The sequence below is a fragment of the Hyalella azteca genome, unplaced genomic scaffold, assembly GCF_000764305.2.
Source record: "Hyalella azteca isolate HAZT.00-mixed unplaced genomic scaffold, Hazt_2.0.2 contig3814, whole genome shotgun sequence".
Classification (NCBI taxonomy): Eukaryota; Metazoa; Arthropoda; class Malacostraca; order Amphipoda; family Hyalellidae; genus Hyalella; species Hyalella azteca.
This window is the reverse complement of record NW_025934048.1, coordinates 417514-548216: the sequence shown is the minus strand read 5'-3', so window position 1 is coordinate 548216 and position 130703 is coordinate 417514. Positions and strand designations below refer to the sequence as shown.

Genomic DNA, 130703 nt, shown 5'->3' with positions numbered 1-130703 from the left:
AATTGTAGCTCTACGGGCACGGTTAAATTTATCCATGGCCACGGGTGAAATTATCCATGGCCATTGGCTACGGGTGAAATTATCCATTGCCACGGGTGAAATTGTCCCTCGTTGACGGGTGATTTTTGCTCTTGTACGGGTGACTCCTGCCCATTATTCCAGTCTGGCAAAAATGTGTCCGCTAGCCTACAGATAAACGACTAGTTAACTTGATTAGTCATTGGCAACACGGGATTGGATTTCAAACCACGAGCGATTTCGGAAGCACAGCTGTTTCAAATGAGCTCAGTTTGTCAATTTTCATTGCAGGTGAAGGTGGTGTAACGCGGTGGTAGGGTTGGTATTTCGATACGTTTTCTTATATTGACATGAGAATATATTACCTATACAGAATTCCACAATTTGTTGGAGGCTTGGAGTTGGAGCACTATGGTACCATATAATGGTAGATGTTAAGGTCCATCTCCATCAGTAATCAGTTTCAGTTGGAGCACTAGGTACCTAGATGATCCAGCAACAGGGTCTCGAGACTCGAGTGACAGCCCTTGGATTTAGGTATTACCATTTTCATTCGGACTAAGGTCAGGTATCTTGTGACACTGACAAGTGGTGTATCCATCATACCTGCTATATGACATTTTGTGGTTTCAAGAGGTTCTGGAGGAGGCACTAGCTAGCTAGGCAGTAGTGACCGCAGTACTTGCTGATGATATCGGTCGACTTGATAGACAGATTGCCTTTGACTCTTGGCATCTTACATGACTAGAGAAAAGAGAACCATTCCACAGTCATCCAATTGCGAGCGGCGAGCACTGACCATATAGTTTTACTGTAGAAGCAACATTCCAACAAGACCTACCTAAACGCAGATTCGCAAATCGCAACTAACCAACTATGAATTACACGTAACTTAAGGTTTCACTACATATTCTAAACACCGGATATCCCATTGATGTCCGATTATTTCTTGCTTCGGACACATTAGCTGCTTACCAACAGGTACCGCAACAGTCGGAATTCCCCGCTAACACGGTTACTATCACAATTGCAACCTCAAATGGAAAGTATTTAACTTACGAAATTTTTTATAGATATTAGATACAATTTCATCCGTGTAGTTATATGCTAATCTATGTTGTATTTTACTGTTTTCTGCCTTCAAGGAGTTGTTACGAGGGGTTTTCCGTCAAGTTATGTTTTGCGTTCGAGTGAGCAGGCGAGTTCGTAAAAGTGGCGAATTGGTTTTTTCGTCATCGGATAAGCAAACATAATATTATAAGACCTAGCTAATAAAGTCTAATAAATTTTGAGTTGACTCCAAATATGTTGTTGCATGAAACAACTCTTTGCGCAATAATTGACTCTGAGAATAATTATAGAAGTTCTTACTCCTTGCCGCGTAGAAAAACTGAAGATTTTATCAGATGAGTGGTCTCAAGGAAAATATGAATAAAATGTTTTAGAAGATTGGCCAACTTAGCAATGTTGTGCAAATGGCTGCCAAGCGGAAAATTTGACTGTTTATTACTTCATTGCAGCTTATTTTCAAATAGAGGAATCACTCATTATGTTGCAATATTTGAAATTTAAGCTGAGTTACGAAAGCAGTCACACATGAAAATTGTCTGATTGACGAACAACATTTCTTCATGTGATTATCTTAGCCTAAAATTTTCTTTCAAAAACTTTGAAAATACTTTTTCCTGGAAATGAGCGGACAAACTGAAGCTTAAAAATCACTTATGTATCTCGTGTCAATTCGTTTATATTATGATCACTGTACGCCAGTCATCGTTTAAAATGTTTCCCATATATAATTTGAGCACACTTTAAAAAAAATATTCTTTCATGCTAAGAAAATATTTTTATCACTAATTTATTAAAAGGATTCCTATTCTTATGACAATGCCCCTTATTCTTGCTAGACAAGCATCCTGCCACTGGATTATACCTGTACGTTCGGCTGACATTAATAACTTGGTCTTAAGTCTCGGCTCCAGTATGCCTTGCAGGCACTTTCTACAATCAATGTTCAAACTTCTGTGTCATTAAATTAAATTTGTGCATTAATGTATACGGAGATAAGAAAAATATCTAAGTTATTCATGAGTCCAAACGTGGAAGGATAACAACAACAAAACGTGGTGAAAACGTGGCAGGAGAACAAAAAGATCATCTGAATAATAGGAAAAATACTTCACATCAATGCTTGATATAAAATTTTCGCTATTTTAATTCAAATCTACATAAATGGTTGACATTCGAATAGCTGGCGTGCCTCACCTGGAGGCAACTAAGCCACGTATATCACGGTATGTGTATTGATGATAAGCGTGCACAGCTATTATCGCTGTTTTCGTGCTCCTCGCTCCACAGGCAATCATCAGTTCGACAAAAATGTGTGATCTTTAATTTAATACGAAGCTTGTACACGGGATGTACGGTAATATTAACTATGATGCTATACCAGCTGGTAATATTACTCGATAGTAATTTGTGGGCTAAATTACACTTTTGGTGGGAAGCAGCATGAATGGACGCTTGCAGTCGATAAAGATTAGAGTTGCAAGTGCGCTAGGTAGTCGTCCTTGGCTGGTAGGTCGGAGCATGGTTGAATTTATACAAGGTTGGACCTAATCTAACCTTCAACCATGGGTCGGAGATGCTCCGTAACTCCACGAAATAAAGCAATTGATGCTTCCAAGTTGACTTTCCGCTCAACCCAGTTTTTAACCCACTCCCTATGTTTATCGATACATTTTTTCACCTCCCCAGCTACCTCAAGCTCGCCACGCCCTTCAGTAAACATATTTTTTATTCGATTTCAAATGGTGGGGGGTAGAGTAACAATTTCACCAGTAGCTAGATCAAAAGCCTCTTCAAGCTCACTATTATTGTGACATTCTATTTTCTTTTATCGAGCGCAGACTTTATCCTACAGCTTCTAACTGGGCGCTGGCGGGCGGGTACAAATGAGAAATAAAATTACAAGCGGCCAAAATTAGTCGTTAAATAACACCGGCTAAAAAACATTCCGCGTTCACAAGCACCTTTATTAGCGTGGGCTTCTACGAAGGTCATACTTGCGTTACGGATGCGTACTAGCTGGGCTGTGATATTCAGCTACTTGGGCACGACCTATTTCTTTCATTCGTAAGCAATAATTATCAAATTAACACACAAGTAATTTTACATACATAACGACCATTATGCTACGGAAAGGATTTTTACCTCCACCCGTTATCAATTGAAACGGTAAAACAGGTGTGCAGCAGCCACATCGACAGGCCTCATTTCTTCAATTCGTAACTAATAAGTACGAAGTTAGATCCACACGTTTACATGCTTACCTATATTGCCTTCCAAAGACATTGTTTTGCGTATTTTTACCTCTCCCCGTTTTCATAAAAATTGTAAAACTTATTATTTCGGCAACCAACACACGCACAAATTTCACCAATTTTCCGTCTATAGTACAGGTCTGCATAGATAAACTTTTTAAATATATTCAAGAATTAAACTTGTAAGTAAACCCAACGAAACTTTAAATGTAGCTCTTTGTAAAAAAGAAAGAATTAAAACGCTATCTTTAATACTTTTTACTTTGTGATTTTTTTAAAAGAGTAAGTTCCCACGCCGCACCCTGTATTATCTTCGTTCCTAACTCCGAGCTTAAAGATTTTCTGGAAAGTAGTCCACATGTGAGAGAAGGAAATGAACTTTGACTCTTGTGTTGCAGCGCAACATTTTTTAGTTTTGTAAAATTGTAACCATTCAGCAATCAGAGCTTTGTAGTTTGGGTCTTTTTTGTTTCAAAATCTGTTATTTAATCTGCATCTATATTACAAGAATTTGTGACATTATTTTCTTTAATTTCCATTCCAAAAAAAAATAATGAAAAAACTATTTCATAACCCTCAATTTGATATATAGTGTTTTTGAGGTTTTTGGGATAGACTAAACTTTGTTCTTGAATTGATTTAAATGTAGGGAAAAAGAGCCTTTCTGATTGGCCACGTCACAAAGGTAACAAATAAATTTTGGGTAACGTCTTTGCTGACCTGCTGGCGTCATCGAAATAACTTTATTACTTACACAAATGGCCTGAGTAGCTGAATTCTTCAGAAGAAACTAATTACATTACTATAATCAAGATATTAACTGAAATAAAATAGAATATAAACATGTTTGCGAATATCATGCATGCATACATTGTTTATCAACACGTATCAATAATACAGATTGATTAAACTGACCACTTATAGAGGCTATATTGTATGAATCCTAAGTAGAAAATACACGAAAATAGGAATTTTTAGTCTAAATTTGTGATTTGTCTAAGGGGGATGGACTGTTCTCACTATTTTTGCCGTAATCTGCCCGAAAAATACTGCTAAACCCATTAGTCATATATGAAACAATATCTTCGTCGCTGACCTGTGTAATTATGAGATTAAATACATACCCAATACACCATGTAAGGTACTTTAAAAAATATTCTAAGGCACGCACGAGGCCTTTTTTAGAGTTAAATTCTCAGCACACGGCTGCGCTCCCTGAATATTTTGTCGACTTGACGCTGTAACGTCGAAATCGATCTCGATGTACCAGTAAATACGTAATGATATGCTTCTTATTCACATCACATATGTACACACAATTCAACACTTGACAATACCACTGACTTACCATCAGTTTAGGTATCAGTTTACGCTTCGTACTCACGCACGAAGACACTGCAGCCCATGGTTGAAATAACCATGCTGCAGCCGTTCCTGATGACTGCGTGAAACCTTTCAGGGATAATGTTTCCCGAACTTTCCTAGTACAGAACCTATAATTTTATGAAGCAAAAAAAATTATCACATCACATCAGTCACCACGTACCTCGCAGTGCATTTGTGCCAGCTTGTACATCACTTAACCAAAACCATGTCATTTTGTTCGATCATTTATTCAAAAGTTTTTTGTATCGATATTTTTTTCACGCAGAGAATTTTCTCGTCTATACCTGCCAATTGTTTTATTATTTTTACAACACTTCTCTTTAACTTCACTTCTTGTTTGTCTGTTTGTCTGTCTGTCTGCTACAAATCTTATAATCGAAATTTGACACACTTCTACTTATCCTATCGATCTGAAATTTTGCACACTTGTGTAAATTTGGAGACAATGCATGAATCAAATGTCAAAATAAATGATTTTAAAATTAAAAATTTTTTTAATATGAAAAAAATTGAAAAAATAATTTTGTAAGCTACAAATCTTATAACTGATATTTGACACACTTTTACCTGTCTAATTGATCTGAAATTTTGCACACTTGTTTGAAGTCAGAGGCAATGCATGAATCAATTAATAGAATAAATAATTTTGGAAAAATTTATATATTAAAAAAATTTAAAAATAAATTTTTTTAATATTTGAAAATTAAATAAGAAATTCATTGTACATCTGTAAGATTGGAGATACTGGATTCTTTGGAAGTGTTGTCTTTAAAAAGTAATTTTTAAACGTATATTATTCAGTTACTACTCATCTGAGGTGCGGACGATTATTGACGCCCTTTGAATCATACATTTTTACAACACTTCTCTTTAACTTCACTTCTTGTTTGTCTGTCTGTCTGCTACAAATCTTTATTATTTATGATTTATTAAAAGGATCCCTATTGTTATGAAAATGCCCGTTATTGTTGCTAGACAAGTATCCTGCCACTGGAGTGTACGCTACGTGACTACAGACTACGTGTACGTTCGGCTGACATTAATAACTTGGTCTCAAGTCTCGGCTCCAGTATGCCTTGCAGGCACTTTCTACAATCAATGTTCAAACTTTTGTGTCATTAAATTTAATTTGTGCATAAATGTTAATGGAGATTAGAAAAATATCTAAGTTATTCATGTGTCCAAACGTGGAAGGATAGCAACAACAAAACGTGGTTAAAACGTGGCAGAAGAACAAAATGGTCAGTTGAATAATAGGAAAAATACTTCACATCAATTCTTGATATAAAATTTTCGCTATTTTAATTCAAATCTACATACGTAAATGGTTGACATTCGAATAGCTGGCGTGCCTCACCTGGAGGCAACATCACGGTATGTGTATTGATGATGAGCGTGCACAGCTATTATCGCTGTTTTCGTGCTCCTCGCTCCACAGGGAATCATCAGTTCGACAAAAATGTGTGATCTTTAATTTAATACGAAGCTTGTACACGGGATGTACGGTAATATTAACTATGATGCTATACCAGCTGGTAATATTACTCGATAGTAATTTGTGGGCTAAATTACACTTTTGGTGGGAAGCAGCATGAATGGACGCTTGCAGTCGATAAAGATTAGAGTTGCAAGTGCGCTAGGTAGTCGTCCTTGGCTGGTAGGTCGGAGCATGGTTGAATTTATACAAGGTTGTACCTAATCTAACCTTCAACCATGGGTCGGAGATGCTCCGTAACTCCACGAAATAAAGCAATTGATGCTTCCAAGTTGACTTTCCGCTCAACCCAGTTTTTAACCCACTCCCTATGTTTATCGATACATTTTTTCACCTCCCCAGCTACCTCAAGCTCGCCACGCCCTTCAGTAAACATATTTTTTATTCGATTTCAAATGGTGGGGGGTAGAGTAACAATTTCACCAGTAGCTAGATCAAAAGCCTCTTCAAGCTCACTATTATTGTGACATTCTATTTTCTTTTATCGAGCGCAGACTTTATCCTACAGCTTCTAACTGGGCGCTGGCGGGCGGGTACAAATGAGAAATAAAATTACAAGCGGCCAAAATTAGTCGTTAAATAACACCGGCTAAAAAACATTCCGCGTTCACAAGCACCTTTATTAGCGTGGGCTTCTACGAAGGTCATACTTGCGTTACGGATGCGTACTAGCTGGGCTGTGATATTCAGCTACTTGGGCACGACCTATTTCTTTCATTCGTAACCAATAATTATCAAATTAACCCAAAAGTAATTTTAGATACATAACGACCATTATGCTACGGAAAGGATTTTTACCTCCACCCGTTATCAATTGAAACGGTAAAACAGGTGTGCAGCAGCCACATCGACAGGCCTCATTTCTTCAATTCGTAACTAATAAGTACGAAGTTAGATCCACACGTTTACATGCTTACCTATATTGCCTTCCAAAGACATTGTTTTGCGTATTTTTACCTCTCCCCGTTTTCATAAAAATTGTAAAACTTATTATTTCGGCAACCAACACACGCACAAATTTCACCAATTTTCCGTCTATAGTACAGGTCTGCATAGATAAACTTTTTAAAGTTTGTTTTGATTTTGTGAAGTGATCTTCATGTGTTTTTTTGCGTTTATTTCAAAATTTATATTTGTATTTTTCCATCACGCAAGACTTGCCAACAAAATAAATTTGAAAAATCACTGAGAAGTGAAGAGTTTAGATTAGTTCTTATTATTTTAACCTGAACTAAAGCCAAAGGCGAAACACACATCAATATATACCTGAAATAAGGAGTGTAGTGATGAATATGTTGCAATTTTTTTAAATTATTTGAAAAAAAATTTAAGCTTCGTTTGGTGCTTTTTCGACTGTGAATTTTTTTTTATTCTGGAAGTGCAACGCAGTCTGCCAATATATTAATATTCCATCAGCCTTGGTATTGCACTCCTTTTCTTTTACATCTTGATGAAATATTATCTTCGTTCCTAACTCCGAGCTTAAAGATTTTCTGATTGGCCACGTCACAAAGGTAACAAATAAATTTTGGGCAACGTCTTTGCTGACCTGGCGTCATCGAAATAACTTTATTACCCACACAAATGGCCTGAGTACCGGTAGCTGAATTCTTCAGAAGAAACAAATTATTTTACTATAATCAAGATAATTAACTGAAATAAAATAGAATATAAACATGTTTGCGAATATCATGCATGCATACATTGTTTATCAACACGTATCAATAATACAGACTAATTAAACTGACCACTTATAGATGCTATATTGTATGAATCCTAAGTAGAAAATACACGAAAATAGGAATTTATAGTCTAAATTTGTGATTTGTCTAAGGGGGATGGAATTTCCTCACTATTTTTGCCGTAATCTGCCCGAAAAATACTGCTAAACCCATTAGTCATATATGAAACAATATTTTCGTCGCTGACCTGTGTAATTATGAGATTAAATACATACCCAATACACCAAGTAAGGTATTTAAAAAATATTCTAAGGCACGCACGAGGTCTTTTTTAGAGTTAAATTCTCAGCACACGGCTGCGCTCCCTGAATATTTTGTCGACTTAGTTTCGTTAGGCGCAGATAACGCTAAATTGTATTATCTGTTACAGGCCAAACTTCAATTATTCGAAACCGATTAATACGTTATTAGCAACAATGACATTTGTCCACTTGGAGCGAAATCCTTGCTGTACGATTTTTCAACTGTAGAAATTTCAGTTTGGCGAGAACGCCAAGGTTTGGTTTTTGCCTGAAAATAAGGTTTGTCAACTCCAATTTTCCGAACGCTGTAACGTCTAAATCGATCTCAATGTACGAATATATACGTAATGATATGCTTCTTATTCACCCTACATATGTACACACATGACAATACTACCAGTGACTTACCATCAGTTTACGCTTCGTACTCACGCACGAAGACATTGCAGCCTTTCCTGATGGGTGGATAGCTAGAGGTCAGCATAGCCCAAGTCCACAGTGCGATTCATATACCTTCCCGAGCGTAACGCAACCGGGCATCTTCACGGCTTTTGACACAAAGCGCCCACCACAATAGCGCCGTTCAGTCACAGGCCGGAGCGCATACAGGCCGGAGCATAACTGGCCGGGGCGCAACAGGAACAGGCCCTACCGCAACAGCTACTCCTAACGTAACTTAACCTAACCTGCGCCGCCTGTTGCGGTAGGGCCTGTTGCGCTCCGGCCAGTTGTGCTGCGGCGCTGTGGAGCAGTGGCTGTGTTGTGCACAGCGGATTTACTGTTAGCCGGAGTTACCCACAGCTCATTGATATGAGGCTGTGTGTAGATATTGCATGCTGATGGTTGGCGTTGGGCCCAGGGCCTGTTTACGAGTCAATTTTGTTACCCACGGCTGCGCTCCCGTTCCGGGTGACTATGTGAAACCTTTCAGAGATTATGTTTCCCGAACTTTCCTAGTACAGAACCTATAATTTTATAAAACAAAAAAAAATTATCACATCACATCAATCTCCACGTACCTCGCACTCGCAGTGCATTTGTGCCAGCTTGTACGCCACTTAACCAAAACCATGTGATTTTGTTCGATCATTTATTCAAAAGTTTTTTTTATCGATATTTTTTTTCACGCAGAGAATTTTCTCGTCTATACCTGCCAATTGTTTTATTCTTTTCAGTTACTACTAATCTGAGGTGCAGACGATAATTGACGTCCTTCGAATCACACATTTTTTCTAGTGTTCCTCTATTTCTCGTCAGGCAAATGCAAGTACGATACGAGTTAATGGCTGTGCCATGTTCTTTCCACTTCCTAATTTTCACCTTATAGAACGTAATCAGCGTTTAACTTACTATAGTTTTCCAAAATTATTTGTTGATTGCATACCCCCATAATAATAATAAAATCTCTAAGTGTATATTAATGGCATTATAGTGTTTTTTAGCATTGCAACGAGAGGAGCGTTTGGAGATTGTAATGTGTGCCGTTATCTTTCTTTTTCACTCATGAATGCTATTGAAGAACTGAGAAGCACAAGTATTTCGACAAAGTTTAAAAAATCGTATTAATCAATGTTATTGACTTATGTCTGTGTAAAATCCGAGTACAGGTTTTCAAACCTGATCCATGCAAAACTGGCGCTGAAGCCAATTAAAGCGGCTGAACATCGACCAGTCTGCGATTTGGGGGCGCGAGTCAAAGATAAAAACTGTACTCGAAGGTACGGAAAATTAAATCCACTGACATACTTCTGAACTTCGAATTTACGTCAGATACAACTACGAGTCATAGTATTTATATAGATGCCATCGACATCTTCATCACCTAAGAGGCAGTTTAGAGACTTCCGATAGTCAATAACGCCACAGGTGACCTCTAACATTGAACAAATCAGAGATATTCTAGTAGGCAGACAACAACGTGTCAGCATTAACGGAGCCTTATCACCAGACTAATAAGAGTCAGTGCACAGTACGTGGCGCGCCACATGGAAGCCTTCTCGGGGCTGTTTTATTCCTTGTTTTTATAAACGATCTGCCAGTTGTAGTGCCAACAGCATGCTCTATGTTTACAGACGACATCAAAGTTAACAATACAGTTGAGGATGTGTCAAACAAAGGGCAATTGCAAGATAATTTTTTAGGTTTAGTTTACTGGGCTGATACGTGGCAGCTGTGCTTTGATGCTGACAACTGTAAAGTTTGATTAGAGTTAGTTTTGAAATATTGTTGCTGTTATCTTCATATTAATAATTAGTTATTATTGAGCACCGCATTAATTTAGTCAGGTTACGCTGGCAGCGTCTTAGGTTTTTCTTTGAGTTCTTGCGTAGTCTAAATTGGTTACGGAAAAATGTGCAATGAGAGGGTTGCAATGAAACGCTAGTATATTTAAACCGACAACTGGCTTTCAGTGATACCATCCGTCAAATTTATTTATAACCTGATTTAGATTAATATTAGACTGGGAATTCAAGTTCACATCTTATAATAACAAAATCTCTTGTACAGTAATAGAGTAATCCGAAAACAGTCAAAGCTGAAATTCTATCAGTTTACATCACTCAAATTCCCTATTTACCCGAAACGTTGATTGTGTAATTCCCTTGAGTATTACGACTGTCGTAGTAGAGTACCGTCATCGCACGTACGTCCCCGCGGTCGCATTTCACGTTCATTCGGTCTTCATAGCCATAATATCAGCGCTTAGAATGATGTCTCACGGACGGTCTAACTGTAGAATTGATAGTGACAGTGCTTCTGAATAGTGACGTTCATCCACATAGTCGATGATGTTACTCCGAGTTCGTATCCGTATTGTTGCCTGATGATCAATGTGGCCGTGCCATACCGCTACTGCTGATGGTAGTGATCGCACTGTGATGCTGACCGTATCAAAACGATAATTGTTGAGCAGTGCTCGACGCTTGAGAGTTCTGATTGCCGGCGTTATAATCTTTGAACGGCTTCCATCTCATGCTGTCTCACGGGTCACGGCTAAGTCATAGCCGTTTAAATGAATATTGGCCGTCCAAATAAACAGTCACGACCGCTACTTATAGATTTCTGACGTTGTTATATCGGAGTCGTAGTGGTCCGAATGACGCGAAGTTTTGTGCTGCCGTTATTTCTGGCCCCACCGTTCAACGGCCCGAGTCGTCACCTATGTCTGCGGCGATAGCTGCAGACGGGAGCGCAGCCGTGCACCACCAATTTTGTGCACCAATAAGCCATGAATCGAACGCCTTGGATCTCTCCGGACCTACACCAATCAGCCGTGCACCACTCGGCTTTGTCCTCTTCCGGCCTTGTGGGCTGGTTCGACCCACGGCCTAGATACGGACGGCTTGAAGTGTTCACGGCTACGTTCCGGAAGGCAGGAATCATGATGGTCCATTACATCCAGGGCAGTGATGGTCTTCGGCAGGCGACCCCTGCAGACCGTACTGGCGCCATATAACAACCTTCGGGCGCGAACTCTATAATAAAGGCCCGTTTACACTAGGGGCAACGATATGGGCGGTGAGTCACTTGCAGCAGCGCCTCACCGCCCACAAACGGTCACACTTATTTTTGTGTGACGTAGCTCGCGACCGCGCGCTTCGAAGATTAGTTGTCAGTTAAAAGACATCCATGAGGATGGATGTATCCGAATTTGAGCTGTGTACCATTGTTATCGGGTGTGCTGCTGTTAAGAAAAGATATAGGCGTCGCGTATTTGGGTGAAAAAATGGTTGCAGAGAGAAGGCTCACACAAATCACAATTACATTTTCAACAAATTATCAGTTGCGAATGAATCAGGCTTTCAAAATTGTACTAGACTGCCAGTGGACTCGTTTGACAGTCAGCTAAAGAAAATAATGCCACTCATCCAGAAGAAGGATGCTGGAATTGAGATGGAATTCATTTGCAATGATATCCATTTCACGATGGAATTGCGAACGCAACGTCTGAATTTTTTGCGAACCTCGTCAATGGTGACTTGCACACGAAAGTTTCTTGAAACTTCAACTATTTTTACCAGAGGTTGTTCTTTTGCATTTCGACTTTTCTACTCCTTTGACTGAAGTCTCTATAGGCGTTCATGGTCTCTTCAAAGATCAATTAGCTTCTCTACTAGAGAGTGAGTCGAAACAAGTGCGGCGTTTGTAGCCATTGTTAAGGACTAGCGTATCGACAACCTCACTAGAACACAGACAGCTGTCTACTAACTCGCTAAGTGCGGCGCTGGTGTTGCATGAGGCAGGGCGACTGTGAATAGCTAGCTCGGTAATCGCTTCGTTGCCCACAAGAAGCGCACGTAGAGGGACGGCGAGGCGCTTGATGCCCATGTGTTGCCCCTAGTGTGAACGGGCCTTAAGGGCAACTGAACCTGCGGCATGTATCTTTGTATTATTACGAGCTGGTAATCAAAGCGATGACTTCCTGAACCTGCGGCCTACATCTTTGTATCATTACGAGCTGGTAATTGTTATGTGCTTGTTTTTAAAAACGATCTGCCAAATGTGACCTATATGCAATCGTCAATTGAGATCATAAAGCGATAGATACAGGTTATTCAGGAAGCGTTAAAGGACATCGAGATCGAACGATGTATACCAAGTTCCCCCATCTACCTCTGATGATATATGCAGTGTCCTCGCAAACTTAGGTTTCATCAGAAAACGGCGCGCTGAAAGGCCATTGCGAGTCTGGCAAAGGTCGGCCTACGCGATACAATCGGTCATTCTATAACTATAAACAAACTCACTTTCAAGGTTTTCTACCCCGGCCTCGCGGTCAAGTCACATCATGTATTATGTATATAATTGCCTGACATGTCTCAGGGTTTCACTATAACTGCACACAAGCTATCATAACTATTAAAATATAAACTAGAGACAGAATTATTTACGCTTTAGTCCTTCACCTCGGCAAGAATAATAACAGCAAGATTACAGTCAGAGAAAACATGTTTGCAACGCAAGAGTGATGATTGCAAAGTCCACAGTGGAAAAATGTTTGGAGTTTATGTCGACAAAGAATTGATATTTTCAAAGCATATTGAAACGCAAGTTAATAAATCCAATAAACTGCTTGGACTTATCAGACGCTCTTACGAGTACCTACAGTTTATGCAGAAGCCATATTAGCTGTTCTTAGGCGCTGTAGTGTGCCCGAATCTAGGGTTTGGAAAAGCCATGAGGTTATCGAAATTTGAAAGAGACAAAAATTTAGCCCAGAGTGTTCATAGGCGTGCAACAAGGATAATTTATGGCTTAAATGGCAAGTCCTATGATGAAATATTAGCGATTGTGAATTTTTAAGTCTTCGTCATTGACGTCTGCGTGACTTCATTGAAGGGCGTCATGCGCGAACTCACTCATGGTTCATGCAGGGTCCAAGAAGGATTCCTAGAATTAGACAAAAGAACTAGCGTCAAGGGCCACGGTTACCGACTAAAAAAATTGCGATGCAACTCATCCATGCAATGCATGGATGCAGAAGCGATGAAGCTGTTGTTTGTCGCTGCCGTGCGACCGGCCTAGAGTTTGAATACGCCGGGTGGTCACCAAAACTAGAAAATGACAAAAATTTAATCGAGAGTGTTCCAAGATGTGCAACAAGGATAATTCCGGAATAAAAAGGCAATCCTTATGAAGAAAGATTAAGAATTATGAAGCACCCAAGCCTCTGTTATCAACTCTGCGTGGTGACTTCATCGACGTATACAAGTATACCCACGTTTGATGCAAGCTCCCAGAAGGAGTCCTAGAATTTGAAACAAGAACCAACAACAGGGGCCACGACTATACACTAAAAAACTGCGTTGTAACACATACATGCGACAACATTTCTTTTCGTTTCGAGTCATCGATATGTGGAACAGCCTCCCTGATGGCATCGTTGACGCTCCGAATATGAACGCCTTTAAGAACAGACTAAACAAGGCTATGCAGGAGCATGTGTTCAGTCTTGAAATGCCTAGCACCTCATGGACCTGTAATATGTCCAGCAGCTACCTCAATCAATTGTCAGTTATGGAAAGATCGGGTTTAAAAAGCAGGATCCCTTGTGGAATCAAGTCACGTAAAGTATAAGAATCGGCACCAGGCCATGTGACTGTTTATTCAGTGTCGACACTTCTATTCTATTCTATGCGACCATACTTATTCTTATTTTGAGTCACCGACATGCGGAACAGCCTCTCTGATGACATCGTTGACGCTCCGACATTGGATGCGTTCGAGAACAGACTAGACAAAGTTATGCAGCCGTATATATATTATATGCTTAGACATGAAGTGCCTAACACTCTACGGACCTAGTAAAGTCTAGTAGCCATTTCAAACCAACATCTGTACTGAAAATATCTGTTCAAAAGGCCAGTTTCAAGGTCTCTCATGAAAAAGTTGCGAAAAATACAATAATCGGCGAATGGTCCCGGATCTATTATTCAGAACCGACTCTGCTATGTTATGATAAGAAAACACTCATTGGACGCTGGAATACGCTCATAAGTGTTAGACATCGTATCAAATGAAAACCAAGTTATAAAAAAAAAAACAAAAAATTTATAAGTCACTCCAACTTTTCCATTTTATACCCAACTTAAGAAACGCACTTATGTCGGTTTAGGAATTTCTCATGGTTTTAAGAAAGGGCGTAATGGCTGTTACTTGTCTCTATGGGAGTTTCATAAGACAGAATAAAAAACTCAATTTAATAATAATAATAAATAATAATAATAGCTGTTTCAGCGTTAGTAGGCCGTAGGCCTGTCGCCGATTGTCGCCGAATTTGGACCCTAAACTTGAAAAAGTTTGTAGTTTAGGAGTAATCGAAGGATGTATACAAAGTTCCTCCATCCACCTATCGATATATACAAATTAACGTTATATCTACCGTTTTAATTAGCCTTCCATTTACCTGACAAATTCTGAATGGCACATGATACTTTACAATACACCATTTTATAACTCATGAAATATAGTTAGATTATAAATTTTGGGCAGTATAATAAATATTATCAACGTGTTTCATGCAATCGTCAACTGAGATCATAAAGTGATAGATAGAGGTTATTCAGGAAGCGTTAAAGGAAAACTGAGCAATATAGCTGGAACGCTCTGGCAACATCGGAAGAATGGTCGCGCGTGCTCAGACCGTACAATGTGAATAATTTGTGCTGTATTTACATTTTTAGCTTGTATTTTACAACTTTAGTATGCCGCTGGATATTTTAAACATCTGTGCTGATTTAATTATCTCAAAAGTCCAATTATTTGGCATAAGTAATTTATTATCTGAGATTCCATCAATGTTTTGAGACGGTACAACCCACGCCAAAGATGCAAAGCTCTACGCCGCCAATTTGAGACGCAATAGACAACTTTTTAAAAATTCTATTCGCTCTGATTCCAAGAGATTTTCTGATCGCCTCTAAAGCACTTGTTTTGGAGTAAAATATTTGACCTGTATTATTAGAGTTTATTGTTTTTAAGTGTCATTGAACTTAACCGGTACGGTTTAGTGCGGTGATGAATGACAACACTTCAGCGCCACCGTGGCCGGCGTTAGGCCTAACTCAAGCTACACAAAATAGGTCGACTCGTGGCTTCCAACAAGACTATGTTGTCAGGTTTACATTCTAAGTTAGTCAGCTCGGTCAGCTGAACCTAATCTGTTTTGTATTAGCAGCTGTTTAATTCGCGTAAAATTGGACAACTTACTGAAATTTGCTGGATATATTTGTTGAGCGGGAAACTTTCTACTAAGCAGTTGTTGATAACCGTTAGAAACGGTTTGAATGAGTGCAACAATGAATAACAGGCTAAGCAACGACTTGCTCAAAGAAGCCTAATTTGAAGTTATTACCTATATTTGTAATATTCTGTAATTTGTAATTCAAATTTTGAATTACAAATGCACATCAGATCAAGTAGGCTAGCTATGCTAATTGATATAATAAAGAAATCAAGCATACCTAGATAGGTAGTTCCCATTATTTCCAATTGTCATTGATGATTGAGGATAATATTAGAATTTAAAATTTTGAGTGAGAAACTTGTAACTTGTAATGCTACAAAAAATATATTTACAAAAATACAATTATTTGCCATCATATTGGATGCCAGTGCTACTATTTTAATATCATATTGTCTTGTCTAACAGTCTAAGACATCAAATTTTTGTGTAGCCTATTTCTCAGTATTCAGTAAGGCATTTTAATCATGGCTTTGGCTTATATCCTTAAAATCTACAGTAATAACATTGTAATGTTTTCAACAAATTCTAAGCTTGGGTGTAAGCCATTTTTTGTTCTAATTTCTACCACCAAAATTACACATAAGATATCCTAATCCACAATTCCACACAGCAGATACCTACTGACCATGACTTAGGTGGCTACTGGCTAGGGCCGCTAGGCCTTAGTGAGTTAGGGTAAACGCGGTATATTCCGACATCGTGGGAAATTCTGTCACCTCTCTAGTTTTTCCTTTATATTAAGCTTTGTTTTAGTTCCATGCATACCTAGTGGCAAAGCAGAGAGTTTTTTTAGACTCTCCCTCAAGTTCATTTTTGAGTCCTATTAGTAGACCAGTAAAGTAGCCTATCCTGGATACCAGGATTACCAGCATTATCATACCTAAGAAATTGATTTAAATCTTGAGTAAATGAGGAAAGTAAAAATGAACTGATTCTAAAAAAGCTCTGGTTTGCCACTATGGTTACATGCGTTCAATGATGGTTGAAATGGTGACGTCATACATTTGCGCATCAAACTACTGCCAAAACACTAGTCACTAGGTCTTGGCCATCTAGCGTGAAAATATTGAGATAAAGAGAGACAATGCACGCTACCCAGTGAGATCATCGAAAAATGTGTCAAATTTGACAGTTGACCTTGCTCTACCAAATAGTGAATAACTGTTTGTATAGGAAGAATATTATGGTTTGAGACTTTTAAATACATCTGTGAATATATTATGAATCCTTTAAGTATACTTGTATTTGCTGATTTCAAGTGGTAAATAAATTAATATATGATTAAGTTGAGAAATGGATTTAGACACATGAAAACTAATTCCGTCACAACTTGAATTGGACACACACAGATCGTTCCAAGCTGTGTACAAAAATGAAAATTTGCTTAATTAAAAGCTTAATAGTTGTTAATTAAAAGCGTAATTAAGTAGTGTTCAATATTCATTAGTGTTCTAATTCAAAGCCGTGTTGTAGGCCTATTCCAATACAGCTCACACAGCGAACGGAATTCGAACACGTGGATGACTGCATAACGCATCAGTAGAATTTGAAGGGCGGATGGAATACGCCTCACCACGTGCCAAATATAGCCACACACAGTGAGGGAATATAGGGACTTGGTAGGTTTGCATTCTAAAGGCTTTTAAATAAATATGCAACATTTTGTGACGTTTTGTCGTTGCTGACGCGTAGTGCGGTGTTTTGAGAGTCACAGAAAGCAAACAGAACTTGAGTAACGCATACGGTTATTTTTTTTTAAGTTTTTCATTTCTCGATGGGTCCTTAATGTGATGGAATATACCGCATTTACCCTAGGTCCTAGTGACCATATCACAGACTTCAGTATTGGAATTTACCTTCATGTTTCTGAAAACTTGTGGCTTCACCGTGACGAAATTTCAATAGGCTAGGTACATTTTGAATCTCATGGCCCCCTATTGTGCACTTTTCTAACAATAGATAGGCACTAGCCTAATTCATCTGGTGGAAACCTCGCAGTTCCGCAAATGGCAGAAACCTCTAGTTGCGCCCTAAAAGAAGATGTTTTCCACGCTTGATATCGCTGGTGTTGGCTCGTGACCACACCATCATTAAACAGATACAATCTATTATGTTCTCAAAACTTAGCCACAACTTTGTACTATGTTGCACAATCAAAAATAATTCTTAGTTATTATGGGACAATTTAATCCCAAAAATTTTACTTGACAGTAATTTGTTATTTTTATTGACAAGTACCTAGTGTGCTCACTGCTTAGTGTAGTTACTGTAGTAGATGCCCAGAAGCCAGAGATATCTTCTTTGTCATTGTCATTTGATGGTAGGCTCACTGCTTGTGTATAAAACTTCATATTTGTCTTGCCAGTACTATGTTTTGTGGCATTCAATTGTGAAATGGATATAAAGCTGCTTTGATATTGCTAGAAATATGTTTTAGTTTTGTCTTCAATTTAGATCATTTCTATTGAAAGCCAGCAACACAAATGCTGCAACAACTTTGTAAAAATTAGGTACCCCTTATTGTGACTTTTTTCAACGTTGGTATAATAATATAATAATAGCGGTTTCAGCGTTATTAGGCCGTAGGCCTGTCGCCGATTCTTAACATCGCAGAACATTAACAGCATTTTGCGGTCTCAAACTCGCAACTCACTGCTACAATTCTGCTGTGCTTAACCGCCCGTCCTCCTTGCCGATTCTGACCAGAAACTGACGCACAGAGCTGGGATCAAACCTGCGCCTCTCTGCGCCAATCTTGGTACTCTGAACTTTAACCACTGGGCCACCCTGCCACCTGGTATGATTGCATTGTTTTAATGAAAATCCATGTTCAGTGGTCATGTACCTTTAATTATGTAAAAGTCACAAGATTGAATCTGGAATATTTGGCCCTGTCAGCATTTTCCAAGAATAAAAGAAAAAAAATATTTCACAAGTGATTTTTCAAAATTGCATGCAAACCTATGCCATATTCCCTAATAATTAAGGGGAGTGTTTGGTGCAAAAATAGGCAATTTCAAGTTTTTCATATTTTTATGCTCATCTTAAAGCTGACATTCTGACCTATCCAACAGTACCAAAACCATCTCTGTACATTGATTTATGCATTCACAACAGATTGCAAAAGTGTTATGTGTTGTAGAGCTCTTTAACATTTTCTTACGGGGGAAATTACTGGCCAGGCACATGAGAGTAAGGTCTGTGGATGCTGCACTTCTGTCAACTAGCTGTCATGCGGGATGGTGCTCATGCAGTTGTTCTCTAAATCTATGAGTGAATTCAAGCTCAAGTAACACCTTGCCTGGTATCCTTGCTACCATAAATGCCTATACATAACATGCCGCGGGCGCTTGGGTCTTTGCTGCGCTGCGCCTCTTGAACAGTTGCATATGCTCTCACTGCAAACCTGTCTCCTACTAGAGTTTTTAAGCTACAGCAATGAGAGATATACTGTTTGATTTGCAAAGAAAACTTCTAGAGATTGTTCTTAGCTTTTTTCTGTAATTTTGTTATAGTTTGGATTATATTTTGGAAAAAGGGGTGTTTTTGTTATTTTGTTATAATTTGGATTATATTTTGGGAAAAAGGGGGCAGAGGGTGGAAATCAAGAAATTTATGAAAAGAATGTGAAAAATGCCCCACACCCACAAAAGTTAGAATTTTGAAAAATATAAGACCAATTGATAGATATGGTCTTTATGCATCAAATGATATGTGTCTCAATGTTGTAGCTGGAAAATCCTAGGAGATAGATTTCTAAAGACTTCCATTTTTGGATGTTTTTTTAAGAATTTTGTTTTCTTTCATTTTTTTAAAGGGAACAAAAAATGAAACATTCCTATTTTTTGTGAATTTTCTCATTTATGGAAAAAATGTACTATTGTGCTCACCATGTCCATCTGTGACTTCACATTTTTGTTGGCAAGAAAATGCGCTCTCTGTCACTCACTGCAGTGAGTACCAAGTTATATTTTTTGGCTTTACACGTGTGTACCAAGTTTTATAAAGGGATCTGTCTGTAAATAGCCAAGAAAAAATTTCTGCCAGATGTTCTCCTTAAATGATGAAATTAGTCCCGGGCCTTTGCAAGGGGGGAAATTTATCAAGAGCACAGTCATGTTTGTCTTATTTATGGTGATTCTGCCTAAATTTTTATTTTGGCACAAGATTGGTTGTGTTTATTGGGATAGCATAGCTCCAAAATTATTATATCATTCATTGAATCAAATCTTGCTTGCAGCTGCATAGTTATATATGTTTTTGGTATGATAGAAAATTGCACTGCCCACTACTATGTCTTTCTAACAAAATTCTAAATTATATATGCATTTCAATACTTATGCCAAAATTTCTGCTATGCCCTGATGGACAATTGGACAATCCAATTTTGCAGTAATCCAAAATGGTTCTGTCCTCTAATTAATTGCATTTCGTAAATTCCATGATGTCCTTTGGCATGGATGCTTTTCCCTAATTTTTTTTGCCAGTTCAAATTTTCCCCTGAAAAAAAATACAAACTCTATTTTTGAATTTTAGATGACTTTTCAAGCTTTCCATTAATACATACCTACCGGTATTGACTTATAATTTTCTCTAGTTTCAGTTAGCCAGCTCCAATCCTAACAATTGATCAATCATCCCCACATGGCTTGGTTTCTGTTGCTCATTTTGATTGGAATTATGTAAAAGGCTCCAATTATAATGGGGCTTGGTCTGTCTTGGTCATTCACCACTGGCTTATTTAATGTTAAGGAGACCGCCCTAGCTAAAATTTGAAAATTTTGAGTTTTTTTGTTTCTTGTCTCATCTTAAAGGTTGTTTTCTTGCGCATCGAACGGTATAAGTATCGTCCCTGTACGTCGAAAAATGACTTTGTGACAGCTCCTCAAAGGGAGGCGGGTTTTAGTAATGAGAAAAAATTGGAAAAATAGAAAAAAACGCAATAAAAAAAAAACTAGATGGAAAATGAAAAAAGTGATGTTGGTCAATAGATATGGTCTTTACGAATCGATTGATACGTGTCTCGATGTTGTAGGATGATATTTGTGGGAGGAGATAGATTTTCTAAAGTACCCCTTTTTAGCCGTTTTCTATGAATTTCACGTTTTCTATCAATTTTTTCGAAAAATTCATAGGAGCAAAATGTTTTTTTTTTTTACATTTTACGTATGTATGTGAAGTTTCAAGACAATCGGATAATAACTGTAGAAGTTTTCGTATGCTAGGGCGGTCCCCTTAAATCATGATTGAGGGAAAAGCCTAATGTTGATCCATGTTTCAGTATTAGGCAATTGTGTTGTCAAATTCAGGTTTTCAGACCCAAAAATTTTCCAGTATAATTGAGGATTTATTGCCAAAACTACCTAAGCCTTCTGAATATCTTCATGTAATTCATGTAAAAGGGATGTTTTAGAAAAATTTGTTGGCAAGATCTTCTGTAGACATAGATTTTGATGCTAATTGGTTGCCAATGATCTTCAGATATTTGCTTGCCCCCTGCACCCTTGGTGATCTGTTTGCCAAGATTCTACCATGGCATCTTAGGGTTTGTGATTTCAGCATTTTCAACCAGTTATGTGCCTTACTTTACAGTCTGGGATGAAATTCCAGTTATGGAAGTTGTATTTACATGTTTTAGAAATTTCCTAGTGCATATCAGACAATATGGTCCCTGTTGTATGTATTCTTACCTTAGTTTCATACTCCCACAATCATGGCACCAATATCTAACTTGATAGCAAAGTGAACATGATCAGTTTTTGTGTCAACAAGCCAAACAAATCAACAAAAATTCACACCTGCTAAGATGAATATCAATGCTTGCACTTAAAAGCTGCTAATGTAAGATTGAGACAAGCTGTGGACAATACAGGCTGACATGCAACATTTGTTGACTTAAGTGCTTGAGAGATAGGTAATGTCTGTCTAGAGAACTCATCTTGATAGAGAGTGGTAATGCACGAATTATATTAGTGGTATAAGATGATATGTTGACCATTAGATCAAAGTAGCTCTAAGTAACAAATGTTACATGGTACATAGCATGATTGTTAGTTAGTGGGAGCGTTTTTAAGGTTCCCAACCCTTCTACAGAATTATGGCTTCCCCCCACTACTGAGGTCTGGATCACATGATCTTTCATGTGATGTTGTCCATGCAGACTTAGAGCCTAGTACTTTTCCATCAATCTCTACCATGTCAAGTCAAAATTATGTCTCAATTAAAATGAATGGAATGAGACGCCTGATTGACACCAGACATCTATGAATAAAAGTTAGATGGGAAATGATTGAACTTATTGTTTTAACATTTCTTTTGTTTAATAAATTAATATGTTATTTTATTAATCTCGAGTGTGTATCTTTGCAGTGATATTGCTTTGGCGATTAAAGTAGAAGCTGTCATTCCTAATAGTGCTAGAATTAAGTGCAGGGATTACTATCTAATATGGCTGACAATTCCTGGCAAGGAAATGGCTCTTATCAAGTACAGCACAACCACCAAGGCTATGACATGAAGAAAGATCAGAGTGCCTGGAGGAATGACATCATGCCTCAGCAAGGCTCTGATGGACACTCACGCCGCAATATTCCCCACGATGGCGAGGAGCAAGGGTGAGCAACTCGATTATTTGTGTTTCTGATCTTGGTGATAGGTTTATAGTTTTTTTCTTTGCTGGTATATAATTGTTGGTAAATCTATCATGTTACTTTCCTTAACAAGTAAGAATTCTCCACCGGCTAAGGTGACAAAGCAAGAGGCAAAAATTCTTGCTGGGCTCTGTAAATATTTAGGAAACTTATTTCAGCATTTCATTTAGTTCACGACTAAAGTGTGAATTTCACTTGGTTGATAATTTTGTTCATCTGAATTTATCACCATTGAATTTGTTTTATCATGAGAACCAGCTGAACTGTTGCACCAAACGGCTGAGTTGTAATAATGGGTTTCTGTTTACTGTTTACCACATATGAAAATGAGATTGCTTTCCTGCTGCTATTCCTATTGTTGTTGTGGTAGCTGTAAATTGTATTAGTTTCCCAATTATAGTTTGAGTTGAATCTTGTTGCAGGAAAATGTTTGTGGGTGGCTTGTCATGGGAGAGCACTCAGGACACACTGCAGCGCTATTTTGGCCAGTACGGTGAAGTCATCGACTGCGTGGTCATGAAGAACAGTGAAACTGGACGATCTCGAGGGTTTGGCTTTGTTACTTTTGCTGACCCAAGCAAAGTAGACCTTGTCCTCAAGAGCGGACCTCACGAGCTTGATGGCAGGACTGTAAGTGTTCATCTCTTGCTATGCTTCAATTGCATTACTTATTCATACATAATTTTTTCTCAGTAACTAAGTGTAGTGTTAGCAAAAAGATTTCCTAATGATGCAATGATACACATTTCATGTCATGAAATTGTTTTATCTTCAGTACCTATATTTGAATGTTGAACAATTTCTTCTCATTCTTAGGCTAGTGAGACATTTTCGGTGCCCAGAAATTAAAAAACTTTAGAATAGTTACATGACAGAATAACTTGTAAAAGAATTTATTATTCAATTCAACTAACTCAGTCAGCATAATCAATCGACATGAATTCAAAGGTGGTGTCTGGTGAGATCTCCATTTAATCTGAAATTCCATAATGTAATCTTCACTTTGTTATCATCTTGTCCTCGCATCAATGTTGATCAATGAAGCTCCTACATAACATAGATGAACTATATTTTAAAGCAATAGGATAATTTTTTTGATTGTTATTTGTAGATTAATTATTCATGTGCTTTATATTTGCTAAGCTCTATGTTTCAAGAAATGAAGTCAAAAGTGCCACCAATATGTAATGATGGATATGATAAATGGTGTATAATGATATCTTTGTTATGTCTGAATTAAACTTTTTTTCAGGCGCAACATCGTAACTTTGGTTTAAATTGTATCTCCATACCTGATAGCTGGACTTACAGTGCATATTTGTTGCCAGATTGACCCGAAGGCATGCAACCCCCGCAGCATGCAGAAACAGAAGCGTAATGGTGGCAACTGGCCCAAGGTATTCCTGGGGGGACTTCCCTCCAACCTCACCGAGACAGATCTCCGGAACTTTTTCTCGCGTTTTGGCGCCGTCATGGAAGTCGTCATCATGTTTGACCAGGAGAAGAAGAAATCCAGGGGTTGGTGATTTGTATTTGGTGCCTTATTCGTAGCATGTTGCCCCACTGTGGAAAAGGATTGACTATGATGTTCAGAGCAAGAATTTTTGCCCATTCCTCAAGAATATTATCATGTCATCCCAGTCATCCCAGCCTGAATGACTCGTATAAAATGAGATAGATTTTTCTAAACATTGGATAATCGACCAAAATGTAAGAGTAGATTTTAGATTGAAAAACACGAATAAAACAACCATTTTGATTCTTTGACAGCATTGTTTCAGTTGAAGCACTTAAATATTTTATTGGCGTAATGCCTATGTAAAAAAATTCCGCAGTCGGTAGCATCCAACAAATTGCTAATTAGGTGTTGGAAGCACAAAACAATATGTTAGCGCCCATATCTATTGTTCTGGCTAATAATCAGCAATTAATTGGTATGAATTGATCACCAAATGAATAAACATCAAAAGCAATTAGTATGATTTGTTTACAGGTTTTTCTTATACTCGATTGTAAAATAATGTTTTACTTAATTTGCAGGTTTTGGGTTCTTGTCATTTGAGAGTGACGATGCTGTTGAACGGGCAGTAGCCGAGCACTTCGTCAACATCAATGGCAAGCAAGTGAGTAGCTTCCAGTATCTAGTCTTGGCTTTATCATGGCTCGGGCAATGGATATAATCTAAACCAAGTACCGTACCAAGTATAGTTCGTGTGAAAATGTAGTCCCAGACTCTAAAAACAACCCATGGCAATAGTGGGTAGAAATAAAGCCACCTGTTAGAAATTTATCAACAATATTATTAGGCTTCCAACTTGTTCTGTAGGCATTCCAAACCTATTAGACTGCAATGAAATAAGAAAAGGGAAGGGGCCACCTGATATTTCCTTTGTACTTAAGTACATTTTGCGTTTTTAACCTGAACTGTAACTTTACGTCAATTTAAAATTTGCTGTTAACTCTCTGCCGCCTGACATGAGTAACCGGAGCAATATTGTCACAAGCCTACTTTCCAAAAAGGATACGTTCTAGTGAGCAAAAAATGACTTGCACTGATGGTTGCCGCCACGTACGACAACTTTAAAATGTTCTGTGTTGCGAACTAACGTCCTCAGGTTGCTACACTCTTTAGTTTGTGTAATTTAAGTTGAAAGTTATGTTCCCGGAGAGAGAAATACGGCGGTAAAAAGTTAATTAAATTTGCATACTGCATTTTCTCAAAATGAAATGTAAAAATAACCTACATTAGTCATGCAAAAAAAATTATAATTACATTTAGACACTTTATGTTTTTCAGACTATAACTTCACATTTGATGATAATTTTAGCATAAATCAAAGTCAAAAGTCCATAAAACCATTTTTATAAATATTAGTCATTACTACTAAAAACCTACAGTCAAGTGTGTGATATGAGGGAAGCCCAGTCACCGAGACGGTGACTGGGCTCTTTTTGACTTGACATGAGACTTGACTTTAGTCCGTTTTGTCGTGTTGCCAGTTAATATTTTGGCTCCTTAAATTGTCTCGTATGTTGGCACTCTTTACAAAAGTAGGCTTGAAAGAATATCAAACCCTCGAGATACATAATATTTTAAAGGCAAAATTCACTCATAAAATTTTGTACATGCATTGAGAGTTTTTTCCTAATGCACTGTATTTAAGCACATGTCTTGTTTATCAATTTCGAATAATTTAGCTCCGTAACTAAAAACTACTACCATTATAAGGCTGGCAGTTTTTGAGTTAAGGCACTGGTACTACTCGTGAAGTTTGCTACAAATTTCACAGTGCGATTTTTCATGATATGAAGAGAAAATTGAAAAAAAATTAGAGTCCCTTGGACTATTAGCACTAAGTGAGTACAAGTCACTCACAGATATAAGAGAACGAATCGGTGAATATTTATGGCGCTATCCTTGTTGATCACAAGTACATATTCAGAGTCGAAGCGTTCCCATATCAGAGCAAACTTGGATTTGTCTTCTGTAACGTTCATCTCCGTTTGAGATTTGAAATCTTGGAGGTTTCAAAGGAGAAAAGATATCAAATAATTAGATCAAACTAGTTTTTTTATGCTGTAAAATCTTTTTCATTATTTATTGAAATGTTGATCCTCAATGAACAGGCTCAATAACTTGGTATTAAGGGTTAACTAACGATACTTTTCTGCATGAGCAAGGAATGCGATCCTAATGCTTTTCCATGATAAGAGTCTTTTACGATTTATTGTAATCATGAAAGATTCCTGTTAGGAAAGGCAATGATCACATATTAACAGGCGTATTTCAATTCATGAATCCCAGTTAATTTTTTTCAGAGAGTATCACGTAGGATTACCTTTAGTGGGTTGATGAATCACTGGATTTACTCAATCAAAGCAGCCATATTTTTCGACTTGTCATATTAGTTCCTTATTATGTTCAATTGGTTATTATTTTTTCTGATTGAAACTTCATTGAATGTTCTTATGCTGCTGACATTATTTCATTCCTTCAACGAAGTTGAGATTTAGTAAAATGTATCTCGAAGCTATCACACAAACAAAAACTAAATTTGTAGTTGTAATTAAAAAAAAATGCATATATTGAAAAGAATCTGAAAGATGTCCCTTGAAAAAAGGCATTATTAATATTGAATTAAAAGTATCTCAAAATTATCCATTGAAATTGAAGACTGAATTTGCTGTTTTTGTTGCAGGTGGAAATAAAGAAAGCTGAGCCCCGTGACGCCAGCAAGTCCCAGGACGGTCAGGACCAATGGGGCTCTCCCCCTGACAGCCAGTGGGGCATGCCGGGCATGGGGCCTCCAGGCATGGCGGGCATCAACAATGTCAGTGCCTCTCGTATTGGCCACACGCTGCTGCTGCTGCGGCCCTTTATTGTCCTGGCCACTCTGCCGGCCTCTGAGCTCTTCTTGCGCTCCTTGTGCTCACCTCCCTCATGCTCCTTGTGCTCACTTCCCTCATGCTCCTTGTGCTCACCTCCCTCGTGCTCCTTGTGCTCACCTCCCTCGTGCTCCTTGTGCTCACCTCCCTCATGCTGCTTGTGCTCGCCTCCCTCATGCTGCTTGTGCTCACCTCCCTCATGCTGCTTGTGCTCGCCTCCCTCGTGCTCCTTGTGCTCACCTCCCTCATGCTCCTTGTGCTCACCTCCCTCATGCTCCTTGTGCTCACCTCCCTCATGCTCCTTGTGCTCACCTCCCTCATGCTCCTTGTTCTCACCTCCCTCATGCTCCTTGTGCTCACCTCCCTCGTGCTCCTTGTGCTCACCTCAGCCATACTATCCTGTGTGCTTATAATTATTCGTTCTGTAGTTTACTTAACAATTTCAGTTCGTTCTTTTTATTGTGAGAAGAAGAGTATCAGCTTTTCTAAGATGTCGGCTAAGTATATATGCTTGGCATGTTGTGTTGTCGCAACACTGAGACCTTGGCTGATGGAAATGTTCTTGCTGTTTGTACAACTCGTTTGTATTGCGCCCATCAGTTATCTTGAATCATATTGTAATCATCTAGCTCTGTTCCGTCTTCCTATCTTCATGCAAAAAATTGTATCATAAGATTCCATTTACATTACCATCAGTTCCTTCTTCATTAAGATTCATGATCTTGGTTCTGTAAATGAAACCGAACCAAATGACTAAAACTTGTCTTATTTAGTGACTCTAGTGTAGCTTCTGAGTTTGAGCGGTAAGCCAGGAGCGAGACACAGACTTCGTGACAGCTACGTATTAGTACCGGTAAAAAATTACCTGCCGGTTAGAACGTCGTGTTCTCTTGCAGTTCAGTCTGCTGCTACTGATAGTTTTTGGGCTAATATTGATAGGACTCAACTGAAGAAGTGAGACTCAGTAAGCGTGTTATTTGGAACCATAGCGTGAAAATAAAAATTGAATACGTGTGTAAATATTGACCCCATGACTGCAATCTAAGTGTTGATATACTCGTGCAGGGTATGGGTCCAGGCAACATGGGCCCACCTTTAGGCCATCCTTTGGGCCCCCATAACAGCCAGATGGGCGGGCCCGCGGCCATGAGCACGGGCGGCATGGTCCAGTCTTACCAAGGCTGGGGCACCCCTCCTGCCCAGCAGGGCTACCCGCCCCAGGGCTACGCCGCTGCCCCACAGGCTGCCCAGTACGGCAGCTGGGGAGCTGGCCAGCAAATCCAGCAATGGGGCACCCCGAGCTACGGCTCTGCTGGATCCCAGCAGTACGGCAGTTTTGGTGAGACCTAACAGCGCTTCTTGCTTTTTTAGATTTTTGTTATATAAGCATGTGTAGTGTTAAGTAAATTAGCTGCTGCCTTCATCGACCTCCATTTATGTTGGAAAAGTCATCTATTGGGTGCTGTAAATTGGGTGTATTAATCCGTTCAAAGTTCAACATTTCACAATATCTATTTTTTCAACGGCCAAGTGCCATTTATTTACTTTTAGTCAACTTTCTTAAATTACATTCTGAATGTTTCTGGATTTCATAGTCAAGTGTTTCGGAAAAAAAGCTGAAATTCGATTTCCATGTACCTGGTGACACTGCAATGAACGTCTGATGCTTCAGTCAATAATCGTTCAAGAATTTACCCATCCTTCCATAAGGTTATTAAAACCACCTGTCCATTTTTTTTTTGCCTGTAAATATTATCAAGATAAGGTATTTCTTCCACCTAGAGAACATGTGTATCAATGTGAAGACCCGAATGAAAGTAAAATTTGGTTTTATTTCTAGACAAATGAATAGTAATCATGGTTTCGTTTACGGTTCTCGATATGGGCACTAACCTGATACATACACTGTAGTAATTTTGGATCCTTTCGACTAAGAGAAATCTTCGGCACTTTCTGAAATTCAGAATCGAAGAAAGAAAATCTGTTTATTCTCTGACCTTAGCCTGAACCCTATGATAACATTCTCTCTTCATTACATTTTCAGACTCTGAACTTAATTTCTAAGTAATTTATCTTGCCGAGTCTGTTTCTGTGAAAGACGAATTTTGCCGCCTTTATTTGTCCCGTAAGCCTGACAGCCTCCAACCGGGCTAGCTGTTGTAGTAGCTTAGTAATGCTAGCTGCATGATACCATAAGTTGTGCTAGCCTAGTCTGCAGCCGCTGCTGCATGATACCGTAAGTTGTGCAAGCCTAGTCTGCAGCCGCTGTTGCTGCATGATAGTGTAACTTGTGCAAGCCTAGTCTGCAGCCGCTGTTGCTGCATGATAGTGTAAGTTGTGCAAGCCCGGTCTGCAGCCGCTGTCGCTGCATGATAGTATAAGTTGTGTAAGCCCGGTCTGCAGCCGCTGTCGCTGCATGATAGTGTAAGTTGTGCAAGCCTAGTCTGCAGCCGCTGTCGCTGCATGATAGTGTAAGTTGTGCAAGCCTAGTCTGCAGCCGCTGTCGCTGCATGATAGTGTAAGTTGTGTAAGCCCGGTCTGCAGCCGCTGTCGCTGCATGATAGTGTAAGTTGTGCAAGCCTAGTCTGCAGCCGCTGTTGCTGCATGATAATATAAGCTGTGCTGTCCAAACTTTCTGAACTTGCCCCAAGTAATGGTATAAATCTACGCTAGCAACTCGCGTATTTTATGTCATCGTCACAACAGTGGCTCGACTCTACTAACATTGTCCCAGCAATTCGCCCTATTGCGTATGGCGGGAGGGTCGTTTGTTGATAGCTCCATGACCTGTACATGAATTATGGAAATTATCCAAGCTGTTATAAGTTAGTTATTTTTAATTTGAAACTGTCGTGAATATTGCGGCAAAGAAAAAAAATCGATTTTCCATAAGAAAAAAAGCTCAGAATTTGACAGAAATTCATTACTGATCGCAAGTGCTTCAAGATGCGCGGTTCTACTCATTTGTTGTAGTTTTATTAAGTTTGACGCCCGCATTTGCCCGTAGGCGATAGAGATTGTTCAGCTCTGAGGAGCCCATATCTGAAGTTCGGCTTTTTTTTTGCAAATGGTGCTTCGTTTATAAGGCCAAGTTAAGCGATATTGACGAGATCTATGCGTCGTTCGTTGGTCGCCACTAATTACGGATTGTTTCCATAAGGCGCACTTGCTTCAGCAAGAAACAAGCGAGGTTTTGATTTCCTATGCTGGTTCTGCATGTCCATCAATGCGGAAATCACCTGTAATGCTAGTTGACATCTTGGAATGCGAACTGATATGCGTGCTCGTTTTAACACAATGGGATCGGTTACGTTCCCTAAGCTTGCGCGTATCTCTAATGTTGATCCAATTAGCCGGGCCAATCAGTCAAGGCAAGAGTTCCGCGAATTAATCGTTGATTTGCGGTCCATGATGTCAACTTCGCGCATAACTTTGAGACGGGGTCACCAAGGAAATTGTGAGGTTCTCTTGAGAATGCATTCTCGAATTGTATCCCTTCCTCCGGCTAAGATTTTCTCGTAGTTCTTGATGAAGCCAAGTCTTTTTAACTGTTGGTTGTCGTGTGCTCTTTTTTACTGGTGAATTAGAGATCAAGAAATGTCACCTTCGAGCAATGATCAATTCAGAAAGAATAAATTTCTTATTTGGTGCCATCTACTGCGAAAGGAGGTTTTCCGTATTCTACCTTTATGTTCTATCGATTATACTTCAGAGTGGCTGTTCTCCCGAGAAGCATATCGATTAAACATTTCTTCTGACAGCTTTTTGGGCTCAAGGGTTATACATAAAAATACTGCAACGCGGGTAATTAGTTTGTTCGAGTTTTGCCCGGTCTCGCGTTTCTGCTGCTTAATTTGATTTTATTTCTTTTCTCTACTAATTTTATGGCTTGGAAGAAGACAGGGGCGATTCAATATTTCTGGTACCGATTATTTCTTTTATTTTCCCGTCATTCCGAATGTGAGAGGATAGATCCAAATAACAATGAGATAGATAATAATCCAACAAAGGTTAAGCCATCCTCGCCGCTTGAGCACATTTTTCATCAGTTTTCTTTGCTAGCTTCAAGATTTCTGTAACGCAACGCTGATTAGCATCCTCGCAGTCCTCGCATCCGCGTATGACGTTACATCCTACAATAACTGAATATAATTCTTTTTTCGAGGTCGCATTCGTTTTCTTTTCTCTTAGAAACGCTTTCTAATCTATCCGCATTACATTCCTCTGTGTTGGTTTTAGAATCGTGATTTTTCTTTAACTAGCTCGGGTCTCTTAGAACCTTAGCTTGTTTTAGTCTTTAATCCTTGTTAAATTTTTCGTTCAACTCTGTTTCACAACTCTGTTTCTGATTGTAAATTGAAGTGAACGCATTGTATGATTGACTGGCCTTTACATTTCTGAAATGATGTCACAATTCGTAGATGCGTTGAAGCCCTGGCTAGTTTCATGTCGCTCTCGTCGGATATCTAACTGGTTACTTGCTGATGCTACCTCCGTGTTTTTGTAGCTTTGTATGAAAGTAAGGACTCGGGTTGGTAGATGCGTTGTGTTTGTATACTCGTTCACATGATTTGTCCTTTAGAACTAATGAGTATAATATACGAGGAGACTAACTACTGCATTCACGCTAGTTTTTTCCTCCGACCATTTCCCATCTCTTGACCCTGTATTTTTAACTGCTTCTACAAGCGATCGCTTGCCTAAGTGTTTTGTTATTGCCTCCGTACCAATAGAGGGATTAATTGAAATCGTTGCTGCTCAGGTATTGGCGTGTTTTTGCACTTTCAGAAAGTTGACCGGGTATCTCCGTTGTGTAGTGGGTTTAGATGCGGAGATTCCAAGCTTATATTGCCATGTTTTTCCTCTTTGCTATCAACTTATGATTACTGTTCGTAATACTCTGGTCGTTCACTTTTGTTCACCATGCCTCTGTCACAATAACATGCGTACCAAAGCGTAATAATTAGTTTAAGAGAGGACCAATCAATGTAATCATAGTGGAATCCTAACAAAAGTTCTGTCTGTTGTATTCTTTTAAGAAAAAAATATAACTCGGTACTCACTGCAGTGAGTGACAGAGAGCGTATTTTCTCGTCGACGAAAACGTGACGTCACGGACGGACAGACAGACGGACATGACGAACACACTAGCGCCTTTTTTCCATAAATGAGAAAATGCGCTAAAAAGTAGGCTTTTGATTCGTTTTCTTCCTCGTATCCTCGTATTTGTAACCTTCTATACCAATGATAATTCATGTCCGTCTGGTATCAATGTTTTTATTGCAATGAATATATCAATCTTGAGTCATATGGCTTACAAACTCGATTAACTTTTCATTCATATGGTTGATGTTCCTGTGTGCGTTTCTTATCGAATGTTTAGATGCTCGGTTATGCCACTTTGAAAATAGCCCAGCAAGGAACCATAAGGGTTTATTTTATTCCTTAATGACTTAAAATGTTTACGAAACATTAAAAATCTTCCTAAACTGGAAGATCTAGAGCGATTGATTAATTATTTTGATCTACCTGCTACTATGTTTATTGTAGTGTAGATGTATTGACACTTGTAAAACGGTGACTAACCATTTTGGATTACAAGCATTGATACTTGTAAAACGGTGACTAACAATTTTGGATTAAATCTTTATAATGCACCCTCGAATCCATGCCGATCATTGCAAAGCTTTTCATTTTATATTTTCTTTAATGAATTATAGTGTTTATTCAAAGTCTTTTTCTGATATTGTTGGCGATCTCTAATCATACGCTGAAACCCCTGCGTATTGTTGCCATGAATAAGGTCAGAAATAAATAGAACCTGTGCAGATGGTCAGAATGCAATTGTTCAGTCTTTCCAACGCTATTTAACAACTATTAGACGAGCTTGTGTGTTCTGGTAAGATAAACCTAAATGTTTATTTGAAGGTTTTATGATACAATGAGTTCATTCTCGATTGGGTGATGACATGTGTCGCGTTAGAGGGCAAGCGAGAAGAGCTGACGCGACTTTGGCAGCGAGAATAAAATTGACGATAGCTCAATATTTTGTCGTTATGGCGTTCAAAGTCAGCGTAAAACGAAAGAAATATTTGCCTCGTCTTGGTTCGGTTTTAGTTGGACAGCTAAGCGCTTGGCAAGCTCAGGCTGCTGGGCTAGGTTAAGTGCAGCGCTGAGGCGGATGGCTGGAGTGCAGGCAGTTGTTAGTGCAGCGCTGAGGTGGATGGCTGAATTGCAGGTAGTTGTTAGTGCAGCGCTTGTGCAGGCAGTCGTTAGTGCAGCGCTGAGGCGGACGGCTGGAGGGCAGGCAGTCGTTAGTGCAGCGCTGAGGCGGGTGGCTGAAGTGCAGGCAGTTGTTAGTGCAGCGCTGAGGCGGATGGCTGGAGTGCAGGCAGTTGTTAGTGCAGCGCTGAGGCGGATGGCTGGAGTGCAGGCAGTCGTTAGTGCCGCGCTGAGGCGGGTGGCTGAGGTTGCAAGAAGGCCTCTCTGCAATATATGACTGGGCCCTAGTGAACAACATGCAGTTCAACGGAACCAAATTTTAGGTCCTGAGGTACAGAGGAACTGGAAGAGCTGGAATGGAGCACCCGATACCTGGCACCTGACAACTTGGAAATCAAGAGAAGCGACTCGTTTGCGATCAAGTAGTGTTGATGAACAATCAGGTCAATTTTGATGATCACATACCGGCAATAACCGCAAGAGGTAGGCGACAGATGGGGTGGATCTGGGCATCTGGCGGACGTTCAGAACGAGAGAAGCGGAACCGATGATCACAGTCTCCAGAGCCCTTGTAATACCTATCCTTGAATACGGCAACTGGAATGAGTCCAACGAACCTTCACTTCTAGAATCAGAGGGAGGGAGAAGTTTAACTACTGGGAGAGGTTACAGCGACTTAGTCTGTGCTTACTGCAGAGGAGACGGGAGAGGTACGTACCGGTATGTCATTCTGTACACATGGAAAATGATAACCGTAATGGTGCTAAACTTCGAGAGCGAGAGCTTCAGGATTAAGACATATCACAACGAGAGGAGGGGGAGACTATGCAAGATCCCCCCACTACGTAACAGATCCGCAGTCAGATTTCAATCCCTGCGGGAAGGATCACTTTCCGTGGCAGGGCCAAGGCTGTTCAACGCCCTACCAACTGATCTAAGAGAGGGGGAGTTCACCCTGGAGACCTTCAAGAGACAACTGGACGTGTTCCTGGGCACAATCCCAAATCGACCTCATCTGCAACACTATCAGCGACGAGAAGCAAGCAACAGCATCGTGCATCAGATGGCCCAAATGAGGGCGGATGAACGATAATCAGGCGGCGATCCAGCGTGGCCTGGGACTGCTACTTCCCAAACAAATACTAAGGAAACTAAGGCTGGAGTGCAGGCAGTCGTTAGTGCAGCGCTGAGGCGAGTGGCTGGAGGGCAGGCAGTCGTTAGTGGCGGGTGGCTGGAGGGCAGGCAGTCGTTAGTGCAGCGCTGAGGCGGGTGGCTGGAGGGCAGGCATTGCTGGGTGGGAGTGCAGCACTTTAGTAAGTGGCCGGTGTTACAGGAATGGTTGAGGGCAGCAGCTGGGGCTGGGCCTCACCCCCGTCTACTCCCCCTCACCTCGACAGTGAGTTGATATTGTCATCCTCCTTCATTTGAGCCATAGTTACATTGGGCTACACCATGATGTCGTAGCTTACGTCGCTTCGGGAGATCTCTTTACAAACTGCTTTACCTTTTTGTGCTTCATTCTATTGTAGCTACCACATCTTAGTGTAGTTCATAACTTTTTATTAACCAACACATGATTTCAGTCTTCACTCTTATTTGTCGTGCGTTCACTAAAGTTTTTTTTACAACCGCTTGTTTATACCATACGCGAAGAAGCGCATATCTCGTTTGCACCACTACTCGCTCATTCATCATACGCTCGTTTTTAGCATCATATACGCTTTCTTGTGTTAATTTACATTCATACTTCATCAGGATGAAAACGGATTTAATCATCCCTTGACTTGCTACTGTCGCGCAATGTAGTCTCATAACAAAGCTATACAATTGACATCGGCTAAATTTTCATCCGATGCGCACGTAACATTACAGGCTCAATCGTACACCGACATTTTCAGTCATTGCTTGTGTCGTCAATAGAGTTCCTCGTTTGCCTCACTCCCGCATTGCTCTACTCATCAGGCCCATGCTAGCACTAGCAAGTCGTTGCTTGTGTTTGTGTGCCATATTAACGCCTGTGTGTCTTGAAAAATATATCATTACCAGTGTGTTTTGTGTGGGTGCATCTCTCTTAATTTATAATTTCTAAGGTATTACAACAAACAAAAGCTTAAAATAATTGCTCAGTCATCCTGGGGATCAGTTTCAAACCACATTTCATACAAGGCGTCTGATTCTTCGGTAAATGCATATTCGTTTTCAGATGTAGGTTATTTGTAATTTATTATTTTATTATATTTATTTATCAGCGTCAGAACTTTGAGATTGTTTTCCGAGTAGTTTTTTGCGCTTGTAAAATCTTCTTGTAGGTAGTATCACGTAAACGAAATTTTAGCATTATTTGAATGGTATCCAATTTACTTGATTTCGTTCATATGTCAACCCAAATTTTGTTACTCTATGCGTCTTTAACTTGAAAATGAATGTTGTACATTCGAAACGTCGTTAAATATTAAAAATGTCTATCGGTAATTTAATTTTCAATCTTCCAACACCTACGAAGAATTTAGTACGACTTATTGAAAAAAACTAACAAGAAGTTGGTAAATAAAACTAATTCTCTGGTCTTTAACAAAACTTGTTTAAGAGAAGAAATTCTGCCAGCCTACACTAATATTTGTAATTTGTGCACAATTCCGTGCTATTTGGCGGCTTGGCGTGGTGCTCCATTCTCGTCTTTCACTTGCAATTGTCCGACCACGAGGCTAGTTATTGCTGTGTTCGTTTCTGTGTCCAGATGTTAAGAATCTAAGAACGACTGGCCAGGAGTTGCTCCACTGAAAATGTTCATTGTTTTTTGCATGCTTACTATTCATTATGCGTTGGTTTGCATGTCTTAATCAGAACCAAATCAAGCAATGCATTCTTGCCTTTCCTCGCGTTTTTGTTTATTACCATGTGCGTACTGGGGTATAGCGCGTTTTTGTTTATTACCATGTGCGTACTGGGGTATAGAATATTCTAAAATAATTATTATAATTGTTCAAGTTATAATAATAGAGGCTGTAGTACTGTAAGCTGTCAAGTTATACTTATCGCGCATGAATGGATTAATGAGATTCCCTCTGTCCCTATCTACATTCTGGTGAACCCACAGGCAAGGGAACGGACTTGCATGAACACAGCGGGGAAAGAAGACCCTGTATAACATTAAGCCATCATTATTGCTGCACAGTTTGTATGTTCGGAGTTCGGACCACATGCCTTTTTATTCCCGACTCGTTCGTTCTTTTCTCACTCGAAGTTCTTTCATAATTTTGTCTTGGGGTTTTTTGCTTCTGCCTTTCAAGTTTTGAGCCTGGTCCTGACTAGTTCTTTCGGATGTGTATTTCAATCAGGTTTAGTATAAAGCCAAATGGGCACGAGTTTCATCTTATGCGAAAAGGCTTCGAAATAATATTTTCGTGCTATGAACTCTGTTCTAAGTAGGTTGATAGTTTTGTGTTTTGGCACTATAAAATGGAATACAATTCATTAATAGATTTATAATGTTGTATTCAATTGAAGTACTTGGTGTCCGAGTCGAGGTCAAGGTATTAGCACAACAACCTGGTCAGAGAACGCTGCTGTTGTGAACTGGCGCCATGTTTGAGAATCAATGCAAGCTTCCCAACGGCAATAAGTATTTCTATGTAAATGAAAATAGTTGAACTTTAAATCCATAGAAATACTTGCTCAAAATGAGCATGATAACCACATAAAGTAAAAGCAGACGTAAATTACTTCAGATTTATCACAAGGTATGTTAAAGCAGCTTAAGAAAGGGAGTAATTATCTTCAAGTTCCTTCTCAAGCGACGCTGATAGAGCTTTTATTCATAGTTATTCCGTTGCTCGCATTTTTGCTTGACTGAATGTCACAATTCACTACAAAATTTGTTTTTCGATCATAGATCAATCGAATCAAAACAGTCCGTCTCCGACTTCAATGAAGTGACTAAAATACTTCAGTCCAATGTTGTTATTCGATTTGTTTAATTGTAGCTCCGAGTTGTTACCGATTAATAAATTGATTCTATGGGGAGCGGTGTTCAGGTTTTCCTTCTGCTTGAAAATTTTTTGTTGATATCACATTATTTATTTTCATTTACAGTTGCCTTGTCAGTGGTGTCTTTGGTGTCTGCCTGTGTGGTGTTATCCGTTCGAATGCAACATGAAGTTGTGCTAAACAAGGTGCTTTCAGTTCATTCATTTACTACACAAATATTTCTGAATCCATTTGTCTAAGCAATGAAAAGCTGGCATTATTTTGCTGATTTGGTGTTGTTTCAACTAATTTGTTTAAATAAAGGGCGTTTGTTTTGAAAAGTACTCTCTAATGTCGAGCATCAATTGTTGAGGCCCAGGAAGACATTATCCACTTGGCGTAGATCGATGCTATGAAGGATTGATTCTTGTGCGCGCTTATTTTGCTTACTAGTTACTCAGTACATTTTCAGAAACGACTGCCGTTTCTTGTAAGAAATTTGAAAATATTCTTCATGATCAATTCACGTTTTGTATATTTTCCTCTCTCTCTTCACTTGTGCATCGTATTTTTACTACCAATATATCTCTCGTATTTTGCCACCGAAGGTTTGACTTTCCAACTTGAATACTTCTTTCTTTTTTTTCCGTCTAGCTTTGAGACATAATTCCAAAAGTCGTTTCTTAAATTTTCAACAGAGAGATGAGAACGCGATATAAGAATTCATTATAAATATATTTTGAATTTGTTGAATATGAGCAGGACGGTTTCGTAATTATCAGTACATAAAACTGCCCGAAGTCGATAGGTGCTCACAAGCGCTGAGCTAATTTTGCTTTATTGGGTCGGTACTTTCGTTCAAAGTAGACTGTTACTTGTAATAACCAGGTGCATAGAATAATTTCACGAAATGACTACACAATCTATGCGTGAAGTATTTTTATCTAGGCATGGTTGATGTGGCTTCTCAAGTTGCGAACGCTTTTACTATCGTCTAATACCTGCGCGAAGTTACCGTGAGCTCACCGTAGCTTGTTCCTGGAGGCGCGGAATACTCTCTTTGAGAGCGGCCTGCGTCTGGTGTTTGAAATAGCTTAGTATCGATAGATTGGGGTATAGATATCAAGTTACTTGCATAATTATCTATTGACGAGAGATTTACAAGCTTTCATAAATTATTACATCTTCTACGAAGAGGCATTCTGGAATGTTTCCATAGTGAAGTATTATGATCACAACTGAGCTCCCGTGCGGGTAGTTACGCTCGTCCTGTGTTTGCTTTTGGTAAATGGGCCTTGGCTGTGGATTTAAAGATTGATTCTCTTTGGTTGTGGCTTTAAAGATTGATTCTCTATGGTGAAAAAGTGTTGGCGGGCGTCAGTTTTAAACGTGCTCCGTGATTTCAGTGGCGGGGGCTCCAGGGGCGCCGTCACCTAGCCTCGCTGCAGCAGGTGGAGCCGGAGCTTCAGCTGCTAAGGGAACAGACGACTACTCTGCCACCACATGGGGCCAATACTACGGTAATTGGGAGCACACTAACAGTGAAAACTACCAGTGATCGCTCATCACCCTCCTCCTCCCTCCTCTTCTTAAGGGCACACAGACGCTTCACGAAGCGTTCGTCGTTTTTGTCACAGTAAAGCTGCTTTTTGGTACCTGGCTTCAAGCCGGCTTGTATGGTCAAGGTAGCTGTCATACAATAGTAATTTGCGGATAACTTTGTCACGCCTGAGCCATCTCTTTTGCGGGTGTAGCTTGTGTCTGGTGCGGCTCAGCGTTCGTGACTTTCAGTGTATTCTGTTCGGCGCGAACGCAATGCTTACTTCATATGTAAGTTAATTCGCACCCCTCATCCCTCCTCAAGCGCAGTTTACAATTCTAATGACGATTGCTTTGCCAGATTGTTCCATGATGGACTTCATGCTTTGTTTATTTGCCATTATTTCGCAATTTTGCATGTCGATGTTTCGTACATCTTTGAAAAAATGTTTTGTTTTTTACGTTTCATTTCTACGACAACGTTTTCTTTTTATTTGCTCACCCTGCATGTCTGCGACGCATATTTGTTTGATATTAGGTTCTTGTCCATAATTGCAGATAAAAATCAATTCGTTACGAAAATAATGCATGTTCAAAGCTCTCTGTGAAGAGTACTCATTATTTCATAATTTGTTAACTCGAATTGCCTCCGTCAATTTTCTTTTCCCATTTTTATGTAGCTATTGATCTTTGCTTGTTAAGGTAAGGTTAGATTGTAATTGACGCCTGGTTTTGTGCCAGTGTGTTTTTTTTACTTAAATTGATAAAGTAATGTCATTGATCGTCATTCGTGATTAATTGTCATTTTATGTGCAAGCTGTGGCATTTTGCTCGTTTGAATTATAGTCCTGCGTACCAGTTTACCTCAAACTTGCTTTACACGTTACCGTTGTATTTGTGCCTCCTGTGCCATCTCATCTCCAGCGACCTGACATGCGTATTTGTATTCTTCTACCCACAATTGTAGATAGTTTTGATTAGGAGCAGCCGTCATTTTTCTACTGCTGCCTCTAGACCTTAAAACTTAGAGAAATATGAGTATGACTATTTACTGTGACCGCACCGCGAATGACCCGTTGAATGTCTCGAGTGCTCTTTTCATGTAACTTATGGTGTTCTTAATATCATTTGTCACGGATGTCTGTGAACTTTCTTTTGTGTATCGATATTGCTTAATCCTTGGCACCAAACCGTAACGTGATTTCTGAAAGCTTAGATACCGCGTGCTGGTTTTGTCATCTACCTCTAAATTTCCAAGTGTTGGATAGTTTTAATTGCCAAGTTGCGGATATAGGTACCCGTTTTTTGCTACGAGAAAGAGCGTGTTGCGGTTGTTGTCTGATCCTGACTACTGATGTAATTTTCTTCTTCACGAGTATTTTCAAGTGTGAATTACTCGTTGAAGAGAGAGAAGACATACGCGTAGACTGCATTATTTTGTTATGAAGGCCCTGTTCAACAAAGCTTTTCACTGTACAATTCAATTCATTGAATCATTTCGTCATGTAGCATTGATGTCTGTAACAAGTACCTTTTAATAATAATGGCTCAGATGAAATTTCGTCTTCTTTATTGTTAACCTTTTAAGCTCAGGATAATGTTGTAGAAATCGTAAGAACCAATTGAAGCAAATAGATTTACTTCGTACAATAAGTTAGTTATTTTTAAAGTGATCTTATACAATAACATTTTATTCGATATCTTGATCTCTTTTGAAGGTTTCACTTCTGTTTAAATCGATATCGTGATCAAATTTGCTTTGTAATTTTTTAAAACATTTATTTATTTTAATGTCTAACTCCTGCATACCTTAATGATAAGCTGGTATGCATTGTTAAACTTACGGTTGCGTTAATAGCGTGAAGTAGCTTTCTAGATTGAGTTGAAATTATGAAACTTTTCTAAATTTTATGTCTCCGACGTACATCACTCACGCGTCATTTTCGCTTAAGATTGATGTTAACAATTTTCATCAAGTATTAACGAGACTCAGAATGGCATGCGTCAGCATAAACAGTGAGGTAGCGTCTCGTAACTTTTTAGATATTGATCGAATGGCCTGTATAATATTTGGACCGTAAAATCAAAAGTGGGTAAACATCATATAGTGTAAAATGTTTATGATAAAATAATGGTCATGACGGATAACGGTAATTTTTCATAACTTACCCTCTACTAACGTTTCGAAATAGTGGCCAGATCATTAGAACCGAACATCGGACCACGCATCCCACCTGTACTGAGCTCGTCTCTCTAAGATTTATGAAGGTAATCGCAGAAGGTGTGTGCTGCTGAGATCTCCGTTATTCAATTGGTTATCGATGTTGGAGCTGAGATATAATTCACTTCTTGACTACATATTAACGACGAATGATAGATGCTTAAAATTGAGTAAACGCGTAACTTCGAATGGATTGTTGATAATGTTCAGTAACATTTTGCTTTTAAATCTGCACGTCCTACAATGGCACTTGAATAGGAGCGAATTAGGGTTCGCAATCAATTAAATCTGTAATTGGTTTGTTAATAATACAATTCTGTTCTGATCACAATTAGCCTCGTGCCACCTTAATGGGGTAATTCTTTAGTTCATATCGAACGAAGCGATTTAGTTCAAAATTTCTACCTTGCGCCCTTGAGACTTAAGAAATGTGCGACATATCTTGAGACTTCTTCCCCAATTTCTCGAAGTTGAATGCTTCGTCTTGTATGCCTGTATAATTTCATCATTTAGTCTGTGTCCCTCAGTTTTGATATTTCCACGGGATAGAACCTCTGATTAGTAGGCGCATTATTGGCTATAGCTTGTTTTCCTTTCCAAAATTTGTTTACCGTTTTCCGCGTTTTACTAAACGCATCTCTCTAAATTAATCTAGAATAGAAACTTAACATGTAGAAGTAGGTTAACTCACTGCATCAGAATACCAATGGAGATCTCGCTATAAGTATTCTACATGGATACCATAATCGTTATAACTATAAGGTTATGGACGTAGGATATTCGCTTTTATTAATGCAAAGGAAGTAGCAAGTGTTTACAGGAAAAATTCCAGTGTCTTTCTAGCAATAGGTTGGAATAATGACTATGATTGAAAGGGGCAGAGCTTTAAATTTTTATTCACACTACAGACACTGACAGTTGAAAGTTGATGGTTTTTCAACTCATTTAAGTCACAATCCATAACAGTTTAATCTACACGAGCCACTCGATCAAACTTTTACTTCCTTTTCAAAATAATGATTCTCGATTTCGGTCTTCAAGTTTGATTACAACTTGGAAAGACGCGAATTGTGCAGATATTTTACTAAATATTATCGTACATCATAACGGCTGTTGACTTGGACGTGTCGGTTCTAATTAAACTTCCAAATGTTGTATATTTAGTAATTGAAGTAACGCAACGTCGGGTTGGGCCTCTTCCTAGAATTTTCATACGACATAAAGTGCTATTGCATTTTTAGCGGAGACATACGAATCAAACACAAGTTGTTCCACGCAAAAATTGACACATTTATGTGAAGTGACTGGTGAAATTCAAGCGTAGTTGAAATTCGTACGTAGTTGAAACTTGCTGGTAGCCATTAGCAAGGTTTTGGAGTTTGTTGACAAAGTTGCCGTTTGCAGGTGGCGGGAGCGGTGACTCCGGCGCGTTGGCCGCGGCAGCAGCCTTCAGCCAACACCGCGCGGCCGCGGCTGCCGCGGGGTACACCCCCATGGCGCCCGGGCAGCAGCAGCAACCGCCCCCTCACCAGCAGGAGTGAGTTGCGTTCTGTGTGGTGTTCGCTCTAGTGCTCACTGACTGGTCATTGGCTGAGCGAGACTAAATGCTGGTCAGTGGCCAGTCTCAGGAGCTTTTAATACCTGACGTACCCAGCAAAAGGAAATTTATTTCTTTCCGTTAAACGTCCCACAACCTGCCATCTCAATCGTACTTGCTCGAAATTATTCAATTTCACATCTCAAACCTGAAGCACTTGAAACAAGGTTTCTGTAATAATCGAACTCATCGTCCATTTTCACTAATCGACAGAGATTAGAACAAATATGTAGGCACTTCCTTGCAAACAAAAGCCTCGTGAGTTATTGAGTACTATTTTATTTTCTATTTTCCCCGCAAACTTTTAGCGCAATTTGCTGCTAATATAATGTTCACACTAATATATATTTCATTTTTTGAGCCTGGTATGTTTTACTGCACAACATTAAATCTGTTCTTTTTCAACTAAAGTTTAACATTTCAAGCTGTTTTTTCCCCGTTCATTAGTTTCACGCTCTTGTGAGGTTTTCACATAGAATATCTCATATTGCCACTTGTATGTTTCATTTTTCCTTGATTTAGTATTGCGATATCGAAGCATTTTTTCTCAAACTCACTATGTTCTTGCTTATTCTTTAGTAACTGTTCAAACGATAATAGAACGTTCCATTTTTTTCTTTTATCTCATGCTGGAACTTCCTCGTTTTACCTGCTTAGCCTTAAACTAACACCTCCAAAAAGTTTCATAGCACACGGTTTCTGATTTGAAACAACTTTGCATAAGTTCTACGTCTCCTTGAGCCCATTCACCGAAACTTGAATCACTATACTGACTTCTCTGCTAACTTCATATTTGGGAATCGGGACCTGAGTTTTTTCCCTGGTAAATCACGCTCTGGTAAATTTTCCTCTCATTTTGATCTGGTCAATTTCCCATGAGCGGGTGAAGTCAACAGTTCAACGCACTAGTAGATTTTTCAAGTTCCTGAAAAACGTTGAAATGTCTTGTATTCCTCTTGAGCTGTCGACGCGGCAGTCAAGTACGCAATGAGCGCAAATACGCAAGATATTTTGTGTTCAATAATCAAGCTGCAAATCACGTCATGATTATTTTGTCACCCTATTTGTTGCGCAATTATGGTTCACTCTTTAGTTTTAATAGTTTTCTTACGCAAAAAAATGGTAGCTCTGAAATTTTGTTCGCCGATGCTATTTCTGTCATGTTTCTTTTATTGCGAATGTTTTTCGCAAGAGTGTATGAACTGCTGACATCACCTCCTTCACTTTAAAGAAGCTGGCGATTTTATTCTTCATCCTTGTTACTAATTGCAATGGATACTTTCGGTGCAAGCAGTGCCTGCCCATTTTGCATTCATCATTTGCATGTAATTGATTTAATTTGTAGAGTAATGTCTTAAACTGTTGTTCTGTAGCATTAGTTTATTATTGTGTTTGTCGCCGTTGGGTATTGATCAGTAATTATTTTAAGTTATTCTATTTTCAAACCGGCCAGATCCCTCAAACCAACACGTGGAAAAATTAAGACCTGTCTTCTTGTGCTAATTGAGTAGAATTTGAGTGTGGAGTATAAAAATAGCAAGTTCTTTCGTACCTATTCGTGACATTTAATGTCCCAGCGCAAGACTAAATACGTACTTAAATAGGAAAAACACACACGACCATTCATTTTCACGACCACAGTTTCTTTGAATACTGTTCAATACTTTATAAAATATTTTAATTGATTGCTTTCAGACCGTAAGATAGGTTTCATTCTTCGAACAATCCTTGCGTTTGTTAACGTTTTACTAGACATTTCGAGTGGCATTTAGCCGTGTCTTTGTACTGTCTAATCATAGGATTTCTTGAGATTCAAACCAATGTTAAAAACGTAAAAAAATACGACTTGTTCACCGGGAGGAAGCGAAAAATTCAATAATATTTTAAGAATATACTCAAAAATTTGCCATTTTTTCTTCATCATATAAATTTAAACCTCCAGCAAACTTCGAGATTAACTTTTATTAGTTTTTTGATATTTTAGAAGATGGTCTTAGTTTTTCCTTGTGACAAGTTTAGCTCACTCTGTCTCCGACAGCATGCTATGCTTGGAAATTAATTTGGTAGTATTACTTTATTAGGCTTTAAAGTTTCATGTCTTTGTGATGTACCATGAGTTTGAATTCAAAGTTTCAGTAATTGAACTTGACGTTCATCCTACGATTTTTATTTGGTATTGGGAACTTTCGCTCCTCTTTCCACCATTTTGCGAGAGCCTGCTTGCATAATGTGCGTAGACTATCGAATATTGTCTAAATTTTGCAAAATTCTCAATTCAAAACCAAAATTCAATCTGCGCTGATGAAACATAATCTTAGTGAATAAATCAAGTCTATTACTATGAAGATTGATTAATCATTGATTCTTATTCGTTACTTTGACTTTAGATTAAAAAGAAGCAAATCTTAAGCTCTGCTCCAGCTAACCTCATTGTTTGTGTTGCGTGTGGTGCAACAGCTCCGTGTGGTAAGCTGTCGTCGCTACGTTCTCTACCACCGCCGGCCGTCACCACCGACCACCACCGTCAACATCACTTCTCTCCAGATTATTCCATGTGAACATCTTCAGCCTTGCGACCTAGAGCATCATGCTTGAACCCTCTTGAGCAACTTATCGCGACAAAATATCCCTTTTAAAACGGAAAAATTATCACTGTCTAGCAAAGAAAAAAGTTCCTGGGAAGTTTGTGTGGCATTAGCTGAACTCGCGCAGATCTTGTTCTTAATAATGAAGCAGTAATTTCGCGCGTATGCCTGAATCTAATATTAAAAGGAAAAATGCTAAGTGTTGTTTATATTTTGACGCGTTTAGATAGTAGCAGCTTAATTATGTAATCATTTAGTACTGGCTGCCAGTATTTAGTAAATGCGAGTTCATCGCAACGCCATTACCTACTGGGGGAACTGATGAACTCCTGTACAATTGACGACCTGCTTACTAACGGTAATTTATTGTTCCCCCCATCCCGCGTTAGTTGAGCCTTCACCATAAACAGTGAATGAGCTAATTATTGGCCTCTTCAGGATGTGTATATTACCTCTCCTGATGGTTTGGCTGCCCAGACACTCCAGCTGCGATAGTCCAGTGGCTAGAGTCCAATGAAGCTCGGCACGCGCGCAATTGTTGGCGTTATTGGCGTTCGAGGTTTCCTTGAAAACCTCATTTTTTTCTCTCGAGTTCTAAACTTCTTGAGCATGACTAATAGGAGACTCAATTTTTGCATTATTACCGCGATAGTGAATCAAGTCTCCTTGTATTTTATCTGACTATACTGACCATTCTCGCTAGATTCTTTCCTGGTCTGAGACTTTCTTGAATTACTTTCGATCGAGTTGATTCACTTATTTTTTCGCAATTAAATATTAGTGGAGCATGCAATTACATTTTTTACGAACATGAAACCATTCGAGTCATTTTATTTTATTCATTTACGTTAATTTTCACTGTCGTCGTAGGAAATGAGCCAAATATGCCTGAAACTTCAGTGAATATTTTTAATTAAATGTAATTCACGATATATAGTTTGAAGTCTGGTGCATATGATAATGTTTAATTTGACATTGTTTGCAATAATTTTTACTGAATTAAATTTTAATGTAACTTCTAGATGCAATAAAACAGGTGGACTGTGGTGGAAAATAGTGTATTAATCTAACGTACTTTTGTTCTAAATTGTTTAGCGAGTAGATTGAATTGGGCGTAGATTTGACTTATTTTTACTGAGTGAGAGAGCAGTTGGTGCTTCGTTGTTTTCTGCTCCTCATATTGATTACCCCACCGATACCTCTCACTTCTCCCCAAAAATAATTTTTACTTCCTCCCCACCGATTCCTCTTACTCCCTCCCACCGAATCCTTGCTACCTCCAACTGATACCTCTTGCTACCACCTAGCTTTTATACCTGTCGATATTTCCTTCCCTTCATAGTTGTTTATTTTCCATCAAATCAGGTGGACTCTCAATATTCACTGGCTATGTTAACTTTATTTCTCCTACTTATGTTATTCTTCTACCAAGGCAACGTTAATAGAAGGCCTAAAAGATTTTGAAGGGACAAAATGTTAAGAATGTTCAGATCTTTACTGCGAAATTTTTCGAAATTGTGTTTCTAGATTGGAATTTTGGCAGTGCCAGTTCCATAACATAGGTTGGGAGCTTTGATTGTAAGTTTTTGTCAGGAGATTTTTATTATATTGACTAATTATTATGATAATTACCTTGGCATTTTAGTCTAATTTAGCTGCTCCAAGATATCCTCAGATGTTAGTACTTAAGAGCTGCATTCTGAAATTTGATGCAAATTTATTAAAACCAATCGTAAAATCCCCTAATATGGAAAAAAGTTTTGATTGGATAAGATCTGCATCGGCGTGACGGTGTCAGTGGAATGACTGATTGAGTGAATGTGATTAAGTGGTGAAAGTTTATGAAAGATTTTTGTTGCCTTATTAAAATTGCTTGATGTTTTAGAATTTAGATGATGAAAGACTAACAGCAGCATTATTCAGAAGCTCGAATAGTCTTATCCCTTCAGGAAAACGATACAATGAACTTCGTTCCGCAAGACCAAAGAGTAGCCTACTGCTGATTTTCTCCTTCTACTTCTAGTAGTAACGATAATGATACTAATAATATAAATGCTAGTTATGGCAACCAGCTTCATTGATGATAAAGTACAATTTGAGATTTAAGCCCAACTGTATGAGAGTGTTAATCTTAAGCATTTCTCGCTGGAATAGCATTTATTTTCTCTTCAAAATTGTTATTCTCTATACATGACTCCGAAGGGAGATTTTTTACCGCTACATTTATATTGATATCATTGATGGTGTCTATTTAGTGTTTAAATAAATTGCTCTAAGAACATATTCTTACCGGTGATAGTAAGAACAAAGCTACTCACTGATCTAACGGAGCAGTAATTATAACGTCGATTTATTCAATGTCCTAGCATCGTAGACATTACCGAAGTAAAGTTGTGATTCTCAGTAGGGTTAATCGCATAGTATCCTAATTTTGTATCTGAAAGTTTTATCGTAAAATAATTGACGTATCTGACTAATGTGTAAGGGTGAAGAAGTTGCCATCAGTTTAGAGTGTGACCTTGTAATCATTCATCAGATTCTCTTTTGTCCCCGGTCAAACACGGCTTAAATATTGCCGTCGTCGCTCTATCTACTCAGATTTTGAGTTCGAAAAAGATCGATTGCTATGTGAATGAAAGTGTGACTTAGTCTAATGATGCCTTTTGTATAGAATTTAGGTTTTAAGTTATAGCCTATATTTTGTACATAGAGGAGAAAAATTTCGGATGGAAGCAAGTGCTGTGTTGCGGATTTTTGCGAGAGATGTGTATGGATTGTGCGATGCTGTTTCTTGACAGCGCTTTCTTTAAGAAGTGATAGACGAGCAGTAGCGTCGGGCTCGGTGGTTGTGCTCGAGGGCCCCGGCGGTGGTGGCGAGAGGTGGGTGAACCGCAGAGATAGAGTCTCTCATTACCTTCGTACAAACTGTGTTCTCTACGGTGGTGAGAGTTGGGGCATATTATCATGACCTTTTGCCCCTTGCGACGGATGGACTAGTAGGAGTCAACCTTGTACTAATATTAAACTGTCGCCAGATAATCCCTGAGCTATGGTTGAACTTCTGCTAATTTTTAACTGTAGGTGTAGTCAGTTTCCTTATTAGTGACAAGTTTGCGCTGTTCAACCCTTGCTAAGTGTGAGTGCGGTCTCTAGGCTAGTTGGTAGAATAAGTTTGTTTGGAGTGGGTATGGTATAGGGTTATGTAGTATGTAGTATAAGATTTTGCATGCAACCGATCACTGCTTCTTAAGAGCATGGCCGGTCTTCGTAGTTAGTGTTCTAATCATTCGTTCTTTCTTACTCGTAATGTCTAACAAGGAGGGGGAAAAGACGGGCAAATGTTAATATTATCGTGGAAAATGAAGCATTTCTCTTCGATCAAATTGTCATCCAAGGACCCTAAGCTAGAACCACATGGCATTTTAAATAGTGGTTTGGAGAACAGTGCTTCGCATGTCCTATTAAGAAGAGTCCAGTTAATTCCCACCTTCTTGTACTCGTGTTACCTGATCATGTTGCGCGACCCTCTTGCCTATTTAGATGAGCTATATCGCTGCACTCCCTCGCCTTCCGGTAGTCGCTCTTTGACCACCCGCGTTACGTTGTGCTACGTCACTCCACTGCTAAGTTTATCTCTGCGGAGGGGCGTCAGCAGCGTCAAAAGATTTCAGGCTGTCGCCTGTGGTTGCCGGCTTTGTTTCACTTTGTCAATGACGCTTAGATTTTAGAACGTTTCCAGGCACTGTGCGTGCGTTTTCATGTTCTGTTCGTTTTCCTCTGCTACTAATAAGAATAATGCTGTAATACCGCTTCGTGAATCATCTTTTGAGACTTGTAGTTTTGCAAATTATATTTAACGACTAAAACCTGGCTCTCATATTATTAAGTTGTGAGAATTGGTAGTTGGTAACCCTCGGTCTCATTTCCGTTGTGTGTGATTGTTGATACTCATTCTTGATGAGCGATTTTCGCGCGTTAATTCTAATTCTTGTTCTACTGTTTGCAGAATTAATACTATGAAGTTGTGAGGACGGATAATTGTCACTAATTTGTGTCGATGCAATCCTCCGGAACTGTTAGTTTTAATAAAATTCCCGTAGCCGTATTGCAGCATATCAGTGCATGAAACTTGTCGTGGTGTTACTGATGTATCTAGCTATAAGAATTTGTGTTGTTTACAAGCGTTTTTTTCTTATTTTAAGGGCAGGGTTTAATTATTATTATTCTAAGAAAGCATTCTCGTGTGCACTTGCAGCCAACTTCGATTACCTGTTGCCTGGTGCCAGCATCCGCTTGTGGATGGCCACTGTCTACCTCACATGTAGTGAGAGTTTTTAAGGTTCTAAAGGTTCTGGTGAACACAAACTGCTATCGGCACCTCGCCAAACACTCTGCATAGGCGTACGCTTCAATCTCTCGAGCAATGCAAGGGACTCCTCGTGCTCTAGTGTCAACTCCTCAAGTGCTAGACTTATGCCTCTACTTCTTAATCGTATATAAAACAAATTAAAAATGATAATACAACTTGCTAAACGATACATGATTTTTTCATACTTTTATATTTTGGCGCGTTTTGTCTATTTATGTAGTAATCTTAAGGCGATATTAGGTTAATTTTTTAAATGTATCACAAGTTTTATAGTGATGTATATAACTTCTGGATAACACTTACATTAATAGTACGATCTAAGTGTACATAAGATTTGCATTATTGGTTGTAAATAATTACTGATGACATTTAGAAATAGCCCGGTAGAAATTTTGGGGAAAAATCTATTTATTGCTTGTTCAGTTTTTTGGTTAAGGGATTTTTCTGTTGTGAACCGAACTGTATTAAGTTGAGAGTATAGTCTGCAGCAGCTGGCGTTGTGATGCTAGATAAGGTAGCTCTTTAAAGCTCTGTAACATCTTTAGGATAATAAGCTTAGGCTGCTCCTCTCCACGTTGTAGTCCACCGTTAGCCCTAAGTCAACGTTCTTTATGGCCGAAACTCCTAGCGGATTCGTTCTAGGGCTGAAATCTTAAGCTTTAATCGTAGCACCTTATGCAGAGTGTTTGGCGAGTTATACAAGTTCATGAGATCGCACATGACCAATGGTAGAAGGTCGTGATGACCTAATGAGGCTCGCAGCTACGCCTTATTTGAAAGATTTTATGAACGTCGATGTGCTGGTATGAGTTGTTCCAGGACCTAATTCTTAAATAACCGATTAAAGTGTGCCTCAAACACACGCTAATTATGCTCAAATCAATGATGTAAGTGAAGGAATTCTTTAGATAATTCTTACCGAAATTATTGATGAACTATTTAGACGTATTTCTGATAAGTACTTTTTATCACTTAAATTCATCGGAGCCATTAAAATTTAAGTAGTTTAATTCTTGACGCATTTTTATTTAACTCTTGTACATAGTAGAGTTAAGGCTGCAGAAATTAGACGAGTGCCACATTATAGGTATAAATGATAGACTTAGTTACTTTGTACAATCCATATTAGTTCTTCTAAGCAGCTGATTACCGGCTTATAAGAAAGAAATGTTTGAAGCTATTTTGTGATCATTCCCTCACTTTTCAAACACACGCTTTGTACACAATTTGAATGCTAGATCAAGATATAGATGAAATGACATCATTAAAACACACTCGTGCTATAAATCTTTTATTTTCTAAATAACCTTATTAAATATACAAAACACAATGTAGAATTTGCTGTTTTTTTATGGATTATTTATTAGCACTAAAGACATGCGTAAGTCCGGGCGAGATAGTGGACTAAAACGCTCAGATGTCTGCAACACAACGGCCGGGTTTACTGAGGCCGAAGCAACCAATTCCACAGTGTCGTTTGCAAGACTGATGTCTGGTACCAAATTGCACAGCCTAAGACATGCAATTAATAATATTAATGTGTTTTTCTTCCATCTCGCATGCAATTTTTCATTCCAGTGAGCATTTGCGTACCTAAAAAGAAAGATTGAAAACTAAAAAAAAAAGACGTGATCAACCAGTTATAATTTAATTATTCTGCAGCGGACACGTTCGTCGAGGTCAATGTTCTTCTTCACATTACGTTCTATCGAATGCTTAGGAAACTAAATCAATGTTTTGAGTCACTGACATCGATGAAAATTCATTTAAGCGACAAGTAGGCAAATGAAAAAATGCACCGTCCAACCACTGTCTGACAATATTTTTTGCCTTGTCAAATATTTTAAAATACTTCAATAAAAAAACTTATTCTCTAAAAGAAAACAATTCAATTAAGAAACTGGGACCGCATGCAATCTACTGCTTTTCCACTATCAAATTAATTATCAATCTAATAAATATAGACTATAACGTGAAATGATCATAGAACATCGTTACAACTGGGATCCTCGCACATACAATTTTAGGGAGAAATTTAACTCGTACTATCTATCAAGTCTAAAAAACCATTCTCTATTATTCAACGATTAATTAATAGTACTTTCGTAACCTAAACCTTCTTAATTCGTCATGATCTAAATGCCAATAGATACAACAATAATGCCAAGTAAAATTCTCTGACAACATAACACGAAGGAATATTTTAATCTAGCTTATGAACCTGGATAAGCTGCGAACGATCACAGACGTCAGCAGTGCCGTTAAAAATTTCAAGGATGTTGTGAAGTAATATACGTCAACATCGAGACAGTTAAAAAAAACACATATTTCCCCCCTTTATTTCAATTCCTATAACTTCACGGATTTATCGGACATTAATCTTCCCTAAATTACATTATGCGTCACAATGAGTCCATATTAATGGATGTCTGCAAAATACTGCAACAAATAATGTCCAATTAAGAGCTGGTATGTGACGATCCAAATCATTCACGTATGAGGTCCTTTCTACGCGATTTCTCCATCACTTGTGATACGAAGAACAGAAGCTACTGCTGACTATATAAACACTCCATGGATCAACCTAAGTTTCCCTGTACAACTCTCTATTCATATGTAAATTTAGTCAAAATATGAAACTAATAGGTTAAAGATGAACTCATCAAATTTTTTCAGACGGGAAGACAGCTAAATATATTTAGGAAGATCAGTCAGTGTGCACACCTTGAAAGCGCATTGAGCTGGCGATTTTATCCAAAATGCAAGACCATTTCTCGACCGGGTTGAAGACTACAACCCAATATTGTATACGGCCAAGATACCACTTTCTATTCACATAATAAACCAAATTGCACGCACACGTACCCCCGAAACGTTTATTTCTATCCGCGCTAATTTTTTCCCTTATCCAGTCATAATTTAGGAGCTGCCTTTTAAATTTAAATCAGGAGAAATACTAAAATTGAATGAGCGAAACGTTTTATCGTGATTGAATATTGCATCTATTCATACCTAGACAAATCACATTACGGTGTACTAGACCGATTTATTGCAACGTCAAATAAATTACGCGAGGCGGTCTTCGAAATTCCCACAACTGGAATTAGTGAAAATTTGAAGTTAGTTTATTGGCAACGCTTCCGAACTGGATTAGCGCTTCAATGGACAGTGTATATTTTTTTCTCGACCATTGGCTCGACACTGTAACTCTAAATAAACACATAGAAACGCTGGCACTTTTTTCGAATAAAGATTGAGAGCTTGTTGGACGTGAGATCATGCTCTTAATGATGAAAATGGATAATCATCTGAAATATCAGATGATTCATGATTAATTAGGTCATAAAATATAAATACTATTCATGAAGTGAGCTGGTACTTTGAAGACGGTGCTGAGATTCCAGGCGAATTTTTCTGACAGAAGTAGAATAATCTATATAATGTCTTTCGAGGAAATGATACCAAATACCAAACTCATGTTACCACACGTTTAGCAGTCGTGCTTTGAACGTCCAATGACATGGTAGAGCGATGGTTGTTGTATTAATGCACAGTAGAGCGGTGACTCACGCACTATGCAGCATTTTGTTCATTATAACATCACTAAGCTAAAAAACGGACTATTCCCCAGTTTTAAAAGAGAATTTCTATGAAGGAATGGATTCCCAATTTACAAGCAAAATGTTGATTTGATAAATTGTGTTCTCTTTCAATCAAATCCGACAGTGTTCCTAATAACAGCGAAGATAAACTAAATTGCGTTGGTAAAGAAAGTAGCATCGATAAATAAATGAACAATTCATTTTTCTTTCAGTTCGAGGAATATCAATGGGAAGGTAAAATCCAACGAGAAAATTTAAGGCACACCTAAAGTCGAAACTAATATATCACACGAGTCATAAGAACATACAATTTCCTTCGACAGATGCAAGTAAAAGAGGGTTAAGAGCAATCGATAAAACCTTTTAAGCTGCTGTTTTCAGAGAAAACATAATATTTGCTGGAATTAGAAGCAGTTTTACTCAATAGAACAAATATTGGAATAGGTACTAACAATTACTCAAATTGATACTTGAGGAGAGAATATTTTTGTCAAGAAAGTCAGTCAACTTATAAGCGATCACTGTAAAAATTGCACTTGGGCAGTTAATGAGCCTCTTTTTTTATTAAACTTCAACTGGGTAAAGCTAGTGAACAAGTTAATAAATATGAACTAGCAGGTAATTTTCTCGTTGAGAGCACAATGCCATTTTTACGCGTTTACCGTAAATAAAATATAAAACCTACAACAGCGCATCGCTCCCTTGATGCTGGCAGATGCAACATTTCGTTAAAAATATCTTCAATATCACTAATTTACACACTTAGCAGTAGACGTCCTGATGTAAAAGGAAGTCCATTCATGTCCGTGGTTTCGGTGTAATGCTAGGTTTGGTATCAGATGTTCTACGGGCGGAAGATACTCTGGCAGGCACGGTCGTCTTGCTCTCTTGCGCAGGAGGAGTGCCCGCTACTTCCTTCTCGAATTTCTGCTGCAAAGACGCAACATTCGAGCTTCCTACGCTCTTGCCTCCGTAAGCTGTGTTGTTGCGAACGGCAGGTCGTCGAGCACTGGAGCGCGCGGCACTAGTACTACTACTACTCAAACTAGGCTTTTTACCTTCTTTTGTGTCGGATGTCTCTGCAGATGAGGCTGTAAATTTAGTTCTAGAGCCGCTATTTTTACTATTTGATGCCAAGTTACCCTTTTCTATACTCACCGGTCCCTTTCCACCTGATGATCGGGTTGGGGACAGGACGCGCGAGGGCTTGCTACTCGCTTCGTTAGTTTTTGGAGGAGATACAGTGGTGAATTTATTTCGGGCAGTCGTATTTTTACCTTTACTTGCGCTGCTATTTCGGCCCGCAACTTTTATAACGCTACTGTTAGGTGAAATAGCCCCTGCATCGCTTTTTGAGGCTTTTGTGTCTAATTTATCAGGGGGAAAAAGGACTTTATCTGGAGGAAACTCCGGGCGTTGTACTTTAACACGGACAGATGTAGAAGGAATATTTGAATTACTAGTAAAATTATTCGTGTTCTCAGTGGATGAAAGACTTTTGTCAGGGGTATCACCGGGCTCACTTGATTGACTAGATAAAACATGATTTATACTGGGATCAGATGGTTTGTCCCCAACTTTACTGCCAGGAATATCTGGCGTTTTCTCTCCGGCAGCAGAGGCTTCTTTTAGCACAGACTTAACAGGCGATAATAACGGATCAGAAAGCTCCACAGTAGGTTTTGGTGTCGTAATACCAGGTTTCTTCCCAGAAAAATTAGAGGAAAGAGGAATACCAGTTTCTGTTGAACTTTGCTCAACAACTGCTCTATTTCCTACATTGAGTTGTTTCGATGCCGCTCTGACAGCAGCTAACGACGATTCAAGCCGCTGATTTGCTGGAAGACCTTTAGCGGTAGGAACAACAGATCCTCCCGACATGATTTGTGTCGTTATAGTAGTGTTGCTCACAGCAGTTATAGGACTTTTGAGGTCTGGTGACGCCATTTCATTCATCTCACCAGTGTTTACTACAATCGTGTTATCTTTATCGTCAGGTATGCTACGCTTCAAGTATGATAAAACTCCGCCAGCTTTGGTCAAAATTTTAGGACTATCATTTTCATTAGAATGACTAGAACCAAGAGCCTGTGGCTTTTCATTAGAATGAGACCTCCATGGATAGCCTCTGCTGCGACTTACTTGATTTGAGCTCGTAGTATCAACTATTGGTAGAGGTGTGCTATCAACTAGAGGGTCAGATTTATTAGAAGTAAGGCTCACGGTATTTTTGTCCTGAATAAAGGCACCACATTTATCATCAACAGTCTTCGATTTTTTGCGGCTAACGAGAGCGTTTCGGAAATCAGGTTCTCTCGTGACGAGCTCGCTGACAATTTCCGAGAGCAGACCTCCGTCTTCTGAGCTGCCGCAACTCGCCCGGTCTGGAGGCGTGAGAGAAGAAGAGCGGCTAGGTGGAGACGAAGCATCCTTGCTTGTATTTACTTCATCAATGCTGCCAATATTAGAATATAGAGGCTCCTCAACACTCTCTTTTTTCTTTCTCTTAGTTTTGCCATACAAGAATGAGAAAACAGACTTCTTAGCCGGTTGGTCGTTGGCAGGGATAATGGCACTGCTGTTGGCATAAAATGGTTCAGGCTCAGAAGGTGGATCGGAGTCTACAGTTTTAGATTCAACAGAGGTTACATTTTCAGGGGAAGTTCCCTCTTCAATAGTGGCATAAATGCTCTCTGTTGGAGACGTCGTGCCTTCTCCTAGCGACGTAATATGAGTTGTATTGTTAAAGCTTTCAACACAGTCATCATAAACATCCTCCGATCCCGGTGAAGGGATCGTGGGCAGCGGAGGGCGGGGAGGAGGGTCAGAAGGGCGAGCGGGTGGAAGACTTTTAGGCCGAGGAGTTCGCATTGATCCAAATTTAGGGATGGAAGGCCGAAGGGTAACTGGAGGTTCTCGCATACTTCCAATTCTATGGATGTCGGATGAATGCGCCGAAGTTTTTTCGGAGGAATTTACGGATGGCGCCCATGTAACTTTAGGAGATTTGCAACCGTCTTTCGTTGTCACATCAATTACAGTCGATGGTGGTTCAGGTGCAACACGAACCGGGACTAGATTTTCTGGTAATTTTGTAGCCTGAAGTTGCATAGGAGCAGATATTTCAAGCTGCATTAAACTTTCTCTATTGATTTTAGATGCTTTACGGGGCAATGTACTACACCGATTGGCATCTCTATCATCCTCATTTGTTTCTTCTGCGCTCTTATCTTTTTTGTTAAGGAAAGAAGCAATTTTTGACGCAGTTGAAGAAGAAGATTTTGAAGAATTTGCAGAAGGAGCAGTAGCAGGGCGTGAGATGATTACAGAGTTCTGGTCAGGGACCGAGAGCGGCCGAGGAGCTGCTGAGTGAGTACGACGCGAAGGGTTTACCACAGCCACTGGAGGAGGGGAAGAAGGATGAGATGGAGGAGGGGGAAGAGTCTTGGGCAAACAAGGCACTTGGCCGACCGGCTGTACAGCCCGATTCGTGGAAGCTTGCAGACTAGGATTACTGATCACAATTTTGGCTGGAGTAGATGGTGCTTGGCGCACAGGCTGAGGCGGTACCACTGAAGTTTTCGATAAACCGTTTGGTACCACAATGGTCGTATGAGCACGGGAGGCTGTTTCTTCGGATAAACTATCAGCACCAATTGGGGAAATTGTAAAGCCTTGGTGCTTTCCGAAGAACTTCACATCAGCGCTAGTACCATTAGCACCAACTACTGGGATGTGAGGTGAAGTAATATTGGCGCTGCCGTTAAGCAGAGGACTGTTGCTTTTACTCTCACTAGAAGAAGTGGCGCTGGAGGAAATGCCGCCCGCGCTGGTCGAAGAAATACCTCTCGGAATACCAAGGCCGCCACGTCTACCAGACTCGGGATCGCGAGTTGGTAGCCTAGGAAAAAGAGTTATATTTTATACGACAGCTAAATAGTGAACTTAAGGAGAGGGAGTAAATTCAACTGTACGAGGAATGAAAATTTAACTCGACCTTACTTGAGATATCCGAATAAATAAATTTTTTTCACTCATAAAATTCGTCACCAGTAATATCTTGCTTTTCTGGGAAAGAGACAACACATCAAGAAATCTTAAGTTAAATTATTAGCTTCCTTGAGATTTAATTTCGAAGATAAACGAAATGCAAAGATATACCTTGATGATCCTGGGAGTCCCTTCTTCGTGAGCCAGAGTCCAATGACGCCAAGGTTGCCGCGGATGTAATAAACAACGCATATAGAGGCTACAGCCAACGGCACGACAGCGAAGAAGAATACTACAAGTCCCACTACAAACTTGTTCGTAGCTGCAAAAAAAATAACAAGTTTTAAAAACAAACTAACAACAAAGTGTGATTCAAATTACATATCGCAATTTAATTACATAGCACTACCGACGTATAAAATAAAAATTATAACTCAGTACTCACTGCAGTGAGTGACAGAGAGCGCATTTTCTCGTCGACGAAAACTTGAGGTCACGGACGGACGGACAGACAGACAGACGGACAGGGCGAGCACAATAGTGCATTTTTTCCATAAATGAGAACATGCGCTAAAAATATTCACATGTTAATACTTACATATCAATAATCTCATGTCAAAGGCAGTTATTGGGAGTGGATAATTTTCAATTTATCACTGAATATTACCAAAGAATATACCTCTGTCAATTACTCGTACTACTGTTTTTAAAATATTATTCTACTAACATTGATAGGAACAGAGGCGTGTCCAATACTCACAATTACACTCGTCCGTAATGTAAACCTCGAGCATCCATGATGGAGAGGGAATATTTTATCATTTCTAATGAGATAAAAAAAACTGTACTTCACCATGCGGATTGCTGGCAGGCCCGCTGTCGATGGAGCCTCCAAAGCCAGGCTCTAAACAATCAGGCGGAGAGAAGCCCAGAGCGCAGTGGCAGTGACCGAGGTTGTTGCACGCGCCGTTGCCATTGCATGAGCAACCTTCACGCCGCAGGGATGCGACCGACATGCACACTTGGTTTACACACATCTGTAACACAATATACTGCCTTCAGAAGATATGAGATAAAATCCACATAAATGTAAATTATACAATATTTGTTCATTTGCTATAGTGTCATATATTACAAAACTGCCACAAGACGAAGAACCCCAAAACGCAGTAAAGATACGTGCAAGTGTAAATAGAATCACGACACAGAATGTGTCATTTTGCTAAAAATTTGTAAAGACAATGTGTGTCACAAAATATGTTCCGTGGTGCATCACTGAGCACTAAATTAAATTATATCATCGATGGTGATAATTTTGAGCACTGACCTTCTGGTATCCACATTTAGCGCCGTCCGGGGCCAGTCCTGGGTCGACCATATCCAACCCCAGGTCGACCTGTGCCACCCTGCACGGGATGATCTCGCGCTCGTTGCCCTGGATGAAGCGATGCGACACTTTGCTCACGCTCTCCATGCCGAACTCGAGCCGCTCGTTGTAATGTTTGCAGTGCATCATCCCACACTTGCGGTTACTGAGAAAACAATGAAAACCGCCCATTAAAAGGCGCAATGTAAACCAAATTACGCTCTTTGGGGAGCAGCCGATGCAGTATTTGTCTCATTAAAATTTAATTATACTCTATTCAAGTTTCACAATTGAACGATATAAAAGCGAAATTATGATATCTGCAGGATTATTCCTAATTTGCACCGATAACTTACCCAGTGGAACATTTGAAGTAGGTGTCATTGGCCCAGTTATAGCCACAATTGCCATTATTGTTGCCCTGGGTGTTGAGGCTGTAGCAGTCGTCATGGCTGTTCTGGCCCGTAGGGCCCCAGAGAAGCTGGCACTGCTGCTCGTGTGACCGGCACATGCCAGAGTGGCAGAAAGCCTTGCCAGCTTGACACTCGTGGCCGTCCTCTTGGAAGACGTCGTCGGGGCAATACTCAGAGTCGCCTCGACAATATTCAGGCAAGTCGCACTCGCGATGAGCTGAACGACACTCCGTGCCGGCCTCTTTTGGGTGGCATGTCTAAAACATGCGTTATGTCAGTTAGTTAAGTCTAGAAAAATCATCATAGCCTCTAAATACTGGGGGGAAAATTGGTGCAGGCACCAAACTAAAGGCAGAAAAACGAACAACAGCACTAAGGCACAGCTGATGCATTGCCTATACAGTACATCAAGGCACTAAAGTATTGCCAGGATATGCGCAGAGGCCAAGACAGGGTAGCATCATGCGAAATTAGTAACAGTTATTACTACACAAACAGATATAGCTGTCCAATAAGATGATGAGTAGGAGAAAAAAGTCTGAACATCATCCTATAGTCTTGACAACTTCAATTCTAACAATCACAGTTGTAACCATTATATCGAATTGAGCAGTAAAGAATCATGATCAGAGAAATTTCTCAACAAGAATTGGAAGAAAGTATTCGAATGCACACAGATTTTGTCGCATGATTTTCTCCACTTATGAGGCCTCGGTAAAGCCTTTTTATTCACGTACGTGCAAGGTTAAAGAAAAACCAACCTGCAAATCACAGCATTGGCCCGTAGCACAGGTTGCATTGGAGTAGAGTTGACATGTGTGAGGATCACAGCAGGGGTTGTCGCAGTGCTGAGGAAGACCACAGTCACATTGTTCCCCAGGCTCGACAAACGAGTTGCCACACACGGGCGAATCGAACAGAGTCCTGGGTTTGTTGCGCAGGCAGTAGTCCATGGAGCGCTCGAAGGAAAGAGCCAAGTACTCGTGACTGCAGCTCGACCAATGGCTCGGGCTGCGAGATCTGACAAAGACATCAGGAAAATGCAAGCTGAATGATATTAGTTATAATGAGAGGACCAACACACTTTAACACGTTGACTCCGATTGCTTCATCTTGTACTATTATTTCATTTTTTGTAATATTTTGAAACAGAGACTGCCAGACGGGTTTTTTTGGACAAATTCCGCGATTTATTTTTTTTTTAATTGCAATCGCCGGCAAAAATTTATGATAGAGGTACTTCCTAATTAAATTTTAAAAACTGCAAAAAATAACTGGAATTTTTACACTTGGACCTAGAAATATAGGTACTAGTATATATTGAGTTATAGGACCTTTTTGGCTTTTTTGGTCGCGGATTTGGCCGTTTTTTAAGCAACCTGAATTATGTACCAATACGTCCTAGAATAATACAATTTCGTGGTACGCATGCGTACCACTTCGGAATCAACGTGTTGAAACATAAAAATGAACCAGGTACTGTACGCATTTCGATCGAGTCGGTTGACATTCGAATAACATTTGGAAGTCACTTGAGAAACGAGTCACTGCGAAAAGTTTACCATAAACATATCGTAATATTTCTTACGCTGTAAGTGTCAATAATAGAGTTGTTGCAGTAACTCGCTCAATATCAAACTTTAATCCACTGATAATTAATATAAGGTGCCTCCATAAGCAATACACCTCAATCTAAGGTAAGTTTCACTGAAAGAAAAAATAGTGAAACCGAACTTCTGAATATTAATTCAAGTTTATAAGTGCCAATGCATAATTTGGGCTTACTTCAATCACTGCCTTGATCAAACAGCCTCACGAACAATGGTAAATCGTGTACATTAATTTGGCATGCATTAGCACATGTACAGTTACGTCACATAGAACACTGGCCGATCTGGTGGCCTCGCCATACCCTGACGAAGGTGCCATGATGCAGCGGGAGTCAGGACACTTGCAGTCCTCCTCGGTGTCGTGCTCCATGCCGAAGTTGTGGCCCATCTCGTGCGCCACGGTCGTGGCCACGAGCCCAACACTGGCGCTGTGGTCCATGTTGACGCCACCGCTGTACTGGTAGGTGCAGATGGGGCCCTTTAGAGCCTTGCCCACCACGCCAGAGTCAAACACTTGGCCGCTGTTCAAACATTGCTTTCATTACTAATGCATAGATACACGAGCTTGATATATTTTAGGTGTAGCCAGTCACCAGAAAATATTCTTGCGTAAAAATCGAGATCAGTTCAGGCAAAACATCAAAAATATTAAGATGGATTGTTGGAAGGAAGTGAAAAATGAGAGTTTTTGAAATCTGAGATTGACTACAGAAAAAGTTTTGCTGGAAAAATGAGTCCCTTTCCTAACAGGAGGAATTTGTCGAAATCTTAGAAAATGTACATCTAGAAAAATTGAAACAAATATTTTAGGACAAAAATAGATCCCACATCGTGTTCATTTCCGCGTGCTTCTTGGTCAAATAATTCAAGACCGAAACATCAAAAAGAACGTCATTGATTGTTTATTCATTGGGGTTTTTGAATTCTTTGGTCGGATTCACTAAGTTTAGTTTGAATAAAAATGAATCACGATAGAAACATACAGAAAAATATTTTTCTAACATTTGTTTGAAAATATGAAAATTGACCAAAATGTAATTGGTATGCTGTCAAGTTATATGCTAGGTATGAAGAGTAATACAACGAATATAGTGGCGATGACACTGTAAGGCAATCAAGACTGACGTGAGGAGTTGAGCGTTGTCATTGGGATGGTCAGGAATGAGTCGCACTTTTCTATAGTTGAGGAAGTTAGTGAGGGTTAAATCCCCGTCTTGTGAGATGGCCACTTGATCTTCCTCTGCCCAGACCTCCACGCCGACGAGCGCAATGAAGATGTTCAGTGGCTGGTAGAGCTGAGGAGTGACGCCAAATCAATACCAAGTGTTTTATTCATACAATTAATTGCGACCAAAATAATGTGGCTCCATATCGATCAGGTGAAATAATCATGCACGTATTCCTAGATGGAAAATTAGGAGGATTAAATTATCTATTTCATTTTATACAATTAGAACAAAGAGTTCCAATTAAATAGCACACCTGAATTTTGTAAAGCCTAATAGTTAAATATAAAAATATACCCACCGCATTAGCGATATTAGCGATGTCCTTGAACCTCTTATGGATCTTCTGGACGTCCTCGCCGTGGTTCTTGTACTCGAGGTGGTCAGCTACGAGCACGAGCTCCACGTAGCGCGACAAGACGTTGCTGTTGTACGGGCCACGTATGCGACCACCGCCGTCGCTGGCAGGGCCGTCCTCCAGCCGGTTACCCGTCGACCGTTTGTACTGCCAATGACACATTAATTCAGCTTAGAAAATCCGATGAGAATAGATTTTGCTCAGTTGCCTTTCAGTTATTGGTACAGGTCATGGACATGAACGATGAAAATCTAAGTGATTTGACCGAATGAGATCAGATGAAATTTAAGGTTCACATCGTTAAAAAAAAGTTCTTGCTAATGAAATGCAAATTCTTTTCTATAATAGAATAGAAAGATAATACATTTAAATGATATTCGAAAAACTCGCAAGAGGGCAAGGTGCGAATTTTTTTTTTTTTTGGAATGCGATTTGTTTGGGTGCAGTTTATTTGCCGGCGTGCGTCAATACCTGCTTCTTCATAAATGTTTAGATTGTAATAAACTACCATAGAAACTTGACATCACTTAACTCGCGCTTGCGCAAAAACATTTACGCCATAATTGTGTTCGCATACATTTGTAAACCTGCAGAATCAACAATGAAATAGTGTTAAACCATGAAACATACATGCGTTAACAGGGCCACAGAGCGTCAAAGAATTTATAAAAGCTCACATTAACAAAGCTTAGGTGGCGATAAGAGGGTGAATGCTGAAATAAAATTTCACACAGAAATGGACTCTACGGTTAGACTTGACATTACGAAAGAGTCTTCTTGCATTTGAGGGTAAAATAGAATTCTCACCCTCAACATCCTGGCGAAATTATCGTCCTTGAAGAGCTCCAGCGAAGGATGTCGATGGCCGTTGTACCCTGCAAGTGCAAGACGGAAATTGCTGCTTGATCCGCATAAATGGCCGTGACACACGATGATAATTGAGTGGAAATTTGTCTTTCATACGTTGTTAAATTAGACGACTGAAACTAGGAACGTGCAACTGCACACGTAGAATAGTTAAAGCAAGTTATTAACGTCGATTCATACTAGAACCTAAATGGGGGAGATACGTCATTTAATTATAACAGGAATGATATGTAAGACGTGCATGCAAGAATAGACCGCCTTCAAATAAACAATATATACAAAGAAAGTTCAAAGATTCATAATTACCATATCCTTAAGCATGAAGTTTTTCTCAGAATACAATAATTACACTTTAAAGTCACATTTTTGTTACATTCAAATGCTCAATACTTTTTTTTCATCTTGACCTAACCTTGCCTTCCGAAATCCTGCCGTTGATTGGCAAAGTGAACCCTTGATTCCACTTTTACTACTATTGTGTGTCGACAATTTAAAGCTATCATGAGCCGTAGAGACGCAACACAGGAGAGGCTGTCCCCACATACCACACGTAAGGTTGCGAGGCACGAGATGCTTGTGGCTCAGCAGGAAGTGCGGACTGGAAAGCGAAGGTTTGGACTCCGGCACTCGTTCGATGTAGTGAGTTTCTTCTCCGTCAAACACCATCCCGCTATAACAAAACACACGAGTTAAAAAATACAGATAATAAACGGGCGCTTATACGTGTATCGAGATAACAAAAATGACAGTAATGGTCGCAGTAGTGCCGAAAAATTAGTGAAATTACTGACACCTGCTTGACAAAATAATGCAATCACAATAAATTACGACATTAATACGGAAAATTACGAGTAGTTTTACGATAAGCCTCTAATTTCCACGTATGTAAAATAAACAAAATAATTATGAATATGATGATATCAGTTCTTGCGCAGTGGAAATAACTCGAATAACAGTAGTCGTGATTTAACTGCAATTAATACTCAAGTTGATAATGGCAGCAATTCTCAATAATGAGAACTCTATGACCATCATGGTCTCTAATGAGTAATGACCTGCGCTAACTATCACCATAAACTAATTAATATGATATTATAAAGAAAAAACCCCTCCCTTATTACAACTCGTATCACTTTATCACGTTATCAGGCAGCTTTTTTTCCGACTACTTCGATCTTCTTAATTCAAGGTTTACACAAAGTGAGCGTTCTCATTTATTGAAGTATTTCTCGTGCTTCTACACCACGGCAAACCAATCCAGTAACATTTTTGTCGCCGCATTAGGCGGGTTTCGAGTTCATTCCTCGTACACTAAAGTAAGCGGGCCATAATATTGCTTACAAAATATGTCATTGAATGGTGGCCTGTCGCCTGCCTTGACCAGAGGCCCCACTTATCTCTTGCTCTTAATATGGAAATACCAAAAGTTTTTATTTACAAATAATAACACCCAATTCACGTGCCAGTTATCATCGAGTTAGTTTAGTGGCCAAATGTTTACTAGCGCTTCAGCTATTTAGCTATCTCGCACCGAAAGTCAAGATGAACATCACCATAGAGGTGGAAGGTCTCAATTATTCATCACCCACAAGGGGCGGAAGGTCTCAGTTGTCCAGCCCGCTGAAGCTGGCTCGAAAGAAGCAGCGTTAGCATCTCAAAGAGACGATACACCGCGAGCTCAGCGGTGGGGCGCTCAGGAACAATCCCCCTAGGAGCGCGAAATCCCATAGGACTTCTGACGAGCACAGACACCCGTCAGAAGCCCCCCTTGAGGGACAGTTATCATCGAGATTTTACAATCATCATGCAGGTGATGTTCAAGTAATTTTAGCCATCAAGTGACAACATCAAGTAATAATAGTAATCAAATATTTAGATATCTAGTAATAATATAAATAGTAATTTTAGACATCAAGTAATAGATATTAATTAGAAGACGACTAGTTGGTAAGAGTGACGCAAGAGACACGACTTCATGAGTTGAATGAAGCAACACATGTCAGCAGCAGCAAGACTCTCACCTCAGACCGTGACAGGTCGACACCGCAGCCCGCGAGCCTGGTCTGCCCCTGATGCTGCCTTGGTAGTGGCATAGTCCAGCGTCCTGTGGGGCACGATAATATAACTGCATGGCGTATGAACGACATTACTCTCAATGTTCTGTTCTGACTGTTGTTCTCTCAAGAATGTGTCATTCATTACTCTCAATGTTCTGTTATGACTATTGTTCTCTCAAGAATGTGTCATTCATTACTGTCAATGTTCTGTTCTGACTCTTGTTCTCTCAAGAATGTGTCATTCATTACTCTCAATGTTCTGTTCTGACTCTTGTTCTCTCAAGAATGTGTCATTCATTACTCTCAATGCTCTGTTCTGACTCTTTTTCTCTTGTGACTCTTGATTGGAGTATGTGTCGTTAAGCTCACATCTCTCACATTCCTTATTTACTTTGAGTTCCAGATGTTATGCTAAGCCTTTTGTTAGTTCTTTACTTGATGCGAGACTATACTCAGTGCTTCGATACCATAAGAAAAGAGATAATTTTTAACTCTCATTGGAAATCAGGCATGATAATAAGATTAGACTAGACGTCGCTGACAAATTAGGAGTTCTACCATATCCCGGAATTAACATATTTCTAACGGGATAATATGCTAGTTAATCTTTCATATAATACCTGAATAATGGTAATAACAAATTGTGTGATTTAGGCAAGTATGCTGATGCTACAAGCATGAACATGAATATACAGTCATTAGCATACCTATGCTTGTTCGTTCATCTGCTACTTTGCAGAGCTCATGATGAAGTAAGAATGAATTAATTAAATTAATTCCTTTTTGTTGGAATGGTGAGTATGGGAGGCCTTTAAAAAAAGTAAAGCATGCCAATCGAGTGACAGCTAATTCAACATTAAATGTAAGCTTCCGTACACTACTGGCGTTTGTCAAAGTCACTTTATTATTCGTTCGAATCCTGAATAAATCGGCGTTAATTACAGTGCATATTTTCATATCGTGAAAAGCGTGCAAGCCATGTCGCTAGAAAATGCATCTTACGAAGGGTCTTGCGTTCGAACTTGGGGCAGATTGTTCAGGAAATGAAATGTATCGTGATAATTTTCAAAATTGTGACACAAAGTTATGGCGTACAAGCTTGACCTAAAAAGCACCCAAAACACCGTCATCTTCTAGGTTTCAGATTGAGGTAGTAGTTTCACAGGCATGGTATTTGGCATGATAAATATTCCTAAATTTCTGTTCTCTCTAATAGCTACATTGTCAGTCAAAGCTGAGCTCTTCTACCGCTTTTCCCATTTCAAACATATTATTCCAGCTTGAGCCGAAGTTGCTACGAGCAAGAAGGGATATGATGTCAGCCTCACCTGGCCTTGAGGGCGCCTAATGGAGTGTGAGCCGTTACGATAGAGCTGCTTCTCGAAGTACCCCTGCGGCAACAATTGTCTGTAAAATGAGAAGATATCAACAAAACCGAATAAAAATTGTCATTAAGTAGGTCTTGCAAGTATAATATCTTTTATGCAACTAATATTTCTTCAACACAAGAACCTGCTGTTTGTTAATAAATTCAAATTTGACAATCTGAGAGGAAAAAATTATCGTCAGGAACGCCCTTAAATAACGCAAGAAGAAAACTGTCTTTTTATATTTACTGTCAGATGCATTCAAGAGAATTAATCACTACTGCATCAGTCCGAGGTTTGAGTGCAAGGTAGATTGCACACTTCAAGAAGAATAACCGTAGCACATAAATAAAGGCATTTTTTGACCGAACATAGAAAATTGTTTAAGGTACAACTTATACCCGGAACTCTGACAATTCTCAAATTACTTATGCAATTAAACATCGCCATAAGAAATTGTTAACAACGATGGATTACTTGTAAACTAAGCGGACCTGTTGAGCTGGAGGTCCATCAGTATGTTCTCTCCATTGATGGCGAAACCGAGTGTAATGTCATGGTGGTGCTCCTGGAGCTGTCGTACAAAAATGAGCATTACCGCGTGCTTATCCAACTTAAAATTCACAGGCATACGATGTGTCTAAAAATTAAGCCCTGCTTCTAGGTGCAGTGATACGAGTTTCAATTTATTTGTTCGGTAAAACTTACATTAATTAGTATACGATGTGTTCTATTAGTATATGCTGGCAAAATTTGTTCCTTTAAGCAGGTTTCATTGAAGACCAGAGAATTTGTTTTAGCTCATGTGTTCTAAGTGCATGATGCTCCTCCTGCAGAAGATAAAAAACCAACAGAGAGATATTAGCGCCAAAGAAACTTGCAATAATTTGACACCTCTGGCAGTTGATGGTACAAACTAAAATAAATCAGGCTACTCAACTAGTAATTTAACAGTCAAAGCTAGGGTGTGCTCAATCCAAGATTCTGTACATAGTAGTCAGCAGCTTGGACTAGTCGTGTTCCTCACTGATACAAAATCAGGATTAAAAATCCAAGAGAAACTGGACTGAGTGTGACGTACATAGTTGACCATTTGTTTATCTTGTCCAGTTTTTCTTGTACGACTTGAGATACAGAACTGTACTACGGAAAAATAAGTAGTTTAGGTTTGCTAAAAATTTTCAAACATCTCATCTTGCACCGGGCAAACTAAAAATTTTTCAAAGTAACGATTCAAGGCCGAAAAAATTCCTACATCAGGCCAGCAAGTCATTTCATTGGAAAATTGTTCATTGGATCCTCTTCAAACGATCGCATGAGACTAAATGACTCCAGCATACGGTAATTACAGCAAATGCCACCCAGATACTGCTGATAAAGAGGGTTCATTTCCTAAGTTAATTCTCTTAATGGGGCCGTGCAGGGCGCAGCCATTCACGTAACAGGCAAACAAATTTGACTAACCGGCCTCAATGCGGGGCTTTTCTCATATAACATGAATTTACTTTGAAGAAGAGGATATTAAACGACACGACTCATAGCCTGTAATGAAGAATAAATTAAACATAATCAACGAGACTGCGTTAAAAATGAAGATTTGCAGAAAGGATAACGGTGAAAATATTAAAATCGGGCAGGCTTAGGCTGAACGTATGCTCCAGTTGACAATGTTGTCCACAACTTTAATTATGCTTATTTAAGTACTAAATTTCACTGTAAAGCAATAAGTTTCGCCAAGCGTATTCTCGATCTCTTTTTGGTTTCGATCTCTTCATGGGCACAGTAGCTGAGATAAACAAGTAACCACAAAAATATACAATCATTAGAAATTAGAAAGCACGAAGCCCAATTAAACAGAGTTCGCAATATACACTGACGGTTAGCAGCGCCTCACCTCGGGATGCCAGGTCGAGTCTTGAATCTGACGTCTGGTCCTGGCGTGGACCACGTCTGGGGTGAACACCACGTGCTCCTGGAACTCCTCGTGTGGTGACGCCACGCGAGAACTGATCGATCTTGCTGTAGGGGACAAGGTCGATGACGATACAGGTAGGGACGATGACATCGCTGACGATACAGGTAGGGACGATGACATCGCTGACGATACAGGTAGGGACGATGACATCGCTGACGATACAGGTAGGGATGATGACATCGCTGACGATACATGTGTTGAGGCATTTGACGAATATGACGTAGAGGCCGGCGACGAAGTGGGAGATGAAATGGGCAACGGCTCAAAAGCAGTTGGATATTGTTTAAATGATGACAGAATTACATCATCATCTGAAGTTCGCAATGACAATAAGCTTGGTAATGATGAATGTGTATTGTCAGATACAGTATGTAATGATGTCTTCATCTGCTCTGATGATAGCGGTAAAAGAGCAGACGGGCTAATTGACTGCGAAGCAGTGATAAATGAGGATGCGTTAGATGAGGAAGATACGAGCAATGAGTTGTTTATCACAGTAAGCCCACTCGAGGAGCGTGGAGCAGAATCGACTTCTGCGGGTACAACCCTCAAAAACGAGGGAACATCTTCAGCTGCTGTTGAGGAGGGACGTTGCTGAGGAGGATGAGGCTCACTATGAGGAAACGAAGGGCTATTGCCCTCGCCTCCCTCGAGATTTCTTCCCGTCAATGTGGAGGAGCTGCCAGGGAGAGAGTTGTCCCTCTGTCGTAGTGACGGAACCTCACCATCTGAAAAACCAGAATAATTATCTTCTAGTCAATCCAAATAAGCAACAAATAACCATTGAAAATCATACTTTCCATTCCAGCTAACTTTGATCTCAACTGAAACACTGCTTGGCAAACAAACAACGGCGTCACACGCACCAACGTCTCAAACATCAGCGTACACCAGACATTTCCTCTTCCTCGTGTCCCTCACGCGGCATGACGCAGTGAGCTATTGTTTAAATTCCAATTGTAAGCTCTCAAAGACACTCTTTCTCTTTAATCTTTCTACTTTAACCATCAGCACATTGTATACGAGACTACTATAACAGATATTAAGCTAAAAAAATCCCACAAAATTACAAATGTATAATAGACCCTATAATTATTGGTCATATCAGACCGTAGACGAGACTATAATGTTGAGAGGGTAAGAACATATTCCCCGGGTATTGGCTATATGTCTAATAACAATGATATTCCAATGCTGCCTGCTTATTGAGACACCAGTGAGACACCACGCAGTATTTCTATCTCTTTTAGATTATTTGTGTTCACACGAAAGGTTGATTATTAAATAAAACAAATCAATGAACAAAAATTATATTCATGAAAAACATATATCTTCTTGAACAAACGATAAAAAAGTGCAATAATTCTAACTGCAGCTCTAACTTCCGTAATAAGGGAATAGTGGTTCAATCCGGATACGCGGGGAACGTGTTAAACACCAACAGAATGAAGCTAAGCAATATCGTGTGTTCATTAGGTCCCGAATTACATAGCCAGAGCGCGGCACGCAGGATCTGGTCGGAGTTAACCATCATGTGCTGATAAGCCCGCCTCCATAATTCAATACCATCGTGATCTGCCTACGATAACACTAGATCTTCGCATGAAGGTAGCATTTTAATGTAAAAATTCGCAATGTTAGCAACTTCCTACTTGGAAAATTTTAATTGGGTTAAAATTTAAACGCCATACTTTATTAATTGGATCGCGAAATCGCACGATTTACGTGATACATTAATAGTGCGACAAGTGCTAATTTAGAAATTATATTTAAACCAGTGTACGAAAACTTTAATGGAATGCAGCCACGTATGAACACCAAATACAAAGTTATTGTAGCAGGCATAGAATAGAGCAGGCCTAAAAAGAAGTAAAGAGCAGGGATGGATACGAGAGTGAGAGACAATTACGGGCTCATCATGAACTAAGCAGACCCAACAAGGCAATGTTAACTGAATAAGTATATAATACCCGAGTTGTGGACTGAATGCTGACAATCTTTTAAATTCCCGAGACGCACGCAAGCTGATACGAACTTTAAAGAAGTGAGCTCGCAAGAGAGAAAATATGCACATGCCACACATGCTACTGATGGGTTGTCTACATTGAGATGCGACAGTGTCATTGAAATGTCAATAATAATGAAACGCTGCACTAATACAGTCTTGGTTGGAACAGGTCACACTATACTAGAACTGCTCACACCGTTAACAGGCGGCTCGTGGGGTAATAAACTATTATTCTTTTCGCATTAAACTAATTCTTTAGGCCTTCATAAACGTTGAGATCAAATTAGGCTGAGTTAGGTCGTAATTCTGATCTCACACTATTTTCTGACTATTACTTTGGCCGAATAGAAGTTTCTTTGTGGCAATGTATAAGCTAAGTGTACTTTTCAAAGTGTGATAACTTCACATGCTGAAATGAAGCGCTATAGGCAAGAAATCCCTACGAAGATCTTCAGTCTATCTCAGGATGCGAAGTCTTAACCTGGCGCGGCGAAATGTGTTTGGTTGGGCGATATGAGACGAAAGGCGAGGAAAGCTAACTTTTATTATTGACTGTCATGACTTGTTGACCTATACATATGAATTAGCAGTCATTGCTTAGGAGGTGTTAATGCATTAGGTGGTCGGCTGGCTTCGAGAAGTTTCTTCTGTGAAGAATGATACACCGCAATGATATACAGCACGTCGTAGCCATGCAAGTAGTTGCAAAGGTCTAAATTTCACTAGCACACACTGGTTCATCAGCTCAAAGGCTGGAATCTAAATCACATATCACGGTACACGTTGCGAACAGTTTCACACTTGTAAATGTCTCGCAAGTTCAACTGATGATATCTATAGTGATGCATTAATTTCAACTAAGTGGCTGGAATTAACCAACTATAGGCTCGAAAATGGATTTCGGCCGTTACCATGATTATGAGTTTTGAGTGCCTTCAAGTCCCTTGTTATGTTGTTTCAGTTTTACTTGCCATTTTCAAGCATTTTCAAGCTGCTTTTGATGTCATTTTAGTCTCTTACCCAGTTGTTAGATTCGACATGAGACATTGTGCTGAAATTGTGAGACATTGTGTTTTCGTTCATTGTGTTAGATTCGACATAAAACAGCAAAATGAACGAAACGAAATTTGCTACCAAGAATTGAAGCCCAATAGCAAGTGTCTTGCCGCTCTTGCGGCTTTGTCATTCATTTTTTAGCGCATTTTCTCATTTATGGAAAAAATGCACTATTGTGCTCGCCATGTCCATCTGTCTGTCTGTCCGTCCGTCCGCCCATCTGTCCGTGACCTCAAGTTTTCGTCGACGAGAAAATGCGCTCTCTGTCATTCACTGCAGTGAGTACGGAGTTACATTTTTTCATAATTGACTTCCCCAGCATCACAATCTTTCGCACAAAGAAAGAACAAAATTAATAATTAAACGAGATGGAAAAAATAAATAGATGCAAAAGCTTTTAGATCATTTAAGATTTCAAACAGTGCAGTCTCATGTTCCCTTCAGTTACTCGCATGCTGGAGCTGCATGTTCTATTGAAAATTATTGTGAATACACACTAGAATTGTTTAAAAAGAATTTTCTAACAGAAATGTCAAAAAAATTATAAAATTTCTGGACAAGTTAGCAAAATTTTTGTGTTTTCCAATTACATTTTTGCGTGTCCAATTACATTTTACAAAAAGTCACTGTTCTTTGTGAAAAACAATGTTCTTCTGAAATGAACATATTTTTAGAAATGGGATAAGGCAGATTGTGATGATGATTCATACTCTGAACATGATTCAGAACATGTAAAATATAACAGGGCAATTATAAAAGCGTTCTCAAACTATTAATAGATAATTCACCTAAATAAAGAAAAATAACACACACACCTTAGCTAAGAATTTATATGCCACTGCAGCTGGGACTCACTTATAATATATAGTGAGAATGGTCGTAGACCATGTCAAGAATAAATATACGCAAGATTTAAGCGAGTTCCGCGTGTGCTCAAAAGCAATAACTCAATCATAACTGTATTGACAAATGCTAATTATGAATTGACAACCGCATCCAGTTAATTAATGAACTGGCAACGCACCAGGAAGATACACAGATGACGTAACAGATGAGATGCATAACATGAAGTATGACCTCGGAATGTCCCTGTTTGTTTAGAAAATATGATCAGACCGCTATCGACCACACGGTGCTCACATCCAGGAAATTACTTGGCAAAAATGCAAAAATCATTTCTCTGCAGATGGAGAAATTGAAGTTAATTACGCAGTTGTTCGCACATAGGAAAGATTCAAGTTAAGAAGTGCAACATGCTCGGCAACGGTATGGAGAAAAGTGATAGCAATTAAGCTTTAACCTATATAAAATACATAAAAATAACTTTTTTAAAAAACTACGTTTTTTTCTTGTGGACTAGAAAGTAGAATATAAATTATGGCCCGCCCCAAAAAACGTGTGTCGGGCAGATTTGTGATTGAAGCTAAAAGCACACAACACACGAATTTTGGAAATTTGATGGTGAACGTACAGCCCGACACACGTTTTTTGGGGCGGGCCATAATTTATATTCTACTTTCTAGTCCACAAGAAAAAAACGTAGTTTTTTAAAAAAGTTATTTTTATGTATTTTATTTTCTACTTTTTAGTCCGTTGTTACACATGAAAAACGTTGTTGCGAGCCAATTTACTTAACTTGACGTACGTATCGATGATACGCAACGTCAGCGACTGCTCGTCTATAACGTGAGCGGCCGCACGTCTTACTATATATAAACTATATATAGTATATACGCCTGGAAACGTGCAACAAATTATTGATAACTGTATTGTTATCGGGAGCTGAGCTTCCCTAAAAGTTTCAAAACGCTAGCTAGTGGGAAAGTTGGTGAAATATCGATTGCAAGATTTGATCATCACAGACAGACAGACACGAAAGCGAGCTAAGAAAAACGTAGTAAAAAGAATAATTACGACAATTGGGATAACGGTACATGAGGAGGAGCGGCTGCAAGCGTGCAGATCTCACGCTGAGGTCTTCGAAGGAACGATCAGGTTATGCTTGATGTTTCATCGAGAACATGTGCGCTTCCTGAAACTATATGAACATCGCCGATTGAGAAGCAAATGTCAAGTAAAGATGCGATGAGAAATAATAACTATAATTACCGGTTATAATTTAAAATCGACAATAAGCCATATGGGCCAACGACACGTGGACTCGCCAACAGGCCATATAACGGTTACTTCTATGTAATGAACCGCTTTTTCTACTCAACGAGGAATTCTCCATCCATCAACATTATATGCTTTTATATTACACTTGATTTAATTTCAAAACGCATAGAACTACAAAGCTTTAGAAAAAGCTTCCTACTACACTTCCTGCTATTATGTTTTATTCTTCTGTCATCTGAAACTAAATACTCTGACGCAATGCATGACAAGATTGAATCATGAGCACACATGTTCATCATCGGTTCAAAGGACATTCCAATGCAAAAGTAACAGGAGTTTGACCAATAAAATTTCTAATGAAATATTGAACAAGGTTGGTTCATTATAAGTCAAGCAAACTAGGGTAAGAATCAATCCCAATATTTGTAACAATAGTATTTAGTAATTTAAAGATACTGTTTGTATATGTGTTGTTTTGTTTGCGTTGACACAAAACTTACTTGCTTTTAGTTTTTCAACCAAAGAGTAAAAGTGGCCTTAAAATGGCGTGAAAAATGAATCGGAAGTTTAAGCAGTCAGAGTACAATGGATAAAGCAACGATAGAGAGGTACTAACATTGCGTTCTAAGACTAATTACAAATTAAGAGAAAGACAATAGACAAAACAACTTTAGACAATAAAGATTGCCGCTGTAGGAAATAGCAAATACGAAGCGACCAGACACCAGACAGGAGACAGCAGCGCAGGGAAGCGCTGTACGCTGCGTAGCTCCATGCAGTTTTCAGTACACTGGCGCAATCTTAATATAGATATCGCAATACTTGATGTGAGTCCTGTGTATACACACCACAAACTGTTGACTGAAAATTATGTGTATCCCGACTGCCAGAGCGCAAAAAATATATAATAGACAAGTTGAATTCCAGACTGACAATCATTCATGTTAGTAAATTTTCACCGCTTAAAAATTAGTCAAGTTGAGTAATGACACACCAAAACTTTATTCAAACAGTTCACGAAATTCATTTGATGCTACCCAATCTATACTTCAATGAATAATATTTTAAAGTATTCAGTAAATCAAGGCATTGGTACGAGTATAACTAAGTATAAAAATGCCAGCGCCAATAAATTGATACACCTCTCGAATGACTTCTCATTTAATGCATGCTGCATTTCAAAGAAAACGGACTGCTGTACAGTCTGAAAAAGATCCATATGGGCAGGAGGCTCGTGAATCATGCAGCGCTAAGGGAACAGCTGTTGAGGCAGCGCCGGAACATACGACGATATTGAACGGCTTCGCAGCCGTGGCGCAGCTGCCGCTAGCGCCTTCATGAAGCCGGCGTCCCGCTCCAGCGAACCTGAACAGCAGCAATGAACCCACGCTCACAGCTCTGTTGAAATGAAGCCGCGCTCACACAGCTCAGCAGAACTGAAGCTGTGCTCAAACAGCTCAGTAGAACTGAAGCTGTGCTCAAACAGCTCAGTANTGCACGAAAGGCGAGGAATTTACGCATAGGTCGTTTGTTAATAGGATGCCTCCATACATGATCGAATGAAATATTACCAGCACATACATAGGCAGTGAGATGTGTATAAGAGGTAGAAATGAACCCGCACTCCCACAGCTCAGTAGAAATGAACCCGCACTCCCACAGCTCTGTAGAAATGAACCCGCACTCCCACAGCTCAGTAGAAATGAACCCGCACTCCCACAGCTCTGTAGAAATGAACCCGCACTCCCGCAGCTCTGTAGAAATGAACCCGCACTCCCACAGCTCAGTAGAAATGAAGCCTCGCTCCTAAAGCACAGTTTAACTGAAACTGCTTTCCCTCAGCTTTGTTTAAGTGAAGCTGCACTCACACAGCTCAGTATATATAAAAGAAGTTGCGCTCCCACAGCTAAGTAGAAATGAAGCTGCACTGCTACAGCCCAGTAGAACTGTAGCCTCGCTACCCAAATGTCAGTATAAATAAAACGGCTCTCCCAGTTCAGTAGAAACCGCACTCCCACAGTTCAGGTAGATTTTAAGCTAATCCAAGGAGTGGATGAATCTCGAATGAAGTAAAGTTTCGCGAGTGCATGAACGTTAACTTCTGCGGGATTGAAGAAGATAATGTGACTTTAATTAATAATAACTTCAGAACAGGCGAATGAGTAACATTACTTTCAAAAGTTTAACCTAAGATTTAAAAGCAAAGAAAAAGCCCAGTAAACATCTTCATCGAAAACGTTTCAGAAACCAGCTCCATTATAAAAAATTTGGCAGATTCAAGTACAATCGATAAGGAAAAGTCAAATTTTTATGAAAGAAATAAAGACCGAAGGACCAAAAAATTAACCAAGGAAAAAACTTGATGAGGATTAATTTCAAGTTGACAACAACTGTTATCGAAATTAAGGTAAGATTTCCGTTTCAAAATATGCAAAGGTTCCAAAATTCGATAATCGGAGGCACCAGAGGTGTAACCATGGTCAAAAAGAGGTTGAAATCGCTCTCTGACAGTCATGTTGCACAGCTCTCTGATATTTATGTTCGAGGGATATTCCTTCAGGAAAAGGGGTTAGAACTCACCGACAGATATCCTCAATTTATTTCGTTCAATACATTTCATTGCTATCATATAACCTTGTGTCATACATGGAAGAGCATATACCCACGTACGATGAAATAGTGCCAAATAGATTTTTTCTATAATGAGTAAAATGGTGCGATACCAAGTCCATCGCATTTTCTCATTTATTTGCAAAAGTAAGCCTTCCATCGCAATTAACCGCGCTGCTACGAGCGCGTGTTAGGTACCTCTTCAATGCCAATAGACAGTTAATTTAATGACTGTTTGAGGAAGAATTTAGCACGACAGTCATACCAACGAACCAAAAAAGGAAAAATCCCATACACATTTTTTCGATTCAGTACAAAAACTGGTTTTAAAACGGCTTCTCTACTATTATAACAAAGCCTTTTAGCACCTGATGAAAAGTAACTTCAACCTTTGAAGCGCCTACCTACGATAGAACTGTTGTGTTCCATGTGTGCTTCAAAGCTAAACGCAGCCAACCAGTTGTTTCAGGGTATTTGCGTTTAATTACACTACAATATTATAAGGATTGTCCATGAGGAACAAAGTTTCGGCGAGTGAGAACAAAAACACATGAACATCGAACTACTACAGCACTCGCACTACTGCAATGATCATTCCGGTTATCGGGGCCGAATACATTCAAATCTTCACCTAAATGGAAGAAAATTTCGTTGAGAACTAAAAGGCAGGACTGGCCAACAAACTAAGCGGAAGGGTAGGCCTGCAGGGGGCTACACGACCAGTCGGTCGATGCCGACGGCGATAGTGAGAGGGAAAGTGTGTGGTGCTTTTACCGAGCCACAACTGCCACTCTCACACCATCACCTCTGCCTTGCCACTGATAGTGAGAGGGAAAGTGTGTGGTGCTTTTACCGAGCCACAACTGCCACTCTCACACCATCACCTCTGCCTTGCCACTGATAGTGAGAGGGAAAGTGTGTGGTGCTTTTACCGAGCCACAACTGCCACTCTCACGCCATCACCTCGCTGCTCCATTAACTCCACAACGCTGCTTCAACAACTGACGAAATAATATACAACATACGTCATATTATATACATTATATATTGACATATATCACCTCCATATTGATAATTCAAGGAGGACGAAATCTCTAGATTAATGTTGCTCTGAAATTCCACAATTGTCCCGTGTTGAATCCTAAAATCAACAGTCAACTCAGTTTCCAGAGATAAAAAACGTTATTACTTGAAGTGGGAATGCACATGAATTAGGCAAACGCGCTCAACGAGAAAAAACTAGCTAGGTGCATAGAATCTGATATCCGTAGGACGCGGGGTAGACAAAATAGCCGAAAAACATAACCTCAAGCAGGGAATACGTTCAAGGCAAAGAAGAACGCAGCGCACAATGGCAAGCATGTGTGTGGTCTCAGGTGGGTGTGAATTTCACGGTCAGTTTACGCGTGAATAGAACACGAAAAATGAGGCGATGTGATCTGATGTTCAGTAAATAAAATATTCAGGAACTGGACGTCACAGCATGACTTGATCACGTGTTGTGCGTTATGTGATCAAGTGTTATGATAAATGAAGACGCTGGCACTCAAATGAATGAAGGCGCTGGTCCTCAAATGAATGAAGGCGCTGGTACTCAAATGAATGAAGGCGCTGGTCCTCAAATGAATGAAGGCGCTGGTCCTCAAATCACGCATGAACGATGAGTAGATTAATGATTTCGCATCTAAGTGGCTTTCGATATAATCTTCAATTCCTGTGCTAAAGCTTGCTAGTTCAATTGATGTGAGGTCATACAAAATTCACAACTGACACCAGTAATGAAATGATGATTTCGCTACATTAAAATTGTTCAGATTGCACAATAAAGCTGAAACTAAGTAAGTGTCATGTCGTTCTAAATTATCAGTAAGCAAAGGAAGCCAAAGATTCATAGCAGAAAAAGTTTAACAGAAGCACTGCTACGTCTGTATGAAATAATCAGAAATTGCATCACGAATGAGCGTGGTTATCAGAAGGAATAAAAAGATGATAGATGGGAGAGATATTCGTAGGAGGTGCTTCATGTAATGTACAGGGTGTTCAAAGTTAATAGTTACAAATTCAAAACAGTGTTCTAAGAACTAATAAACCTAAAATTTAAGTAACAAAGGTGAACTGTAAGGAAAATAATTAGTAAAAAATATTCGCTCAATAAGCTCTCCATTAGAATCACAAGGGAAGCCGGAGACGCTTGGAAAAGAACAAAAATATTCATGAATCTCAGGCTGGGGCATTGAAGTAGTGGCAATTTCTTTACTTGATTTATTCATAATTTTTGCCATTTAGATATTCAAATTTTTGAAATTATGCAAATCCATCCCTTATATTTTGTATTCTACAAATATTGTTCAAATTTCTTCGAAATATTCACTCATAAATAAATTGTAACGATATATATTAATCACCCTCTAAGGAAGACTGCTTGGTCACGTTGACGACGCTGCACATTACGAAGAGAGAGTTAGGAAAATAATGTGGCGCAAGACAGCACGGAGCAGGCAGATGGCCCTGACATGGCGAGCCTCAAGCATTACTATATAGCGTTGCCGGTGTCAGGCATCCGCGTCCTGCAACACGCTGGGGCAGGAGACTCGCAGTCAACAGGCAACTACGATGTCAAGAGGCAAACTAGGCAACTAGAAGCAGTGAAATTTTGCTTGTAATGTAGACCCTAGTAAATTTTACTAGTAATGTCAATGTACAAGTAGCAAATAGCCGCGCTCTATTTTTATCCATAAAATAGTCACGAACATCGCAGGAAAGAGAATCTCGAATTGTAGCCTCTCCGGTACAAGTGGCCGCACGAAGTGCTCGAATGTTGGGGTCGTACTATCAAAACTTGTTCAATTACACATAGCGGAATAAATACACGTAGCGGCTGATTTCTCGTCTATTTTTAATTATTTGTGAATTTTGCTTTAAAGCCGTCAGTTATTTGATAATGGAGTCGCGAACTTTTAACTATTTTAGATAGTAATGCACCTGATAACGACTTGTCACTCATGAGAGGGGCGGTGCTGTATATAAGTTTAGCCTAACACATGTCATTGACTCTAGAGCATTACCCCGCATACATATATACTCTTTATTGATACATCTTAAACTGACTTCCTGCTTCAACTTTATACGAACTTGACTTAAATTTTGAAACATACGTATTTCTTTTAATACATACAGTGCACACACTCACATACATACTACAGTGTGTGGCGTAGTATGAATTAGCCGCAATCTTTAAAAAAAGATATGCAAAATGATGAAGCGATATCATGAAATAAAAGAAAAATCTAAATCTGAAGAATACCTTCTTGCATATATTTTGAACAAGCACTGCAAAGGCAAGATTGCTGGGAAAGAACAGTTAAGAGATTATATTTGAATCGCATTCAGATACGTTTTAGAGAAACAAATACATAACCTCTAGCATTCGCGGATAATGAAGTTGGCTTTATGAATTTTCCAACACAATTCTTTCCGATTCCAATATGCAGACATTTACAGGGTATCGGGATCAAAACGTTTCCTCAACTTAATTATACTACATGGAGTGTTCCTTGAATGTCACCGTCTAACTGGGAACCTGTGCATTGAAAACCTCATTTGGCCAAAATGCAAAGTGACGTCAGCCGACAAATGGAGTTCAGGAGAAATAAAAATTCTAAAAAATCAACAAAAAACATTGTAGTCAATAATATAACCGAGGAAATATCGATGAGAAATTAGAAAAAAACGGTAGCTTTATAGGCTGCGTTGGCGACGAGAATAATAATACCCACATATACACTCATTGATATTGAGGAGAGCATGCAGGGCGATGTGATGGTATAGCAGCTACACACAGAGACAAGTTACAAGCGTCCAGCAGCTGGGTCAAAAGTAGCTGCATAGTACAGCGCTGCTGCCATACATGGAGGCCTCGCTGCACTCGACCTCTTCATTCACAGAGTGGCTGCTTTCGAACGTTCAGCTCCAACACACAACAAAAAATAAGAGTATTTAGTAAAGGTCAGTACCCATAATTTGATTGCAAAAAAAATATATTTTTTTGCAGAGCCTTTTAGAGTACACTTCAAGTAATGGGTATTGCCAGTAAAAGAACAAATAGGTACGTAAATTAAGAAAAAATCGAGTGAAAGCTGTTCAGATGTTCACCACGATACTATGGAACACTGTTGACCACCTGCCATCTGCAACAATAAAACATCGCAACAGTGCTGCACAAATATCGACAAGACGTAAAAGAAAGACAACTTCAACGTGAGTTGTCAGTTTACGGAATGGCCTTTAAGCTAAATCATATTATTGAACACAAATACTTCAATATGAGTCATTCTATCTAGAAGTACTGACGGTATTGTGCATTGCTAGAATTTTGCAGCCTTCACTCGCGCTGAGCGTCGGCTAAGATGAGAAGAATGGCACAGCAGGACAATGCAGGTCGAAGTAGCTCCGCTGCGCTCGGCACAAAACAATTTCACTTCATTGGAAAGCAAGCTCTACAAGTACCTAAGCGTTCTGACGAACTCTTATTGTCCACAGCTCATGCAGCACTGCAAACACCACTGCACGAAAGGCGAGGAATTTACGCATAGGTCGTTTGTTAATAGGATGCCTCCATACATGATCGAATGAAATATTACCAGCACATACATAGGCAGTGTAGACCTTTCTGCGTTGGATAAATGCATGCGCATGCATAGGTACGGTATAAAACTTTCAATGTTCATCAATTCATCAATGTAGAAGCACTCAGAGTTGAATGATAATAATAACTAATGATGCATGTACAACATCGTAAGAAAAAATTTCGACAGAATCGTTCAGAGATTCTATGATCCAAAAATAAAAGGAGGCTGAATGTTTTTTTCATAATGCAGTAGAAAATAGGCTGAATGTTTTTTCATAATGCAGTAGAAAAGGCACAGAAATTACGCATTTTATTTCCAAACGAGCTTGTATATTTCTTGTCAAATAACATTTCGTACGGCTTTATACTAAGGTTCTTGTATGCCATGGTCCGTGGCAGCAACGGAAAAGCTATATAATGAACTCGAGTGCAGCTGAGGATACCGCGAGTAGTCAAGCATGTCTGTGGTTTTTAACCAGGAAGCGAGCGTTGAACAGCGCCCCATATATGCACGCTCAGCCACGATGGTTATGAGCAAAAATTGAGCATGTAGCGTGGGTGGAGTGTCCTGAGCAGGGATGCGAACTTCGATAGGAAAAAGTGGTTAAGTTCTGTACGTATTGGGAAGGTGAGTACACCGTGAAATTAAACTCACAATGTATTAAGTCAAAAAAAATGAGGCATTTGTCACAAAACACAGCTCAAGGCAAAAATGTCTTCTTATTTCTCTTTTGGATGCAGGTACTGGCAGATACAGGTGAGCAGAATTTCTATGTTATAGGCCGCTGTGTCCCAAGTTTTCAAGTATTTTTGTTCTCCACGCAGTGAGAAATGCCGATCACATTATTAAACGTCCTTATTATTTGTGGCAAACTACAATTGACCTGGTGACGTCCAGCATGTATTGATCTTTCTTCAAAGAAAGTTCGCGTAGCAAAAAATACATAAAATATGGTTAAAAAAATATATGCGTGTAACGAGCTTTAATACGGTCAGGGTGCATTTTAACTGAATGAATAACTGATGAAAACAGGAAGCCAATCCAACCAGATCACACCAGATACTCACAAAAGCTCGCATATATAAATAATGTGCAAGTCATTAGTTCCTTAACTAAAGAAAAAAAATCGCCAATAGCGACTGCGCAAAATCGTGGCATTGCTGGAAACAACAACCAGAGTCTTTCGGAAACAACCCATTTCTTATAGCACCCGAAAGACCCTCACAGAAACTAGAGGATACAGAGGATAATATTTTTTCAAACCATGACCTAAAAGAGTTAATTGAAAACGATATTCAAGAGACCAATTAAAAATGTAAATGTTGCCTCAACTTAAATTGCAATAAAATTCAACAGAACTTTCCCGAGTCATGTCCGAGTTTGTCCATAAGACCACAGCTTAAAGTTTTTTCCCTCTGTGAGAAAATTAATTTTAAAAAATGTAACTCAGTACTCACTGCAGTGAGTGAGAGAGCGCATTTTCTCGTCGACGAAAACGTGAAGTCACGGACAGACAGACGGACATGACGAGCACAATAGGGCATTTTTTCCATAACTGAGAAAATGCGCTAAAAACATTAAAATGATAAAATCGACTTATAAAATGTAAAAAGTGAAAGCACGTCTAACAAAATTCGAAACAAATGAGTAGTAAGAAAACCAAAATTTTTAATCGGATTTTTTTTACAGAACTTGACTTTGCTTATCATAAAACAATGCTCGATATAATGGAGTGGTTATAGCAAATCAAGTATCGTGCATTCAGCACTGGCCTTCAGAAAGTGGAACAGCTAGAAGTTATTCAACAAATGCTTCCCGAAACGTCCGAGGGAGAGTACCAAGGTACGAGTGGTATAGCCTGGATATTATCTATCTCATATGCATGGCAGTATACACACAAGAAATGTTACCTCTCGCAATGAAGAGAGAGTTTCGCTTGGCTATAGGTCCCAACACCTGATTTATGGTACTGGAAATTGTTAACTTGTCGACATCTAACCAGAAGCAGAGAAATAATTAGGTAAGTATTCAGCAGCAGTCAGATGCTGACTCACGTTTTACTCCACAGTAATTTATCAGTGAAGTTTAAGGCCTTTCAATGCTGTCATCTTATCCGCCACCAAGCCTTATCGTTCAAATATGAAGAAGCCCCCATGTCAGCACCCCGGGGTATATGTATACATACAATATTTAACTTAAATGAAAAAATTCTGCCTCGTACAAATTTTCAAGTGTAATTGATGTAAGTAAAACGAGTGAAGTGCTGAAAATTTTAATCCTAAGATCAATTGAATCAAAGAGATATTTTGTATTTTGGTCGATTTTACATCAACAGTTTTGTTTTTTAAATGCCTGCGGTAGAACACAGCAGCCATCAGCAGCTGAAGAGATTGTAGCAGCTGCATCAGCAGCCTACGAAGAGTCATAAAAAGACTGCACAAATGGCTTCAAAAATTTATGGCAGGGCGAGTACAGACCATTTGCAGAGCAGAGTGGGCCTGACGCTTCGCTGTTAGGCCTTCACAGACACAAGCACAGGAATGATGGAACCTGTGTTTATGCGAGTTTCTGAGGCATGGCTAGAGCAATATGCGTAATGTGTGACTGTCAAGTTCATTTTAGTTCAACTTACCCATAATTGGTATGAATGCATCCAAATCAGTTATCTACACTATCAGAATTTTGCATATGTAGATGACAATGTATTGCTCCCAGTCGAGTAAAATCAACTACTACTCATTATAGTTTATTCAACAGATTTCATAGTTAAGTCGAGGGTTATCTCAATGAATACACTGCGGCACCAATTATCTTACAATAGGTTACAAATGATCCGCTGTATGAACATTATCCACAAGGTGACGGAGGCAAGCATTGTGCGCATACTGCCTATGTCGCGCGCAGGCGTCGCTTGTTTGAGTTGCTCGATAAGAGCCGCGACGCGGTAATTGGTCAACGGAGTTATGAGCGCTCACACGCCCCCGTCGACATCAAGCGCTGCTAGTAAGATTGTACGGCACCACCAGGTGCACGCACGCTAGCCAACAACAAAACGTAACGAGCAGTGGGAATATTTCAAGGTTGACAGATGTATCGTGAGGAACTTAGGAAGAGATAACTGAACAACACGAGAAGGAAACGTCAACAATAACAAATATTCGGCACGCGAGAGTTAGTATTTAGCGTTAATTGAAGAACATATTGATTGAAAATTAATGCGAAACCGCCAGGACGGGTAAAAATACAGAAATTATTCCTTAGTACCTAGTGTACTGCATCTTTCACGTTGATCGCCTTTTTTCGTTCAGTGACAGGCAACATAAAAACTGGGGGCCAGTGAAAATTCGGGATGTTCATTTTGCTTCCTGAATGAAGATGAGTATCGTGGAAAAACATTTGCGCGACTTCAACTCGACTACGTATTCCGGCAACTTTCCTGAACAGACGGGCTTGTGCACGTCCGTGCGCATTGCCGTATAACAATTATTCTCCAAATCTGATACAAAATTGACAATAATACGAGATGAGAGAGGGCAAACGTACACATAAATGTACAGTTTCGAGTGAGAGGGATGAAACATTAGATTTTACGTACTACGAGCTTTTCGTACTAAGAGCTGGTATTCTAAGTCGCTATAACTGAACGTCAACATACGCCACGCTGGGCGCAGTACCAGCAATGTCAACGATCAAACATATGTGACTACTAGGGCCGACACAACACTGATATTAAAACTCGTGGTGATGATCATTTATTGATATTTGATATTATTTTTATGACTCAATAGAAACTTGTTTTCGTTATGCAGAAATATGGGATCATTGGGGACAAAGTGTGAGGACATGTAAGGCGCAATAATTGCTCAGTGGGAACCAGTGCTCGAGCTCCAGGTGAGATGGCTATCGCGTCGTGGGTGGGAGCAAGTGTGGCAAGAGGAAGTACGGGGCAGAGGCCTATCAAGTGGCCGAGTCGGCCACACCCTGCACGCTCTGCACAAACGTTAACCTACATTTTGGGAAATAGCTTCCCCAATAAGGTTATTATAAATGAACACGCACCTAATGAACCTTCCTCTAAGGATTTTTCAATCAAAACACTTATACAGTTTACTAAAAATAATTAAAATATTTGGAAAGTTCTATTCTCATCGTAATTCGACTTGAGCGTTTAATCAACTAAAATTATAGAAAAAAATAAAACGAGGTCGGATTGATGCTTTCAAATAAATATCCATTATTTAAATTAGATTAGTAACCAAAATGTTGCACAAATCGATTGATGATTTCTTTGAGCCTCGTGCATGGTCACGAGCTTATCATATCATGGCGACGCACGAGGACAGTCTTCCCATAGAGTAAAGACCTATATAAATACAGCCTTCCTAGACCTAGAATGACAGCCTTCCTATAGACCTACAGTAGAATGACAGCCTTCCTAGAATCTTGATTGGCCGCAGGATGTTGTGTGGCTTGCGTGGTTACGTAGGTGGCTGAGAATTTTCCAGTTTCGCTATTTAAATACCGGAATATTGATTTGTCTTAGGTGTTCATGTCACCAAGACCTAATTCGCGTCTGATTTTTAACACGTTCATGAGAGGAACAGTTCAGCCTAGCAAGTGATGGCTGTACTATACGATATTTTTAATAACATAATCAGTATAATTAGCAATAGAGTGTAGTCAGGGTTTCAATATTGTATGTCCATCTATGGAGCTGAAGCAAATGAGCACAGGTTCAACTAGAAGGTCAAAAACCCTCGATCTCGTTCAATCAGAAACAGATATGGCTTGGCAAATAAAAATCTGTTATAAGGCTACCTTATTACAAGAATTTTTTGACATAAACGTACCGGTATATGGTTTGTTCAACTAAAGCCATTTATCTGGTTCTGTTATTACAGTATATTTTGATCAAATACGGAAACTGTTTTGTAAGCTAAAGACATTATTACGTAACTCAAATTGGGTAAAAAAACCTCCTTTAGTTACCATTTAATCGTCATCGGCATTTCTATATCATGAAATATTTTCTACAATGTAGAACTTGGATTCAAGCTAAATTTTTAAAGTGAGCGACACTCGTCGCAAAAGCCTCGAAAACAAAGGATTTACCGGCATCATATTGGTCTGTCAATTGCCGAAAAATTATTCCGAAAACAGCATTTTATGTGATTGATAGTAGAAAATAAACTCCTATCCTTCAAGTTGAGCTTCAATGATCCACAGGAGAATAAAAGCTAGATTTGATGCGAAGGAAGAATCTAAGCGTCAAGCACAGGCATGTAAGGTAGCAAACTGGGCTGCTTTGCCACGTAAACTGGTCGAAAATACATGTATTACTATACTTCAATTATCCGCAGTAAAGACAACTTTAAATGATAAAAGACAACTTTAAATCGTGTTTTCTATAATCAATTATACGAAATTAAGGTACATAATCTGTCACCATTTGTATTGACAAATAGCGCTATGTTGCCCTTTTCTGAAATTTTATCAAAAAATATCATTCAAAAAGTAAATCGATATCTCACTTCTTGATAGATTACCAACTAAGCCACCGTACAATGATGAATATTAAAGATTATACGGTATTTTATAATGGTCACGGGCGCGCATTAAGTACATAAGTATACAGAGCCAACCAATTCACAAGTGAAACAACATAAAAACGAATTATTTACAGCCAATTTACGCAATATTTCAATGCCAGTACCACGTACAAGTCAGCGTAATTGGCGGGCGAAATAGCAACTTGATTGGCATCGCAAGCCTGTCGAACAGTCCCATATGGAGACGTCAACTGCCATATCCAGTTGACGTCAACTATATGTCAACTCTCCAGAAAACAAAATTGGCCAAGTTCAGTTCAAGGAAAACACTTATAACATATAAGCATAACAATCTATTTAAGCTAGAATTATCAAGATGCCCATAAACGGATATTGAGAACCGGTGTATATACCTCTGTATATAAATGTATTTAATTAAAACCGGCAAAAAACGTAGTTTCAATGATCGTTCATGCAATTCAGACATTGCAACTCGTGCTTTGTTAATTTGTCTGCAGGAATCGTCTTATATATTAACTAGGTACTAAGTTTCATATATTACTTACATTAGTCCACGCATCTTACAAGTTGGAGTAGGTGTATCACTCTCAACATGCGACAGCAGAACTTAAACTCCTCGATAGATCTCGAGAAGCATGGATGGCCTTACCTGAAAATAAACAATGTTAGTTTAAAAAAATATTTCAGCGTATGAACATAAAAAATCGCCCAAAAGATTTATGTTAGTTAAAAGTTAAACCCGAAGTTAAAACATCAAAGTTCCTGATAATATTGATGTCGTTGGACTTGAAAATTGCTGCTCTTTATTATAATAATACGATTTAAACATATGATTTACGAAACATGATTTATTTTTCCGCAAAACAGTATGGTACAAGCAACAACTATGGTAGTAGCAGCGGCAGCAGTGCCAGCAGTACTAGCAGCAACAACTATGGTAGTAGCAGCGGCAGCAGTGCCAGCAGTACTAGCAGCAACAACTGTGGTAGCAGCAGCGGCAGCAGTGCCAGCAGTACTAGCAGCAACAACTGTGGTAGTAGCAGCGGCAGCAGTGCCAGCAGTACTAGCAGCAACAACTGTGGTAGTAGCAGCGGCAGCAGTGCCAGCAGTACTAGCAGCAACAACTGTGGCAGTAGCTGTAGCAGTAGAGTCCCTTATACCCTGGCAGCGCGCCAGACGCTAAGATCCTGCACAGAAGCTCTCCTCCAGCCACAAGCTTCCTACAAATGGCATCCACATCTGCACCGCCGTTCACTTCTTTCAAATCATAGCCGGAAACTTTGAAGCCTCAACATGAAGGGATTCCCAAAATAACTTTTATGGGCACAGCAATATTGTTTGCCCTACAACTAACGAATTCTATTCACAAAATTTCAATAGAATTTATTTTAAATTTTGCAAAGCGTCACGTGCAAAAATGCATTCTTTTGACGAAGAATCAAACTCGCTATCAAAAACAACAAGATGCATATTTCTAAGACAGGACGAGCTAAAAGTTTCAAGACTTCAGAAAATTTTCTCGACAGTTAGTTTCGCATTAATCTCAACAAAAGTTTCAGCGTAAGACACGAAAGACCGCGAATTGTGTTCTCCTTTTCACTGGAAAATGAATGGCTTGCATCGAAAAGAAAACCACCCAAGCGTGGAGTAACAGCTTCGAATAAAATATCTTTTAATGCCAAAAGAATTTCCAAATGAGACATAGCGGGATATAAGCCTTCCTTTTGCACAGTAAACCATAAACAAAAGAATTCGCGGCTGGTTGCGAAATTCATTCACATGAATAAAAAATGAAGATATACACAGAGCGCGATGCATCGCGCTCAATTAATTGGTGGATAAAGTTGCGGTTGAAAGGATAATATAATATGAATTGAATATAATATGAATTCTAATTAAGAAGCTTATTAAAAAATAGTAAAAAATAGAATTGCTTTAATTAGTCCGAGATTTTCAAGGGTAATCTTAACCGAGTTCTTAGCGTAGCGAATACATTGAAGAAGATAACGTTAGGCCGTTCAATTTCATAATTAAATGCAGAGCACTAATATAACCTCCCAGTAATACCTCCTCCCCTTTTCGGATTACACACAGTATCTTAAATCAAGTGATTATGACGAGGTGTCAAGATGCGGAACATTTGTGCTGTAACCGACGGCCAATGCAGAGTTGGCATAGAATATTGAATGATGTCTATCAATTTAACATCACACCCAAAACAATTTGTCCGCGTGAGTTATGAATTAAACAAACATGAATCGCTGTGCAACGGTTAAGTAATAAAAAATAAAGCAACTGAATGTTTTCTATACCTAAATCTTAAAATTCCCTTCGACATTAAGAAGAAAGCAGCGCTCGAAATGCATGACGACGGTTTTGCCTTGTAACCATAAAGCTAGGTTTTGCATTGTAACTGTAACAAAGCCTTCAACTCGAGTGCGGATCAGAAAGCAGAAGGACGGCAATTCATAAAAATTTTTATTCCTAACAATTTCATTATTCCAAAAACAAAGCCGCGCCAAAATAGTTAAATATTAAATTTGAAACAAGAGAATCGACGAAATGTTTGACGTGGTAAGGGGAAATTTGTTCATAAAACTCAAATTTTACTCTGAATCGGAATTGAATCCTAATTTGCGATGTAGTATTAACGTTATCGTACAATTAAATTTTTGTCTGAACCTATTGAACCCTCTACTAAATAATTCGTTCACAACCGCAGAATAAAAGGCAACGTTCTGTGAAGGCAAATTTGTAGGCATAAGCAGCAATGGGAATGGGTACGGTAATGGTATCGGCACAGCATAATATAGAAGGGACTTAGCTGGGGCAACAGAAGGCGCTCTCAAGATGGACCGTTAGAGAAATAAGCAACGCTTTAGACGAGTACCGGTACCTCATATGAAGATATTCAGCAGCTGACCTTCACTCAATACCCAGTTTGAAATTCTCGCCTTGATTGCGGCCGTTCGTCGCAGAGACGTTCGCAAACGCGTCAATTCAGGCCGTTTCGCAGACTTCAACTCGCGTCCAATTCAACGAAATTGTGCCTACATTACATTAATACATTGTCGAACGATACGAAATATAATGCTTTGAACATTTTCCTAAGATTGTATATCGAATCATAAGTCAGCACTGCAACGAACGACATATCTTAAAATTTTATCTGAAACATGTCAGGCTCATTTAAAAGTTCGGAGATTGTACCGCCATAAAGCTTGGTGTGTAGTGCCTGCAGTTAGTATGGTATTTGTATAATATTTTCCCATGAAATTAACTTTTAAAACAATTATAATTTCTGCGCTGAGATGACTAATTTCACGCATTAAGTAGTTAAGTACTCTTATTAGAAATTCCAAACTAGTTCAGAGTTGCATCGTAACGTATTTGTCCAGGCGACAATGGCTCTGCCCATCGCTATCACCACTGATTACTGAGTTAAGATCTCGTGTAGTATTGTGGCGCTCATCATTTACAAAGCTATAAGAGATGCTGTTATTCTCCAGCTGGCGTCGTTGTAAAGACCACGAATAAACTTGTACATGCATTTTCAAAATAGTGAAAGGGAGACATTTTTTACCACATCATGTATTTTTTTCATTCATATATAATAATTTTGGAACAGTTGTCTTAGTTTATGTCGACTGCCGAAACTCCGGGTGCTAAGGTTCAGATATTAAAGACCACGAATAAACTTGTACATGCATTTTCAAAATAGTGAAAGGGAGACATTTTTTACCACATCATGTATTTTTTTCATTCACATATAATAATTTTAGAACAGTTGTCTTACTTTATGTCGACTGCCGAAACTCCGGGTGCTAAGGTTCAGATATTATGCAAAAATGTTACGTACCTAGTATGAACGTTTATTTGCACTCAAGGTTTTAATAAACATCCTGAACATGTAAATATTTTAATTTCGGTTAAAATTAGTTATAATTGTTCAAACTTTATATCTCAGGATGACTGTATCAATAGTCGCATTATATAAGTGTCGGTGTATGTAGTTATGTAATTCCTCACGCCCTCCCTAATTATTATATATAGCTCTACAAAGTAAGTGAGGGAGCTATGTATATAGTGGAAGGGGTGGGGATTTTTTTTTCTTTTGCTCAGAATTCACAATCGGCCACCCATGGTCGGCGGGGATTTTGCACAGCGTTGCCGTTAATCGCGGCAACCGCCGTCGCTACAGCGCGGTAGCTGGCAGTGCGCGCAGGCCTAGTCGCTCTCGGCGAGGCAGCCAGACTGCGGTGGCAGGCCCTGCCAGGGTCGTGAAACGCTGCCGATATGCGCGTGGTTGTGGACATGCCTGCGCTGTTGACTCCCTGTCGTTGCGCTGTGGCGAGCGTTAGGGCAGACATATGTTCACACGCGGCTGGTTCCCAGACTGCGGCAATTTCTGACTGGGTAGCTGCGCTTGAATGGTAGCCGGCGCTTGGTGATGATGAAATGCCACAAGAGAATCATCAATGCTCGAAAGAAGGATAATTGCAGAAAGTGCTTAAAGGAAGCACTCTATAGATTAATAATAAATGCTGTAGTACCTAAACCTCCGAATATGTGTGAGAAGCAAGACCTCACATATAAATAGTAAAATATACGCGCCTTCACTAAATAAAGAAACATCCGTCATTTTATAAGAACATCGCTCATTACATTCCCGTATGTTCAATTCGCACGAACAAGAACGAGCAATAAAGACACAGAACAATCCCTCCAGCAAAATGCAAAAGATATGTCATCAAAATTTGAGAACGAAAAAAGCTGAAAACTTTGAATGTGAAAGCTTTGCCACAAGCGCATTAAGAGCTGTAGGAAGGGATCATAGTTTTGGATACGCCGTGAAAGACTGTTGTAATGAAAGTCAAGTTAACTTGAGCATTGTTAAGAAATGAACCGAAGCGGCACGAGGCTGGGTCGCCCTCACAACTGACACGGTCGAGCGTGCGGTGTTGTCTCGCCCAGGGGTCCATCGGGTAACTTTATGAACAGTTTATGACGATAGGGAAAAACACGACGGCTGTAGTAAACCATGAGGCACGTTCTCCTGGTGGCCAGAGTGCATCAAATGCAGCGAATACTTTTCAACTAACAGGGATAATTACCGTAAACAGCCAGCTGCTGGTCAGACCTGACTACGCCAATAATGCAGGTACGGTAAGTGAGATGGCGAATTTAAGTCAATATAAACCATAGTAATAATATAGACGTATCGATACACGAGTTCGTCCCTTTTCACAATAACTTTTCAATCGGAAGATTGAAAAGAAATTTACATTATAAATGCATGAAAATGAATGATTATGGACTAACCAAACAAGAATTTTAAACATTCCTTATCATTTAAAACCGTACAAAAATATAGTTCAACTTGCTACAATACTTTGCACTTTAAGCATTTTCAGAGAAAAATAAAGAGTGATCTCACTCAAGAACGAAAGAATCAATGGAATTTGCCACTATACGAAATCTTCAATCAAGTAATTCTGCACGAAGAAATCAAGAAAGACAAATAAAAGAAAAAACTCATTACTTACTTTCTAAAACCTATAAAAACTTGTTACTTCAGCCTTAATTATTCAAATGAGATAAAAAAACGTCATCAGCTATGACTTTAGCGAATATTCTGTGTGTATTTTTACACTATAGAGAAATTTAAAATGGAAGGATAAGAAAAATGTATAATAAATCTGGTGAAAAATCCATGATACGTACAATGTAAAATGCCTGTAATGATAGCATTGAATCCTGTTCCAAATCTCGATGTTCAACTGCAACTAAGTTCTTCCAAACGCTTTAAAAATCTGATTCAGCACAAAAAGGCAGGCAACGGAATGAAAATCTGTGATATTGAGGGCAGGCTGCCGAAGACCGGATGAGGACGGGAACAGGTCCCAGTGGGTAGCAAACGAGCGCCATTTGAGCGGCGGGAAGCCCTCCTTAGAGACGGCATTGCTGCTTCTCCGTCCATTGCCAGCACTGAAAACTAGCAGCTTGTATACAACAGTCCGCAAGATTGTCTGAAAACACTGCACTGAGTAGAGGTTTCTTCCTCATACTTCTCGACTAAGATAAATGAATGAATAATACAGGTTTATCTAAGCAGGAATTTATGCAATTCTGTAAATACATGAAACGAGTTATTGTGGTATTTCAACCTTATGTTCTTCTTAAGCAAAACATTTTCCTTCAGAAACGTTACAAATAAGATTAAGATAGATAATTAAGAAATGTGATCTGACAACTGCAGTACCGGCTTCAGGACTCAACGCGAGGCCTCAAAGCTTGAGGGCTCAACGCGAGGAGTTAAGCAGCATAAATACGGCATTGAAGCTTCCTGTAAGTAGAAGGAACAACGACGCTCTGTAGCTCGCGCGCCGATCATGCACACCGCCCGCAACCTCAGACGCGATCCACCGTAACCACAAGAACGACTCCCAACGAAGAACCGCTAGCACAACACGCGTAATGCATCGCGGAAACCATCAGCAGCACACCGAGCAACTACAAGTCTGCAACACCATATGCAGCACGGCCATATGAGCCGCTAGCGCAACACACGTACGTGATGCATCGCGGAAACCATCAGCAGCACAACGAGTAACTGCAACACCATACGCTGCACGGCTACAGCAAAGCTAGCGCAACACACGTGATGCATCGCGGAAACCATCAGCAGCACAACTACTTGAGGAAGTGTGGAGAGTGTGGAGGGCGTCGGACAAGTTAATACAATCCTGACGGCGACCCGGACGAAGCAGAAGACGCATCGGCGACGCGGCGCCGTCAAGCCTGGCGTCACAGCGACCCTCATGACGACCTCCGCAGTGTCTATTGACCCATCACTGCCCTCGAGTACAGCTTGCCCTTAGGCACAGCCATTCCTTGCGAACAACCAGCTCCCGCGCACAGCCAGGTCTCTCGCGCAGTTTTCCCTCGAGCACAGCCTGCCTTCACGCGTAGTCTACTTTCGCGCACAGTCTGCATACCCTCGCGTACTCATTACCAACATCTCAAGTCTTGACTTCTATGGGAATACTGGTAGTGATGATTGCCAATATATGATTCATAAAACAATAGGGGACAACCAAATTAAATTTACGGTGATGCAACTGTTGTGAGAAGAATGCGATCACCGACATTAATATTATACTTAAAAGATGTTGCTCCACTTTGTATTCTCGATGAACGCACTGCATTACATTCCAAAGTAATGCACTCGCTTCAGCATAATTGCAGCGTAGTTAAAAAGTAATACGAAGTATTGCAATGAACTCCCTAGCATTAATTCAATGCACTCGGCTCATAAATTAGGTATTATGGAACCCAGTCACATGAGATTGGGCCAGGAGACTCGTCGAACAACATAATAAATACCGGGAAGTTCAGTACTGCAACACGGGGGGATGGAAAGTTTAATGTCTATGCTCATGTCAATGAAATTGCATTAATTACAGTCATTGGAACACATTTTTTTACTGAGAAAGCCTCAAATATAATGGAAATAATAATAGGATACTTTTAGTACAAGCCTGAAATGTGCTGATCTTTTTCCGGCGCTAAGCTCAGTAGTTAATGACCGCACAAATCGTTCAAGGTTCATTTCTAAGATCGCTAAAATTAACCTCATGAATTTCTATTAGACATTGGACTCAAATTGTGTTCATTTCATTTATTCATCATGAAACAAACGAACAACTAGTCATTATTGACTATAATACTAGCGAAAATTGGTATATGAATAGTGAATTTCAATATCTTGAATAATTAAATTCTATATAACATTAACATTTAGCACGAAAATAGGAACAAAAATTATTAAGAATTGGATATCATTACAATCATTACAATATCACAATTACATTTTGCATCCATTGTCGATTAAAAGGGCAAATTTTGACTTTTCGAGAAGCTGTTCCATTTCGGTCGTGTATCACAGCAAAGTCACAGAAAATAAGAGATCGTCCGAGCAAAATTATCTCTCGCGACCAGCATCCGTAATTGGCAGGCAGGGAGCGGATGGTAACATGAGAAAGAGGGCAATTTTAGTCCAATTAACTTTATTAAGTGTCCTCGGAGAACTGTCTCATTCAAAGGCAGCATCACATGCCCTGATCAAGGACCAAATATATGTATTTTCAGCTATGTTCGTATGCTATCAAAAAATAACAATAATATGCTAGTTGATCAGATTCAATAAGATGCAGAGTTGAATAAAGTACGATAAAAGATTTCACTTCAGGTTGTGAGGCTTCAGGGCTTTTCATTGCGCGACTTCACATGTCGTCTTTGTTTTCTTAATTGTGTTTTACCAGTAATAGATGGATCACTGAGCAATATAAAAGATTCCCAAGCAGATGTCTGGCACCCACATGATTTGGTATATTTATATAGAATTAAGCGAACACAGAAAAAACGGGAGTGAAAATGAAACGCGAATAGATTTAATTTCTCGAACATTTTTCAAACGCGCGAAAAATGTTCGAAAATCAAATAATGACTAGACCGAACTTAGGACGATGGAATACAAAATTTCGACACATATTTGGCAGAAACTGTGTTGACGGTGCAGGCCAAAGTATTTCCAACCAAAGTACTTGTTAACAACAGCGACACAATTAAGTTAACTATCCCGCATTCAGTATAATAAAGCACAACTACTAAGAACACCACGGAATGGAGCCGTCAATTAAGCAGGCGTCGCGGCAAGCGAACATGCGACAAAGCAGCGGCCTTGAACAGGACATTCCCCGGAAAGTGCGCTATAAGAAATAACCAACTCAATAGCAAGCGGTTGATGACACAGCAAATACCAATGATATATCATTCTCTGTCCAGCCTGTGTGTCAAGACTCTGTCCCATCATAACCAATGTTTAAGTAAGAAAAAGACGCAAATATGTCACCCATGCAGGCATGGTAAAAAATCGAACCGTAATCAACAGGAGAGATCATCAACTTATCAGTTCTGCATATACAGGTGAGGCCATGAAACATAAGGTGTACTGAGAAAATCTAATTTCCGATAAAGCATGAACAAAATTAAATAGAACAATTAAATTTAAATCGTGTTCTTCCCAAAAATGGCTCCAGGCTTTTAACTATAACTTAACTGAAATTGCTCAGCATTTTTGACGGTCTACGCATCTATTTTGAAACGATACAAATACATAATACAGTATATAATACAGTAAGAAAAGAAATGATACAGTAAGATAGGCACAAATAGTTATTTAGGAAATTAGGAGCAGAAATTAGCGTCGTTAACTTCTTTTGTGATGCCCTCGTTTAACGACAATCACTTGTACACAAATATGACATCTTCCTCTGCAACTAAAAGGAAATGAAAATAGATCATTACCAGTAGATGACTATTGTACGAGGGTACAAGCACAGCTCATCATGGTGCTGTATGACGTAAGCTATAGCAATGGCGTCAGGGCTTCAGAGTCCCAACAACGCGCTTGGCATCAAGTATGGCAGTGATGCATTCCAGCATACAAGTCTCGTCCTAATTGGCTCGAGGTTTAATTTTCTCCAGTTCGACTGTAGCTGCAGCAGGCGGAATCAGACGAGTGTGGGAATTCTAACGCCATCGAGCTTGAAACAATGAATAAAATAGTTGGGGAAGCTAAATGTTGAGAAAATCATACACGAAGATTGCCTTTAAACAAGAAAGCGGTGAAGCCGGATTGAGTATTGACTTTTAGTATAAGCTTCTTTGCATAGTTTCTTGCTTAGAAATATTTGCAATTTATTGATACAAAACCTGGAATAGGTAATGGGCTTTCAACCTAAATTATTAACATGAGCCACTATTCACGAACGAACGTTCGCAAAGAGAACGCCATGCAGAGTTTCAAAGGCGGAATTAAAACACAATGAATCTTGTAAGATAAAAGCTGTGCTACGCACTTAAGAAATAATAATATAATTACCACTGAAGTGACTGATTGCTGGAGCATGTAAGGAAAAGCAAGCACCTGACATGACAATGATGTAACCATTATATATCGATTAAAATTAATGAAATAGCTTAAACTAATGCAGTATTTTTACTACATTAATTTTCTGAACGATATCTGAACCTTTTCTCAAAATCAAACAGTGGTTGAAAAATATCGAAACACCTGCAAATATGCATGAGACTTCAGAGCAAATCTTGATTGCTGGATCTTCACTCGACTGTGCAAATCCCATAGAATTGCTTCATGACTATCAAGCACATAGGATAATGATTAATTTTTATAAAGTAAAATCTTATATGCATTTAAATTTCAGAGATTTCCAATTACATTATTCATAGATTTAGAGCTAGAAAACAAGCTCCACGGATACTGAGGGCAGTATAGAGCGCAACTACGATATCAGCGCAGCACCCACACGGAACACAGACAGCGTAGGTGTGCATGGGTGTCCACAGACTATCAGCTTCTCAACGCAACTATTTTTTTTTTTTGTTTTTATCATACTGCAAAAAGTTCCGAAATGAAAAGCTAGAAGCAATAAAACGCCATTGAGCTCAAATCTTAATACGCGCATCAAAAAAAAATTATATTACATTGCTATAGTGAGCTGTCAGTACGAGGAAGCTTTCTCAAATATTGGTATTTAACGGAATTTCTGACAGCCTTCAATGCACCGACGCAGCAGGGCTCCGGACATGGGGAGGTGATGTTGAGTCGGCAGCTGGCGGCGCGGAAACGCCGCGCTGAGGAAGGACCAAAATACTCTCAGCGGGGATTATGTCACCGCGCGCGGGCTGAACACGCGTTGTGAAGTTAAGCCTTCAACATTTGAACAAACGCAGCGATAAGAAACATGAAGACTGGTGAAGCCAGACGTTACGGCCATCTCTGGTACAAGGATACATCTCAGGCACAAAGATACATCTCAGGTACAAGGATACATCTCAGGCACAAGGATACATCTCAGGCACAAGGATACATCTCAGGCCACAAGGATACATCTCAGGCACAAGGATACATCTCAGGCACAAAGATACATCTCAGGTACAAGGATACATCTCAGGCACAAGGATACATCTCAGGTACAAGGATAAATTCATAACAAGCTCACAGCCCGGAAGCTTGACAGATTGAGGCAATTGAATATCTTATGGAGAAATAGCAATAGTTAACGGAATAGCATGACAGCGCTGAGAGTTGAATAAGTCAGGTTTATAACTAAATCAGAGCACGAACTAGGAAGAACCACATTAAAGTATCATGAATCCACAATAGAGGCCATGTAATTCGGAAATAACGTTATGACTAATTTTTCTGCAGGATCCTAGTTCAAAGAATAAACAATAAATAATGCTATAGAATTTCCTAATACTTCATTATAAGTACGTATAATTTTTGTTTTCTGCTATTTAAATCTAGATAACAAGCAATAATTTGAACGGCTTTAGGTTGAAGATCTAAGATATTTTAGCTTACAATTATAATTTTAGAACAAAGAGAATTCATCTTACCGACACACAATGACTGACTCTTTATAATCATGCCTCATATATTTTCTACGTGAAAATGCACATTAACAACGCTTTTCAAAATCCACAAACGTACATCTATTTGGCTGTAATTACAGTAAATGTCGTTCATTTATCAACATCATTTTAAAATAGATCGTCTATCTATTTTTCTGTGTCGAATCCTGTTAAGGGATAAGATGTTATCGTTAGTTAACCCTCATATAAACAGAATTGTGCCGTCCAGGAATCTGCTTCATGGCTTATTGTAGTCGTCCCAGGAATCTGCTCCATCGTTTATTGTATTTACGAATAAACTCTTGTTTTTCCTTGCGTTATTTCAAGTTGATACAATCGTTTTTACGATTGCTTGGTTCCCGACTGCATATCTGCGCTACTGCGTTTAATTGTTTATTATTATTATTATGGCTTATACGCTAGCTTTGAACAGCATTGGGTTTTGTGATACAGGGGCTAATTGTACTTGACCAGCTAATATTTGGGTAAGTATAGCCAGGCTATAACTCGGAATTTTTACATATCCTTCATTAACCTTATAACCGTAAATAAGAGTGAACGCACCTATTACTGTTTTGATACTAATGGTAGTGATTCCCATGGAGTGTGTTATACTTCTGTCCTGATAGCTTTATCCTGCTTGCCTCTGTCAACGCACGTACTTCAGGAGTAGTATAAAAGTTTTGTTGTTGTCATTGGAATCTATTCCCTTTAATTTTATATAAATTCATTAGTACTTATTTTTAATTTTATATGAATTCATTACTTACTTAAATAGTTTCAGATAAATAAAAATTTGTCTCAAATGCATTATTGAAATACTTTACACTCACGAAATGAGGCAATAGTTAAATAATAGTACAAATCTTGAGTGTGGTATTTTATCCAGTAGTACGAGTATAGTACGAGTATAAGGGTCAAAATGGCAATCTCTAGATCACGGCCAGGATTGCCAAAAATTCAGTGACATTCTACCAGTTAAATGAAAATTCAAAAAAAAGGATCATTGACCGCCACTTCAGATGCATTCAAACATTTTGTTGTTTATTGCACATGCATGAGACACAATTGAGTAAAGAGGTACTAATGCTGATATATACAGAGCCCAATTATCAAAATTTAGATGAAAGGGAGGAATAACCGTTTTAAAAAATATCGAATTAAGAATCAATCATGACTCGAAGTTTCACAAAAGCACCATCAATTGATAGTCGCGTAGCGAAGTGTAGGGTGAGAGAAAAATTAACGTGTATGGTCGGGTTTGAGTTTAGGTACAGTACCTAACACAGAAAAAATATTGCAGGGCAGAAGAATAGAATATGGTTCAGCAATTTTTTAAAGATGTTCAATATTGCAGGGCAGAATACTGCAATTATAAACATTGCAATAGCATATAGTTCAACAATTTTTTAAAGTTCTCAACAAGAACAAGTTCAGCATATTTTTTAAAGATATCAAGCACAAAGCGCAAGTTGAATGTCCATTCAGTCCCCATACGAGTGTACCAAACGTTCATAAGAGCTGCAGAGGTTTGGCACATTGCCACATGGCAGCGAGTAGATTCAAAAGAGCCGCAGTGAGCTAAAGAATGAACTAAACATAGAGCAACAATCGTAATAAGATGATGCATATCGAACCGTCGATGATAAGACCTCCACTCTAGCTTACGGTCGCTAGAACCTGTGACACATCGCATAGTACAGAGCACCGTTATAAGGAGGCAAATGAGCAGGAGAAAACGACGAACAGCGGCAGCATGTAAGAGTTGCATGGATGAATGGATACCTCAGATAAGGAGTGTAAACGCAAAGGCGGTTCACTGTCACGTCAGACGAATGGCCGACGTGGGCCCATATGTTACGTGGTCTTCTAGATCAACATAACGCCAGAAGACTGAGCAAACACAGGGCTCAGCTCCACCAGCTGCTTCGTGACGACGGTAACAGAAACAAAGTCGGGCAGCGCCAGGCACACTCACTTTAGTAGTTCTAAAATTGTAACGTGCACAGAGATATGCACTGACACAACATTGAAGGTGAGTGTAAGATAATTCACATGTACACTGTATGACAAAACGTAGGAGGTTAATAGGGTTTATTTATGAATGAATAGAGGTTAGAGGATAGAGTTAATGGCTGTTAACTACAGATGGGGTTGGAAAAAGTGAGCAATAAGAGTTTGAGATGCGGTATGCTTGCATCATACGAGGGTAGGAGAGCCATGCAGCTTCAGAGTGAGCAATAGGCGTCAGCGTGCAAGTCAAGGCGATTACGTTAGCTATTACTAGAGTGACATCAGAACACCAAGTGGGAAGACGTACCGACACAGTGCTAGGATTCCCCCATCAAAGTCTCCGTCTCATTCAAAATTATAGCTTCGAGCCGTAGCTATTCAATCTTAGGATTCATTCAAGTAAGTGGCAAAATATTACGTTAAAAGCAGACCATAGAGAAATTTAGGTTAGAATAATTTAAGTAATTATATCATTAAGCATAGATATGTCTTCATCAACAGCACATGCTCATGTTCAACAAATATAAAAAAAGAAAGCGATTCATGGGGTTGGACAAAAATTGCAAAACATTACCTACGTACATATCAACATGAAAACGACAGAGTAAGAAATCAATTATAAGCTTAAAATAGTGAAGACAATCGTAAATGAATTTTTACGCATATACACGTCTGACTTACAGTAGTTCTAAAATTAATTAATGATATAATTTATAATTAATAATTAAAACTAATTAATGATATAAGACATTAATTAGTAATATGTTACTTATAAGAGCAGGCGATCAAGTGAATGCTTCTGCATGCGTGGCGCATACGGATCCGGTAGTTCAGTGCTGTTGCATGGATACGGATGGACGATAGTACTACTCATAATTGTTGTTTTACCAATATTTATTGTATTGAGAGAAAGGATTTCGAGTTTCGAAATTCATTAGAATGCCCCAGTACTTTTAAATCTCAACAATAATTGCCCAAATTAGTTTTACCGCTATTATCCGATACACAACATGAGTTAGATCAGAATCCGCGTCAAGAAATCAAATAAGTGAATTAGCTGCTTTGAACAGGAGAACATATAATATAGGTACCGTAGCAGGAATAATTTATGTACCAAATCTAAGACGCAAATCACCTTTGACGATCATATTACAATTGATAGTATGGCTATATATTTTTTTCTCATAACGGGTAAAAAGAACACAAAATATAGGTCGAGGTCTTGAGAGAAATTCTAGCAGCCCCTAAAATACTGGCGCGTTCTCACGATGATACAATCCCATGGCCAAATTCCTGCGCACGCCGAACCCAGAATAGAGGCCCGGCCGGTCCACGCAGCTAAATAGGGCAACATGAGCACATTATTTCAGTCCGGTTTCACGACACTTGCAAGTCATTAACCTTCAGCAGAGAACCCATGCTCACCTCAATCATTTCCATGACGAATATCAGTACGAGGAAAACCGTGGCGTCAAGTCGGAGTTTTGTGATCGGCCGGTCAAGTTGAAATGCTGGACGTGTTGGGCGTGCGGTGGAGCGGTATCGTAACTAACTTTCAGTAGTTAGCCTCTGGGCCTATACTTTCAAAAAAAGTTAAGAGATCGTAAGTTCAGCTAATCATTGACGGCCTTTCAAGCAAAATCTACCAATCGTAGACAAGAAAATAGAGCGTACGTAGAACGTTCACTTAGCGAATTTCGAAAGTATAGGCCCAGATCTCTTCGCACGTCCTGCGCTGCCGTTTGTTATCTCATGACATGATAACACAAAGCCTGCTGGTAGTGAACACCATTCAAACGAGGACATATCGTTAATGGGTGCTGTGCTAGATGAACTAGAACGAATGAGGAAAGCAGTACTGTTGATTGACCATCACACATGGATGACTAGAGCGTAAAATACAGATCTAAATCTAGAATTAAATGGCAATAAATTATACTAAAAGGCAGTAATAAATAAGTAACCTTAAGATACAACATATAATACGAAAATCTCAAATCGAATGAAAAGAGGATAAAATATTATTAGTAAGCATAATATACTATAGGAGTACGTACATCAGAATATATAGCAATTCAGAATACAATCGTCCAAATTAAGAGATAAACTTATTCTATAACTACAGCGGCCGAAGACATACCTTCACAATCAGGAAGCAACTCATGCCTGAAGTCTCATGCTACCGTCAGTAACCTAGCCACAAATTAATTAATGCAATGCGAAACAGGAGTTGCTTTCTGCACTATAGATTCCTTTCTCCATGATTATAGGAAGATGGGTTATCTTAACCTCACGGTTCCTTATAATTGATTTCAAACTCCTAACTTATAATTCAACAGTCATTCATAGTAACATTTAATAAGACAGACAATAAAGCAAACAGATCGATTTGAGCTGCAGTGCATCTTCTGAAATCTGTACACGGCGGCGGCAGCTGCAGGCAGCACACAATATTCTAATGATTGCCGTTCTTGTCCATTGAAGGATGCCGGTGAGACTATAAAATGCAGCTGGCACGTGGGATTGTAACAATTATCCTCCCTCAGAGAAGTGAATATTGGTTGCGAGAGTCACGGCAGCCTTCGATAGAATTCTACATAAAGTGTGCATAGGAAACTGCCAGCGCTTAATCACGATACCGGTAGGTACTTAAAATGTAATTGCTAAAAAGTTGTTAAGGAACAGCGTGGGTGTCATATGAGAGTAAGAAGACAAGATCTTTGTAAAAAAGCACTATACTTGATCGCCAAGCGACCTCGATACATCAAGAGTTGTTATGTGAATCTGGCTTCTCATCGTTATCCATTCACTGGTGCAAATATACTGGTCTCAGGCTTGCCTCAGCATATCTTAAACTGAACAGATCGCTTGCATTCAAAAAATCATACATTATAATGGCTTAAAGAACACCACAAATACCAAATAACACTGTCGAGAAAATAAGCAGAAATCCATGCATTTGTATAAAATGCCAGCTAAATGTTCAATTTCAAAACCGTCGTAGAAGAGGCGTTCAGTTTTTTCGGGGCGAAATTGAACAATAAATGCGAGTGAGAGTTATTGCTGCGGCAGCGTTCATCGTTATTTGAGGTCGGCCTGTGGACAGTATCAGCTGGAATCAAGTTATTACCCTGGGTAATGTACGCGCCAAAAAGATTCTACGTTACAGACAGGCGTGAAGCTCAAGTTCCTTTCAATTTATGATAACGGTATCATGACATAAAGCCCATCAAGTGAATTAATCCGTGACAAAACATTAGGCTGCGTAGAAGTGTGCATGGTGTTGCTTAGGAACATATGAAGGCATAGAGTGGCAGAGGCGCTGTCTGCATCAGGCAGAGCAAGACAAAGTGATGACAGCGCACCGCTATATAACAGTGTGAGTCACGGCAGCCTAACTAGCATGCATGTAGTGTGTGATGAGTGTTAACTGCAACCTTGAAATTATATACTCCTCAAAACACAATCTTATAAATTTAAATGAAAAGCATATGAAATCAATAAATCAATGCTCTCAAATTGAGATGCGGTCATAACATGGACTCTTAGGGACTCGTTTCCATCAATTTAACAATAGAATAATTGTCTCATATCTCCTAGATTTAAAAATTATAGAGCCCCGACGCACGATACGGATTAGCAAAGCCGTACAATCAAAAATAATTACAACTGCGTCAGCAAATCACGAAGAGCTTATCAATCTAAACTAACAAATCACAGACGGGAAATCAGCATCTACGTTTACTAAAGCGAGTTCTGATAGTCAAGTCACTGGCAGAGGAAGTTCTTTTAATGGCACAGCACATGAGAGTGGCGCCATCAAGCTATTACTTGTGATGGTCCACGCATCATCGCTTGCCTGTGAGGCAAGGTCCACTACACGCGGGCGCCGCGCCGAGGCTGAGGAGGCCACAACCGCTGCCGGAAATGCTTCTAAATAATCATAGTCGTGAGTAAAATGTTTATTATATCGAGGGATGATATAAGACATTAAAGAGCCGGAAATAAAGATACTAGTTCTGACAAGAAAGAAGGATGAAACCCTATTTAAGAAATAATAAAACCTGAGGGATAAGAATTCTTTAAATTAACAATTTAAAATTCGCGAGCTGAGACCGACGGAATTAGGAAATAATGTACACTAAAAATTATTTTTATATAATAAAGCAAATTTAATTAAAGGATTAATAAAAATCGCAATTTCTTAGCAGGACAAGACGAGCTCGTCTGACGGGAGGACAGAAATATAAGCTGAAGAGCAATTAGGAAAGCGACGTCTGTCGCTCAAGGCCAACGTGACTTTTTCTAACTCGCATCTCCGCCATGACCTTGAAAATATATCACCCCCTTACAGCAAATACTATCAAAATCCAGGGAGTAATGAACCATTAAATTGTTCAAGGGGTTGAAATCCCTGAATTACCCTCGTAATATTGACGTTGTATTGATTTCTCAGCAGCATTTCAAGTCGAATTGTACATCAAAGGTAAATACGTTGAGAGAAAGGAGCTAGAAATCTGTAACGCGAGGTTTGTTTGCCAGTATTTGTGACGACTGCAGCGTCATGACAAAGTGAAGCACGTCACGGCCAGCTCAGCAGTGACGCCCGCCGTTGACAATGACCCTGAATCTGCACGTCAGACAGAGCACGTGCGCTGAACTATCACGTGCAGCTTTCAACTACTCTGATTCATTGGCGAACGAGCCAAATGTAACGAGCAAAGAACGTGTGATCCCTAAACTCTAGAAAAAAAGCAGCGATAATGCTACGCGCAACAACGAAAAATTCTGGTCAAGACTGAGTGTTCCTAAATGAGTGATACCGAAACACGTCGTTAGAAGGTAGGATGAGAGCCCGACATGAATTCTTATACGCAGCATTGATGCCGAGGTGTATATATAGAATGACAGTTTGATAACATTGTTGGAAGATAACTCTAATCAAATACATATGCAACCTGCAGAAAATTAAGGTGGGTGTTGCTGACTAGCTTTCGTGAGCATCGACTCAACATCAAGTGTAGTTCACACGCTGCCGGAAGACCTCAGCGGGCAGTCCCTTCGCACCCCCCCCCTCCTCCTTCACTCTACTCCTGCCACCCTCTCCCCCTCCTTCAGACGTGATGACTCATGCACACGCAAGCGTCGGCATGACAACGCGCCGCTGTCTCCACTTACTCACTTGCAGGAAGCTCTCATGTAAGCTAAACTCTGCAACGGGCCACATGCTCGCAAGCCGAACATCTTCATTGCAGCGCCGTTTAGAAATTACACCAAAATTCAAATTTAAATACTTGATAAATGAAAAAATTTAGGTTAAAAATAAGTTTTTCAGATATTGTAATCTAGCAAATAAAAATCTATCTGCACAGGAAATGCCGTCAATACCCCGTCATCTTCGAATTCGACGAAATTGTGAGATGTTTGACATAGTCGCCCAGTGCCATAATTGTCAATCATTTTGGAGCAAAATCATAGTTAATATGTAGCTCACCATGAAAACATCTAAACTGCATAAACGGCCTAAATAGCGTAAGTCATTCCAGCAGCAATCAAATCATTACAGCAGGCAACATCCCAGCAGTGTGAACGAGACAAGCTCCTGGATGAGGTGAATGCCCGTCGAGTTTTGGGCACCAAGCTGCACCACTGGGCTAATTGGTGCCGCTGGGCGACGAGCTTACCACTGGCTTGCAAACCTCAGCTGGGCCACATGGCACCAAGTAATGAAGCGTACGGCAACTTCTAAAGGGTTTAGGAGATTGATCAAAAAGCAACTTGCACTTTTTTTCAATTTTTTTAAACTAGTTTACAAAAATGTACGAACAATGAGTATTTTCTTATGACTTATTCATAAAAATTTATTAATACATCTATGAGCACAAATATTACTTATTTCATAGGCGTTATCGGACCATAATTATTCTGATTTCAATTACTCAACTAAGAAACTTCGGTTAGGCGCCGTGGTTCTTTCAACGCATTACTCGAGCCTGACACTGAACGTGAACTGCAATCATTTCGTCTGGATTGAGCGAGTCTTCGCGTGGCTAGACGTGGTCTGCGAAGTCAAGCTTCTACATCCACCACCAGCGCTGCTATCCGCCTCGCCAAGATCCAACGTCGACAAGCGATACAGGATACGGCCACCGTGTGGCGGTACTAGAGAACTAGCCTGGATTATGGATCAACCATTGGCGCTGTACTACGAACGGACATGCACGTTAAGTTAAACGATTAAATGCATGCATATCAATTGTTGACCCGGTATGGGAGGCAGCTACTTGGTGGTGAAAAGTCCCGCTGTGTCCACTTCTGGGACTTGCTCTCTTCTACTCACATTTTGCCAACTCTAAGTGTTGCTAAATAGCAACTATCGAGTGGCCTGAAACATGAGTCTTCAAGTCAACCAAATGCCGGTACAATAACTTTTGGGCCCAGCCAAGCAATTTTTTTGGTTCATACATAACATTTATTAAGTTCACCGATTAATGCCTGTGTTGTTTTTAGTAGAAATTATTTTGCACTTTATTTTTGTTCAGCCAGATTTTGTCAATTATATGAAACAAAGTCATTCAATCCAGACTTAGTAACCTTTTCATGAAATTAAACGTTCAATAATTATTCTAAATTAGCTATGTAGGTAAATTGAATGTTGCTTATAGTTCCTATGCAACAATGTTAGTTACCATATAAAAATTAGCCTACAAAGTTCAGTTCAACGGAATTATCAAGAGGACTAGGTATCTATTTTAATAACATTTGATTTACCCTTTAAGTGAACCAGGTTCACTGAAACATAAATATATGGATCATGAAAGAGAAGATGTAGCGCGTGTTGCTGTTGACAATGAGCGCCCTTCAGAGGCATTTGCTGCTGAACGTAAACGCCGTGACGTGTGCATGGGGCAGAGCAGCAGTCTGTACACGCGGTGCCCTCATGTGGGGCATCGATTGCATTGCACAAAGAGCGCTCATGACGCGTGACATTTGATTTCTCTGGCTTACCTTATCACGATTATCAAGTGACATAACCACAATTAAGGATTTACGTGAAGACGACAGGGAATCCTCAAATTATCAATAACATTAACCTAAATCAGAATTATTACCAGCAAACTTAATATTTATACCATAAAGATACGTCAAATTTTGCAGGAGAAGATTCTCTGACAATAATTTCTTCAATACGGGATTACGGGTGGATGCCTTTATAACATCTGAAATTAATTCAACAAATTGGTGCCTTATTCACCTTTTCCTCAACATTTTCTGTTCAAAGGCTTCAACCGATCCACATTTAGCATTACGCATGTCTCAAATGTTGTCGAGAAACAATCCTATAATTTCACAGAAAATAATTAAGCCATTACTGAGATTTCAATTCAGCTGTCCCACTTGCCCTAACCTGCTGCTATTATAGCCCCCCTTTTGCATGTTACCGCACGGGAAATGCATGAAAATATATATTCTTAGATTCAATTTTAACGCCATTAGTGAGAACATTTTCAAAAGAAAAACTCTTATACAAACAGACTGGCATTAATCTCCATGCAATATCGACTTTGCACGGCGGAGGAAACCGTCTACCGAGCAGATATCATAGGTGGATCTCGCAGAGCAGCAGGGTTGGCCATGGACCACAAGCCCAGAGTAGAGCAGGCAGATCAAGTCGGTCCTGCCGCCTGCACTATATAGGCGCGTGTGCTCGTGATGTCCTGACCACACGTCGTGTGCAGCCACGATACTGCACACGACGAGGTCGTCGCCGGGCAGACAAGCATGCACTCGACACGATCACGCCGCCAAAAGCAGCATGAGAAAGTCTGCCCTATGATTAAGTATGCAAAAATTAATTATCTATTGTCATTTTAGGCATATTATTGCAAGATCAGTAACAGGTCCTGACAGGATACAGTTATCTCACAATATGATGACTTTATCAACGTGTGTTTGATGGACTCCACGTTTGATGACTTAGAATGCGCGTGGATACAACTCACAGCGTTATACAGGATATTATTGCAGGATAAAACCACAACAAACTAAGCGGACTTACAGAAACAAATGTGCTTTAGCGCTAAGCTTTATTCTACGAAGAAAATTAAGAGAAGCAAACAGGCAAAAAATGTTCGTCATATAGCTTTATTGAGGAGGAAAATATTCCAGTCATTTTTGAAGCGTTACAATAAACCAAATAGAAAGCATAATGATTCATAACACGTTCTACTTATTTTAAGTAATGGTGATAAGCTTAAAATAAATTAATCAATTCGATAAGTAATTCACCGACTGTATAAACGTTGAAAAGTCCTCAAACCATCATTAGTAGGTATCACAATTTAAAACAGCAATATATTTCACGAAAATTCAAGCAATATCTCAGCTGCAACATCATTTCCAGCCAAAAGTGCCGTAGGAGGAACAATCTTATAGCGAGTTATAGGCGTGGCACAGCTGAGCATGTCGCACAGAGCATTACATTAAAACTTCGTAATCCAGCAAGTTTTGGTCGAGCAACGTTAGGGCAATTCTTCTCTTGACATAAGCACGAGCAGCACGAAATTCGTAACAATAAAAAAAAAACAATCCGTAACTAGGAGATGCCTTAGCTTGCATGTGACATATGCTATCTCAGCGTCTTTTTTAATTATATAAATAAAAAGTAATAAAACAACCTGAGTATTTGGGAGCTCCAGATTCACTATCCTGGTGGTTACATATATGATTGCATTACGCTATTATATTTGAATACGTAATCTGAGACAAATAATTAACATGCAGCAGGAGAACTAGCAAACATACAAACTTGCGCCGCTCTATTCCAGCCGTAGGCAGATTACCGTTACACGCATCTTCGCAGACTTGACTAAATAATGATAAATTGCACGACGAGATCTCATCAATGGTAAATATGTACATGTATATTTAGAATATATATTACAAGTCAGAAAAAATAATATTCTGCAGACGGAGGAAAATCTCGGAGGAGCAGCATTTAAGCGAAATAAAGACAAGCGTTGGAATATCGAAGCATTCAATGTTTAAAAAAAACGCACTTCGATACACAGAAAACTTGAAGGTCTCGAAAGCCGTACAATTTTTTTTGCCGATTTCTTCCGGATGTAATTTTGACTAAGTAGAGCAGTGAAATGAATGCCTCTCTTGCGAGACCATGCACCTATGAGGAAGAGTCTCGTCTGAATTACAGATTGCGTTACCTGCAGTGAGGCGAGGGGCAGCCAATGGCCTTGCCACGTGGCTTGACCTCAGAGCAGCGTCGAGCCATTGAACAATTCATGAGGCGACTGAATGTAGGCGATGTATTAGTTCTATTTTTAGCGCATTTTCTCATTTATGAAAAAATGCACTATTGTGCTCTCCATTTCCGTCTGTCCGTCCGTCCGTCTATCTGTCTGTCCGTGACTTCATGTTTTCGTCGACGAGAAAATGCGCTCTCTGTCACTCACTGCAGTGAGTACTGAGTTATATTTTTTCGATTCACATCGATCGATACCGTAATTATTCGTAGTAATTAGTACGGTATCAACGATCGTAGTAATTATTTCAACAGGATCATTATTTTACGTAAAAAGAAAAACCTCGTCACGGGAATAACAAAAGACGTCGCGTGTTTTAGTAAAGGCACAAGCTAGCGTGGGTACATTATGACATAAACGACGGAGTTAATAGAAAGCCAGACACAGAAACGAGGGTGGACCGTAACGACGAAGGGAAAAGTCGGAGGTTTTCGTCACTCCCAAGATGAGAAACTCACGGCAGTAGGAGCGAGTGGGATAAATAGGGCAAAACGTAGGCGGCTGGCGCTTTAATCGTGGTTATAAAAGATTCGAGTTAGAGTAAGACATGGTTAAAACGATTTAAATGTTTGTATCAAGTCACAGTATTGGGCAGTATTAGAGAATATTCTACAATATTAATGTGAAAAACAGGAGAATTCATCAATATATAACATGTTTCTAGTGCTTCATAGCTTGATGTTATGGTGCTTCAACATAAATATAGAAAGGTCATTATAGTGAAGAAATGCATAGCCACTAAAATTTTAAAGGAAATCATGCAACCTTTACTGATCCTCTTACAGTAAAAGAGCTCTCATTACATCTAAAGTTGTCTGTCCTCACTGAATTGAAAGAAAAATACTACATAGCTTGGTATCAAATCATTCAATAGTAGTATGGAGGGATTTTAGCATGATACAAATATAATAATTTATCATGATTTTATGTAACTATTTAGCATGGTATGAATTTAACTAACTGTAATTTCGGATCCGTATGGAGCAGATTTGTGCCTTTGAGTCTGGATTTGGATAGCAAACTGCATGTTGCCGATGCATATTTTATAGGTCCTAGATCAATTTCTGACAAGCAAACATACAAAATGTGTAAAAATGTTCCAACATCATTATTGCCAGACAATTTCATCTGCAATATTTTTAAAGAAATCCTTCATACTTTCAAACTTGCTAGGCATGAAAATGGCAATACATTTTGATCATCTTGAATTCCACATTACCACTCCAAGCAGAAAATAATGGACAAAATACATTTTAATAGACATCAAGATGAACTTATTGATGCACAGTCATTTTGCAGACTTGAAACAATAAAATCTAAAATTTTTACATTTTATTGCACCAACATGTATTAGAGCTGTGGAATATATGACTTAGCCATTTGAAACTTTAAAAGCAAAAAATTTAAAATCAAACCCTAAGTACTGGTATATCTATACAATTTTGGATCTACACTCTTTCATCAAGAGTAACAAGTTTCCAGCCTGAGGCCAAGAAGACAGAGTACATACAACAGTGGTTTCAATGAGTTCAGCACAATTTTTTTCTCAATAGAACTGAATTGAAAAATTATACATAATTTTATATATATATATATATATGTCATAATAATGAACTAGTGCGTGACGTCATGTAGCACAGTAGCAAGTTGTAATGTGGTCCTGCTCCGACTAGTGTTGTCAGTCTCTATACAATAGCCATTACGAATGGGCCTGACCCCAGCTGTTCTAAGATGTAAGTGCAACGTTCCGTACCTTTACGAATCTTACTTGGTGACTGTTATATATTTCCTTTGTTACTGTTATGTTATATTGTTCTGTGTTGTGTTTATAAGTATTTTACATTAGTTGTTATGTTTCCAGGTAATTAAGCATTTGTTCAGTAAAGCTTGGATTGCCCAAGTTTATTCTATCCTTGATCCCACAACAATATATATATTTTTAATTTTTTTGCTGAGTTGTAGATTATTTGAATCCAACTGCACTTAGAGGCTAGATCATGTGATATGTTTGGAAATTATTCAGTAAGAAATCCAGACCTACTTCACTGGCTGTTTTATGAATTTTTGGCAATTCATATTTTGCTTGCTGAACCTCTCTCTGCCTTCAAAAAGGTTGATACAAAATGAAAAATATATCAGATGCCACACTTAAATGAGCCTAAACCCATACCCCATAAATAATTTTTCCAATGAGGGCAATGGCCATTACCCTTACCTAGCTTCTGGGAAGGAATTCTTGGAATTTGGCTTCATCAATTCAATATTGATCTAGAATCATTACTTGCTCTATCTACAAATATGAGTCTCCTTCAGTCAACATGTCAAGTAGTACTCTAGTTAGGTATTAAGGAAAAGACCAGACTGACCAGTTTCAGGTCTTCTGATCCAATATATATATGAAATGTATACCTACCTTTATTCATTAGTCATTACCACTTGTAAATTCCACTTAACAAACTTCTGCTATCAATATCAAGCCCTGGCAATGCCACATAAGTTCAATTAAGTTGCCAACTTGCCACTCAGCACTCATCAGTGACTGCTCTCTGCACTGCACGTGACATAGTACCTCACTGCTGGAGTGCTGGTCACTAAAAAGCGCATAATGCTAATCAGAACTGCAATTTGTAAGATTTGATAACCACATCATTATCCACATGAATATGATGAGTACCAAGTTCGTTTGATTGCACTAGAAAAATGTGGTTCAGTTGTGTTTATCATAGTTAAAAATTAAAGATTTATTAAAATCTAGCCTATATTTTATTTCGTAATCTAGTTCAGAATTTCATTTGATATCTTTGGTAGGGCTGGAGCCTGGAATTTGTAATGATTATTTGCATTTGGCATTGATGGTAAATCAATAATACAAGTGATAAAACCTACCTTTATCTGCAGTTTTAAAACAAATCTTAAAAACATTTTAAGGCCCATTTTCCTTAAAAAATCAGCACCAATTTCCTTAAATATCTGCCTGATCTTCTAGAATGAGATTGGCTCTCATACAGTCTTGCTCTTAGTCATTTAGTCTTTAGATGGTGATCAAACTAAATGAAATATCAAAATAAAATCCACACTAGAGCCTAGTGGTAAAATATGCAATACATGGTCAAAAATCACACCAGTTATCAATTGACATCGGTAAATGTCAACGTCATGAGATAGTAGATAAACAAAAGTGTCCAGTCAGTGAGTCAGGACTTTGGACTGAGAAAAGCCAGCACGGCCCACGGGCCCAGCAGATGGCTGTTCAGTGTTCACCTATATACTGACAGTACCGTGCTAACTCCTAACGTGTAATTTAACTCTCTGCCTCCCAAGTCCCAACCCAACTCTATTAACTTTACCTTGTACTTGTAGCAAGCTAGCACGTACGTACCAAATCCCAATGATGTACTTGCACGGTTTAGGTCTAAAAATATTTTTTGCCTCACCTTTTATTTTATATATCTCATCTCCGTAGAAGTTAATCAAAGACGATACTGGGGCACACAATAGCAAGACAAATGTAATAAAACTACGTACAAACATCATTTCATTTCCGTCTCCATAAGAGGAAATGTTGACTCAGTCCAACAGCACCAGAATACGACGCGACAATAGCGACGTACAACCTACCACGTTCACGCTAAGAATGTAACTGCTTGTCAGCTTTGACTCTGAGCCTTTGAGCTTTCAGCTAGACTCAAAGACTGCCCTATCCATGGTTGAATTAATAAGTCAACCACGGCCCTATCCGCCAGCGTGCAGCTATAGTCCGCGAAATTATTCTTCAAATTCCCTTTATTTCTTCATAGTTCAGCCATGTGTTTCTTAATCCGATTCGCGGGTAAACTAATTTTTAATTCACCCATAATCCTATCATATTTTTACTTAGTAAAATTAAAGTCATTGAACTAATGATGAAAACAGAAAAAATCAACCATCAAATAGACATCATTCAAGATATTTCGATTACCGTCCCCTCATTTTCGATTGCCGTCCCCTCATATAGGCAGAAACGTAGGTAAAATGGGAATGCAGTACCTGTTAACTAATTAACCTCGCAGAATTTCAGCATTTTGTTGCAAGTCTCGATCACGCAACTCACTGCTCCACTATCCGCTCTATTTAAGGGGACCGGCTACCCTCCGGAAAAACTTCTACAGTTATTATCCGATCATCATGAAACTTCGCATACATATGCAAAATGTAAATATAAGAACATTTTGCTCGTATGAATTTTTCGAAAAAATATATAGAAAACGTGAAATTCATAGAAAACGGCTAAAAAAGGGTACTTTAGAAAATCTATCTCCTCCTACAAATATCATCCTACAACATCGAGACACGTATCATTCGGTTTGTAAAGACCATACCTAGAGATTTGATGATCACTTTTCTTATTTTCCCCTTAGTTTATCTTTTATACGCGTTTTTCCAATTTTTCTCATTTTTTTTCTCATTTTCCCCCCTCCCCCCCCTTCTTCCCCCTATTAAAAACGAACCAGACTGAAATTCAAAAAAGTGATCATCAGTTCGATAGATATTTTTATTACAAATCGAATGGTATATGTCTCATTGCTGTAGCTTGAAAACTGTAGGAGGAGATAGGTTTTCCGTGACAATAAGTTGAACTTTTCAGGACGGCGCGACAAAGTCCCGAGCGCCTCGAAATAGGCACTCAATGTAGCATGGATACCAAACTACAGGCTCCTGTAGCTTAATCTACTCAAGGATGCTAGCAGCAACTTGTAGCGCACCTCTACGTACAACGTTAGGAGGGTAACTGAGCTCAGATGCCAGATACACCAAGATATGTAGTCTTGCCGCTCTAATTTTCTTAGGTCTATTTAGTGAAGGAACTTCACCCCCCGCCCCCCATTAAAGCCCGGCCATCTGCGTCAATATTGCCGTACATTGATTGCAGTAGTATCGTTGGAAAGCTCAGAATGTCAGCTTTAAGATGAGACTAAGCATGTAACTGCAGCACAACTCAAGTAGAAACTATATTCAAAGATTTCAGCAGCTAATTACTTTATATCTAATTAGTTAAAGAACTCTGCCACCCGCTTCCCTTTAAAGAGACGTCATGAACGTAAATATTGGCGTACAGCGATGGCAGTGGTACCATTGGAAAGAGCAGAATTTCAGCTTTAAGATGAGCTCAAAAACCAGAAAAGCCAAAATTGAAAATTTTAGGGTAGCCGGTCCCCTTAAGCTTTTGGCCACCTTCTCACAGTAGGCGGCTAGTATGGAACCCACAACGCACTGCTCAAGTTTTGTTATAGTATAGAATAGTCATAACAGCCTTGAAGAATTGGCTAAGTTTGGCCTGTCGCCGACTCTTAAAATATTCTCTACTTTTCTCTTGGAGATCTGAGAACTGGTCTTTTGACCAGACCAATCCAAAACTAAAGTTGAAGCTAAGAAGCTGCTGTTGATAAAGAATCCACCGTCCGTGATCCAGAATTTCGACCACCCTGCCACCGCAGCGTTAATAAGTTCACTTTATTAGTCTTGCTCACCGAACTGTAAGTCTTTGCAATTTATGGTAGTTTTTCAGCTGAAATTATTTTAAATTGGTATTACAAAGGCCACATAAGCCATCCAATTTGGCGGATGAACAATGAGAGAATTTTCTTTGCCTCAGCTTTTGTGGACACAAATTACTCGTTCAATTGCCAAAATTTTCCTATCGTTCGCTTCTAATATTTTTGCTATAAAAAATCATCATCCCCCGAAACTTGGCTTTGAGATCAGCTATTCAAAAGTTAGATAAACAATCGAGTACCCGACAATAACAAGATTAAGCCATTTATATGGATTCATGAACCATAGTTGCAACATTGACAGTTGTCATTCTCAGAGCACAATACTTAGTCAAAATAAAGTCCGCTCACATGATAAAAAAATTGTGAAAAGTATAGTTTTCATTCTAGACGCATAACCCATAACCCCATACCCACATGACTGATGCCAGCTTTGTCAACTTAACACGTTAGTTCATATTATTTTCCGAGGGTAAGAACGCTTAAGTACATAGCAAGCCTTTGAATTCCACTGCTTGAAGCCCTAGTGCCGGATGTCCGCAGCCACCGCTTAAGCTTGCTAAGTCAAGCATAGTAATACTGCAACTAGCCTGACTGATTTTGGCCTAGCCTCTTCTGAACTAATTCTGACGTAGCAGCATTTCACCTTCCAAAACAAACGCGAGGAATTTAGAAAAGCGGGGCGTGACAGTGTGAATTAGTTAGGCCGAATGCAGAAATGCCTTATTAGCGAGCATTCTTGGGTATTGGCAGAAGACCTACCATGCAATCCTCACCCAGTATTTAAGTGGTCTCACCTCTTAGGCTTAGGTGGGCTGGTCTTAGCTCTGAGGCTTAGTGTAGTTATTGAACGTTGAGCTTGAACGTTTACTCCAGGGCTTATTTAAGAGTTGAATTTGTGGCCCACGGGTGGACAAGAAAACTATCTATTTCGTAGATGCAGAATCACTTCCATAGCTGCATTCCGAAAACCATAGATGGACTCTTTAGAAGACACCGCGAAATTTGTTGAGACGAGGCTCAGCATGTCCATGCCAAAAATGAATACAACATGGTTGAAATATTCTCATTTATTGAGTAAAAAAATATTCTTTCAACTACGTAAGCATGGTAACACGAATTCGTAACCAGAAAAGCCATTGACATCTTGAGTTCTACAACAGAACTCGTAACACACGTCAGCGCTGGATAGGGTTAACAAAATTTAAAAGAAAATGAAATATTTTACGTTTCCTTTCTGCTGAAAATGGAAGTAGCGACGCTATGTACGCAAGCAGGAACTATGTTGAATGTATTAGAACGTAAGTGCAAAATAATATCCGAATTCCTGCTTCACACAGGAAAAATGCGATTTTAGACGGTATGTACGCAAGCAAGAACTATGTTGAATGTATTAGAGCGTAAGTGCAAATTAATAGCCGAATTCCTGCTTCACACAGGAAAAATGCGATTTTAGACGGTATGTACGCAAGCAAGAACTATGTTGAATGTATTAGAGCGTAAGTGCAAATTAATAGCCGAATTCCTGCTTCACACAGGAAAAATGCGATTTTAGCCCTTTACTACACACATTGTGATTTGTTGATTGAAATACTTTAATAGAGTAGGAGCAATACTGGACCATATTAATAAACAGGAGTAAACTTCAGTAGCAGTTCAGCGAGTACAATTTCCAAACAGTAGGCAAGTTTACTGGCCATTTTGATAAAAAGTTAAATCGTCTCCTGTTTAAATTGAATTGCAGCTAAAGTGACAAGTTTCAGTTATTCCAACAACCTAAGAGAAACTTGTATCGGGCTATGTGACGAAACAGACATCATTACGAAAATCAACGTCAAATCCGTAAACTAGCCGCAGAAACTTACAACTAATGTTTGGTAGTAGAAAGATCATTTTTGCCAACAATTTTGTTCACGTAATTTAAGCCTGGGAAGACAGAACAGCCGACAATAATGTAGGATATGAAAAATAAGGACCAAATCGTACCATTTAAACGTTGCTCCAAATTTCAGATCTCAAAGTAAACCTTGCAACACTATAGAGCTACCAAAGGAAATAAATGAGATTTTCAGAGGCAAAATTAAATACCGATCAAGTAAATTTGGTAGACATACAGATTGCGATGACTGAGAATTACTCGAGCAACGGAGAACAAAGCAGATCTCAGTGACGCTCCAAGATTGTGATGTGGTAAAGGACACAAGGTTGAGCGACAGAAAAGTAATATCTTACAAAACCAGCCTTAATGCCCAGTCAAATTAGAACAAAAGACAATCCGCTGAAATGAAATTTAAAAATTCAACGAACCTAGAATGACATGAATCGTTCAGATAGTACATGTTTATGTATTAAATCATTCTAACGGCATTCCTCCTTATTTGAATAAGTGGCCTTAGCCTCCATAATTCAAAGATCCTTTGTAACTTAACTAGAAAACATGACACCCATTTCATTGGTACAAAATGACACTATTTTGGCACGAACAAAACAACGAAAAGAAAAGGGCTAGATTACTTCTACAGCGCAGAGCAGACCTGATCAGCAGCATTCGTTGTATCACAGCACTGCAGCACATGCCAGGATGGGCTCAGTACACGTACATGTGATGGTAAACTGCACGAAAAGTTGAAGGAGTAAATAAGGCTCTGAGTTTGGGGAAAATCTTGCAACAATGATGCAATAAGAATTCAGGCTCTCGATTAAAACACAATTGAAATTAAAGCATAATATGATATGCATTTACATAATAATTGAAAAAATATTCACATTGAAACTTTTGTACTGGCAACAAAGCGATGCTCATTTAAATATTACACATTATTATGATTTGACGCATATTCATTCCGAAACATCCTTACCGAAATACGTCACATCTGATAATATACACACATTTCGGAAAAAATTATCTCAAATCTATTGTAATTGAGTGTCAATCGACTAACATTTTAGTTCAATTGTTCAGCTTCAAGTGCGACCGTTTCAAAAACAGAAGTGAGATAAATTTGCTAGTCACGAAACCAGGAATTTGATTCTGCGAGTTTGTTTATGAAAACTTAAGCTCTGAGACTAAAGAACACCACGAACTCACTCAAATCATCATCGTCATCAAATAGCCAGTTCTGGTCCGGATGATACCAATAATCGTCAGGATCGAAGCTAGAGAAGGCGTCGTCGTCAATATCATCGTCGTAGTCGTCATACGAGTCGTAATCGTCGTCATCATCATCATCATCATCAGAGTACAAGCGCCATCGGCAACCCGTCTTCTGGAGGAAGTCGTGGCCGAAGTCCAGCCACTCATTGTCAAAGCGACACGACCCGACGCGCTCGTAGATGTACGAGTCTAGCTTGTGGTCTGAAACAAAAACACGTGCATGCACATCAAAACGGTGTGAAAATTCTGAACCATGCATTTGTGGTGTTAATTCCGTAAAGCGATTGATGCTTTGTAATAGATGAGAAGCTCGAAAGCGTGAAAAGGGAAGAGAAATGCACGCTCAAGTACACCATAGAAATTGAGATTATTTGAGCTAGTCTGCACTATAAATTTTCATTGTTCCCGTTACCACGTTCCACTGACCTCCCACAGAGTCCCCTTAATCCTAAAAGTGGGCTACGGCCCTAAGATTTGAGACACGTTTTTATTCAAATTTCTGCTAACATGACAGTGGTTTGCTAACGTGATAACGTTCAGTTTTTCTGTTAGCGTTTAGGAGTATGGTAAATAAGTGTTATAGGTCCGCTGATAGTATCTGGCAAGGGCGGAATGACTGGGTCTCGGCAGCTGGAACTCCCACACCAGTCACTCTTACGTCACTGCTGTGCTGACTGACCAATACTCCATTGTTCCCTTTGTTTAACACAACTATTCCTAGCATAAACTGGACAGGTTTATGTTCCACTGAAGAGATAGTGAGTGCGCCAACTGTTCCTCACATAACTTGGATGGATTTATGTGTCAGTAAAGAGATGGTTTTCAAGTGCTCCCATAGAAGAGGAAGACCCATTTCGTGACAGAAGTGGTCGACTTCCTTGTTACCTCACGGCTGCTCCGTTTATCAATTTCCCAAGTTTGTCATCTGTACAAGACTCCGGCTGCCAGCTTCCCCAAACTCGTGGACTGGCTGTTTTTGGACCTACCCTGTGCTACAACGGGAGACGCTGTCAAGAAATCGCATGTGCCCCGATTTTTTTTTTTGCGCAAGAGAACAACAGACTCTAGGGATAATTCAATTCTTGGGCATTTTGGATAGAACAATTTTTTATAATGTTTAAGAGCTCAGGGACACAAACACTAGTTTTCAATTAAGGCCGCCGCGCGCAGTTTCTTCTTGGGTGAGGAAAATGGAATATTGGTGTGCGTATGGGCGGTAATAGGTTAAAAATGCTTCTGAATGCTGATGATGCTGCGATTATAAGTGAAACTAGAGTAGAACTACAAGTATGCCGGACTGTGTGATCGAGTATAGGAGTGACTTCAACGAGTAATTCAGTGGAGAGAAGAACCAAGTACTTGTGAATGAATCGGCTGAGGATATGAGCAGTGTGTCGCCGTTGGGAGGAATTAAGATTGTTTGGACAAATAAGTTTAGGTACTTAGGGATGTGTGTAGACCAGGAGGGATGTGAGAGAACAAAGGCCGCGAATTTAAGTAAGGCGAATCAATGGTTAGGTATACCTGGAAGTGCAGCAAAAGTGTATATGAAGTATCGAGGAAAGTGTGGAAGAGTGTGGCAGTGCCTAGCATTATATATGGATTGAATGTGATAGCATATAGTGATGGTGAGCTAGATAAACTGGAAATGGTACAGAATAGAGTGGCGAGAGCCTCTATATACTAGGAGCCATCAGGTGGACTGCAACGATTGTGGGTCTGTCTGAGGGAGCAAATGTAGCTATGTTTGAGAGTGTGAAAAGATACTTGGAGAACATGTGTACTTTGAAAGAGAAGAGGGTGGGAAGGCAAAGATGACAATGCCGAATGTTTTAGTCTTTTAGGTTTGTAGTGAATACTACTTATTAATTAAACTTTTTTTAACTGCCAAGTGCGACGTGAACTTCCATTTCAATTTTTTTACGCTAGAAAAAGATTTTTTATGCAGCATGCACAACCGATCAAAAGGTCTTGACCGGAGGTTAGCAAAATTCTAACAAGAATAAACCCACGGATGCGCGAGGAAATTCATGGATGAACATATCAGATCAACAGCAGAGAACACACCTCTTAAAAATGTCACATCAGATATTAACTCATAAAATATTAACTCATCACAAATCACTTGATTCGCGTATCTTCAGAAAGTCATGTGGGAGCAAACCTTTAATTTTGACTAGAGGATCTGCGAAGGTCACGTGGTGTTTGTAGACGACATGGAGTACGAGGGGCTCGTCGTGGTCGTGACATGCTGAGGGTGACTTGAACCTGCCCTCTGCCAGCGCCTTCCTGCGCAGCGCAGTGAGCTCCTGAGCCGTGGCGAGATCCACGGTCAACATCGCGGCGCCGATCTCGACCAGCTGAACGTGGGCCACGAGCCTGCAGGGCAACACACATTTAGGGAGGTTGTCTGAGTTAGCGGTATGGCGGCTACCGGCGAGGAATAAATGAGTAGGAGGACACAATTACGTGAGTGATAACTCAATGTAGACACAACAACTGTATATAAGTAGCTTGCAATGAAGTAGAACGACATGCAACTAGACGATGAAATAATGATTCAAATTCATTTTTAAAAAAATGCAAACACATTTGAGATCAAAAATTCTCATTTTGGGTAACAGCACTAGAGTGTGATAAAAACATGTAGTTGTTTGATAAAAATTAGTTTTATAATACTGAGTGAGTGAGAAAGATATGCCAATCAATCACCTGTAAAATTTTCTTGCTGAACAGAGAAATACGAGGCAGCCAAGAACCAGCCATTCAGGCACTTGACTTAACACAAATAAGCGAGAATCAAACATTGACTCACAGTTTCAGCTGAGCCAGCGAGAAATTCTGACTTTTGACAAAGACTCGCTGCAGCTGGGGCAGGCGCAGGAGGCTCTTGTACGAATCATCATCCAGATCAACAGAAGGCAGCGTCAGGGACTTCACTGACGCCGGCGCCAGCGAAAAGTCTACTGTGATGACTTCATGATCTATAAGCATCTAAGGAGGAAATATCAGAAAATTAATAATGAAGGTTTAACTCACAGCCAAACTAATCATTCAAGAATTGGTGTCCTCAGATCTAAAAAAGCCCAATGGTTGGTAAACAACTTAGACCTGCCATCAGGGTACGCTGAATGATGCATGCAATGAAGAAAATTTATGAAACACTACCTTTCTCACAAAAAATTTAGCAAAACTGCAAAACTTGCATTAAATGAATTAATTGTAAGACATAATAGCATAAGTTGCCAATGAATAAAAATTATATATTTTTTAGTGTAATGCAATATGCTTTTGCAATTTTTGAATTTCAAGTTCTTGCTCAATGTCATATTGACCTGCAGGCCTAGTAACGCGAGTTTTTGTCAGTAGGGGTCAGTGGCTACAGGAAGTTTTCAGAATAATATTTGTGTAAATCAAGTCCAATATTTTCACCCATGTATACTGAGTATCCAAACCACACGATAAGAACCACGAAAGTTTCAACAACTGTGGAAAAAGTCTAAGGAAAATATTGACAAGGTTTCAACCTCAATTTCCAGGAAATTTCCTTCCCACTCGGACTCGCAACTCACATCATCAATTTTTTCTGTTGAAAACTCGATGTAGAGATCCTCGATGTCAGGTAGCGCGCTTTTGAGAAGAACATCAATTTCAACTGAGTCAGAAGCAATGAAGTGCAGCACCTGCAGGAAAAAAATGTTCTGCAACATGAAACATCTAAAGGGCATACTTGACAGTTTCATCAGCCAGCACATGAATATTTAATGAAGATTCATTATTGTAATCAATTTATCTTACAAATTTTTGTACACGTCTGTCAGGCAGAAATCTTGACAAAAAACTGGACCCACCTTCAAGTTATTGAATGTCTTAAAATCGGGAGGCTTAGAATAAAAGGAGTAATCGAGTTGGAGTTGCACCAGCGCAGGACACTTTTGCGCCAAGGACGAGAGAATTCCCTCCTTCCTCACTTCTCTGCACGCCAAAAAAAAAGACTAAGACAACTTTTAAATTAAGCCACTTAATGGAAGATCTTAAATATGCAGCATTACTTATCTTTGCATGCAAGTTTTTTTCAATGTACTACCCACAATTTCGTACAACTCGAATACCCAGATGATATTAAATGCTGCTTGGATTTTCACTTGTGATGTTCACACATTCACGTCAATTGTGGACTAGGTCATTTACATTTGTTGCGCGTCGATTTACCCAGGATAATAAACAGCTTGATATAACTACTTAGCTTCAAAGATGAGCACTACGTATTTAGATAATGTTAACAAATAAATTTCAAGTGCATTTTTGCAGTCAATTCTGACATGACAATCTCCTATAAAAGATTTCTAACAAGACCACTAGATTCACCAAAAGGTTCTCAATGAGTCATGGTTTCAATAATAGTAATGGCATTTCGCAAACATTTCAGTTCATTCATCGCGGCAATATGAAAATTAAAAACAATATGTCTGCTTCAAAAAATCAAACCCCATAACGAGATACATTAAAATATTTTGCCAGCGAAACTATACTCTCATGAATTATAACTAGAACACATCTAATTAAAACTGGAGCTACCATTCAGATCAGACTTGCTCTCAATATTCAACCCGTCTTATAACACATCCAACTACAACAGCAAGTGCAGCTTGACTATCATCATAGGCCGGTGCTTGAGTAGCACCACCCATTGGAATTTCTTCCCCTGCCAAGCGCCAGTTACCTCCTCTAATTGCTTCTCTCTCTAACTGCTTACTTTATCTTATCCGTTACTTCCTTCAACCCGATACTTTCTCTTGTCTGTCACTTCCTATAACCTGTTCCTTCTTCAAACCTATTTTTCCTGTAGTCTGTTTTTCCTGTAACCCCTTTCTTCCATAGCTCATTTTTTCTGGTAACCTGTTTGATAAAATTCAAATCTTACAGACGTGGACGTAAGATGTTGTTGAACATGCGGAATGTCGTGAGACTCGAGTTGAAGGGAAGGTCTGGGAAGCTGCTATCGTTGCAAAATTGAAAGCCAGCTTTACAAAAATTTGCAAAGTCTTCAACGTTATGGATTGAGAGCTCTTTCAGAGGAGCTTGCAACTTCCGCACAAGAGCCCAATTGAGATGCCTCAATCTGCCCAGCCTCAAAACCTCCAAGCCTTTGCACTGTCTCAAGTCTCGCATCAATTCGTCAGAGTTGAATCTGCCCTGGAAAAAACATTCATTCATTAATCAGCTCATTGAAGGCTCGAGCGGAATCCTCTCATTCTTTAATTACAAAAATTCATTTCTTGAATAGTGCAAACGTTTTTATCCATAAAATATTGCAGAAGTTTGAATATAAAGACACATAAAGTACCATCTTCAAGCACAAGCGCTGAAGTGTCAGCAGAACATAGCAATAACTTAAGAAAAATGTAAGGAAAAATCCCGAGCTAATCACTAAGAGATAGAAGATGCAGGTCATATGAAGACAGAATATCGCACGAAAAATAAGCAATATTTTTGCCTCAATATCGACCAGGAAATGAATACAACATAAAGTGGATTTTGGTTATCAAAATTATGTCAGGGCATAGGTTGATAAATTCCGACCATTTACTATTGTAAGTATTGTTACAACTTATTCCTGCTCGGTATATATATATAGGTGCTGACATTATTAATATTAATAAATAGGCGAGAACAATGCACTATTGCTACGACACAGCATTGACAACTCTGCCGCACAAGCCTCACTTCGAGGCACAAAGTCCTGAGTTTGGTGCAGCGCGTGAAGATGGTCTTCATGGGGGTGTAGTGCTTTCTCTTATGCGAGAATTGAAGGCTTAAATCCTCCAAATTCACAGCAAGTCGACCTTGAATTGAAAAAAAAGTGAGCATTTGCAGTAATTTTGACAAGCATAGCATTTGATAATTTTGACAAGCATTTGTGTGCTGGACTAGATTATTTGAAACTCCAAGTCGTTTTGGTTCAGAGATACAAACAACATGTGACAAAATTAACAATCATATATATCAAAATGAATTTCCCAAAAAATCTGAACATCAGCTCTGTAACTAAGATTGTTTCTTATGTGTCTGATTTTGTATAAGCACAGACAAATGTCACTGCGTACGTACCTATAGCAGCGAATACGTTGATATCGAAGATGCACCGATACTCGTCGAGTCTGAGAGTAGTGAGGCGATTAGCGTTCATGATGAGCATCTTGTAGGTGCACAGCTTGAGGTTCTGCGTGAGCTGGGCCGGCGTCTTGCTGCAATGTAGAGCAAACGTGGCTATGCCGCTACACACCATCAATGCAAGACAAGTATGGCTCAAGTGCAGTGCTATCGTGGCTATGTCTTTACACACAATCATTACAAATTTTCAATAAAGTTTTGATCACAGGCATTTTAACTCACTTGGTTCTATTTATTAAGACTTTAGTTCATGTAGGTAAAACGCAGATTTTACTTCAGCAAAGAACAACTTAAAATTAATTGGTACTTTATCAGTCATCATTACACAACCCTGCCTAACTCCAGCTCCCTGCCTAACTCAAACTCTCCCTAGCACCTGTTGAACCGCTTGGACTCTTGACCTTGCACCACGTAGCTGATACTGATGTAAGGTCGGACTGCAATGTTACTGAGTTGGCTACGCTTGATGCGACTGTACAATAACACTTCAGATATGTATGAAAATGAAAAACTGAATGCTGTTATAATTTCTATCGTTCACATCAATATTAATAGAATAATGTCAATTAGTGTTTCAGTTATGAATCTACTTCACCACATGTTCCCAACAGAAGTAGAAGTTCCCAACAGAAGCAGAAGTTCTTAACTATCATAAATTTCAAGAATCAGTTATTAGACTACAAGAGGCGGAAGGTGTCGTAGCCAAGATGTTGAAGCAGGCAAGAGACAAGCAGTGTTAGCATCTCAAAGAGACAAACTGGCAAGGAGGGACAGGTGAACAGTAACTAAGACACTCGTACACGAGACATCGGCCGCCCATAGGAGAGAGAGAGGGAAGGAAAATGTTATGAATTCTGCCTCTGTAACAACTCCAACCCACAACTGAGAGCCGCCATCAGTCAAAGCGAGCTTTGTAGTGGGGCGCTCGGGAACAATGCCCCTAGGAATGCAAAATCCCTTAAGAAAGGGATTTCGTGTTCCCCAAAATGCTTCAGGAAAGGGGGCTCAGGAACAATGCCCAAAATCCCATCATGAAACATCACAATCACTTCAATGATAAGACCATCATACCAAGTTGAAATTTAAAAGGAATTTATAATTATAAATTCCTAATTATATATAATTTATAATTATTATAAATAATAATAATTTATAAATTATAATTATTTATAATTTATAAACAAGTGCACATACATTGGATCTGTAAACATGAAAGTATAGTTTAATTTTTATAGTTAGCCGATATTTTGTGCCTAATTATTTTTTTAGATGATTATAATTTAAAATAATATCTGCATCATGCCACAACACAAATGTATACTTATTTATTGCGGCAGTAGTGCCATAACACAATTCACTTCCATCCACTTTGGCCGACACATCACTCCAATGGCAGCGCACTTAAACCCACCTCCAGCTTTTAGGACGGTTAACCAAAGCACGTCGCCAGCTGCACTTGTCATGAGTGAAGTCTATGGCGCTGTTCTGGCCCAGCTCGCGGTAAACCAGGGACTGGAAGCGTCGACACACTGTGAGAATATGAACCATGAAATAGATTATAAGATGGATCAGAAGATGGATTATAAGATCAAGAAATGGATTATAATATGGATTACAAGATCAATAAATAGATTATAAGATGGATTATAAGATCAATAAATAGATTATAATTTATAAGATGGATTATATGATCAAGAAATAGATTATAAGATGGATTATAAGATCAAGAAATAGATTATAAGATCACTTGCTCCTCCCTATTCGACTGCAGGACATCTGGAAGAAGCTTAAGCAAGACAGTTGAAAAGTAGAGCAAGAAGAGTACAATTAAAAACAAATTTACATTCCTTGGATTGTAGTAGTTTACATTAAAATAGCTAACAGAAACATTCTCAGTAGACACATCTGAAAGTAGTACTTGAATATTATTTTAAAGTTGACTCCTGCATGTTCAATTTACATACGGTATTCTGTAGCATGGTTGGTTGTAAAACATACTTTCACTAATATCAACTAAAGTTAACTCACATGCTAGCAGTATGTGGATTGATTGGAATGACTGCTGTGAAACAGTCACGGCTGACTGGGCTCATTATTTATGCAATTTACCTGCTTCAAGAGTCAGTTGTTCAGCAACATTCAAATATTTCATTATATGAAGCAAGATGTCATCATGTAGTACGTGAAGTGTAGGCTGCCCACTGCATGCAGGTCTCAAGTCAAACTCTTCACTTGACAGCCTATGAGGCTCGTAGTACTTTGAGATGGGGCGATATGGGTCCCCCCAGTCATAATCTTGCCTAACGAATGCTTTCTGTTTTCCAAAGAACGCTGCATCGTAGCTACTCAAAATTCTGAAAAAATTGAGATTAAATATTATGTTGAAAGTGTTTTTTTACCGGGTAAAATAAAAAAAAAATTATTATTACATAGAACCACTCAATGTGCCAAATATAATAATTTGAGCAAATAGGCAGGTGCTTTGATCCTGGATGTAAAGCGGCAATGTAGCCAATGGTAATTGAGGTGCAACTAAACAGCTTTAAGTAAAGATGAACCTAAAGAGCAAGACAATATGCATTATTATAACCAATGGACCAGTTTCATGCAAGAGTTTAAATTGCTAATGGAAATAACAGCACAGAGTGGATATTGAAGGCATCAATTCAGAACAAATGCACCTTCTGAGAAATTAATCTAACCTCTTTCTGCTCTGTCACTTTCCTAGAAAACAACTCCCTTAGTTAACCCGATCTAAATACTCTTTCCTACACTATTACATAACAATTTCTCATACCTTACAATTTCTGGTAAGAATTTTGATGGAATTTAAACATGCATTGTTTTCAAACCCAAGCCAGCACATTCAAAAATGTGTCCTATAAGGTATCTAACGGAAAAAAATGAGTTATTTTTTGTGCCTTCAGTATATAATTGATACTTTGAGACCATACCTTTGACAGCAGACCAAAAGGAGTTACCAATATTCTTGCAGAATAGCACGGGCAAGTTGGGAAGCACTCAACACAATGTTAATAGCAAATAATTATCTTCATTATTATTATATCACAATTATTAAGTTCATTAGCTTCCTCAACTCACACATCACTTTTATGCCAGCTGGTGGGTTGAATGATGGCAGAGGCTGTCTTCTTGCCTGGCTTGCGCTTCAAAGTGATGCAGTCTTGTTCAATACGGAAATTCTCTGCTATCTGATGCTCAGTAACCTGATATTTAAATTGAAATAATAATCAACAGAAGAAGGGTCAAGGACAAATCATCTTTGATATAGGTACTTTCATAACAAAATACACCATACAATCATAAAAAAATGAATGGTTGATGTCAGTAGCTACTTTGATCAGAAATCTAAAAAGCAGTAAGTGGAATACTACTACCTAGTTCATTTAAGTCAAAAACAATCCAATTCTACATTAACAGTTGATTAAGAATCATTTCCAAATAGGCAGTCGGACATATACAAAGAAACATAATACTTTAGTCATGAAAACAGATAAATAAATTGCCAACTTAATTATCTGTGGACACAGGTATCTGCCAAATGAAATGAAAAAACAAGAAGAGGAAAAAAATGTTTAAAAGATTTTCCTACAAAATATTGCCAATTCTGATGAACTTGTTATTGTGAACTACAGCTACAATATATTATTTTTTTAGCTAGCCTATTTGTTAAACTTGTCTGCTGCAACCTTTCCAACCTGACATTTGAAACAAACTAAATCTTGAAATAAACTAATTGCAAGTCAGAAAAATTAATTACAGGGATAATACAAGCAAAATTTATAAAATCCACAGAATTAAAAAAAAATAGGAAAGTTATGGTTATAAAATGTTTTGCCATCCATAATGTAAATGGAGACAATCTGATTATACTTGTTAAATGGAGTCAAGTCAATACAGACAGGCAGGTAGCAAATCATTTAGAAACTAACATACCGATAAGGGCAAATTTCCAATATAAATGGTCAAGGGTGCAATTTGAGAGTTGACATCTTGAAATTCATAACCCCAACGTCTTGTTTCACCTGCTCAATGAGGAAAATTAAATAATTGATGATTAACCGTAACAAATTTTGATTACATTTACTTTGCTCAGCAAAAGAAAATTCACTTCACAAAAAATAATGCTTCATTGATCATCACAAAATTGTGCATAGACCGTCATTGATCAAATTAAGCACCAGGCATTAGGCAACATAGAATAAAAAGTAATTAACTTAAACTATGATTTCCCGTATTTCTCCAAAAATTAATAAAGTTGTCACTAAAATATTCATTTTTCTTTCAGGTATGTTTTTACAATATTTTACAACACTTCTCTTTAACTTCACTTCTTGTCTGTCTGTCTGTCTGTCTGCTACAAATCTTGTAATCGAAATTTAATACACTTCTACTTATCCTATCGATCTGAAATTTTGCACACTTGTGGAAAGTTGGAGACAATGCATGAATCAAATATCAAAAAAAATTATTTTGAAAAGTAAAAAAAAATTTTTTTTCAATATTAAAAAAATTGAAAAAATAATTTTGTCAGCTACAAATCTTATAACTGCTATTTGACACACTTTTACCTGTATAATTGATCTGAAATTTTGCACACTTGTGTGAAATCAGAGGCAATGCATGAATCAATTAATAAAATAAATAATTTTGAAAAAAGTTATATATTAAAAAAATGTATATATTAAAAAAATTTAAAAATTAATCAGAGGCAATGCATGAATCAATTAACAGAATAAATAATTTTGAAAGAAAATTTATATATTAAAAAAATTATATATATTATAAAATTTGAAAAGTTAATTTTTTTTAATTTTCGAAAATTAGATAAGAAATTCATTGTACATCTGTAAGATTGGAGATACTGGATTCTTTGGAAGTGTTGTCTTTAAAAAGTAATTTTTATACGTATATTATTTAGCACTAAATTCATTAGTCAGCAGTGAGCAGTCATTATGATTACATATATATTGCTTAATCAGTATTCACATAAAATTTAAGGTTTGTTAGTTTTATACTATCGTACTGAAGATTTAGCTCATACTTCATAGAGTAACTTACCTTCCCTGGTTGAATAGGCTGAATGCAGATACCACTGCATTTAAATTACTTTAATTTTTTGAAGCTCAAAAGCTATACTTAGTTCAAAAATTTAGTTGAAAATGGAGCATATATTAGGAAAGGGCAATGAATTTTGGTGGCGGGGGCTACGTGCTCTGACTGCCGTAGAAATTAATTATTTAATGCATAGATCATTGGGTGTTCCCTTCAACTTCAAATAGCACAAACCAATTTTGCGTTAAGCTAAGAAATATCTATTTGACATCAAAAAGGTAAGCATGTAACTGATGAAAGAAAAATTACAGGCACTAATAAAAAAATCTCGCAATAAAATATAATATATTTTATAATTGATTTCAAGATTTTAGGCATGAAAAAATCACACCTCCCAGTCTGAGGCATCTTCATAGGGTGTTTACCATGCTGCAGCTCAGCAGGTATTGTCCCAGCCAATGAATCACTGCTGTGCATATTTTCTGAGGGATATCACCCCACCAAGAGCTGATACAAGGTTCCTAGGAAGTGAAAGATTTTCCAAGTTGGAGTGAAACTCCCTCCTCAGGTTTGTATACAGTGAACACTGCAAGCTGAAATGATCAATGGTGTCCTCAGTACCATCAAACGGGGTAAAAGGGGACGGTTTTGAGCATTTTTTGTTGATAACTTCTTACCATGAAACATTTCAGAAATAAGTTTAGGCTCATTTTATAGCTCTTTGCAAGGGCTCTCCAATGGCATCTTCAAAAAAATTCCATATGCTTTTTGTAAGGTGCCAGACGCAAAATAAAACCATCCCTATTTACCCCTGGGAACGGGGTAATCTGGGACACTTGCAATAAAAGTTAATTTTAAAACGTTTGAAGCATGCAGTGTACTCATCCATTACTAACAGTACTTTGAAGTCCTCCTCTTTCATTGTAGATGATGTAGATGTAAAATAAATGACATTTTCTGTGATTTTTACTTGTTTTTCCTTTATTGATATTATATTGTTGCCGGAAGGCATTATTGCTTTTCTCCACTCAACCCATCTGTGTCATTAACCAATTTTCTTACTCAATGCATCCTTTTGTTTCATATCGTTTCAGAACAGAGGTAATAATTAAATTCCATTCAAGCCAAGAGTAATTCAGTAATTGAAATGCTGCCAAGACAGTTAAATGCATCAAGTTAATTCTGCAATACTGTTGAGTGAGTGAAGCTCTTCCAAATAATGTATATATATGTACGTTTTCCTTAATACTGCATTTTTCACATCTTTTTAACCGTTGCATTATTTATCTGCATTAATTGAGCACAACCCTACCATAATCTAGTTAACTTTGTTGCAAGTGTTCATAGACATAATGGTGATGCGGTCCTTGTTTTACCTAAATAACTTCACTTGCATTATTGTGTCAAATTTACTTCCAATGTTGTTTGCTTTGTGTTTATTAATTATGATTTTTGCACCAATAACTCTTGCAATCTAACTTACTATGCTAAATTATCAGTCCTTAATTTCCTAAATGTTTGTTCATTATTCAGTTGTAGCATGATTGCTTCAAGTTAATCTCTAAATTTAGGCATGATCCATATTATTAATGTGATATTACTGTATCCATGGACATGCCATTGA

The 130703-nt window shown here is 39.0% G+C and overlaps 3 protein-coding genes across 5 annotated transcripts; 1 reads left to right on the top strand and 2 right to left on the bottom strand.

Moving 5' to 3' along the window:
- The first annotated feature begins 22310 nt into the window (after positions 1-22310).
- LOC108674967 (heterogeneous nuclear ribonucleoprotein 27C) lies at positions 22311-50668 on the top strand. 3 transcript variants are annotated; one of them, XM_018162955.2, is made up of 10 exons: positions 22311-22567; positions 23026-23233; positions 23932-24121; positions 24644-24726; positions 26803-26934; positions 28055-28328; positions 34545-34607; positions 38584-38697; positions 42342-42474; positions 44992-50668. In XM_018162955.2, the coding sequence occupies exons 1-10, from the start codon at positions 22401-22403 to the stop codon at positions 45002-45004; spliced, it is 1377 nt and encodes a 458-aa protein (XP_018018444.2). In that variant the 5' UTR covers positions 22311-22400; the 3' UTR covers positions 45005-50668. The 3 variants fall into 3 exon arrangements, with proteins under 3 accessions (XP_018018444.2, XP_018018445.2, XP_047735736.1); XM_018162956.2 differs by lacking the exon at positions 34545-34607; XM_047879780.1 differs by lacking the exons at positions 34545-34607; positions 38584-38697.
- A 2724-nt stretch (positions 50669-53392) lies between these two features.
- LOC108674963 lies at positions 53393-112790 on the bottom strand. Its single transcript, XM_018162948.2, has 16 exons — positions 112579-112790; positions 68239-69047; positions 66839-66918; positions 66306-66384; positions 64942-65024; positions 63466-63590; positions 62861-62928; positions 61997-62200; positions 61595-61764; positions 60772-60990; positions 59621-59879; positions 58803-59116; positions 58408-58612; positions 57934-58117; positions 57252-57402; positions 53393-56991 (listed from the first exon to the last, which is right to left on the bottom strand). The coding sequence occupies exons 1-16, from the start codon at positions 112676-112678 to the stop codon at positions 53889-53891; spliced, it is 6153 nt and encodes a 2050-aa protein (XP_018018437.1). The 5' UTR covers positions 112679-112790; the 3' UTR covers positions 53393-53888.
- A 2940-nt stretch (positions 112791-115730) lies between these two features.
- On the bottom strand, positions 115731-129364 carry LOC108674969. The gene is made up of 14 exons (XM_018162960.1): positions 129086-129364; positions 127961-128049; positions 127106-127230; positions 126113-126357; positions 125415-125532; positions 123941-124077; positions 123557-123675; positions 122754-123025; positions 121681-121804; positions 121402-121512; positions 120645-120823; positions 119994-120208; positions 117764-118030; positions 115731-117288 (listed from the first exon to the last, which is right to left on the bottom strand). The coding sequence occupies exons 1-14, from the start codon at positions 129123-129125 to the stop codon at positions 117263-117265; spliced, it is 2067 nt and encodes a 688-aa protein (XP_018018449.1). The 5' UTR covers positions 129126-129364; the 3' UTR covers positions 115731-117262.
- Positions 129365-130703: the final 1339 nt, after the last annotated feature.

Coding starts and splice junctions, on each gene's coding strand:
- LOC108674963 (XM_018162948.2), bottom strand. CDS start 112,678: ATGATGTTTGTACGTAGTTTTATTACATTTGTCTTGCTATTGTGTGCC. Junction 66,919..68,238: donor ACTCGACCTGGCATCCCGAG/GTGAGGCGCTGC, acceptor TTTGTACGACAG/CTCCAGGAGCACCACCATGA. Junction 63,591..64,941: donor TCGACCTGTCACGGTCTGAG/GTGAGAGTCTTG, acceptor GTTTTGTTATAG/CGGGATGGTGTTTGACGGAG.
- LOC108674967 (XM_018162955.2), top strand. CDS start 22,401: ATGGCTGACAATTCCTGGCAAGGAAATGGCTCTTATCAAGTACAGCAC. Junction 22,568..23,025: donor CACGATGGCGAGGAGCAAGG/GTGAGCAACTCG, acceptor ATCTTGTTGCAG/GAAAATGTTTGTGGGTGGCT. Junction 24,727..26,802: donor TCAACATCAATGGCAAGCAA/GTGAGTAGCTTC, acceptor TTTTTGTTGCAG/GTGGAAATAAAGAAAGCTGA.
- LOC108674969 (XM_018162960.1), bottom strand. CDS start 129,125: ATGCAGTGGTATCTGCATTCAGCCTATTCAACCAGGGAAG. Junction 125,533..126,112: donor ACAACTGACTCTTGAAGCAG/GTAAATTGCATA, acceptor ATATTCTCACAG/TGTGTCGACGCTTCCAGTCC. Junction 118,031..119,993: donor TCCTCTAGTCAAAATTAAAG/GTTTGCTCCCAC, acceptor TTTTTGTTTCAG/ACCACAAGCTAGACTCGTAC.